This window comes from Erpetoichthys calabaricus, chromosome 15 (genome assembly GCF_900747795.2).
Source record: "Erpetoichthys calabaricus chromosome 15, fErpCal1.3, whole genome shotgun sequence".
NCBI lineage: Eukaryota > Metazoa > Chordata > Cladistia > Polypteriformes > Polypteridae > Erpetoichthys > Erpetoichthys calabaricus.
Genome location: NC_041408.2, coordinates 59,215,543 through 59,359,721, shown reverse-complemented (window position 1 = coordinate 59,359,721; position 144,179 = coordinate 59,215,543). Strand labels below are relative to the sequence as shown.

Below are 144,179 nucleotides of genomic sequence, written 5' to 3'. Positions count from 1 at the left end.
TTATTTGAAACCATACGTCTCATCCTTATTGTGGATTTGTATAAAATATATTGATATTTAAAGGACCTTAGTCCCATTTCTGGCCTGTGCAGAAATGTTGGGGTTAGGTTGCCAGGGTTGAGCCCTATCCTGAAAAGTTACAGTTAGGTGAAGTGCTGATCTGGATTTTGTGATCTTCTTTAGGCCCACTCACTTTTTTTTGTGCTTTTTTTGTACAGAAATCAGAACAGTATTGATGTCTGTGTAAAAGCCACTAGCATCATCTTTCCTGTGCACCCTGTGTCCACCAACAGACTCAACAGACACAGTCTTCTGTATTCAATGAAAAATGGCAGCAGTCTTCGAGCCCTGTTAGTCTCCCCACCACATCTGTCTCCTATTTAATAGTGTCAAAGTCCTCTTAGGCCTCAGCATGATTTATAAAGAATCCATGATGTCTTGGAACAATCTTGACCAGCTTGTGCTGATACCATAGCATTTTTATAGATGAGGTTTTATAGTCAATTTTGCAGGGGACAGAGTTGCTGGATGTGTTCTAACAGTGCCTAGAGACATTTGCAAACATTTAAACTGTAATCCCCATAGTTTCTGGATTTCTAGCAGCTCCTAACAGACCAGTTGCACCTAGGGTGGAGTCTAAATTGAGGTCTCTTGGTGTCATATGATTAGGGCAAAAATAGGGCACTCAGTTTTCCCAGTAGTATTTGTTCAGCTTTGTGTTTTCTGGCTAACACCTGCTCCAAGCAGGCTGGGTTGGAAAATCAGACCTGTTCACACAAACTTAAGGGTCTGACAAGGGCTGTTGTAGTGGTTATGTATAGAAATTGCCTTCATTCTCCATTTCTGACACCATCCATCCATTTTCTGCTGCTTATCTGGGTCTGGGTCATGGGGGGCAGTTGTCTGAGCAAAGATGCCCAGAAGTTACTTTTTCCCTACCACTTCCTTCAACTCTTTTAGTGTGATACCGAGTCATTCCCAGGCAAGCTGAGAAACATTAACTCTCCAGTGTGTTCTGGGTCTAATTCCTAGTTGAACATGACCAACACACCTCCCCAGAGAGGTTTCTAGATGACTTCCTAATTTGATGCCCAAACCACCTCAACTCTCTCCTTTCAATGAGGAGCTGCAGCTCTATTTTGACCTCCTCCTGAATGTCAGCTCCTGGCTGAGCTCAGACACCCTGGAAAGGTAGCTCATTCCTACTCTTGTATCTGTGATCTAGTTCTTTTGGTCACTACTCAAAGTTCATGCAGCTCTACTTTGACCTCCTCCTGAATGTCTATGAACCTCAGCCTATCTCTAAGGCTGAGCCCAGACACCCTGGAAAGGTAGCTCATTCCTACTCTTGTATCTGTGATCTAGTTCTTTTGGTCACTACTCAAAGTTCATGACCATACTTGCAGGTAAAGATGTAGATTGACTGGTAATTAGGAACCTCTGCCTCTTGGCTCAGCTCTTTCTTCACCACTATGGACTGGTGCAACATCTGCAAAACTGTTAACGCTGCTCTGATCTGCCTGTCAATATTCCGCTCCCTTCTTCCCTTACCGCTGAAGAAAACCTAGAGATACTTAAACTTCTGTGCTTGAGGCAGCACCTCATTCACACCCTGGAGAGGACATTCCTCCCTTTCCCAGCTGAGAACCATAACCTCAGAGCTGAAGGTGCTGATTCTCATCTCAGCCACTTCACACTCGGCTGCAAACCACCCCAGTGCTTGTCTGAGGTCACAGTTCAATTAAGCCATTCGGAGCACATCAGCACTCTGTAGACAAACTTGTTTTCTGACACCAGTATACTGCTTATAGGTCATGTAGTGTGTATTGTATATACATATTAGTATTGGTCCATTATTAGTTGTAACAGACGGCTGGGACCCTCACCTGGCTGGGATGCCTGGAGAAGGGAGGGAGAAGAGAAACAAAATTTCCCTCAGGACACAAGAGGGCAGCCACCCTGGCTGGCATCAGGGCCATGGGAACGGAGCTTGGAAATTCAACCCTGTGGGGGCCCGTGGCCCCCGCCAGGGGGCCCCTGGACATTTATTAAACCCTGGACTTCAGCACGTCCGCCACACCAGGAAGTGCCGCAGGAAAATTGTCAGGGTGCACCTGGAGCACATCTGGGTGCAACATAAAAGGGGCCGCCTCACTCCATTCGAGGAGCTGGAGTCGGGAGGTGGAGGACAGAGCTTACAAGGAGAGGAGCAGAGGTGGCAGAAGGAGAGAAGAAGGAATAGGATTGAGCTTATTGTTACTGGTTTGTGCACTGTGTGCTGAAAAAGGAAGAAACGTGTGTTTTGGGACTTGTGTCTCAGTGTTGTTCTGTGTCCAGGCTGTTCACCACATAGGATATACAAAAAAAAATACATATTCATTTTGCTTTTTCCTTAACCTTTTGTAATTTAAGTCACATGGATATTTTCTTTGGAGTATAAATTTCTTTTTCCATTACTGAACCTGTTTTATCTGCTTCAGCGTAATGGAAACTGTAGGCTATAGAGGCAGCACATGGCATACAGCAGGAAAAACCCATTGCAAACCCATATACCCAGAGTCTCCAGTTGACCCAATATGCATTCCTTTAGAACAGTGGAGGTAAAATGAAAAACATGAAGAAAAATCTACAACAAGAATGTTGAAAATATGCAAAAAGAATACTGGTTGTGACTAGAACCATGATTTGAACCCAGGACTTTGGAGCTTCTAATTGCAGTGGCACCTTATCTAGAGTAATAAAATATGTTTTGATTATTTACAAACAAGTAATGATCATGTGGGTTAAAATCTGGAAAATGTGAATGGAAAAAGTTCTAAATTGATACATATAAACCTAATGCCTGCATTGGCCGCACCTTCTTTGATTTATGAGAGGACTTTGTTCTTAATGACTATGGACTGCAAATTTAAAAAATGATAAGCCTGTCATTTGATCTTGGGCTTCTTGTATTTCTTTCATCTTTTGTTCTTTCATAAGAAGAGAGTCAGACAGAATGCTTCATTTAGTTTGTCTCCCCATTGAAACAAACAATTCCAGACGGGTCTGTTTGGTGATCTTAATGAGCCATTGTAACACTCCTTTTATAATTTCAACTGGTCAAACTGATGAATTTTTGTCTTGAATTACTCATGCAGTACTTGCAAAAATGAAAACAACTGTGGCTTGAATTCCTGTATAAATTACCAAAATATGGATTAGAGTGCTTATTTACAAGAAGAAATATCCATTCATCTCTTCATTTTCTAAACTCACTGAATTCAGTGCAGTGGGGCAGAACCTGACCTGGCAGTATCAGGCACAAGGAAGGAAACAGGTCTGGATCTGACAGCAGTACATTACAGGAAACACAAAGATGGGGCCCGCTTAGAGTCACCATTCAGTCTAAGCTTGATATTTTTAGGATGCTGGAGGAAAATTGAGATAGCTGGAATAAAACCCACAGAGACACACAGAGAATATGCAAACTCCACAAAGACAGCAAATACATCAGAATTTAAAACAATTCACCCACAGCTCTGAGGCGGTAGTGCTGTGCAATGAAACACTGTGCTTCCCACAGGAAAAAATGAATACTTAAAAAATATGTAGTTCACTTTCTTACAATTGTAACATTGTTGTATCCAGTGTAGATGGTTTAACTGGTTTGTAATAACTCGTAAAAATCTCTAAGTTACCTTAGGAAGATTTTACCTTGAAAATGAGTTCATATTATGATAACTGACTTATGGTTTGGTTTAATAAAATATACAGTATAAAATGTTATTTTTTGAAAATGTTATATAAACACACTAAATGAAAAATATCTAATTCAATTCAAATTATTCTTATTAGGCACATATAGGCCCACTGCACTACAAAATAGTTAGAAATAAAATATGAAAAAAGAAATTTAATATAACCTTAAATCATAATATTGCACCATAAATAGAGAAATAGCATGTAATAAATAATGCAAACATACAAATATATACTGTACATTGAGATGGACCCTTACTTGGACAGGAGGCCAGCCCATTGTAGGCACAAGAAGAAAGGCCAGGACCATCCTGCCTCAGCCAGGAGACAAGCAGGAGATACCAGTGCAGAAATGAGTGCGCTGGCATCCCAACAGGTTTGGATCGAGGAACAATACCCGACCAGGGGGCCAGTACGATGAAAAGACGAGGTGAGGCAACTTATCAGTGCTACATGCTCTACCAATATGTTAGGTGACATCATCCCTGGACAGCTCTATCATTACTGACACCCAGAAGGCATGCTGGGATCTATAGTCTCATAGGGAAGCTTTGTTAGGTTCCATGGGTGGTGGTAGGGGGTGCTGCAGGGGATTCATTATCCCTATTTTGGATCCAATTAGGATAAATGGCTATCAGAAGCTAATTGCCGAATTGCCTAAGGGCTTGACATCATTTTTTGGATTTTTTCAAGCTGTTTAACAACCCAGTTAACAAAGTGTATGTAAACTTGTGACCCACTGGAATTGTGGTATAGGCAATAAAAAGTGAAATAATCTGTCTGTGAGCATTGTTGGAAAAAATTCCTTTTGCCTTGCACAAAGTAGATGCCAAATCTATAGTTTGTTAGTATAAAATCTGTGAAGAGGTTATAAAGTGAGGTTTAAAGCAATATGGACATTTCTAACTGTGTGTATGTATATATATATATATATATATATATATATATATATATATATATATATATTCACGGCATTCGTAGTCTGTGTCACAATCTGATTGTATGGGTGGTTACCTACCAGGTAACGCTTGTGGTTGGCCAGCAATCTGCTAACATCCGCCACGGTGCCCTCAGTTTGTGAGGAGCAGATCATAGAATGGTTGAAATAGTTTACTGTCAAATAAATACAAAGAGTACACGACACGTGTTTCGCCCTCATTCTGGGCTCATCAGGCGTACACACTCCACTGCACTCCCTCTCGGGAATCGAACCTCGGACGTCAGCGGCGATGCCCCTAACTTTGTGCCACGGCGTGTGGTTCATTTATTTGACAGCATGTAGATCGGGATAATTACATTCACGGCATTCGTAGTCTGTGTCACAATCTGATTGTATGGGTGGTTACCTACCAGGTAACGCTTGTGGCGCAACGTTAGGGGCATCGCCTCTGGCGCTGACGTCCGAGGTTCGATTCCCGAGAGGGAGTGCAGTGGAGTGTGTACGCCTGATGAGCCCAGAATGAGGGCGAAACACGTGTCGCGTACTCTTTGCATTTATTTGACAGTAAACTATTTCAACCATATATATATATATGCTGTATATATATATATATATATATATATATATATATATTGTCACACACAAAGGGTCATCACGTGGTACTTACCTGAATCTCTTTCCATCTACAGAAAACCGGAAGAAAAATAAGGACCTCCATTTCCGGGTTCAAAATGGTTGTGATGACGTCACTTCCGGTTCATCATGATGACGCCACTTCCAGTTCCACAATCCTTTGCTTCCCGTCGACTCCTGATGATGTTGGTTCCGTTTCCTGTCTCCAATTGTCACATCCGGCCGACCATTTCCTGTCCCATCATTCATTCTGTTATTTAAATGCCATTTTGTTTACAGTAGTGTTCAATGTACTGCAAAGTCATATGAATCAGTTTCATTATTTATTGTCTGGACGACAATATACGGGGATGGTCCCCAAATCCTTATCTGTTTTTGTTGAAGTTATTTTCCTCAAGATTGCAACTTCACAATATATATATATATATATATATATATATATATATATATATATATATATATAGTTCATCCGGAAAGTATTCACAGCGCATCATTTTTTCCACATTTTGTTATGTTACAGCCTTATTCCAAAATGGATAAAATTCATTTTTTTCCTCAGAATTCTACGCACAACACCCCATAATGACAAAGTGAAAAAAGTTTACTTGAGATTTTTGCAAATGTGATGTCATCAGGACCGGAACCAGAAGTGACATCGTTGGCTGCCCCAGAACAGGGCAGGATTTCCCGAGAATGGTCTGCAAGGAATTAAAAGAGAGAATTAGCGCACTTCGCCACCCCCTGGTCCAGTGTGGAACTACATTTATTCAGGCCCTTTGATTGTCCCCTAAACACGCGTGTGTGATTTTGGAGACTACTTAAACAATTATTGGGTGTGGGGAAGTGGGTCCAGCCCCCCTTTAAAGTTCAGAGATGATGGCACTGTGAGGGCCAAAAGTGGAAAATGTCACTACTGAGTATTGGTGCATACCAGCCCACTTCAAGTACTGATTTTCTCCCTGGAAAAGTATTGTAGTGAAAACTTTGTTGGGAAGGGAAAGTAAATACAGGAGTCTCAAATGAAGGCAGAAAATGGAAAAACTATTTATAAGTTCAAAATAGGATGGAAGTAAGGATTGTACAGAATAGAACAAGTGAAAAGAAATAATATTGTGAAGTGTACGTATAGTGTCCACCTAGTCGTCATGTGGGACATATTAACTGAGCTGTGGTAATATCTAAACTAACGCTGTCTCTCCTGACTTGGCTTGGACATGAGGAAACAAATTCCCCCCGTATTTCTCTAATTCCTCGCTGGCACCCCAACTTGAGTGTTATACTATGCTTGCTTAATTGAGTTTTGCTGGAATTTCACATAACATATCATCCTGTCTTTTTTCCCTGTACAGGACATCTGCCCTTCTTTACTTGTCTGTGCACGCTTTTGGTTAGTGACGATGTTTGTGCACTGCCCCATCACTTCTGCAGCCCCCTTCATTCGCATTAACTGGCAAGCCACATTTCTTTGCACGATCACAGAGACGAGTGGAAAAAAAAACGATGCCTTAGAATATCAGCTCACTACAGCATTGTTATCGGCAAATATTGACAAAAATTTAAAAATGCAGGTTAGCTAATTTTGTTTTTCCTATAACGCCACCAAATTTCTTTTTTATTTTATTGATTTTAATTAAAAGCAAATAACATTCTGTACAATCAAGTCAAACTTAACAAACTAATGCCACCAAATTTCAATCAAATCAGTCAAAGCATTTTTGAGATTTTGGGGTAATTATTTTTTCTACTGTGGTGGGGTTTTACTCCTAATATTGATATAATGAAATGTCTTTTATTATAGGATACTTACAGTACTAGATGTACAAGGTTGGGAGCATGCGTTGACTGCGTGTTGCCGCACCCACCACACACCGAACCACCTGGACTGGGACCCAAGTTCAGCGGGTGACACCTCAGCCCCAATGTGAGGTTTTTTTACGGTGGCTGAAGTGTCTCCTTGTCAAATTTAATCTCTTTAGCTAAATGGGAAATAGTGTTTTTGAGTTAGTGAGTCCTTCAGCTTTCCTTCTTGGAGGAATATTGAATGTTTCCTGTTAGGCCATATCTCTCTACTAGAACTAGAACAACTAGAAACCGAAGACAAAAATGAGAATTGCAAGTTAAAAACTGAGGAATGGTTTAAACCAGAACATTGAAAACATATCACTAGGATCTACTTGGTAATAAAGCTAACAAGCACCAATAAAGAGCGAGAGTTTTTTCGTCTACCAAGGAGTAACACAGAGTGCATATGTGTACATATTTACAGCACAGCATCCCATGATGCTCTTGATCGTATGATCGATGTAAAAAAAGTGTTGTACAAACAAAGAAAAATTAACTTTTTAAATTTCAAGACAAATTTCAAATCAAACATGCAGTAAAAACATAAACTAGGCAAAAATACATGTATAAAAGTGTGCATATACTACACCAGCAAATTCAACCGACATACAGTACAAGGCCCCTGTACTTCCAATGGCGGGTGCAAGAGCACTCCAACTGCCAGTGTGGGTTTTTATAGGAGGTCTTTTGCTCTGTACCCCTCTGGTAATGACCTTTCCCCTTAAATATTTTGTAAACCTAATAAAATAAACAAGAAAGGGCCTGAGGAAGGTTTCTGGTGGAATTTTGGGCCTTCAAGGAGGCATGAATAGAAAAGGGAGGGCACAGGGCCTGAGAATGGAGCCCCTCTTAAACTTTCATTGCTTTCTCACGTCAGCTCAGTTGCAGATGGATTCTCCTTGTAATCTTTTGCTTTCTGTAATATATTCTTCTAGTAGTCATGGGCCTTACTATGTAAATAGGGTAACCTCTGTACATATCAGTGTTTTTTGCCCATGTTCTGGTAATTGGGGACAGGAGTAGGAATTACAATAGGTAAGATGGGTTTTCTATCCGTTAAGGTGGAGTTATGCATTTTCGAACATTCTTGTTCACCATAGTGCCGTTGAGCGGTGGCCTGTTGCACGTTGGTCTGACATGACAGTAAGAATTTCACTGTACTCTGTGCACATGATAATACTGCACTATTACTACATAACACTAGCTGGTTAACTGACTAATTCTAGGTGACATGGAGAAGGGTTGAATGTTTAGTCTTCTGAAATCGAGACCACTTGCACAGTCTTAACGTAATATTAACTGATATGAAATGCTAATGCGGCATGTTTTACGTTTACAGTAGGTCTTCATGTTACATTTCTGTTTCAGTATAAATGTCCTGGTTAGGAAGGTGGGTGGATCATATCAGAGAGCGTGAGTTAAGGAGTAAACCTCAATGTCTCTTCAGTCCACACCAACGACTCAAGTGTGACCTTCAGTGAGTCACTATGCTGTTAAAATAGGGTTCTGAAAAATGCTATCCAAATAAAAGTCTGAAAATAAATTGGTATATTTGGCTATAGGAAGGGCTGACTTTCCTGTTTAGTGTTCACTCAACATTTAATCATTGCAAGATAAACAGAAAAATAAATTTAAAAGAGATGAGTTAGAACAAGTTATCAGTTCAGTAATTAAAGTAAATAAATATAAAGGAAGTGACATAAACTGAAACCGTGTTGTATATTGCACTCTTTGACACCTCCACCTTGCTATTGCCCCCCTAGAGGTGTGGTACCTGGAGCTTGCGTGTTCAAATGTCTCTGCTTTGTGATGTGTCCTTGACTCCACTTGTGGTTCTTTTGATCCATATGTAATTGTTTCATGTTCTGTCAGTGCTCATTTACCACAGATTCACTTCTGGGTGTGGATGCATCCCATTTTACTGTTAAGTCATTGCCACCTGACTCTGATGCACTTGTATCAGCTGTTCATGGCATTCTTGTGTGAGTTATACAAAGCTTAGGCCAGATTCATCACCCATGAGGCCCAGGCACTTGTATAATTTTGAGCAGTTAATCTTATTGAGACCTCTGTTCCATAGTGACAACCCCACGAAATTGCTTATACTTACATCAACAGTACACAGAAGCTAAACGTACTGGCCATTATAATGTCATCATACGTCATCCCACTTATCTGCTTCTCCCAGCAGCAGTAATTTTTACAAACTCTGCAGTTCACCCCATGATAGTCTGTAAATTTTCAGAAGCTCTGTCCTACACTAATGAGCTGAATCAGAAGGCAGTGATAAGAGTTGCCAGAAGGGCTTGTCTTATCTCTTGCTGACTGTGTGACTGATCTACTCGCTTCATTTAAATCATCCATCCATTTGCTTTTCTCACATCCACATCTGTCACAGCCTCTGTTACAGCACAATGGAACCGACTGCCATGCTGGGATTAAGAAATTATCATGATCTGATTCCAGCATCGTCATTTGATTGTTTCAAAACAGAAGAGTTTCTGTTTTTCAAACAGTCAAATTAGCATTTTGAGGGCTGGGTGAAGAAAAAAGACATTGTGCAAGGTAAAAGGTGAGCGCATGAATTGGAGTAACACTACAAATGAAACCTGGTGTCCTTTAAGCAGAGTAGAGAAAGAAGCCTTGGTTGAAGCACCTGTCAAGTTAGTTGGGAAAATGCTAATTCACTTTGCTAGAAGCTGTCGATATTACAAAGAGTGATGATAGGTGGACTCACTATTTTCATCTAGATCTGTGCACATCTTTAATAGTTGGGTGCGCTGAACAGACATGAATCATAATACATGAATGTAATTATAACTTTAAGAAATTATGCCATGTAAAGAGAAAGCCAGACAACGTAAGTGTTTTCAGTCACCTAGATTTAACGAAAATATATGTAAAATGCAAAATGAGTCTTCAGTGTCATTCAGGTCGACTGCCCAAGATGGGTGGCACTTCTGCTTATAAGGCATAATGGGGGGAAGAGGTGGGGACTCTGGAAGTGACGCCAAAGGCGGAAAAGCCGTCAGTCTTCCTTTCTGCAGAGAGGGGAAAAGAGAAATCGTTATTACCCCGCGTCGCCACCTGTCTCCTTGGAGAATTACCATCGTCCAAGCTGTTAAGCTGTCTCCCATGTGCTCACGCATGGCAGCAGTCTCTTACCTGTTGCAGACGCTGCATTGTCTCCTAGGAAAAATATAACAGTGACAACCTCCTCTTATTACGAGGGACGTTCAGAAAGTTTCCACACTTTTTTTTAACTGTATTTATTAAGAATTTCAAAAACAAGTTACATCACTTTTCTACATTGTCACCTTCCTTTGCAATGCAATTTTCCCAGCGTTGTACCAACTTTTTAATGCCCAATTCACCGTTTCCATTGAAAATATAACAGTGCTGAAACTTTTTGACTCGTACTTACTACTGAAAACTTTATTTATTAACTATCTGAATTACCCAGCATTGCCCAGGAGGAAAATAAAGTGTTTTTCTTTTAATTGTTCGAGAAAAATATAATAAAAAAAAACACAACTTTAAAAATAAAAATAAATTAACAAATAATGAAGACTCACTAATGTGCTAGTATTGCGGTCTTGTATGTATGTTATCATCCAGTTGACGCTTGGAACCGGCCAACTCTATTTCATTTCAAAGCAACAGGCATGTGGTGGTGCTCAAACATAAAGAATGCTGGCAATCACCTCCAGTTCGCCCTCTGGTGGTCGTTAGGGTTGATTTCACCCTACAGTATTTTTAGCCGACCAATGAGAAACATGTGTACCAAGTTTCATGAAAATCGCTACCAGCCGTTAGGAAGTGATGCTGGAACATAAAAACATATACACACACACATACATTGACTTTTATTTTTAGAGATTAGGACAGGAACCACTTTTATGAAAATGAACAAAGTATTTGTAAATTTTTTTTTTAAATATTACCAGCAATGTGGACATATATTAAAATATGCTATAATACACTTTAAGGCTAAATATATTGTAACCTCTTGTGGTATACTGAAACATTTTTAAAACTAAGTAAATGTTTACATCTTTCTATTAATTTCCAAAATATAACATATGAACATGGTGTTTGAATGCGCAAAATGCATTGTTATCAACAGCTGTTTGTTCCTATGAAACAAGCACAACAAAGGTTTTCCTGGACGTATATTCTGTGTTCCATTTACCTCAGAAGTCGGATTTTGGAGCTAAGAATGACGTTCCAGTAAAACATTCAGAAAACCAATATGGAGCGTCCAGGAAAAAATTCAGTTAATAATGCATTATGCTGTACTTTGTGTATCCAAACATTGTAGCAGCATGTCCACGGATAGAGGTTGTACAGTATTGTGTGTATGATTGATTTATTGAGACACAAATAGACAGAGTGCTAATTAACAATATAATACTACAGCTTTCACTCAGGTTCATGGGGTACATCGCCATTTTGAATTGACATTATAATCTGAAGCTGGACAAACTTGAACATGACAGACCAGCTCTGAGTTTCCCGAGTTGTAAATCCAACTTAAGTGGTCGTTCCAGCTGGAAATTCCGACTTCCCATTTCAAATGGAGCGCAGCATTAATACCACTTGTGGCCTCGCAATTGTTGTTGGTGATGCAGACATACCAATGTGTGGAGGACAGATGTATTCACATTACAGTTATGAAGTGAACCATCAAAATAGGCAAATCCGATCTGAACAAAAAAAATCAGAATTAGGCAATCGAGCTTGTAATGTGAATGTAGCATTATTTTTGCAATTCTGTTACAGCAGATTTATTGTATCATATAGGTATATTTAAGCACATAGCATGTACAGTATAATAAGATGTTTTGGTGAACAATAGGGGACCTTTAAAGATTACAGAGATATATACCAGATATAGACAAAAATTAAACGGATAACAGATAAACTGTAAGTAAGTGTAGACCACCACAAATCTTCCAAATTCCATTCAAACAGCTTTTTTACTTTTTTAACATTTTTACTTTTTAATAGCAAGCCACATTTATTTTTTTAAAAAGTGTGAACCCAGCAGAAACAACATTAAAATATTTCCAGAGTAGGCAAATCAAAATGCAATGCTGGAAAATACTTGGCATTGCTTGTGCCAGTTAGGAACTCATTCAACTGAAAGAATACAATTGCATGTTGTTGTAAGGGCAACTGAAGTAGAGCCAATGTAAGTACTGGGGTGTCTAAAGCTGCAGTCATTGGTTAAATCTTTTACTAAATTTGCCTGACCTAGCAGAAGTTAGATCTAAAGTGTACTTACTACAGGTCTTTTAATAGGAAGATCCATTCTTCCATCACTGATTCCATATCATCATAGGAGCTATGAGTGCAAGACAGCAGCCAACCCCAGATAGGCCTCCAGTTCTCCACAACACATTAAGGTTTATGTCGACCACCATCATACCAGTGCCGAAGAAGTCATCAGTGACATGCCTAAATGACTACCGACCAGTTGCACTCACGCCAATCATAATGAAGTGCTTCGAAAAGGTTAGTCATGTCACACATAAAGACTAATCTCCCTGCCTCCCTTGACCCTCTTCAGTTTGCATACCGCTCAAACAGGTCAACTGAGGATGTTATATGCTCTGCCCTTCACCTCTCCCTGACACATCTGGATAAAAAAGACACATATTGTATGTCAGGATGCTATTCACAGACTTTAGCTCTGCCTTCAACACAATCATCCCTCAAAAGCTGGTTGTAAAACTGAGCAGGTTGGGCCTGATCACAACCCTCTGCAATTGGATCCTGGACTTCTTGACAGAGAAGCCCCAGTCAGTTCAGATGGGCTGCAACACTTCCAGCATCATCACACTGAGCACTGGAGCACCGCAGGGCTGCGTGCTTAGTCCACTGCTGTTCACCCTGCTGACTCACGACTGCACAGACACACACAACACCAACCACATCATCAAGTTTGCGGATGTTACAATGGTGCTGGGACTGATAAGCAGGGATGATGAAACAGCATACAGAGATGAGGTGGAACAGCTGTCTGCATGGTGTGAAGACAACAATCTATCTCTCAATGTCGACAAGACAAAAGAGATAATCGTGGACTTCAGAAAATCACGTCCTGCCTACATCCTACTCAGCATCAACAGTTTAGATGTGGAGACTGTTAGGAGTACCAAGTTCCTCAGTGTGCACATAACTGAGGAACTTACGTGGACACACAACACCTCATTACTAAACAAGAAAGCCCAGCAGAGACTACACTTCCTGAGGCGACTGAAGCAAGCAAGTCTTCCCCCTTCCATCCTCACCATGTTCTACAGAAGCACCATTGACAGTGTTCTGACCAGCTGTGTCAGTGTCTGGTATGGCAACTGCAACATATCCGACCGCAAGCGCCTGCAAAGGATAGTGAAGACAGCAGAGAACATTATTGGGGTGCCTCTCCCTTCACTACAGGACATATTTTACAAACGCAGTGTCCACAAGGCCTGCAGCATCGTGCAGGACCCCTTACACCCCTCACATGGACTTTTCACACTTCTGCCTTCCAAGAGAAGATACTGCAGCATCAAAGCCAGATCTGCCAGGCTGCAGGAGAGTTTTTACCCCCAAGCTGTTAGACTCCTTAACACCAGGCTGCCCCCTGGGACCTTCCACACGGCCTCTACCACCTCTAAAAACAGAACTTTTATACATGTGAGCCACTGTCCTGCAAAGACGAATGTGCAGGTAGAGAAGAACTGAAAATCTCCTACTGACCTTTAAGTATTTTGACACTCTTGTTATCCTTCTGCTGTGAAACATTCTGACCTGTCATTGTTTACATGTCTTAAACAACTATTAGCATACACTGATCATTTCTGTATTATCTATATCTATTATTTATTTATTATATTACATATCTTACACATCAATATTGCTGCTACTTCTTTGTCTTTGTCTTGTTTTGTGCAATGTCTTGTCTTGTTTGTGTTTTAATTTTAATTTAAATTTTAATTCTATTTTTAAATTATTATTTGCATGTCATGTTGTTACACTGTGGACCCTGAGCTTCGCAATTTCGTCTATCTGTATACTTGTATATGGTTGAGATGACAATAAAGTTCACTTTGACTTTGACTTTATGTTCAAGTTTACTGTCATGTGTGAAGATTACAATGAAATTCTTGCATATTTTTTCTGTCTCTTGTTAACCAAGTAGTACAAAGAATAATTGGTAAAAGAAAACGCTATCAATTGTGTAAAGGTTAGGCATAAGAATACAGTCAAATCTGGCTTAGCTTTGATTTTAGTGTCTCCTTCCACGTCCATCTCTCCTTGCAACCTGATTTGCACTCCTGCAGTCACAAATACAAGGCTCTTTGAGATTCTCTCATTAACCTAACACACATGCTTTTGGAGTGTTAGAGAAAAACCAGAGTACCTGAAGACAGTCCAAATGTTTGAATATTTACAGGGAAAAAAGCATAAAAAAGAAGATTGTTGAAGTGTACCTAATCATTTATTGTGTAAAATTCCATCATGTAAAATATTATGTAAGTAGCACTGTAGTTACTGCTGTTTCATGGACACCAGCATCTTCATTTGGAATCCTGTGTCTGGTCACTGTCCGTGTCTGCATGGATCTTCATTTGGGTTCAATGGTGTTCCTCCCACATCCAGTGGATGTGTAGTTAAAGTTGATAGGCAATCCTAAACTGGACTCATATGAGTGAATGATTGTGTGCTTGAGTGGTGCCCTGTATTGAACTGCTGCTCCCTCCAGTGCTGGTTCCTGCTTTGTGCCCAATATTGCAAGGTTATGATTTAGCCCTTCACTCTATCATTGTGAGAATAATTATGTTTAAATACTGGGTATAAAATGTTTCAGAAGATATTAAAATAACTTTAATAGTGTGAGTAGAGTGAATAAAATTCCAAAAGAAAATGCCAGTTTGTACAGTCAAAGCCCAACTTTGCATTCTGCTGTCTGTAAAGAATTATATATTTTTTTGTTCATAATCACTTCTGACTACTTTTATTGTTGTGACGGTGACACCATCTTGCTGCCTTTTATATACGTTGTTTTCTGTTCAGTCCATCAAGCTTGTTATCTTTCGTTAATGGCTAAGTTGTCCCAAATTCTCATCCAAATACGTCTTAAATGTTGTCAAGGTTTCTGGTTCAACTACATGACTTAGTAGTTTGTTTCAGGTTCCCAAAACTCTTTGAGTAAAGAAATGCTTCCTGGCTTCAGTCCTAAATGCACTTCCCCTTAATTTCCACTAGTGTACTTAGGTACATGATTCACCATTAAGTTGAAGGACTCTGCTGGATCTGCTTTATCAATACCTTTGAGAATTTGGAAAACCTGGATTAGGCCTCAACATAAACTCCTAATTCCTTTCTAGAGACTGATTCATTTAGGACAATGTCTCTCATCTTGTATTTATAATTGATGTTCTTTTTGCCCACAGGTAGCACTCTGCACTTTTCTACATTAAACTGCATTTCTAAGTGTTTACTTTTGTGGCCATGATTGTTAAACTTATTGTCACAATGACCTTTGCTAGACACGTGACACAGATGTCATTTGGTGTCTTTTACTACTTGGCCTAACCTACTGTATTTATGATGGTGCTTCAGAAGGCCTTGCATTCTAGCTTCTGGATATCATTGAAAAGACTACTTTGTATGTTTGGTTAGGGATTTTTGTTTAGTCCATTTAACATATATTTGTATATTTGCTAGTCTTCATAAGCAGTGATAAGTGAACCCTGCTGAATTCACTTCACCTTGAGCTCACCGAAATTGTGGAAATGTACAGGAACTGACTGAAGTCAGTGGGGCAGGATAAACTTAACAACTTTTGAATGACTTATAATTGTACAATGTTTTTTTTTTCAAGCATTCCTGATGGCTAGGGAACTGTCTGCCAATTGGACCAATTACTGTGGCCAAAAATGTGTCCTGAGCAGTGAGGTTGCAGTACTAACCATTGCATCACCATACCTAAAAATTAAATATCAGAACAGTAAAATTTCATTCAGATCAGAAGTGTGAATTCACTAAAGCTTGCTCCCCACAGATTCCATAGCAGACACTCACCTTTCTCAAAATCAAAATGTTCAGTTAGTTTTTTTCTCTTCTCTGGCACTTTTGCTTGTTCACTGCCACTGATACCAAAAAAGAGCAAAACTAAAAACATGGATCCTTCACTTCTTCCTGTCTGCATGAACTGCACAGCACTCTGGGTAATACTGTTAAAAGAGTAGGCTCATGTATTATAGGTCATATACAAGTCCATGCAAAAAGATGTTACTTTAAGACACGAATACACCAACACATTTCCAGCTTCCTTCTATGTGCGTGTTTTGTGTTTAAACGTATTTGCAAGTTTTCAGCCAATTTTTAGACCACTATCAAAGGAGGAGGAGGTTTGGGAACATGCCCTGACTGGAATCAGCATTATATACTTGGGAGACTGTCCCATCCAATATTGTCTTCTAAACTCTGTGATGTCACACTGGCCTCACAAAACATCATGGCGCTCTGGGAAAAAAAAATCTTTGCTTAAGCCGGCCACACAGCAAATTTCCAGGAATACATTTGGAGAAGACAGTATATTTGTTGCAGAAAAAGCTTTGGTGAATTTCTCTGATACACATTATTCATTACCATTGATTCAGTCTTAGCATTTTGGTTTAGTCATTAGATTTTTTGACCAAAAGGAATAAGAAAACCTTTGGTAATTTTCTCACCTCAAATTTTTCTGTTCCTGTTTAACTATTAACTGTTGGTCCTTATCTCTTTGCTATAATCTGGCCAGGACTTTATTCTTTCTTTCTATTGCTAATTTTGCTTTTTGAAACCTTTGTAATCAAATACATTTTTGTTTATTTCTTGTTGTATTTTTTATTCTGCATTTCTTTGGTTTCTTGATCTTTCTGTAATTTTATTTTGCCTTCATTATATGTCAATGCAGCTTGTTATTTATCTTATCTTTTGTTTGTTAAGCCCAAGGGGGCAGGGCCCACTTACACCGCAGCTGAGTATTCAGTTTGTGTTTGAAGGCCAGACGGCCTTCAGACTAGTGCTGACGCATTAGCAAACCTGCTCGTGTTGTGCGACTCCCCTTCTTGATTCAGGGTTATGACAATTCATAAATCTTGTATATTTTTTCACAATTTCCTTTTTGATCCCTCTGTGTCATTATTCTTATTCCTGACTCGTGCTTTTTTTTACTTATGGTTATTTTTTTTATTAATTTTAATATGTTTATTATTTATATTGAAACAGCTTGTTATAATGTGTGTTTACTTCAGGTCACTGTTATTTTCAGTTATGGTAGCTGTTTTGTGTCTGCGGTTGCCATGGAGAAGAATCCAAAAATTATGTCATAAGTATGACAGTATTTAAGATCGCCACATCTGAACTCTAATTATTCAAGTCTGACAGATTCCTGTGACTTTTTGCTTTAGTATTTTAACTATGGTTTTTGGCTTATGATTTGGGTTTGACTATTTGGGTTTGATAGTCTTCTGGTTATGATCCCTTGTTCGTTTAATCGACTCTTCTCTTAATCATCCCAATTATTTTATGTTGCATTCAAGTGCTAACATTAGCACCCTGTTTTTTGGCATTTTGACTTTGTTTTTGATATTCACTTCTGTTCCTCTAGTTTTTTAGTTTGGGAAATTTTGTTCTTTTTTTGAATACTGGGTTCACATATTATTATTCTTTTACTCTAATTGGCATTTCTGAAGTTTTCTTGTTAAATAAACTTTCTTATTAAAATAATATGTATACATGTTGTACTTAGGACCAGGGGATTTAAATGGCTCCTCTATCCCTACTGAGATTTTTAGAACTATGTCCATTTGAGAATAAGCCCTGCCCTCACATGACAGCAGCAGTTGGTTCTATTGTTATTACTGTAAGAAAATGGGAAATACTGGAAACAGAAGGTAGTAAATCCATAAATAACTTGAATAATACACTGCACTCTGGGCTGTATTGTCTAATGTGATATTGTTTATCTCCAGCATCATTGTTACATTTCTTTATTGTCAGTAGGCACTCACTTGATTGGCATTGTTGAAATAGAAGCAGACTCTGGGAAATGGTTATTTTTTATGCAGCAGTTTCTTTAGCTATTTCTGCTATTTTCTTGCAAGCATTATTTGGAAAAAAACAAATATATATATATATATATATTGTGACACACGTGCGAGTAGGGGGACGTTGTGTGGACCAAGTAAAGGTAATTCCACGCCAGGCCCCTTGGTGCACTAAACCTTCTCCTGTTGTCTCTGCAGACCAGCCACGGGAAAACCTATCTGAATCAAGAATGTCACTTCCTGTTCCGGCACCTATATATATATATATATACGGGGCACTGCACAGACACAAGTCTCAGGTGTGAATTTATGTCTTATTATACAAAATACCTTACAAAAGCCTTCTTTGTAACAGTGGCAAAACACAATTCTATTTCTTTCCTTCTTTCTCTCTTTCCTTCTTCACCTTCACTCTTCCCAGGTGAGCTTTGTCTTCTTCCACCTGACTCCAACTCCCCTTGGTGAAGTGAAGAATTCTCCTTTAAACTGGACCCAGGAGCACTTGTAGTGCCAACATGCTGCATCCAAGAAGTACTTCCGGGTCAGGAAGAACCTCCCAAAACTGGGGACAGCTTCTCTGCCAGCTAACCCTAGCAGCTCTCACACAACCCAGCAGGGGTATCACAACTCTCATGCAGTTCTGTGACCTATCATGTGGGGGGAAACATATTCATCACCCCGGAGGGCAAACTCATTCCACCCTTCCATTATCAAGGCCTCCAGCTAATTAATATACTGTTTATCCTGGTTGGGATGCCAGCCAACCCATCCATCCATCCATCCATCCATTGTCTCCCACTTATCCGAGGTCGGGTCACGGGGGCAGCAGCTTGAGCAGAGATGCCCAGACTTCCCTCTCCCCGGCCACTTCTTCTAGCTCTTCTGGGAGAATCCCAAGGCGTTCCCAGGCCATTCGAGAGACATAGTCCCTCCAACGTGTCCTGGGTCTTCCCCGGGGCCTCCTCCCGGTTAGACGTGCCCGGAACACCTCACCAGGGAGGCGTCCAGGAGGCATCCTGATCAGATGCCCGAGCCACCTCATCTGACTCCTCTCAATGTGGAGGAGCAGCGGCTCTACTCTGAGCCCCTCCCGGATGACTGAGCTTCTCACCCTATCTTTAAGGGAGAGCCCAGACACCCTGCGGAGAAAACTCATTTCAGCCGCTTGTATTCGCGATCTCGTTCTTTCGGTCACTGCCCATAGTTCATGACCATAGGTGAGGGTAGGAACATAGATCGACTGGTAAATTGAGAGCTTCGCCTTGCGGCTCAGCTCCTTTTTCACCACGACTGACCGATGCAGCGCCCGCATTACTGCGGATGCCGCACCGATCCGCCTGTCGATCTCACGCTCCATTCTTCCCTCACTCGTGAACAAGACCCCGAGATACTTGAACTCCTCCACTTGGGGCAGGATCTCGCTCCCAACCCTGAGAGGGCACTCCACCCTTTTCCGGCTGAGGACCATGGTCTCGGATTTGGAGGTGCTGATTCTCATCCCAGCCGCTTCACACTTGGCTGCGAACCGATCCAGAGAGAGCTGAAGATCACGGCCTGATGAAGCAAACAGGACAACATCATCTGCAAAAAGCAGTGACCCAATCCTGAGCCCACCAAACCGGACCCCCTCAACGCCCTGGCTGCACCTAGAAATTCTGTCCATAAAAGTTATGAACAGAATCGGTGACAAAGGGCAGCCCTGGCAGAGTCCAACTCTCACTGGAAACGGGTTCGACTTACTGCCGGCAATGCGGACCAAGCTCTGGCACCGATCGTATAGGGACCGAACAGCCCTTATCAGGGGGGCCGGTACCCCATACTCTCGGAGTACCCCCACAGGATTCCCCGAGGGACACGGTCAAATGCCTTTTCCAAGTCCACAAAACACATGTAGACTGGTTGGGCAAACTCCCAAGCACCCTCCAGGACCCTGCTAAGGGTGTAGAGCTGGTCCACTGTTCCGCGACCAGGACGAAAACCACACTGTTCCTCCTGAATCCGAGGCTCGACTATCTGACGGACCCTCCTCTCCAGGACCCCTGAATAGACTTTTCCAGGGAGGCTGAGGGGTGTGATCCCTCTGTAGTTGGAACACACCCTCCGATCCCCCTTCTTAAAGAGGGGGACCACCACCCCGGTCTGCCAATCCAGAGGCACTGTCCCTGATGTCCATGCGATGTTGCAGTGACGTGTCAACCAAGACAATCCTACAACATCCAGAGCCTTGAGGAACTCCGGGCGTATCTCATCCACCCCCGGGGCCCTGCCACCAAGGAGTTTTTTGACCACCTCGGTGACCTCAGTCCCAGAGATGGGGGAGCCCACCTCTGAGTCCCTAGGCTCTGCTTCCTCATTGGAAGGCATGTTAATGGGATTGAGGAGGTCTTCGAAGTACTCCCCCCACCGACCCACAACGTCCTGAGTCGAGGTCAGCAGCGCACCATCCCCACCATATACAGTGTTGACACTGCACTGCTTCCCCTTCCTGAGACGCCGGATGGTGGACCAGAATCTCCTCGAAGCCGTCCGAAAGTCGTTCTCCATGGCCTCCCCAAACTCCTCCCACGCCCGAGTTTTTGCCTCAGCAACCACCAAAGCCGCATTCCGCTTGGCCTGCCGGTACCTATCAGCTGCCTCCAGGGTCCCACAGGACAAAAGGGTCCTGTAGGACTCCTTCTTCAGCTTGACGGCATCCTTCACCGCCGGTGTCCACCAACGGGTTCGGGGATTGCCGCCACGACAGGCACCGACCACCTTACGGCCACAGCTCCGGTCAGCTGCCTCAACAATAGAGGCACGGAACATGGCCCATTCGGACTCAATGTCCCCCACCTCCCTCGGGATGTGGTGAAGTTCTGCCGGAGGTGGGAGTTGAAGCTACTTCTGACAGGGGGCTCTGCCAGACATTCCCAGCAGACCCTCACAACACGTTTGGGCCTACCACGCCTGACCGGCATCCTCCCCCACCATCGAAGCCAACTCACCACCAGGTGGTGATCAGTTGACAGCTCCGTCCCTCTCTTCACCCGAGTGTCCAAGACACGTGGCCGCAAGTCCGACGACACGACCACAAAGTCGATCATCGAACTGAGGCCTAGGGTGTCCTGGTGCCAAGTGTACATATGAACACCCCTATGCTTGAACATGGTGTTCGTTATGGACAATCCGTGACGAGCACAGAAGTCCAATAACAAAACACCGCTCGGGTTCAGATCGGGGGGGCCATTCCTCCCAATCACGCCCTTCCAGGTCTCACTGTCATTGCCCATGTGAGCATTGAAGTCTCCCAGCAGAACGAGGGAGTCCCCAGAAGGTATGCCCTCTAGCACCCCCTCCAGGGACTCCAAAAAGGGTGGGTACTCCGAACTGCTGTTTGGTGCATACGCACAAACAACAGTTAGGACCCGTCCCCCCACCTGAAGGCGAAGGGAGGCTACCCTCTCGTCTACTGGGGTAAACCCCAATGTACAGGCTCCAAGTCAGGGGGCAATAAGTATACCCACACCCGCTCGGCGCCTCTCACCAGGGGCAACTCCAGAGTGATAGAGAGTCCAGCCCCTCTCAAGGAGATTGGTTCCAGAGTCCAAGCTGTGCGTCGAGGTGAGTCCGACTGTATCTAGCCGGAACCGCTCAACCTCACGCACAAGCTCAGGCTCCTTCCCCTTCAGAGAGGTGACATTCCACGTCCCAAGAGCCAGCTTCTGTAGCCGAGGATCGAACCGCCAAGGTCCCCGCCTTCGGCCACCACCCAACTCACACTGCACCCGACCTCCTTGGCCCCTCCCCTCCTTTAACCACCACCTTATCGTGGTGGAGGGGTTTGCGTGTCCCAATGATCCTAGGAGCTCTGTTGTCCGGGGCTTTATGCCCCTGGTAGGGCCACCCAAGGCAAACTGGTCCTAGGTGAGGGATGAGACAAAGAGCGGTTAAACAAAACCTCCTATGATGAAAAACAATTTTGGACGGCGTTTTCCCTTGCCCGGATGCGGGTCACCGGGGCCCCACTCTGGAGCCAGGCCTGGAGGTGGGGCTCGATGGCGAGCGCCTGGTGGCCGGGCCTGCACCCATGGGGCTCGGCCGGGCACAGCCCGAAGAGGCAACGTGGGTCCCCCTTCCCATGGACTCACCACCTATGGGAGGGGCCAAGGAGGTCGGGTGCAGTGTGCCAGCCAACCCATGTCTATATATATTATATAAAAACATTATTAACATTATTATATAAAAACATTTTGGGTCGAGACGTGATCATCTCAGGGAGACACTTTGAAGTCCCGTGAGACTATTTGCATGTCACGCCCTACTTACAAACAATTTCTCTGAGACACTTTAACGTCCCGGGAGACAAGGAAGTGAGACAAAAGGACAGCTGCTGTACAGGCTTTTAAATGATCGTCGTGTAGCGATGCTGATTCGTCTGCATCTCCTTAGCGTGCCTTCAGCCCCCCCTTCACAATGGCGAGTGGCAGAGACGTGAAGTGGCAAACATGAAGCGTGCCCCTGGAGAGAGAGGTTTGGGGGTTGGGTGAGCGAAGCAAGTTAAGGGCAAAGCCCTCTAGTGTGTGTATATATATGCTGGAATTAATCTAAGTGTTAATATTATAACCAGACCTTTGTTTTTGATTATTTTCATAATTTCTCCTTAGTCTCAAAAATTGTTGAGACTTTGTGGTAGTCAAGAAATATAATGGTCATGTTTGCTTTTGTATTTGTTACCTTTTAATTATGTTGAAATTAAATAACTATTTCCTGTGACACCATGTTATTTTTCTTATTCCTGGCAAAATGTATTTTTACCAGGTCAAATGTAGAAGAACAGCATTGTGCACTGGATGTCCAAAATTGGGTTCTTTATAAAGACATTTGCATTCAATATTTGTTTTGTTTTTTTTTAATTCCTGGTTACAAATAATTCTGCCCTGCTCTTTAATGATGATTTACAGTATGCTGTGGTTCTGGTATTGTGCTCCTTATGTGTCCCCAGCAGTGTTTGCTTTTTGGTTATAACACTTGGCTTGACAATTTTCACTTACCAACATCTTCTGAATCCAATTTCTTTCATAGCAGGTGCCACCATTTACAGTCAGTAAGCCTAATCTGTATAAGTGTTAATGAAGAAAAATAACTTAACAGCAAATGTTACTTAATCAGTTATTTGAAATCTAATCTAAAGCTAAAAACTGGTTTACATTTTGTACCAAGATCAGACCTCACTATTCTAATGCACTATATAATGTTTTTCCAAGTCAGGGCCTTACTTCAATGACCTAACCAGATCGTCTCCTGCACACCGAGTGCCAATTTGGAGCTTATATTAGTACTTTATTTTAAACTAAAAAAAAAAACTTTTTGATTTGATAACTTCCATTAACCTGTTGCTAAAAGTTAATGAAATGCTTTTCAAAACAAACTTGTTGCTTTACCAAAAAAATTAAGCTGCATTGAACGGCTTTGGAAATTGTTAAGAATGAGGCCATTGTGACTAACAAGAGGACCTTGTGTGCACAAAAGACACAGGGGCCATTGCACACCATGTAGGACACATTGCAAGGAGATGATGCATCGCATTCATCCTAAATTGGGTATTTGGCTGCAGTTTAAAAATCTCCTCCTGCTGTGTTTAAAAAGAGTGACTCTTTATTTATTTATTTTATTCAGAAATGGGGAAAAGGGAAAAGGGTATAAAATGACTGTAAACATATAGGAGCAAATAACAAAAATAAGAAATGGTTTAAAAAGTGTAATGTTACCAGAATTAGAGACAGACAGGAAACTGCCTTTAAAGAAAAGACTTTTTGTCTTTGCACTAATCTGTCTATAGCATCGTCACTATCAGTCATAGCCCTCTTAATATCTGGCACATCACTGCACTAGGTATGGATTAAAAACAAGTACTATTTGCTTGGAAAGGATCCTCTCGTTCCCATTTTTTTCTGAAGTGTGCAGGAATTTTCCCAGGGTCTGAGATGAGCCACGTTTTGGCTGCATGCAGCATGCATTAGCAGCTGATCTTGGAATGTGGTGTTCCCATGGAAACAGCCAGACCCAATTGAAGGCAGCTAACCCTGTTGTCCATTGTAGGAGACCTGATTGAAAGATGCTTTGTTGGATAACGTAATGTGATGGATGTAATTGGGGAGGGAGGGGGTTACGTAGCATATATGCATTTTCTAAGGGACTGAACCAAGACAGCCTAAGATAGAGACAGAAGGAGAGGGGGCATAAATCTTCATTGAGTCTCCTAGACCAGTGAGCTCATCGATTAAAAAAGGGGATGCCCAGGTCTAGAAGTCAAACCATTAGGGAGAAAGCAAAGGAAGAAAGTCAGGAGCTGCTGCCCTTATTAATACTATGCAGTGTTCATACCAGTAAAGTAAAGCATTATATAATAAAGCAATGTCCATTTATTACCCACTTGTCCAGTTCAGGGTTGAAGGAGGCAGTGCCCATATACAGTAATGTGCCCTGCTTATTTATTTAGGTTTTCCCCAGAAGGAAGTATAACATACTTTTTATGCTACACTGGTTACGTTAGCTGTTGAAGACAGATAATAGGATAAACTTCAAAAATATTTGATTTTCAATATTTGTTATCAAATGTGTGCCACCAGCATTTATTCTACACCTGTCCTTGATAGTCTTAGCAAGCACCTCCTCTCTCGATCACATTTGCATAAAGCCTGCTTCTCAGACTCTGTCATTTCGGGGCACGGTGCTCGCCTCCTGTTCGCTTTTGGACTTTTACCAGTGGTAGACAGTCCCACATTACCTGCTGAAAAAACGTTATTCTCCTAATTTGAAGGTGACTCTCACCACTCCTCTTATGCCTTTCCTCACTATCTTCTTGTCTGTCAACCTCTCTTGCCCAGCGTTTCTCATCTCAAACATGTTTGTCCGAGCAACCAAAGCAAAACTGACCAATCAGATTGCTTGGAGGAACCGGACACACAGACAGTAGTGTTTTGTTATATTTAATAACTAATCTACTATTTTACTACCGTGTATATCTAAAAGAACATTAGAAAAATCTAGATGAGAAAAGGCAATTCAGCCTAACAAAGCTCAACAGTCCTATTCACTTAATTCTTCTAAAATAACATCAAGTTTAGTTTTGAAAGTCCCTAAAGTACCACTGTCTACCATACTATATGTTAACATATTCCATACAATTTCATAATAGTAGATTATATACACTGTGTAAACAGAATTTAACTTCCTTAGACTCCACATACTGTGAAGCACACCCAAATATTCTGCTCGCCTTTCTTGTTGATTCTCTACTGTCAGAAAGGAGACAGTGAAGAATCTGTGAGCTTGATAGAAGTGGACTTCACTTTGCATTAGATAATATAACATTCTCAAACCTACTTTCTCTAATTCATGGTCATGTAATATTTAAACTACATACAATAAGCCTTGTAGATTTTCTAGTACCAACAGTCATGTGACATAATTTATGAACCCTTCTAAAAATATTTTTTTTGTATTGCAGAACGCCAATGGAATCGACCCATCAAATGGCAGCTAGGAATATGAAATTGTACTACAGCCTAAAGATGCATTAATTGAGCTCTTTTAAATTTCAAAGTAAAAGACTGCTCTGTGGGTATTATTTTATTTTCTGTTAGGCTGATCCGTGACTGTCATGCTACTGTTTTTTCCTCGAATTCCAAATTGATTAAGACTATTATAAAGTCAATCTGTTTAGTTTGGGTGACTGGTATTATTCTAAACACTGCCTCAGGAGTTTGGATGTGACTTCCCCCAGAAGCCATTAAAAGAGACTGTACACCAATGGTGTTAGTGGCATAGCTTGGCTCTAATCTTACAGTCTCTAGCTTCCTTAGATTAGCAAAAGAGAAAATGTGTTCTGTCTACAAGGTAAGATGCCAATACCGAGACAAAGGTGGGCTAGGCTACTGGACCTGCGGTCCTTAAAGACAGTATGAACATATTGCCTCTGTATCAATACTTTCCAAAAGAATAGAAGGTCCAGTAGACTAAGTCACTTTTGTCTCTGTATTGGGAATTTACTGGGCTATTGCCAATGGACTTTTGACAGTTTTATCTGTAGGAGTCCGGAGCTACATTACAGTTTAGGCTGTATCCAGAGGTTGCAACGTTAAGAAAAAGGTGTTACACATTAGAAGGTCACTTACAAAATGCTTATAAGATAAAGGGGATTATCAGAGAAGGACTTGAACATAAAATTTCACTGTATGCAGATGATATAGTACTATATATATCAGATCCACAAAATACTGTGCCAGAAGTCCTAACAGCACAACAGAATTTCAAAAGATTTCTGGTCTCAGAATTAATTTGAATAAAAGTGTGCTCTTTCCAGTGAATTCTCAAGCACACAATATTAGATTGGACACCTTCCCTTATATCATTGCAGATCAGTTTAAATACCTAGGGGTAAATATCACAAGTAAACATAAAGCTCTTTATTAACAAAATTTCGGCGTCTGTATGGAAAAAATTAAGCAAGACTTGCGTAGATGGTCAACCCTTCATCTCACTCTGGCTGAAAAGAACTAACATTGTTAAGATGAATATCCTTCCTAAGCTTCTTTTTTTATTTCAAAAAATCCTGATATACATCAATAAATCATTATTTAAGAAATCAGATACAACCATAACCACATTTATTTGGAATTCAAAACATCCATGTATCCAAAGGGCGACCCTGCAAAGACTAAAGGCAGAAGGTGACATGGCTCTAACAAACTTTCAATTTAATTACTGGGTGGCAAATATAAAAGCTATAAAAAACCTGGACATGGACACAGATAGATGAACATACACAGGCTTGGTCTGCAATAGAAATAAAATCCTGACGTACTTCTTTATATTCCTTGCTTTGTACCCCGATAAGTACAAGTCATCGCCAATATACTAACAACCCAATTGTGCTTCACCCATTTAGAATATGGAACCAATGTAGGAAGTATTTTAGGATAGAGAAGCTTTTATCTGTGGCACCTTTGCACGAGAACCACCCTTTTCCACCCTCTCAAACATTTGCAGTTTTTAATGTCTGGAAGACATTCAGGATTAAATCACTTAGAGATCTGTACATAGACAACATCTTTGCATCCTACGAACAATTACACTCCAAATTTAACTTTCCAGCACAACATTTCTTTCACTACCTTCTAATTAGAAACTTTGTTTAAGAAAACCTGCCCAATTTTCCTCACCTACTACCCACCTCTATGCTGGAAAAATATTGATCGGACGGCATCTCCATAATATATAAAAACATTTTACAGTCCCTCCCTTTCAAAGATCCAAGAGTACAGTGGAATCTCTCACTCAACATCTCAGAAAAGGAGTGGAAGGTACACAGTTTATAATACAATACAATTTAGTTTTGTATAGCCCAAAATCACACAGGAAGTGGAGCAATGGGCTTTAACAGGCCCTGCCTCCTGACAGCCCCCTAGCCTTGACTCTCTAAGAAGACAAGAAAAAACTCCCAAAAAAACCTTGTAGGGAAACATGGAAGAAACCTTGGGAAAGGCAGTTCAAAAAGAGACCCCTTTCCAGGTAGGTTGGGCCTGCAGTGGGTGTCAAAAGAAGGGGGTCAATACAATGCAATACACAGAACAGAACAAATCCTCAATGCAGTATAAAATAAAAAAAATTTTTAGAAGAAAAAAAATAATAAAAAAATTTAGAAGTACGGAGCAGAATTTAACAGTAGATGATATCACATAATAAGATTTGGATATTTTTAGAGTCCTGGAGACCTCATACATCAAGCTGCCTCCCCCATTTGGCCATTCCACGGCTGAAACAGTGCTGGGCCAGCCAATCCGATGAAAGGACCACACTTTCCCACGATTCCTGTGATCCTCCATCTGGGATGACTTTACCTTAGGCAGGCAAAACAACTTGGCAGGTGGGCCGTGGCAACAAGTGCCACATTTGAGTACCAAGAAGAGAAACAGAATAGGTGAGGGTTAGTATCCAATTCTAACTATCATGTTACTTATGTTTAAGTGCTAATGACTAACAACAGAGATGCAGTCTGCACAGTTAATCAGCAGCTCTAGTCAGGATATGCTAAACTGAAGTAGTGAGTCTTCAGCCAGGATTTAAAAGCTGAGAACGAAGAGTCATCCCTTATAGTAGCAGGCAGACCATTCCACAGTTTAGGGGCCCTGTAACTTAAAGCTCAACCTCCGACTGTTATTTTATTAATCCTTAGAACCATAAGCAGACCGGCATCTTGAGATCTTAATGTGCGCTCTGGTTTGTAAGTCATGATAAGTTCAGACAAGTAAGCCAGACCTTGGCCATTTAATGCTTTATATGTTAAAAGGAGGGTTTTGAAATCTTCCCTAAACTTAACCGGGAGCCAGTGTAAGGATTTAAGAACTGGAGTTATGTGTTTGTATTTTCTTGTTTTTGTAATAATTCTTGCAGCCTCATTTTGGATTAACTGGAGGCTGTATAGAGAACAGTTTGAACATCCAGCGAAAACCACATTGCAGTATTCAATCCTACTAGAGATAAATGCATGAATTAATTTCTCAGAATCCTGTTTATTTAGAAAGGTAGCAATGCATAGAATTCACTTGAGCTCCAAACACACAAAGCATACAATTATTTAGCTTAAAATGATATATCGAGCACATATGTCTTGTTTAAAATCGTCCAAAATGTTTCCAGGGCAAGATTCAACTTGCGAAAGTTGCAATCAAGCTCCAGCCTCACTGGGTCACATGTTTTGGGCCTGCCCCAAATTAATATCATTCTGGACCAAAATTTTTAAATGCCTTTCAGACAGCCTTGGTGTCACAATCCCTCCTAACCCATTAACAGCTGTGTTTGGTGTACTCTCAGATGGGCTTAAAGTGCAGAAGGACAAACAAACTGTAATTGCCTTTACTACACTATTGGCACATAGACTTACCTGGCTCATCCCCGTGCTTGGCACCGGTGAAGTACTGCTTTTAAATTTTTATTAAGAAGAAAAGAAAACCTTTTTAAATTGAGGTAAAATATACCACTAACAATTTGTTAAGGATCTGTTTTTTTGTGTAGCTGACTTCACACAGCCTCTCCGCTGTTTTATAAACGAACGTCATATAAGGTCTTCCTTTTTCGTTGCTTCGCCAACGGAAGCAGCCTTTTTATTTAATCCTGTTTTTACGATTGTTCTGTTTGTATACCAGTTTGTCAGTTCAGCACTCCGGTTGTAATATGACCAAGCTGTGCAAGCACACTCTTGAGAATGCAACGTATAGTTGTACAGGAGAAAAGCAATCTTGCCTGAAATCAATGGCAACCTTTTGTAGGTCTATGAACTTAATTTAAATTTTAGGTTTACACGGTGCTTTCTTTCCAAAGTACCTGCACTCATGAATATGTCTGTATGTGTCAGTCGCTGAAATCCCCACGGTTCGCACCGGCGAAGTTCTGCTTTTAAATTTTTATTAAGAAGAAAAGAAAACCTTTTAAAATTGAGGTAAAATGTACCAATAACAGTTTGTTAAGGATGTTTTTTTGTGAAGCTGCCTTCACTCGAGTGATCACTTCGAGCTTTAAGCCTGAGAAATCACCCCGTAAATGCACACGTTTAATTGCACATCTGTTAATATGTATGCTTACACAGTATTAAAAGACACTCAACAATTACACAGTATTAAAAGACACTCAACAATTAACGTCATTTACCTTCGTTCCCGCGTTTGACTAGTGCTGTAAATCTCTTCCTTGTTTTCACTTCACGTGATTACGTAGGAGGCGTAATACGTGATGACGCGATACATGACTCCGCCTCCTCCATTAGAGTATATGGACAAAAAACAGGTTCCAGTTATGACCATTACGCGTAGAATTTCGAAATGAAACCTGCCTAACTTTTGTAAGTAAGCTGTAAGGAATGAGCCTGCCAAATTTCAGCCTTCTACCTACACGGGAAGTTGGACAATTAGTGATGAGTGAGTCAGTGAGGGCTTTGCCTTTTATTAATTAGTATAGATTAATGTATCTATTTACTTATTTTTACTAGTTTAAAGTTTTACTCTGCTGGCCCAGCTCTCTTTGTCATGTCAATGTTATTTGACTTTAATAAAATCAATAAAATGAAAAAAAAAAAAAAATACCCTGAGGTATTGACACCAAACTGCAGGGTCTACTTCACTTAGGATCTCATCAATAGTAAACAAATATTGTATACTTGACTAAAAGTTTATTATATCAGTTTCACATTACATTCACTCCTGGGCATAAAGTGGTGTTTTTTTAACTAATATTCTAGCCTCAGATTCACTCTTCTCTGGCTCCAGGGGCATGTAAGTATTTCTTTTACAGCTCCTTCAGCCTCAGTTTAAATCATTGCCTCACCTGTTATGAATGCCAGCAACACAAAGAGCAAAACCATGTTTGGACTAAACACATGATTTGCACTGTTTACCAGAGTATGGAAAGATATGGAGCAAACTGGAACATAGTTAAGGGACAAGCATGAGGTTATTCAACTGAAAGCATAGAAATCCAAAAGACCCAAACAAAGACATTAGACAGAAACATAGTCAAAAATGAAAAAAAAAAAAGATATTTTAAGCTGAAAATATACTAAAATAAGGTAGAATGTTTTCCTCAAACATTATAAAGTTTTTGTTTACACAGAAAACCATAGATACATGCTATCATGGGCTGCATCAGGAGTGGGCAGGAGGAGGAGTACAGGAACCTAATCAAGGACTTTGTTAAATGGTGCGACTCAAACCACCTACAACTGAACACCAGCAAAACCAAAGAGCTGGTGGTGGATTTTAGGAGGCCCAGGCCCCTCATGGACCCTGTGATCATCAGAGGTGACTGTGTGCAGAGGGTGCAGACCTATAAATACCTGGGAGTGCAGCTGGATGATAAATTGGACTGGACTGCCAATACTGATGCTCTGTGCAAGAGAGGACAGAGCCGACTATATTTCCTTAGAAGGCTGGCGTCCTTCAACATCTGCAATAAGATGCTGAGGATGTTCTACCAGACGGTTGTGGCGACCACCCTCTTCTACATGGTGGTGTGCTGGGGAGGCAGCATAAAGAAGAGAGACGCCTCACACCTGGACAAACTGGTGAGGAAGGCAGGCTCTATTGTAGGCACGGATCTGGACAGTTTGACATCTGTGGCAGAGCAACAGGCACTGAACAGACTCCTGTCAATTATGGAGAATCCACTGCATCCACTAAATAGTATCATCTCCAGACAGAGGAGCAGCTTCAGCGACAGACTGCTGTCACTGTCCTGCTCCACTGACAGACTGAGGAGATCGTTCCTGCCCACACTATGTGACTCTTTAATTCCACCCGGGGGCGTAAACGTTAACATTATACAAAGATATTGTCTGTCTGTCTACCTGCATTGTTATCTCTCTTTAATTTAATATTTAAATATTTTTAATATTTATCACTATGCTGCTGCTGGAGTATATGAATTTCCCCTTGGTATTAATAAAGTATCTATCTATCTATCTATCTATCTATCTATCTATCTATCTATCTATCTATCTATCTATCTATCTATCTATCTATCTATCTATCTATCTATCTATCTATCTATCTAAATTATCAAGTTGTGAGGTAGACAGTAGAACTTTAGGGACCTACAAGTCTTGACTTGATGTTATCTTGGACAAATTAGGTGGCTTGGATTGGTGAGCTTTGTTAGGTGGAATGGCCTGTTCACGTCAAAATATTTCTAATATTCTAACTTCCTCTACTTTCACAAAGATTAGGCTTCTTTGTAGAAAAGATCCACAACACAGATGCATCAGTTTGCTCCCATCTTAAATGATGTCATGCATAGTGTTGACACCAAATCATATGATTGAAATGGACAACATTCTCAACAGGAACATAGTTGCCATCATGTGAATGCTCAACGCAACAGAGGGAAATGCAGTAAAAGATTGTCAAAATGATGTCACCATCACCACCATAATGATAAAACAAACAAGACATGAATTATGACTTCAACAATTCAATAAGATTACATCAGAAAAGCCATAATGCAGATTCATGACATAATCAATTGCTGTCTGTATGGAAGTGCCATGTCCTTTTTGTGTCACCTTTTCCCAGGTATCTCAGTGAAGTGTGTGTTACGATTTGTAATTATAAATTAATCTTTTATAGCAGTATTAATGAGTTAGCCTGCAATGTACCATAATTCCACCTGAGGTACTCTGTAAGGGAATAATCAGGTTCAGGGAATGGATGGATAAAAGAATGAATAAAATTTCACTGTGCTTTTATACAAATGATCCTACCAATAATTTGTTTTTGTTTATTTAATTGGTGGTTATGCATATACAGAGTCACATACCAGTGTGGTGTAGTGGATTTTGGCAATAAACTTTTGTCCAGACACTGACACACTGTATGACTTTGGCCAAGTCCCTTAAGCCACCTGGGAGCCAGTTGTAAAAATTAACAATACACAATTGTAGTGCGTTCAGATTTTGTAAAATGCACTGGGCAAAAGTTTCTGTCAAATATGGAAAAATAGCAGTTAATATTTAAGCAACGTTTTCATCAAAATGTTTAACAAATTGTGGTCCAGCTCTTTATATATTTTTTGTATTGGAGTCCAGCATGTCAAACTAATTACACTGGGTTATTATGTGAGTCAGTTAATGGGATTACACAGGTAGCCATGTGATTTACATTCCATAAATTTTGCCACAAGGCTGCATTGTCTGCGTTGTGTATTTTTAAACAAGAAATCAAATTGTTGTCTTTTCTAGTGTGCACAAAATGTACGACAGCTAGTAGTTATGCAGAGTTAAATGGATTCCTGATACTGTGCAGTAAAGAAAAATGTTTAAAATGCTTTCCACCCATAGATCAAAAATATTAAGATAAAGTAAATGCAACAGCCCCAGGACACATACCATGCATAGCTAGGTTTAGTGACCCTTGCAATACACGTACAGCCTGTAGCACAACTAAAGATTAGGTGACAAAAGAACCAAAAATGACAACACCTTGGAAGACAGTCAGTGTCTTTCCATTCACTATGTATCATATATTAATTAAACAAAAAAAACACCAATTAATAACTCAAAAAAGAAGCAATGAAACAAATTTGAATTAACAAATAGGTAAAAGCTCACACAAGACAATACTATATTTGGCTAAATCCAGTTTTGCTTATTTCTGCATGATATACTAATATAATCATTGAAAATGAGTGCTATGTAATAGTTTGTATTTATGTGTATGTTATTATTTATTGTCATTTTTGAAATGTTTTCACATTTTATGTATTTTCTTTTATGCTCATAACTGGGCATGGTCCCTTTAACTGTGATTCCATTCATTTTGTGGGTGGAGACCCAAGAGACAGGGCCACTTTGACATGAATTTAAAGTCAGTCTCTTTAATTTGGGTGACTAGTATCATTCTAGACACTGGGTGTAACTTCTCTAGGTCGTCCCTAAAAAGTACCATACACCTATAGTGCCTATGTATTGCTGACACACTTGAAAATGTCTATTATATTTCAACTTATATGATGGTAGAAGCAGGGGAATAAAAGACGAGCACAACACTCTGCTCCTGGTACCTTTAAGCTATTTGCTTTTTTATTCGACTTTGTATATATTATGTAGTAGAATATTCCTGTGTATAACTGGATGTTCTCACAGTTCAACACCTTGAAGGCATTTGTTTTGTACAATAAAGTTGTTATTGAAATCTGAAGATGTAAAAAATGAGGCTAAATGAAACAAAAAAGGTAAGCTTTACAAACAGGGGTATAAAGAAGTATATGCTTTTAAGAGCTTACATTGGATCAGACAGTGGCTTAACTTAGGGTGGAAAAGTTTGGATGAAACTGTTGTGTTAACCAGCCTGACCTTAGAAGGGCTGGGAAATGCCAGAACCCTCTCAGCTCTGATCAATTGTACTTTTATTGGACCTTTACTAATTAAGTAGTTGGCACAGTGAGTTTGAGACATCCCCAATTTCTATGTCTTTGGATTCTCTAAGAATCTAATATGGTTTGAGCTGTAGGGTTTCAAACCATTCACTACAAGATAAACTACTTAATGCTAAGAACTGGGTATCAAAATGTGATCCACCGTGTGCTGGAATGTTAGAGGAGAATATTGAGTCCAAAGAGGAGACATGCATATTCAAAATATTTGGACGTAATTAAGGTAGTTTTCCTTAAACTGTTATCTAATGGCTCCATACAACTTTGTTAGCTTGCAAAAACAGTTTCAAAGAAGGGCATAGTAGACATTGGCCATACACTGATCATATGGGCAATACGTTTTCCAAAATTTCCAAGGTGTATGAATATGCATTTTTGTGGGTATGTAGAATAATTAAAATACTACTACTATTAGTATTGGTACTACTACACATTACCTGTTAAATTGGCCACCAACTCAATCTGCTATTACATGACTGAAGGTTTATATCAAAAAATATACAGTTGGTAATATTGCCATTTTCTTTGAATAAACCTTATTAGTGGATTAATGTGGACAACAAGCTACATGTAGGTTCTCTGAAGGAAACCCTAGAAAAGACCTCCTTTAATTTACTTTTCTTCGTTTTACTTTCTAATTCATCATCATTGTTATTATCGTCTTTATTTTCCCTTGATAAGGCTAGCTCTGTCCGTAGGAGGTTTTGTATTTTCTATTACTTGATAGTGTGTAGTCCCTTCTGTAACTATCTTTAGCAGGTGCCTTTGATTCAATTTCAGGGCATACATTCTTTAGGAATTTTGTAGGCTTGAGCAAAAATGTATATGTCAAGAATTAGTTGCCATTAGTGGCTCTACCTGTATATGCTGTAATAACGATAGTGATAAAGTGGTAAAATAAAACTTATTCAATTTACTGTTATTTCTCTTAGGTAATGTCCACACTGCTATGTTTTCATTTAAGCGAAAATTATCTCTGTTCATGTATTTTCACATCATTTATGAAAGTATCTCTATCCACACTAAAATAATTGAACACACATATGATGTAGATGTCTGCTTATAATGGGAATGTGTACAACATACACATTTTACCCAAAACAAACAATCATTGAAAGGATGGTACAATACCATACAATTTATTTTTGTATAACCCAAAATCACACAAGGAATGCCGCAATGGGTTTTAACAGGCCTTGCCTTTTTGACCGTGCCCCCCGCCCTGACTCTCTAACAAGACAAGGAAAAACTCTCAAAAAAAAAAAACATTTATAGGGAAAAAAAAATTGGAAGAAACGTTGGGAAATGCAGTTCAACGAGAGACCCCTTTCCAGGTAGGTTGGGTGTGCAGTGGGTGTCAAAAAAAGGGGATAAATACGATACAAATAACAGAACACAAGTAATCCTTAATATAATACAATAGTGCAATGGAAATATTACAAGCACAGAGCAGAATTCAACAGTAGATGATATCACATAATAGGATTCAGATTTGTTCAGAGGATATGGATTTGTTCAGGTAATGCTGCCGATCATGGAATTAATCACAAAACTTTAGCAATCAGTAAATTATTTTTCTATGTGCATGTATGCAACATTCAAAATGTATAAAATGCAGTTTTTTTGCGTAAAGTTAAGCAACACAACAAGCGCTTTGGAAAGCAACTACTCTATGCCTGCTACATTGAAATATGTTTTTCTTCCATGAAGGGTAACCAGTTACAGTATGAAATGTTGTATTGAGTAGAATCCAATCAGGGAAGGGCTATGCTATAAGCACAAACAAATCAGAACACTACTAAAGTCTGCATTTTCAGAAAACGGGGTGTTCGCCCGTGCACACCATAATGCTGAGACTACATTTTCAGAAATATACGGCTCTGGACAGTGTTTACAGAAGTCTGCATTTTTGGGGGTTGAAAACCTCAGGATAGTGTGGATAAAAGGTGAAAACAGAGATTGATATCTATGTTGTTAAATGAAAACTTATTAGTGTGGACAGGGCCTTCCAATTTGGAAGCCTCACACCAAATAAAAAGGATGTTTTTGAAGTTTGAATACAGTAGGCCCATTAGCACCTACTCTACCCAATCATTGAACAACAATTACAGAATCCATTTCCATGGGGACAGTTTGGAGTCAATTAATCCAACATTGAGCCAAAGTAGCCAGAGACAGCAAACATAGACAGGATAAGTTAACAGGGTTAAAGAGTATCCTGTTAATGTGACACATTCATGGACTGTAGAGTACCCAGAGAGAGCTGAACATTCTTTTGTCCTTGGCACCCCCACTGTTTTATTTTTTGTAACATCCTGCTTCACTGGAGTTTTTATTTTCTTGTCTTCCATGCCCATCTAAACAAAGGTTTTATTATCCAGATAATTATAATGATCTTGCACTATTACTAATAACAGTGCTTATAGTTTGCTTCATGTTGTAACTCTGTTTAGCCATTATTATCGTAAAGAACTTTGAACCACATTGTCATGCTATATAAAATGTGCTATATACAGTAAATAAATGTTTCTGGTGTGAGCAGTGTTGCTGGAATAGGCTCGTACCACTCTGAATTAAATTAGGTCTGTTTACACAAAATAAACACCAGTGAGGGATAAAGAATGAGAAAACACAAAGTAACAAAATAATAGATAGAAAACAAAGCCATAATGCCACACTGAACTTAACCATACTGGACTTTAGTCCATGTCTACTTGCCCAGTGGCAAAACAAAACTTGCAACATGCACAAAAACAACTACCACAGTCTTCGTCTCTCCCTCACCTCGCGCCTCCATGCCAATCTGAGCCTTTGCCCAACTTCGCTCCCAGCTCTAAACTGGCCTTGGCCTTTAAACCCCACCCTGAAGTTAATTGTGTAGCAATCCCTGGGAACACCTCCTGTGTCAGGAATATTATTTGGAAGTCCCAAGAGCTCTTCCTGAGATCCCTGCAGTACTGAGCCCCATCTTTTATTTCTGGCACACTTAAGGCTTACGTTCCATGTAATACGACACAAGACTGTTGTCCCAAATAGGTGCCCTGTTCTGCCACATTAAAGTATGCGGGAACACTCCTGGCTTTCCAGCCATCCCTCTTGACTGTTTTTTTTTTTTGTTGTTCTCTGTCTTCCTGGTCATCTGGCCTTATCATCAGAATCATCTGTAGAGACTCTCAGTATAATATATATAAGGATTGTACTTTTCTACTAATTATATATTTTATGTAAGCTTGTACTGAACTTTTCAATTACTTGTTCATTATCATTCTTACTTAATTTAATTAGTTTTCCTTTTTTATAACTATTTATTTAACATCTTGTAAAACACTTTAAGCTATGTCCTATGTATGAAAATGTGCAATAGAAATAAATGTTGTTGCTGTTTAAATAAGATATGCCTGGCTCACTCCATACATTTCTGGGCCATATAGTCATCTAGTGGCTGTCTACCAACATTACTATACCCATATTTTTGCTTATTTGAGGTGTCACATGTAAGCTTAGGAGATACCTTTGAGGGTCTGTAGAAATAAGAGTTTCTGCTCTAGGACAAGAGGGGCACTATTGCTAAGCACTTCACCCCTTTAGCCTGCAGTTCTGAGGGGAAAATCTATATGATTTCTGACTACACCCCGGGTGTCAGGAGCCCTGTCACTCCTAGGCTGATCACTATAAGTTCAGCTCCAGAGAAGAATAGGGACCCATTAGAGGGAGAAGAATTGATACTGCGTACACCAACAGAGAAATGGAGGCAGCGTTAGGCTATTTTAATTTTTTTTGTTAATAATAATAATAAGAAGAAGAAGAGGGTGACATGGTGGCGCAGTGGGTAGCGCTGCTGCCTCGCAGTTGGGAGACCCAGGTTCGCTTCCCGGGTCCTCCCTGCGTGGAGTTTGCATGTTCTCCCCGTGTCTGCGTGGGTTTCCTCCCACAGTCCAAAGACATTCAGGTTAGGTGGATTGGCGATTCTAAATTGGCCCTAGTGTGTGCTGGGTGTGTTTGTGTGTGTCCTGCGGTGGGTTGGCATCCTGCCCGGGATTGGTTCCTGCCTTGTGCCCTGTGTTGGCTGGGATTGGCTCCAGCAGACCCCCGTGACCCTGTGTTCGGATTCAGTGGGTTTGAAAATGGATGGATGGATGGATAATAATAAGAAGACATTTTATTGATATAGCATGTTTCCTATACTATATACTGTATGAGTTGCTTATTAATAGATGATTGCCAGGATGGTACTCCAGTCCTTGATTCTGTGTCTGAGTCATCATTGACTAAAGATAACTGCCCTTTTTTAGATGTTCACCTCCACTAAGAACTTATACAAAATGTAGACCATACTGGGACAACCACCAATCAGCTCCCCACTTTGCCCCAGTTGAAAATTGTATAATGTTTCTGTACTTGTAACCTACATCAGAATGCTATTCTCTATAGAAAGTTGCTGTTAAAAACAAAAGTTGTTTGTGTTTTAGTTGAACCCAGGTACTATCAGGGTGTAAAAACTCTGTGTTGCCACTTGGTCTGCATCCATCCAGTTTCTTAACCCACAGTTTCTTTCACATTGTCATGAATAGCTGGTATCAACCTGATGGTTCAACAGTCCACCACAAGGCACACTCATTCACTCAGGGCAAACGTTCTGTAGAATCATCAGTCAGCTGTCTTTAGGATGTATGAGAAAACTAGAGTGCAGAACACAGCCAGATCTAAAAAGGGTCAGGATTGGGCAATTCCCACCCAGATTTATGCTCTATCCACTCAATTGGTCAACTATATTCTATGTCATATGAAAATGCCAATCATATTTATTTCCTCTGCTCTTGTCACAATTTCCTAATTTCTGATCTGCTTACTGAACTGAATAAATAATGGTGCTGCCTTGACCCTCCAACATCATTTTGTGGAGCATTTATGGGCAACTTTTATTTAGTGGAGAATATCTGGGCATTCTTAATAAAGCTTTTTTTGTTAAAATTTCTGTTATTGTTACTGTATTTTGATTTAGGTTTTGGTTAAAAAAGAATATTTACTTTAAGTTTATGTTTATGTTAGCTTGCCAGCTCCCTAAGACACTATTTAACTTTTAAGTATTTAAACTTACACATTTACAAAATTTGATATTAGAGTTCAGTTTAAATAAAATTACCAGGTTAGAGTCCATGCTGGGCATCCTTTAAAAAAGCCATAAACATCCATCCATCCATTATTCAACCCACTATATCCTAACTACAGGGTCATGGGGGTCTGCTGGAGCCAATCCCAGCCAACACAGGGCGCAAGGCAGGAAACAAACCCCGGGCAGGGCGCCATAAACACCATGCAACAATTTTTGGGTCCCAAATCAAAGCTTGTTACTAGCATTTCAGGCAGTGCTGCTTTTAGCTCTAACATCTAGGCTTTAAGACCAATGCCTTCAGATGAAGCAGGTAGTTCAAGCAGTCATGTTACACCTTCCCTGCCCATTTCACATCAGCACAGTGCAGGTGGCAGTGTAGTTCTTGTGGCACAAATTATCTAAGAGATCTGAATAATAGAGAACCATCCCAAACAATCTTAGAAGTCTTTCCTAAATGAATGCTTAGTCAGATGTCTCGTGCTTTTAATTCAAACTGGTACCAATCATGGCTGTGGTTGAAATACTCAGTCAAACCACATGCATGCTTTTGTTTCCATTGTCGGAACTTGTCCGCTGACATGACTGCAGAGATGTGGTGTTCACCAAGACAGGATATACTAATTGGAAAGCTGCACTGGAAAAGGAAAGGAGCCCCTAAAAGCACAAGTCTAGTCAATGCCATTTAAATGCAGCAAAACATGGGCTGAAATTAAATACAGAGAACAAACTAGTGAAACTATATTGTATTTATTGGGTATAAACATAGGTTGAAAGAAGTCAATACTGCATTAAAAGCATAGGGGAAGTAGTACTGCGGTGGGTTGGCGCCCTGCCCGGGGTTTGTTTCCTGCCTTGTGCCCTGTGTTGGCTGGGATTGTCTCCAACAGACCCCCGTGACCCTGTAGTTAGGATATAGCAGGTTGGATAATGGATGGATGGATGGGGAAGTAGTGGAGTTTATCTGTGTAAATGTGCTTTCTTTTTATGGGAGCACGGAATCCACTCAGTCTTTCTCTGTTGGTCTTTTCATTAATTTATTTGAATATACATTGTCCAAGGATTCCTCAAAGAGCAAAAATAGCATTCCTCAAAATGTAAAGTATACATCACAAAACACATAAAATGAGATTATTGCCAGTTTATTTTTGCATAAAGTGAACAATACACATGAAAAGGCAGACATTCCTGGCTTCGGTATCAAAAGTGATGGGACTCATAGTGAATCTATCAATAGTGATACGGTTTGTGTGCAACTCTGTTCCAGAGGAACATTTAATTGGTTTGCTGGACTTGACTCAGCTAGATGTTGAATATATAACCACAGAAATAATCAGACACCGAGTACAGTTAAGGAAGCATTATTTTTCTGAGGTTGGAAAATTCCATGAAAAAAGTCCTAAGTGTCTTGAATACTGTAAACTCCATGTTGCAAGCCCAGACTATAGATGTTTGTCATACTAATAAGGTCAGCCGTGCTTGTCTGGAACAACTGAAAGATATCCGAGGAGATGGCTTAAGGATGATTTTGAAATATCAACAGAACAGCAAACAGAAAGAGAACCATGACCAACCTGCTTACAGACAGCATTGTTTTCTCCAATCTTGGTCAGACTGACTTTGATTCTTTAAGTACTCCCAGCTAGGCTTTGAGGAAATCCCTTCTGAACATTCTGAACAGAGTTATTAAAGAAATGGAAAATAGATTTTCAAAGAAAAATCTTGACCTGATGAAAGCTATAAATTGTCTTCTTCCTCAGTCAAATTCTTTTCAAGATGTGACACTCTTGGCCCCCTCCTCACTGATATGGATGCTTCAACCAATAGTCTGCAACATGAAATTCCACTAGCAAAAGCCATGCTACTAAAGAAGTTCTTCCCTGACAATTATGTAAGCCTTTCAACTGTGTGCCAACATATACAGGTCTGAAAGGAACCCGTTTCTAAACTTGTGCAGCATGTGTAACTGCATTGGTGATGGGTGTATCCTCAGCTGCATGTGAGAGTTCATTCTCTACACTGTCATGTGACCTGATCCCTTTCCACTGCACCATGCTGCATGACTGGAAAAAGAACCTGGTGATTTTGGCTCATGACAAATTAATAACAAAAGGCATAGACATTGAAGAGTTTGTTAGATCTTTTGCCCCAAAAAAAAATGTGACTGGTTAAAGGCTGCAGCAGGACCATCATCAGTTTTCTATTTTTCCACTTTTTTCAAATAAACAAAGTTTCCACCTTTGTTTGCAAAGTGAGTTTATTTATGGTTTGGAACATTTTTATGTTTTGTTTTCTCTCTCTCTTTGGGAAAGATCCCTCCATTATATTATTGTTTATGTTACATGTTCTTTTAACAGAGATGCAGAGGACAGAAAGATATGGAAGAAGATGATCCGCTGTGGCAACCCCTAATGGGAGCAGCCAAAAGAAGAAGAAGAAGAAGATGTTACATGTTCTTTTCTTATGTTCTTATCAGAGTTTAAGTTACAAATTTGCCTTTAATATGTTAGTAGAAAGTTTATGTTTGATTAGCAGTATCTATTGTGGACACTGGCCCGGACACAGATAGGCGGACACTGATGGTTTACCCAACACACGTTTATTATACATTCTATTATTTACAGCAAGTGCACACACAACCCCAAAACTCCCCCAAAGTCCAGGCCTCTACCAAAATGATGGCTCTCTCTTCTCTTCAGGCTGCCTCCTTTCTTCTCCTCCCGAGCTCCGTTCTTCTCCGCTCCCGACTCAAGCCAATGAATGGAGGGAAGCGGCCCCTTTTATAATCACCCGGACGTGCTCCAGGTGCCACCCGATTAACCTCCACCGGTACTCTCCAGTGTGGCAGAAGTAGCGGCCGTGCAGGTGTCCCTTGTCGTCTTCCCCCCCAGCACTTCCTGGTGTGGCGGAAGTGCTGAGGACCAGGGCTCTCCAGACATCGGGGCGCCCCCTGGCAGTGACCACGGGCCCCTGTAGGGTTGAGCTTCCAAGCTCAAAGACACCAGGGCGGTCGCCCCCTCGTGGTCTGGAGGAGGCGTAATCCCTCCTCCGGTCCTTCCGGGCATCCCAGCTGGGTGCCACCCCCAGCCACTTGCCACACTATCTATCTATCTATCTATCTATCTATCTATCTATCTATCTATCTATCTATCTATCTATCTATCTATCTATCTATCTATCTATCTATCTATCTATCTATCTGTTTTATAAGCTAAGGCCTGTTTCTGCAGTAATGAGTTTAAGACATCAAATATAACTATTGAAGACTGTATACATAAATCATGTATTATCCAAAGTACCTTAGAGAAATCACTAATAAATAATAATAATAATAATAATATCTATGTCCTGATTGGAGGGATGACTTAGAGAGCATAATGCAGAGTTAAAAAATTAAAATGAAACATTAAAAATAAAAATGTCCATGTGCACCACTCTCTGGTCACAAGCTGCTACTGTTCTGTTGAACAGTCAATTGAGTGAAAAAGTGCCCACTCAAAATTTCTTATTGCCCTCGCCCAACATAGACAGTATAGATCCAGGCCTGGTGCAAGAAGAAAACTCAAATAAAAACAAGATGTGCATGCAAACATGTCAAGTCAAAGTCAAAGTGAACTTTATTGTCATCTCAACCATATACAAGTATACACATAGACGAAATTGCGAAGCTCAGGGTCCACAGTGTAACAACATGAAGTGCAAATAAGATATGAAACAGATATAAAACTACAAAATCCCTAAGACTGTTAGGCAGGACCAAAAATCACTACACTACCGTGCCTCTCTCCCAAAGATTTTTTCACATCAGCTAGATGTTAGGACTTTAGATTTAGAGACTTAAATTGGAAATTATCACTTACCCTAAGAACAATAATTGCAGAACATAGCAATTAAAGGTGCAAAACATAAGTACATGCGATAGAGTTTCAAGTCTAGCAAAGTCACAGACGATATGCAGAAATGAGCTCATTACCAAAAATGTAAAAGCAGAGAGAAGGTTTGCACCCAGTCTTATAATAAAAGTGTTTTATTGAAGATGATTGTGTGTTGCTGGAATGAACAGCACAAATCATTTGCACTCTTGAGCAAAAGCTGAAAGGATCTGACCAATGTTTTTCAAAATAATAAGGAGAGCATATAAAGTTGTTAATTGTTTTTAATGAAATGCACAGAAGTATCACATTTCTAATCTGCTTAGGTAATGAAGCCAATTCAGTTCAATTTATTCTTACATAATGTGGTTATGCTCTACGTAGAACAACTTGGAGTGCATCTATAGATGTATAAAATCAATTAAATCCAAAATGAGAGATGTGGGAAGCTACAGCAGAATCTGGTAGAAGGCAAAATGTTCACCTCAGTAGACAGTCTATTTCATAAAGAAGTCTCATTCACATCAGGCCATTTCAGGGTGGCCATTTAACCTAACCTGTATGTCTTTAGGATGGGACAAGAAAGCATTAAAAACCCACTCAGATTTGAGCAGAATGTATAAATTCCACATAAGCAGGGAACATTCCAATCAGTGTCAACTGTAAGACTAAAACAGCAAACAACAAAGCACTAAACATATAGAATTGTAAGAGCATGAACACATCTGTCTTTTAGTCTCATAATGCAGAAAAAGAAATTGACAGGCTGCAATGAGCTGAATGAACTGCTAATGATCAAATGCTGCTCTTCTTTGGTTAAAGCCCTAGAACACCGATTTTCAGTTCATTTTCATACAAGCAACTAGACAACATGACTAGAATCATCCAAAATGTTTTTGTTGAATATTAGCTTGTGTTAGAATTGACTATAATCTACCTTATCCTATTTTTTGTATTGCATTCTTGTTTGCTTCCTAATCTTTTTGTGATAGTGTTTCCTGGAGAAAGGTGCTCTAAATGGATGATTGTAAACATTAAAAGACACATTGAATAGAGGCAGCCACACACCACATCTCAGTAATCTTTACGGAGTCTTTATCCTCGATATATAAAGTCTTTATAAGGATAGGATTTAAGTGCCTGATCACTGACTGTCATGCATGCCATCACGCTCAGCAACCAAACTCACAGCCCACTGTGTTCAAATTATGCAGTTAGTTTGCCTAGAAAACCAACAGTAACCTGTAGCCACAGGGCAGCCTTTTATATTTTGTCCTGCACAACAAAGCTTCATGAAGGAAGCAATGTGGTCTGGGATTTATACCACCCCACACACTGTGAATAGGCAAGGAGTTGGCTAGCAACAGAAGACTCTGAATAGTCCAGTATCCCGCTTTTGTCTAACAAACACATGCCAAGAGTTAGAGAGAAAGAGAGTAACAAATGTTTACTTGAATTTATTTTTTAACTACATTAAACTAGACTCGTGAGTATGGTACAATTGATTTCAATTTGCTTTATTATTGCTTTAAAGGCAATGAGAACTAAATATCCAGTTTGCAAAAAGTTCTGGAAAATTGCATTTTGTAACATTTTGCAAAATTGATTTTAAAGTTTTGCATCAAGCTTTACAGTTCCTTCTCGTCAAAATTGATCTTGCATTATTTTTCTTAATAACGGGGACTGATGTGCTAGATGTGTTCCAATTTATGCAAGCCTCACTTTGTCACTTGGTATCTTGTCATCCCGGACAGACACATAATTGTATTCATTTTCAGTGCTGATGCAGCAAGTCTGCATCCCAGTGTGTTTCACTTCAGTGCTGCATGCCAAGTAAGGGTGTCTGTTTCACTGCATACATAAAAAGGCATGACTAGGCATCCTTACCAGTAGACACCATACAGATAGCTTTAGGGCAGAAAACATGGACATGTCCACTTTACAAGTTAAATAGAAATGGCCAAATCCCAAATATATATCATTCTTGCATCATTTATTAATATATGCTGATCTATCTAAAACTGGTTAGAGACATCAACAGAGATAATCTATCTATCTATCTATCTATCTATCTATCTATCTATCTATCTATCTATCTATCTATCTATCTATCTATCTATCTATCTATCTATCTATCTATCTATCTATCTAGTTTATAATTTTGCAGGTGTGCATGTCCAAGCAAGTATATGCAATTTAAACAAAACACAAGTGGTCAGCCATATTCAAATGTAATTACAAAAAGAACAAAGGAGTTTTTTTTTTTTTTTTTTTTTACAAAACACTTTGTCCTTAACACTAGTGAGAACTGTAGTGGTAGTAGCACGTTGTACTGTGTTAGCCATTGCTATTGTTAGAACAAAATACAATCAATCACCAGTTACAAGTAGCACGCTCTTTGACCTCTCCATCACACCAGAAACAACTACAGTAAAAACCTCAAAGGCAACCAAGTCTCTGAGCTCTGTCCTCAATGACCACCTCACCCACAAACAGAGCACTGCACTAGTACTCATCTTCAATACATGACCAAGTCCTAAATGTAATTTCTACCTAGCCACACTTCAGGATTGTGCAACCAGTTCACTTCAAGTTGCCCAGAGCCTGAAGCAAACTACATTCATAACATTCTATGATATTTTCAAGTTACAACCCTTTGAATCTCCTACAGGTGCAGCTCCCATCAAATTTAAAGTCAGGGTTTGGAGTGGCACAAGGCTCTGTGCATTTGCACACTAGCGCTGACACTGCTCTGTTCTGGCAACACAGCAGGCTATCGCCATTTCCAAGCATCAAAAGGAATTAAAATTCCAGCTTCAAATGCGTTTCATGTATTGTATTTTTTGCATTGTAAATTTTAATATATTGTATGTTGTTACACATTATACAAGTTATTAATATGATGTATAATTTTCTTTGTTTTTATTTAACTTTTGTTACACTAAATTCTCAATAACACTTATGGAATATTTTGGATAACATGTAGAGAAAAGCCAAGCAAAATGACACCTTTTATTGGCTAACTAAAAAGATTACAATATGCAAGCTTTCGAGGCAACTCAGGCCCCTTCTTCAGGCAAGATGTAATGGCTGTAATGATGTAATGGCTAACACGGTACAACACCCTAGTACTACTTGGATAAGATGTAAATAGATAAATGCTTGTGTCCCTCCCATGTGTGTGCATTTTCAAATTCTTCTGATTTTTAAGTCACTTTGATAAGAAAGAAAGAAAGAAAGAAAGAAAGAAAGAAAGAAAGAAAGAAAGAAAGAAAGAAAGAAAGAAAGAAAGAAAGAAAGAAATTAACATTATAACATATAGCCAAGATAATAAGATTTGAGAAGCTTGGAGGGTGTATATGTTGCTTATCTTCAAAACCGATTAATTTAGGGACAAATCTGATCAAGCCAGGCAGGGATTAGAGCTTCTGGCCATTTTCAGTTAATTCAGGACTGCACTGTATAATCCAGATTATGTTAGATGGTGAGGTTCTTTGCTTATTTCTATTTATGAATTAAACAGTGCATCTTCATAAAATGTGTGTACATCTTGTACTGTTTAAATATCATGATGGGTCTTTTTTATACTAACTTGGAAATGTCTTTTGTTAGCTTTGGTGGAAAGTAAAGATCTATTACTTTTGTAGACAATTTGCAATATAAAATCAAGACAGATGTACTCAGGTATGATACAAGCAGTCTGCTAAACTAAAGATTGGGATCTCAAAGGCACATTTGTTAGCATGCTTACCTAGAGCTTCATTTATACTTGGTGTACAGGACAAATTAGTAGGTAAAACATAACATAATTTTTATACAAACATTTGCTTTTTTTTTGGTACACAAATGTGTTGCTTAGCATAAACAAATGTTACTATTGCTGCACATCAAACACAATGTGCCTTTGCCTTTGTTACCTTAATTTTCTTCACATTGTATTGCCACCTTATTAAAATACACCTATGGACCATTTAGAAACCTGAAGGACTGCAAAAATGTAAAACAGATGACTTTTGTGTATATGTAAAAGACACATCACACAAAAAAATACTTTATTATTCTTGTCAAGTGTTCTGTAATAAAATAAAGGTACTGCCTTTGTAACTGTGTTAAATTCTTAGATTTAAGTTAAGAGTTTTCTCCTATAAGCTAAGCTAAAGCTAAAATTTACTCCTATAAAATTTAATAGTATTCTAAAGTACTGCTATTAGTTGTTGGATTCTTTTGGCACATAAGGCTTTTTTTGTTTTATCCCTAATCCTTATGAGTTCAGTATAGTTATTAGCTCCTAATTTTTCACTATTGTGACAGTGCCTTTAAGTATCATACACTTTTTTCTTTAATTTCCTCACAGTTAATACTACAGTCTTTGAGGACAGAACTGAATGTTTTGTCTAAATTAATTTTTTACAGCCACTGATCATGATAGTAATTTTACTGTTTCATAATTAATAGAAAGTCTGTTGGGCTGATTGATGAGTATGAATTTGCCAGACAGAGCTTAGTCTGATTTAAAGTCTCTTGTTAATGACTGGTGTTCCATCATCAGCTAGGTCCAACCTACTCAAACGTCTCTACTGGAAAAAGCGTGATAAGATAATGGAGTATGGAATGGATGGATAGACGAGAAACTTAGTACATTACATTGAATGAAGAAAGCAAAAAATGAGTTAAGGATATTCCACACTGAGATATGACCTGACCTGCTGGCATCTCTTCATATTTGTGTGAGACTGTAGTATAAAACTGCACTAAGAGCTGTATTATGGATGCTGATTTTCACCATAATATGTGACTGTGTTTGAGTGAATTTTGTAATGGGAGGCAGTGGGCTCATAAGGAATTCTTGCCATTTCTAACCCATGTTTTCCACTACATGTCACAGTTTTCCTGATCCTAGCACAGAGACATACAGCATAATGTAACACAAGGCCCAAGTTACAACATTCACTTATACAGGGCTTTTTAACTTTGAGCTAACCATTTGTGCTACTATGCCAACATTCTGTTAAGATGATTAAACTAAAATGAGGTACATTTACACATATTCACCCACTCCCTTCCTTTCCCCGAAACCCCCCACCCCGGGGCACACGACGTGCCAGCCACTTTGCATCTCTGCCTCTCACGTTGTGAAGAGTGGGGCTAAACGCACGCTAATGAGATGCGGTCACTCCTCCGAAACCCCCTTTTAAATGGTGATACAATGGGAAACAAATAATTTTTTTTTTACCTCCTCTATGCTGCTTGTGCCGTGCTGCGTGATCTGCATGTCACGCTGCACTTCGATCATTTAAAAGCCTGTACAGCAGCTGTCCGCCTTGTCTCACGGAATGTTAAAATGTCTTGGAGAAAATCACGTCTCGACCCAAGATTTTTTTATATAAGAGAGACATATGTATACTTTCTGATACACATACACATATGGAGCATCTACAGGGCTCTAAAAAAGTAATCCAACTGACACAAGAGGCAGTTTCTAAGAATTTCTTTTTCACCAGCTCACCAAAAGATGAGAGCTGTGATGTCACTTCCGGTTTTGCCTGTGGAGGTCCTGCTCCTTCCACCCTATTAGCTATTTAAGGAATAATGGTACCAGAGGTCAGGGTTCATTAGTGGACCTACATCCAAAGAGGACATAACTCCACCAAGGAAAACAATTCAATTTAATGGCCAATAGGAGAGGCATCCAAAGGATGAGATACATCTGTAGTATTGTTTGAACTTTTTTCTTTTCTATTTTTTCATTGCATTAAACATGGCCCTCAGCACTTTACTATCTCTGTGTAATGTTCATGTTTTACAATATATACCATTAAGCAATGCTACCTTGCTTTAATTAAGTGACAAGTCATTAGTATGATGCAACTGTTTAAGAAGTTAAACCCACATCACAATACTGCAGATATCCTGCATATAATTCACTCAGCAGCTTAAAGGTATTACAGATTAATGCTTAAAAATAATCTTGGCCTCCTCTTTATTTTATTGAGAGTACCTGCATGAATTTATAAAACACATGATGACATTCCAAAGAAGTGCATATTCCTCCCTGTGGAAATTTACATACAATTTAAAACTACATTACTATAAAAGCTAAAAAAAAAAAAAAAAGCATAAAATATATTAGAACACTTTAATCACACAAAATTAATAGCTTTTCGCACTTTGCTCTCCAGCTAAATTGAAACATGAAAAGTCCTGTGCATTTCATTTTTCATTACACAAAGTAAATTCTCCTGATAGTGGCATTCAGAGCTAATTGGTACTATTGAGCTATAACTTATTCATTTTTATACATTCTGATTAAAAATACGTTGTATACTCTTCATACATAAGAATCCACTCATTATATCCACAACCCCGTTTTCCAGTTCTGGATTGACTTCTAATTCATTGCAGTTAAACAAATATTATATAAAAAAGAATTTGATTATTAGCATTTGAAACATTTCCACATCCCATTACCAAATGATGCTTGTCCACTTATTGCAAATTTGTTACCATTACTTTTTTTTGTGAAGAAAATTAAAAGTAACCTGAAGTATTGTCATTTTATTTAGAAAAACAGAATTAGAATAGGACTTTAGATGTAGATGCATCATTCTCATAGATTAAGCAATGTTTATAAGCAATTAAAGAGTCAAATAAAATATTATGTTATATTGTAAAAACTCTTAAATACAAATCAATAGGTTATACTCAGACCTTAAGTAGAAGGTCTAGAATCCTCTGTGCAGTTCAGCTCACCAAGATACAAAAAATACATAGCAACCAAATAGGGCAACCAAGTGCTTAAGTCACACGTCTTACTCTGTCAGGCGAAGGGAAGCAACACTGTGGAGTGGAGACTTCAAAATTCTCAAAAATGTCAGAAAAATTGATTTTAAAAAATATTTCAGTTAAAGAGTGAATAACATATTTGAGAACACCTAAAGTAATTAAAGGAAAGTGCATTTAAAACTGAAAGTGCATTTAAGACCGAAGTTTAGAAGTGCTTCATCACACAAAAATACATTGAAATCTGCAAACTATTGAAGTCATGTACTGTAGTTGAAAAAGACATCTTAACAACTTTTGCAAAATATTTGAACAAGACCTTGGGACAACTTAGCAATTAACAGAAAGGAGAGCTTGATGGATTCAATGATCTTCTCTGTTTTGTCAGACTTCTTATAATCTAATGAACCTCCTAATTCAGACCAGGGCAGTGGGTATCCATTGCCTATCCTGCCAGCAATGGAGCATTGAGTGAAATGTGGGAACAAACAGTAGGTGAACAGACATGTAAAAGGTTTCACTTCTCTGTAGAACAGCTCTCATGAACATATTTGTTCTGGGATATATTTTATATCTAACCCTCCAAAACTGGTTTCTTAAGGAAGACTATGATAAAAATAGATATAATGTTTTTACATGTCCAACTCAGCAAATGATGTATTTTGGGATTTTATAATGTGTTTTAAGTGAGGGGAATGGGGCCTGAAAGTCCTAGGATAGTGGGTTCAAATCCCATCCAGGCAAAGTCTTGGGGGAGTTTCTGTGTTCTTCATGTGCCTTTTATTACGCCCTTTAATATGTCTTTAATACAACATATTTCATATCTCTTGCATAGTACCTTTCCTTTCCATTACATAGCACCTATATCTGTCATCTATCACCGGCCTTGTGAACAATTGTTTTTGGTAATTAGATTTTGTGACCACAGACAATCTGATTAAAAAGAAATGCAATTGCCAAATTGCCAGACACATGATAGCTGAATAGTGAATGATAGCAGGAAATAATTGGTAATGATCTCAAACTGGGAAAATGACATTTTGTTGATTCAGATAATTTACCCGTAAAACATTTACTAAATATACTGATTGGGGAAGACAATAAATCCATAAGTGACAGTTAAAAAAAAACTGAATATCGCAACTTAAGGCAGAGGTAAGAATTCTATCTATCTATCTATCTATCTTAAAACCTACATCACAGGGCACAAACCTGTTACAAAATTATTTTTTAGACCTTTTATATCCTTAAATACTATCTGAACCATAGTAAGTATGTCCAAGTATTTAATTTAATAACTCTGTCTAAGTATTTCATTCAAAAAGTACATTATTCTTAAGGACTAAAGAAACCACTACACAAAACAGCTTCACTCATCTCCATGGTAACTTGTAATAACAGTCCTTGACAGCTTGTGTAGAATTGTTCACAGTGTTTCAGTGATAACAGACAAAGGGCGCACTTTGTGTTCTGTTTGTTTATATATGTGAACATAATATGTAAAATTATCTTTGGATGTTGCAAATGTTTCTTTCAAATGGTTTACCAATTATCACAGTGTTATATTTTAATTTATATTTAAAATGTAAATGAAATAGAGTCCGCATTATGTTTGGAAATTATTTGATTAAATAAAAGCTGATAATGCACAACATGATAGGCTCTATATAATAAAAATTGTAAAATGTTACTTAAATTCAGTGCCCGACTAGCTTTCTGTCCACTGCCGGTTCCAGCTTTTGGCAAATGTTGCCGTGATGTGTGCGATTTATGCAGTCTCACCACGAAACAATTGTGAATCAAAACTAACAACAATGATATCTTTAATCTTTCTCGTTTCTGAACCCACTAAATTCAGTACAAAGACAACATATGGAGTATTTAGGGAGAAGCAGTGCTCGCAAAGGTGTAGCCAAATCCACAAGACAGGTGTGTAATGGGTAGTCTGAAGTGCTTTAAAACTGTATCGGCCATCTCGAAAGCTTTCGGAGGCTTCCATTCAGCTTTGACTGAACTTGGTAAAGTTAACTGCCGGTCCTTACATCGTTTCCTTAGTGTTGGATAGCTTTTCAAAGCCTTTCAATGGTTTTTGTAAAGCAAAGTAAAACGTATAGATGCCGACGGATACTCATTGTTCTAGCTAACTTTTGTTGTTGTTGCTTTGAATATCAACCTGCAGTAAAGCACGTTCGCTTCTACAGCAGAACAACTGGATTTACAAGTTTCGGGGTTATGATATTAGGGCATTCCTAGAGTAGCCTATGCTGTCTATATAATCATACTGAAGTTTTCTTCTTCACTTCGATATAAAAAGGACTCTTAAAAAGAGACTGTCCTGCCGTTGTAGTAACATTTAAATAGCCCACGCTGTACCGGACGCGTTGTAGTTCCTAAATAATCACAGAACCAAAGGCTAGCAGTCCAGTGAACCTTAAGGAGGTATTATGACACCTCTGGGAGCCATGCCAGTGGAATGTGAAGGCGCTGTATCCACCTTTGACTCATTCTTTAATGTCACAACTAAATCATTTCGATAAAAAGGCCTGACCGGAATGAATCATTTAAGGAACAATTGACTTAGCTGATAAAACACACCAGGAAAACCTTTTATGGGTAGTAGATATGCTTCCGGATATGCCCCACCTAAGTTTAATGGAATGTTACTTAGATTGATCGATCGGAAGGGTATCTACGGTATGTTGATGATCGTTCAAGGATCAAAAGAAATTGTTTTATTTTGGTAAAGTATGCATAGTTCAATGAACGTGGTAACAAAGTAAACTGTTTTTTTAGTCCTAAGGTTAGAGAACGGTAGAGACAAAGGGTAAGAGAGAGTGAGATCAGAAGTTTAAAGTCTATCTAAGGTTTTGATGGTGCGGCGTATTCTGTTCGGGACTGGTTCATGCTTTGCGGCTGACGCTGCAGCTCCTTGAAACCCCGTCATTGAGAATGGGGGTTCAGAAAGTAGTCCGCATATGAAGGAGAATACAAGAATGGTTTCGCAACAGGCGTTTAAAGAGACTAAAATTGTCGAGGTTGTATTTATAATGTATGTTTAACTTCGTTTAAAAAATGAAATTCTCAAACCCTCCTGATCCAGTTCAGTGTTAACTTACACTAATCGCACTCACGCACCGACATACTGGGCGCACGGGGAATTCAACAACCTTTGATTGGTGCCAGTCCATCATGGGGCACAAACACATAGAAAACCATAGTGGTCATTGTGGAATCGCCAAGTAAACTAGCGCCCCTCTTTAGGGATGTGGGAGTGATAATAAGATCATTTCAACCTTTATAATACAGTATTTGATTATCCGCTATATAAATAGCAACAAGACAATTCTAAATTTAATTAGTAAAATGCTATCACTACTAACACTACTACAAATAATAACAATTAGAAGAAGAAGAAGACACCCACAATTCAGGGTGGCACGAAAACAATGACTATAATAATCATTAATCAATCATCATCATACATTTTCTTGTCCTTATATTTAGCCCCAGGGCCATTTTACTAGCATCACAGGTCCCCAGGCAAAGCAGTCCACTGGGGACCCTGTTTCGACAGCAAAACTGAAACATACATAGGCATCAGAAACATAGTGGGCCCCTATGCTCCTGGGACACCCTGGCCAGTGCCCATTGTGCCCATACATATAAGATGGCCCTGTTAGTGTGCCTCAGGCAGGGCTAGCTCTAGCCATTTTGCTGCCCTGGGCCTCCACACAACACAACAATGATTAATTAAATTTTTTATTATTAAAAAAATTACAAAGCAGTGAAGTTGAGAACTGCCTTTTTCTTGAGTTCATCTTTGCGGGCTTAGAAACAATTTATATTAAATCTGTTGTTTGAGTGAGTTCACTCTCCATTATATAAATCATAAGAATACAATCCCTTTCAGACTTAGAATTATATATAACTACAAACCTGCTCCTAAAGAAAATAAAGAGATAATGAATGTCAGCATAAGGACAGCCTCTATGAAATTGATTGAGGTGCAAACTAAGATTTGGAAGACCACCTGTGGAGGGCTCTTGTGGGTCATCAGATGTTAAAACCAAACATCGCTAGCATGTGAAAATAATCTAAAAGAATATAACAGGATAAATGACAGAGAGTTATTTTGAGTCTGATTGCTTGTAACTCAAGTTCTGCATTGTTTTAAAAAATGTTGCTCCCCATATTTTTCCACTACCTAGTTTGCCTAAAAGGTAGAACAGGCCATGGCCTCAGGGACCTGGTTATACAACTCACAAGCAAGGTTAGTCGACAAGAAAGTAGAAGGAGCAACAATTTCACAATGATTGCATTTTGATGAAAATGAGTGTGGCAGCACAACACATTTATTAAAAGTTCAAAAAATAGGCTGAACAAGCCAGCTGCTATGACACCTGACCTTCCTTCTGCACTCTGACACATAGGCAGAGGTGTAACAGCCACTGTTACAAATTGTGTTGTGATAAAGAAATGTTTTCTGTCTCAGCGGTGATTTCCAAAAGTGGTAATTTACAGCCAAATCATGTTAGTAGTAGCCAGTGCAATTCAGTTTTATACATGATCTAGGCAAAACCACATATGTTGTCTGACAGAATTGTACACTGAAAGCTCGATTAGAATTAGGACAGGCTGCACTAATTGGGTTTATCAAAACCTTTAAGAAGTATAGAATGGTACCTCTTTCTGACTAAAGGGTCTTCTGCTGATTAGAAACAACATTTTCAGGTATATTAAATACTACATGTTTATAGAGTGGCGAAAGGTATGTTTTATACTTACACAAATAAAAGTATTTTCTACTTTGTTGGCCTTTTACTGTGTCTAGTGTCACATAAGATTTCACTTATCCAGAGCATTGGAAAATTAGTTTTGTGGATAATACAGGTAACGTAACACAACAGACGTTACCTGCAATATATTTTAACTATCTAATGCTGCAATTACCATATTGTAGCGCAGGACGGCACCTTGTTGTAAAAGAATGATAGTAAACCTTATCTCTCATAATGTAGTAAAGTATGTTCCTTCATTGTCAACATATCTCCACGTGGGATGCCTGTTAGCTTTACTGGGTTGATCCAGGCGAGTTCATCGTGAATGTTACATTTGGTTGTCTTTCGAAATTCCGTACAACTCACATTATCCTAATTATTTCAAAACACACACAACTTATTCAGATCATTTAAACAACAAACGCAGTTCGGATAGAAGCGTGTTCCATGTGCGTCGACTTCAACGAACAGTTTAAATAGTGCCGAATCCCCCCTCGAACCTCAGCGAATTCACAATGGTACGCGCCACTAGCTTAGCGTTTGTGCTGCCCGTAGCAGGCGCAAGGCTGACAGAAGGAGCCCAAGTGCCAGTAGGGACGAGGATCGCACACTATAACGCTGGTGAGGCATATGCCTCTTTATTCTTAGAAAGCTACCTTTTGGATTTAAACATTGTTTTCAAACTTCAGTATCCGGTTGCGCTTGCAGCGTTCTTCAGCTATCTTTGTATTTGGTGAGTAAAGCAATACAGGTGTACGTAATGTTTATGTGCATTCAGGAAAAATGTAACTTTGAACAGAGCAGTTTATCTTAATGTCAAAATCATCATTCTTGGGTCAGCAATTTTTTAGTTATTTTTGACAAATTGCTTAAAAGTTGTAGCTTGGCAACTGCTTCAACTGACACACTTGTTTGATTTTACTATATTACTTGTTTTGTTTTCTTGTACGGGTGGAGAGGGTTAGATTACGAGTGAACATGTACGGCAATCTGTGTTGTTTATATTTAAACAGACGTTGCAATGCAAAATGTTTCTTGGAGTTAAAAGTATAACATGACTACTGTTCGAGTGTCAGATGGTTCCGCCTACGAAAGTCAACCCAGTAATTTAATATTGACGTCAGAACATAACATGTAAGGTTTGATGTACGAAGAACGGAGATTGTATCCACCGACAGCTGAGTATATTAAATCAGCGGATGTAAAAATTTCCCTTTTTTGATATAACATTCTATTAAATTGCAAACATAAATCGTAGGTTAATACTAAGGTGTGTGAAATTCTGTTTATATTTCCTCCACTTCCAAACTTGTAACTTTTGATGGGACCCAGCGAAGTGCTTAAAGCTCTCCGACCTTCAACTCCAGAGCCAACTGGACGATTGGACAGTTTGAATGATACACAATACCTCCTTAATCTTGTCTTGGTAGATCAGAAAAGGGGGACGTGCGTTTGCTGTGCGGAGTAGAACTTGCTTGATCAGTCGTGTAGTTTAAACCAGGGCCACATGCAGAGGGACAAGAAAGCTGTTGTGATTATTCTGCTTATCTCCAGTTTATAAGAGACAAAATCTTCGGACAATGCTTGGGTACAAGAGAAACAGTTTGCAGTAGAATGTTTGCTGATGGATGACTGGAGGTAAAGCAGGATGACAAAAACCTGCCCAAGTCAAATAGGTTTTGAGTTTTCCAAACGACATTATTGTATTGGTTTCCTAATACGTTTACATTCGTGGAAGGCTATATAACTACTAGTCTCATCAGAGGAAACAAAATGTTTGTGAGCATCAATTCACATAGATAAAATAACAATTCCATTACCATGAATTGAATTAAGCACATTTGAATACGTTTTATGTTTCTTTAAAATGTCAAAATGCTGAAAGAAAGCAGGGGACTGAAAATGTATTTTATTGAATAAGTAAAAAATGCTTGGTCTCATAAAACCTTAGATTTGTCCCTTCAAAGTTTACCTCCTTGTGATCTTTTAAATATATACTCTTCACTCGAATGGAATTCTGTAATTACACTTTGGTTGGAATAATCAGACACCACAGCATTTTAGTATAATGATTATTATTATATGTTGATATCTTGCTATACACATCAAGTGTGTAACACTAAAATTTAATTGCAGCCACTATTCAAAGAAGTACAGTAAATGAAATTCCAAAGTCAGGATAGAGGGGATAGCTCCAATAACAGACAAAATATCCCTGTATTTTACAAGGTGACTTATAAACCTATATAGGCTCTTAATTTTGGGGCTAGGGAAACTGTTAGTAATACAGCCCCACAGCTCCAGAGTACTGAGTTTGAAATTTAGCCTGGTCACTGTCTCTCTGTAGTTTGCATTGGTTTACCTGTCATACTGCAAAAAGTCCATATTAGTCTTAACTGGTAAATTGTCCAGTATGTGTGAATGAGAGTGTCCTGTAAAGGACCAGCATCACATACAAGACATTTTCCTGTCTTACAGCTAATAACTCTAATCACTGCATCACTCAGGTGGATTCAATAATTGTTTAATATTTTATTGGGAACAGGGTATGTTTCAGTCCACCTAACACTGCAACTGTCATGTACAAAATGTTCCAAAAGTATAAAGAGCAATTATATTTGTTGATTAAGGAAACACTATACTGTGCTAAAATAGCTGACTCTGTAAAAGCCAGAAAATCTGTCTATGCAAAGATGATGCATTTAATGACAGTCGTCTTGTGGCAGAGAGCTAACCTAACAATCTGAAATCTCTTGTTGTGTAATCCTCTGCAAAATGCAATATTGAACAGGCACTGGCATCTTTTCACACTCTTTACAGATGGCTTTTTGGATGGTGTAGCATAGCCATATGTCACTATACAAGATTTTTTTCTGCACTGCAGATTGATATTTCTGCTAAGCTAGCATTTCATTCATGATTATGCCGGTCTTGTTTCCAGAATAATGAGGTGTTATTATACAGTTCTCTGTTAAATGTGAAAAACTCACCAGCCAGTTTTTTAATTTCTGTGTATTTAAGACATAGCAGCCAGGTGCATAACAAGCAAATTACAGTAAATATAGTAGGTTACAGCTGCGGTTATTATGTCATCTGTTTATAACTGTAATTGCATGTTTCTTTTTGTATGCTATTGTGCCTTACTTTCTTTATCTTTTTACATAATAGTTACTTCATAGTAAATGGAACACAAATATTAATTCTATTAAAATAATTTGACAATTGACATCATTCAGTGCTAGAAAATCAATTTTGTTACTTTGTCTTTTCTATATGCAGACTCCTAGCCAGTGCCAGTGTTAGATTATTTTGTGTCCTAGGCCAAGCTTATTAGTGTGCCAACTGAATGTTTGGTAGCTAACCCGTGCAGCTGGGTTCCCCCCCCCACTTACGATCTGTGCCTTAGGCGAATGCCTAATTCACCTTAATGGTGGCCCTGCTCCTAGCACAACATTTTCAGATCACTGCATCCAGTTTAGGATTACGGGTGCCAGAGCATATTCCAGCAATATAGGCACACAAGGCAGGTACCAGTCCTGGATGGAGCACTTAGTCTCCTGTAGAGTCCACTCATGTACACACCTATGTTCTCACTCATGCACGCTTGAGGGATATTTATGGAAAAATGTAATGCTTGGAAAATCTACAAAGGCATGGAGAGAATGAGTATATTCCACACAGGCATTAGTTGGAACCAGGATTATAATCCTTCTGCCAGGGTGATTGATCTGTGAGACTGTTGTGTAAACCACTGCACCACTAGGCTGCCCAAGACCTTATATGTGTTCCATATTTTTATTTTTTTCATACATCCTAGAGCTACCCATGCAGCAGGCCTAGTGTGTAGCAAAAGGACCATCAGCAGTATCATCTACTGAGCCAGTGCCTAAGAGTTAATAGAAATCCCTCTATAATATAGCAGCAGTGGCAGCAGCCATAATTTCACATGTTCAGAGGAAATTGAAATAGTTACTTGTCAAGCCAGCTTACAATAGATTAACATTCTCTGCTGGAATGATAAACAAAAGTATATTAAACTAGGTAACTTTTGAATGGAGCATGATCTAGAGGCTAGTGCTAAATGCTGGCCAGTAATAGAAAACATGTTATATGAGTGTGCAAAGTTGAAAAATTGAGAATGCAAAGAGTAACCAACTAACAAATCTGCCCTAGTTATAAACCAAGAATTTCACTTTATACAGCAATGTACATTTGACTGCAAATCATTGTACTATGTGCATACAGTATATGATGTGCATACAATGTATGATAATATATCATGACGGTTTGTGTAACCAAGGTAATATATGGATCAGATGACTTGAAATAGCACCTAATGATAGGTGGAGTATAAGGGGCTTAAAATACATTACTAAGAACACAAAGTAGGCAACTTATTTAGGCAAAACTGAAGTCAGTAATCACTGATTTAGTTTGTTTTTTCTGTTCACTCATTGATTTTGTTAATATGGAACCTATCATAGTGCCAGTGGATACAAGGTAAGAACCCACCCTGAACGGGATTCCAGTTTATTGTAGAACACACTCGCTTACAAGCTTTCACATTAATTCAGAAGGGGGTTTGTTTTGACTTGCCAAGCAACCCAACTGTATGTCATCACTTCAGGCGATTTTGCATGTGTTAATTTGTACAATTGTTTTAATTTTATATGTGCATAATCTTTCTTATGTAATTCTGTCTGTAGATGTGATGTTTTATGCTGTATGTTGACTTTTTAAATTTTGTCACACTGTTTTGATTCTACAGCCTGTTTTTTATTAAGCAAATGTATTAAGATACTTTCACAAAATTATTATAGATACTGTATGTTCTGAAAAGTGCAGTAGTGATGTCACTATCAGTGAGTAATGCAAGAACAATTTTAGTTATGTTGGGATTTATTGTAGGTAGATGATTGACATTCATTCATTTTATAATGGTCTGTGTTTGGTATGTATGACTCATACTTGTACATCCTGTGGTCTTGGGTGTTGATCATAGTAAATAAGGTAAAGTTGCTTCTCTCTGTGTAGCCCTGGTTGTGCATTCTTAACTTAATCAGAAGTACATTTCTGGCTTTTCATTATGAATACAATGAAGATGTTTAAAACTGTGCATTCTTCATCTGTGAGTGTTTAAACAAAGACTTACAGTTCATAGGTTTTAATTATATGTACCTAAAATGATGTTGCAGCCAGTGGATGTCTGTTCAGCCTGGAGTAAATGTCAGCAAAAACCAAGAATTAGACTGGATTTATTTAAAGCCAAAACAAGTGAAGGAACACACAAGGTGAACATAAAAAAGTGTCCAACCAAAAGAGGTCTATAGCTCCATGAATTCTACCTTCCTCTAATATGGTGTATTTTCCACTAACTTTTCCCTTGACTTCTTCTCTTTTTCTGGCACTATAAATCTGGCCAACTTGTTTCCCAGTTGTACACTCATTTAATCTCTGGAAAGGACTTACTTCCGGGCCAAGCTCTGAAATAGGTTCTGATGTCAGAATACAATTTTTGAAAACCACATATCTTTCACATTGTTAGTTTGATTCATCAAATAAATCTTAGGATAATCTTATGACATACATCTCAAACCAATTTGCTGAATAGCTAAACCAACAGTGCACAATAAATTCATGTAAAGGTGAAGTGAACATTATAAGAAAGCATTGAAGCATTGCAATATAATGAGTGCACAAAATAGTGTCTCATATTGTTAACACCTAGAGGCATGATACTAGTCATATTTTAAAAATAGAACTGGAAACTGGATGAAGACCCTTTGATAAGGCAACTAAAACATATCCAAAGTCATCATCATTATTTTTCTTTTTGCTTGCTGGAAGGCAGCATCAAGGCAGTTGTGTAAAAGGCACCTGATGAACATGTACAAGTTTACTTATTTTTGTATTCTATAATAGTGCTTTCTTTGTTGTCTCCTTGCTTTTTACCTAATCTGTTCTTAAGTACATCTTGTTGCGGAACATTTCCTTCAAGAATGTGTCTGCATGGGTTTTTTTTTTTTTGTTCATTCAAGATTGTTGTGCAGAATTTTCTTTATCTTTTCAACAGTTTGCAAAATCATTTTCAAAGGCCTAAACCGTGCTTCATTCTTACTTCCTTTTCTTCATGTCTATAATTTATAAGTTACACTCCAAATTTCCTTTTTTTTTTTTTTTTTTTTTTTTTTACAGTTTTCTTGAGCTCTGTATTTACACATGGCTAAGAGCTGGCTTCTCTTGGTAAATGCATTTCTGGAATTAAATTTAACTTTGTTTTTTATTTTCTCAGGTATCAGAAATATTAAACAGTGGAGTTAGTTTAAGCTTAATTGTGTTTCTGTTCCCCTTTTGATAATCTTTCACAGCTATTGTCCATATCAGTATACATGTTATACTTCTTATTTGACACACTATTTGTCAGTCTTTAAAGACGTATTTATGTGTGAGTGGGTCTTGCCACAGGCTGGTACCAGGCAGGGTCGATTGTAGCTATAGTGCATTGTTGACAGAATAGACTCCAGCTTCCATGCACTGCTGAACTGGATGAAGTAGGTTTGAAAATGTTGTTTTATATACAGTAAATAAGACATTAGACAAATTTAAGGATGACACTAAATTAATTGGATAGGTGCGTGGATATGTTCATGGGTGGGGATATCTAAAATATTTGTGTAATATTGAGATTGATATAAAATATAAAGGCTTGCAGAAAAATTCAGATATACAGTAGTTGCACAATGAACAGTCCATAGAAAGAACATACACCTTAATGTAAAAAACTCAAGAGTCCTAATGGACTCATCAATATCCTCAAGCAGACTGTTAGGAACTACACAACACCTTATGTGGTGTACAAGTTCAGCTGTTCAAGTTGTAAAAATAAAATGGTCAGAGATGCAGTGTCCTCCAGCTTAGGGGTACAACTCATCCCATATGTGCACTACGGCTGCATATGCTACAATTGTCAGCAGCTACATAATCTTGCCTTCTGTTTAATTTAAGTTTAAAAAAAAAAGTATGCATATGCCATTTGTTTTTTGTTCTGAGAGATAACAATAACCAAATGAGTGCAAAATGGTCCTCTGTGTGACCACATTTTTTGCATCAGAGCATTAATTTGCTTTTTCAAACTAAATACAGTACATGCTTTATCTACATGCTGTGCTGATCAGAGATAAAAACCAACAACTTTAATGCGTCAAAAGACTCAGGGCATACACTTCTTGGGCATTAAAGCAACCTGCTTTGTAAATATAGAACAGATATGTACTGAAGTATAGAAAGAGGTTGAATTTTACACAAAAATTATATGTACGCATTTATGGCTTTATGCACCTTCATTTTAACATACAGCTTATAAAACAGTTCCTGGCACCTCTGTCAATACTATTTTGTCATTTGCATTGTTAATGATATACAATATGAAGTTCAATTTATTTTTGGCTGTAGCATCTTTATACATTGTTTGTGTAAATGTGTAAACATAAGAAATATATACAGTATAATATGCATGTAGACATATTTAGGATATTTAAATGTACAGTCCTCTGATCTCATACTGGTGGCTTCATTTATGTTTTAAAGAAATTTCATTATAAATAAAAAAACTGAGTGATTGCTTTTGCTTGCAGCTCAATGCTAACATTGTCCAACACAGTTGGCTTTTGTTTCAGTGTTGTGATTTTTATCTCCGTCTAGTTAATAACAAAACCAGTTCCCAAACCTTTATGCATCTGTTTGCTTTAAACTTTGTTTTACTGATTTTTAATGCTGTTTAAACTTTAAGTTATAAAATATGTCTATGTCAATAAAGTGGTTTAGTATTATTGGAAACATTTTATATGTACTGTATTGACATTTTGTGAAGTATAGCAGAAAGGTAGAAACAAAATACAAACATGTAAAGTAAATAATCAGAATTAAAACACAGAATTTTTAAAGTCTAAATTAAAACTGCAAAAAACAGACTGAAAATTCAGGTTTAATTTGAATCAAATATACAAACACATAGCCTCCAAAGATAAGATAAGTTTTATATTTTTCATGTTGAAGTTATTTCTTCACAAACATGGCATATATGCATTTGTCTATAAATTTTAAAAAATACATAACCACTCCTGGCATTTTGTAAAGGAACTTTACAGGGCACAGGTCACCTGGTAAGCAAAAGCCTAAAACCTTACATTGCAGTACTGAAGGGTGGAATCTCAAGGGCAAATCTCACTTTCAAAGTAAGCTGATGAATGCCAACATAATTTAACAAAAATGATATGCTTAATTCAGTTTAAAGTCTTTGAACCTGGGAGAAAGAGAAGAACCAACAATAGAACTGCTGCTAGTCTATTACAGGACCCACTTGAACACTATTTAACCTATCATATATGTGTTTGGGATATGAGAGGATAACCATATCAATCACATGGGGAAAAACTGACATGGACACAAGGAAAATGTCTAGGCTTGACACAGACAGAAACTGGGTGTGCAATTCAAACCTAGGTCTTGAATTTGTAATGCAGTAGTGCCTATTACTATGCCACCTATCAGCAAACAGAATGTATTTCAAATAAAGATATATATACATAATTAACAAAAACCCCCAAATCAACCTTCAGAATTGTGCAGGCTTAACAAAAACAAAACAGAATTTAAAGTTGGATAAAAGAGAAAACCATTCATTCTCTCAAGTTCATTTGGAATTAAATTAGTGATGTTGGCTATACAGAATAATTCTGAGCCTTAAGTCTATGCAAATCTTTTTTTAACCAACTTAATCATAATTATCTAGCATCAAGCACTAGGTAATAGCAAAGTCTAGGTAGGAATGTGGTGTAAAAAACATTCACTCACAGTAGACACATTTAGAGTTGTCTATCATCCCTCGCACAAAGGAATTTGGGAGAAAAACACACAGAATATAAGCAACCTCCACAATGACGGTAAGGATCAAAATCTGATTCCAGGAAATCTGTAACTGGACAGAAAACACTGCTCTTACATGCTGCCAAAAACGGCTGTCTTAAAAGAAAATAAACATGTAAAAATGAACAAGCTTTGTTGACTAAATGTTCTGCCTAAATGTTCTTACGTTAAAACATATTTTGATAAGTTCCTTTAAAAATTACTGAACAAATTTAAACGTACTTTTTAATGAAAATAAACATCCATCCTCTATTATAATGGCACCTGCTCAAATTAATAGTGCTGAAAATATTTCAAAACAACATGTTATCACTTTTTGTTCAAACTATGTCATAAATAACTTTGTGAAGAAAATAAAGAGAACCTGTTTATTAGAGGAAATGTAGTATTTAATATGAATATACAGTATTTAGATTTATAACAAATTCCTTACCTGGTCAGTTTTCATTTATTATATATTCAACAATCCATTTTCTAACTTATTCACTGTAGGGCCAAGCAAAGGGTCACCTGCTCACACAATTTAACACAATGTTAGAAAAAAGTTTTAATGATTTAAATGAGTTGAAAAGTCCATACTGGCTGTGTTCGAGTTTCTATGTGGCTATAGAATTCAAACCCTACATTTAAATGGCATTTATAAATGATTCAGTTCTGATTTTACCTCATGTCCTTTTTTTATTTTTTTAACTGTGATTCCAATCAGATGTGATTGTGTACCGATATCTATCCTGAACCTACAAAATGTAATAAAAATTAATTAATTAAACAGATCAACAAATAGCTGCTGACATGCTGACTTCAAATTTTTTACAATGCAGGATGTCTGTGAATCCATCAGCTCATAATAGCAAGTACTCAAGGATGCTTTGAGTGGAATCACCACTGTCAGATCTGTACATACAAATCTGTGTACATGAGACAGGAGACAGGACTGGTGGCGGCAACATGTGGAATGTTTTATTGTAAAACAGTAGTTTGACAGAATGTAAAGGAATCATTCAATTACAGCAACATCTGTCTGAAAGACTCTATTAGTAAAATGCAGACTTGAGACACAACATTTTAGAAAATAACACAGAAACTGGATAACCCTTGGATGATAGCATTATAGTGTAGCTTTATATTTAACTCGCCTGCCTAACACATAGTTTATACTTATGGTGACAGCACAATCATAATTTTATCATGTTGCTTCATAAATCACAGATAAAATTTAGGTCCCAAAAGTAAACAGGCTAGACTAATGTAATCAAAAAATGTAAAAAAAATGTAAGTATAAAGTTTATCTTAAACATTTACCCATGATTCCTGTTTACTGTATCCATGCCAACATATGCAAAGAAGACAATATCACCAATTAATCAATGCATGATATCAGAATTTTTCCAAGTGAGAGACCAATACTGAAGAAATTTTTAGTGTGCCCAGAGGGAATGTGAAAAGTACAGTGAATCAAGTCCTTTTGATGCATTTTTAAATTAAGCCTATTTGAGAGATGCTTATACATTGTATTAAAACAGCCTTCAGCAATGAATTCAAAGTCTTGAGTTGCAATCCTGTTGCTATGTTGATTGTTAAATTGCGCTTTGCAGCATCTGTGTCTCCAATGCTACCCCAGTTTGAGTAGTAGTATAATAAATATTGTGGAATTATTATCTACATTGTAGCCTCAACAATATTTGGCACGCCAATGTTTAAGACAAGTCAGTTCTCATGGGCACAGGGGTTTATATTTTTTATATTACACAGTGAAATGTCTAGTGCAGTTGATACAAATATAAAAATGGGAGTGATTTTTGAGGTAGTTTGCAGGATGATAGCAATAAAGAAATTGGGACTGTTGTTTTTTGTTTAAACAGAGCAGCAAAGTTCAAGCAGGGCAGCTCAGAATGTGTAAAACACATAAACATAAGGGAGTCTTAAAAAGTAGCCAGAGTCATCACTTCACTGTGTCTGTTCATAAGCACAGAGCTTTCATCCCACTCTTCTGTTGCACTTTGTAATATTTGAATGCAATTACTTCAGGAATCTTCTCCCATGTCAAGCTGAGTTGTAATAACCTTCTGTTTCTTTCCAAAGGACTTCTATTTTTCAAGGGTCAGAGGTCACCACTGATTTAAAAGCCTTTGAGATTGCTTTCAGATCGCCTCAGTCTCTGGTATACTCATTCCTCTTGAGCAGGTATAGCGAATGTAGTATTGCAATTAATGTCGAATTTCTATCCATTCATCCAGTGCTGATGATCAGTTTTACAAATCCAGGTCCTGGTGACATGGAGTATATGTAGTGTGAAAGAAAAAAGCACACATGTTAAAAAAAAAAAATATATGACACTTAATGGCATGGCAACAGCTTGATCAAGAAGGAAGCATAGACTGTCTTAAAATGTAGATTGAAATATTGATACTCATTTATTAAGAAAATAGATTCTGACATTTCTTTTTTTTTTAAAAAAGTAGAAAAATAATGCATAAATTGTTGTATGGGGTTGGTAGTGGTCATTCTGTATTTTATGGAAAGAGCAGTTTCCATTCAGTTATTCTGATGTGACAGCTTAACTTTTCGATGAAAATACCCACACTAAAAGTCTGATCAACTTTAGAAAGTGTTATTCCTATTTTATTAAATCATTTAAATTCATAACATACTGTACATGGGTGGCAAAGTGATTTAACGCTGCTGACTCACAGATCCTGCATTCGAATCCTGTGCCCAGTCATTGCCCATTTAAAAATTTGAACAATCTCCTCATGTTTGTATTCCCCCCACATCTCTAAAGATGTAGAACTTATTTTAAGTGGCAATTCCAGATTAGCTCTTTGTGAATCAGTGGGCCCAGTGATGGATTGCCCCTCTGTCTATGGCTTGTTCCTACTTTACACCTATGCTACTGAGATAGACTTTGGCACCTCTCCACAATGGAACTGGATGAAGTAATTCAGAGGTCCATTTAACAGCGTTGGGTTTAAGAAAGGCAAAAAATGCAAGTCCATCACAGGACAAATTTACACAGACACACCTACTTTCACTTGTTGCGACAATTGAGAGTCCCTAATGATTCTAATATTCTTGTTTTTAGTATGCTATTCTTCTTATATAAGAAAAGGATGTACCCAGAGAAAACACATGCAATCACTAGGAGAATCTCCATAAAGCTGTCAACCAAGCTTCTGGATTTCTGAGGCAGCAGTCTTAACCACTGTGCCATTGTTTCACTGCAAATATAAAATTCTCAACTATACTGACATTACCAAAAAAGAAATATGTATATGTTGAATTATCTACTCTTTACAAAGCTTAAAAGATGTTATCAGTTATTCTGGGATTAATTCAGAACATCCATTAACATATATATTTTGATACAAGTTTGTCATAATTTCACATTAATGGCATGTCAGTTTTCCAGAATGTATATTTTTTTATTTGACCACATCTTCTATAAAATGCTTAAACAAGCAAATCATTTGCCCTTCAAAGTGTTATGATTTTCAAGACTGCCAAGCGTGTTCTTCTAAAACTATGAAAGATAAACCAATCATCCAGTCGTATTCCTGAAAATAAGCATTTTCCGGCATGGCAGTTGTTCAGTTTATTTGTGCAGTTAATTCTAAAATCCCTGAGAATGATTTTATGATTGTTATGTCTTTGATTTATAGTTACCTATATTTCACCAGACTACCTAATAATACTGCAATAAACATTCAAATAATGATTACTTGTTCGATTTGCTTTTACAAATGTAGTGCAGACTAAACTTTATGGAATGAATATCAAGACCTGAGGCCTTATTAGAAAAAAGTCCTTGTATTCCATGAAAAGGGCACAATGTTAATAACCACTTCTTAACCAAGTGGCTAAGTTCAGTGCCAGCAAGACTGTACACTATAGGCTATTGAACTGTAACTTCAGATAGTACTAGCAGGCCCCTACCGTACAAAACATTGGTATGCATTCAGTGAGATGTGTAGAGATTCAGTGTAGCGAGGGGTAATTTGAGTACACCAGCTTGCTGACCCCCCCACTGTCTCACAGTGGGATGCCGCTGTGGCTGGCCATAATCCATCACAAAGAAATTTGCCACAATCTGACAGGCCTTTTCTTTTTTACTTTAAGGAGTCTGAAATCTTAAGAGCCCTGTGCTGGTCTATGATTTATCTTAAAAGTAAACATGAGTAGTTTTTTTTAGGTCTAAAAATGCAGTGATTGACAGGAGGTAGTGATATCCATCCATCCATTTTCCAACCCGCTGAATCCGAACACAGGGTCACGGGGGTCTGCTGGAGCCAATCCCAGCCAACACAGGGCACAAGGCAGGAACCAATCCAGGGCAGGGTGCCAACCCACCACAGGACACACACAAACACACCCACACACCAAGCACACACTAGGGCCAATTTAGAATCGCCAATCCACCTAACCTGCATGTCTTTGGACTGTGGGAGGAAACCGGAGCGCCTGGAGGTAGTGATATCCTTCTAGTATAATTTTTGATGTGGTAAAGATTAAATCATCTTTTTATTTTAGAACTTTGTTACTTGAGGTGTTACTTCATTTTATTTGTAGGTGGCATTTTTATTCATTTTTTTAATTTAAAGGCTAGTTCAAATTTAGTAAATGTGCAATCAAGACAATGTTGTGCTAGTAATTAATGAAGTAGTCATCAGGAGATTCTGAATGTTATCTTCCGTGTGTCAATCTCAGTGCTTCAGTGCAGTGACAGGGAGACTGTAAAAATGTCGCTCTCCTTCAGATGATATGTAAAAACTCGGGGCCGATTTTCTGTTGTGTTGTGGACATCCTTCATAAAGAGTAGGATGGCTCTGAGGCTAAGGATCTGCACTGGCAATCAGAAGGTTGCCGGTTCAAATCCCGTAAATGCCAATAGGGACTCTGCTCTGTTGGGCCCTTGAGTAAGGCCCTTAACCTGCAATTGCTGAGCGCTTTGAGTAGTGAGAAAAGCACTATATAAATGCAAAGTATTATTATTAGGGTGTATCCCGATGTCCAGGCTAAATTGTCCACCACAGCCTGGTCATTCTGGCCCCCTATTCATCACATGTCCTTAATTGCCTAACTGTATTTCTCACCCTTTCACCACCTAATAGTTAATGTGTGTTGAGAGTACTGGCTGAACATCTCTGGCATTACATCATCCATGCCATACATCAGTGGTGGTTAAAGTGGCTCCTCACTCTCTGTAAAGCACTTTGAGTAGTTTTTGAGAAAAGCTCTATATAAATGTTGTGTCCTTTTCTTTAATATTCATTTTGATTTGTCAATGCACAAAAATTAATACATAGAATAGTATGATGATAGAGTTAAAGAGTGAAGTGAACCTGATACAATGAGACATGCAGTGATGCACATTTGTCATGACATCAAAATTTCAAACCTTGATTATGATACTGAATATTAAAATTTGATTCAATTTTCAATACTCAATTAAGTATATTATATAGTTCAATAAAAATGGTTTAAGGAAATTGCAGTTTTGTGGGCATTAAAATCTTTACATTGATGAAAACAAATAGAAATTGTATTGTATTTATACAGGTGTGATTTTTTTTTTTCTTCAGTGTATCAGTGTACAGTAATTATTAAATATGGATTACCATTTTAAAAATGCAGTATTTATTTCTTACTAAACATACACTGTATGACATACACCAACAAATAATAAACAAGTACATATCTTTAAAATAGCAGAAAATGTATCAATTAACATGTTTAACAGGTTTATAAGTAAAACACATTTTGCTGTTATGCTAATAAGACTATCTATATTACTAAACGAAGGTTGTATATATGCACGGATGCCAAACGCACCGACAGCGCACGCGCACTGCGCCTCAGCGCCCCAGAGTCAGTAGGTGGCGCCCAAACAACACAACACAACCTGTAAACTAAACTTCAGGTCACAATACAACCGCCGCCCGAACACGAACGTGCACACCACCCCATATACAACCTTTGTTTAGTAATGTTTGTATATATGCAAGGATTGCAAAAGCCAGAGGCCAGAAGCACCGACAGTGCATGCGCACTGTGCCTCAGCGCCCCAGAGTCAAACCCAGTGGCTTTCCAGAGTCAGTAGGTGGCGCCCAAACAACACAACACAACCTGTAAACTAAACTTCACGTCACAATACAACCGCCGCCCGAACGCGAACACCACCGCATATATAACCTTCGTTTAGTGATGTTTGTATATACGCAAGGAAGAAGCACTGAAAGCACACTCGCACTACGCCTCAGCACCCCCGAGTCAAACCCAGCGGCTTCCCAGAGTCAGTAGGTGGCGCCCAAACAACACAACATGACCTGTAAACTAAATTTGAGGTAAAACGTGCATGCCAGGTTGTATATATGCACAGATGCCAGAGGCCACAAGCAAGCCGTACACAGTACAACCTCCGCCCGAATGCGACCACGCACACCACCGCATATACAGTACCACCTTCGTTTAGTAATGTAGCCCTCCAAGCCCGGATCCACCGCCATGGTCACTTCAGCACGTGAATCCGCCGCCATCAGCAAATGACTTCTACCTAATGACACAGCCATAAAAAACAAATATGAGACCGCATAGATAAAAACAATGAACGCAGGCACCTACAACGCGCTTCTGAAACACCAAAACCAGATGAGTCACGGCTCCAAAAAGAAACCGGTTTAGTACAAATATATTTATTTAATTAAATGAAAACTTTCCCAGGACGCACCCACCCTCCATGATTTTTCTTTCCTTCAAATATCAGAGGGAACAGAAAGTGATTGCCACTCTTGGATTTGCGATTCTCGGGTTTGCTGGTTGTTAACTAAGCAGCAATTTTAAATCAGCTTTATCTTTTCTTTTTCCAACTGAAAAGCTGAGGCTCTTTAAAGAAGCTCACTGTCCAAACTCATATGGTATCCATTTTCAATAAAGGACAGAATAAAATGTCTGAATTCATTAAAGTAACTTTTCTTGCCATTTGTTTAACTGCATGGGATGACTCCTCCGATTCATTTTTCTCAGTTTATTACTCCCACTTTCTTTAATGTAAAGGATAATCATTTCTGCTCTCTTGTAAAACAAGACTTGACATGCTTTGTTTATACACTACAGGATGTTTGCTGCAAATACCTCACATAATGGAGTGCTGCAGCTAAATTACTGTAAAGCCTAGAAAAGCAGGGGCTGAAGATAATTTTTAGTGATCGGCTAATTTACCGTTCACCAACTGAGTCTTTTTTAGTGAAAATCGGCCAATTCAGATTGGAAGCTGATCAATTGGAGCATCTCTATTAATTCCTCCTTCTTCTTCTTCTTTCGGCTGCTTCAGTTAGGGGTTGCCACAGCGGATCATCTTCTTCCACATCTTCCTGTCATCTGCATCTTGCTCTGTTACACCCATCACCTGCATGTCCTCTCTCACCACATCCATAAACCTTCGCTTAGGCCTTCCTCTTGTCCTCTTCCCTGGCAGCACTATCCTTAGCACCCTTCTCCCAATATACCTAGCAACTCTCCTCGCACATGTCCAAACCAACGGAATCTTGCCTCTCTGATTTTGTCTCCCAACCGTTCAACTTGAGCTGACCCTCTAATGTACTCATTTCTAATCCTATCCATCCTCATCACACCCAGTGCAAATCTTGGCATCTTTAACTCTGCTACCTCCAGCTCGGTCTCCTGCTTTCTGGTCAGTGCCACCGTCTCCAACCCATATAACATAGCTGGTCTCACTACCATCCTATAGACCTTCCCTTTCACTCTTGCTGATACCCGTTTATCACAAATTACTCCTGACACTCTTCTCCACCCATTCCACCCTGCCTGCACTCTCTTCTTCACCTTTTTTCCACAATCCCTGTTACTCTGTACTGTTGATTCCAAGTATTTAAACTTATCCCCCTTCGCCAACTCTACTTCCTGTATCCTCACCATTCCACTGACCTCCCTCTCATTTACACACATGTATTCTGTCTTGTTCCTACTGACCTTCATTCCTCTCCTCTTTAGATCATATCTCCACTTTTCCAGTGTCTCCTCAACCTGCTCCCTACTATCGCTACAGATCATAACATCATCGGCAAACATCATAGTCCACAGGGACTCCTGTCTAATCTCGTCTGCCAACCTGTCCATTACCATTGCATATAACAAAGTGCTCAGAGCTGATCCTTGATGTAATCCCACCTCCAACTTGAATGCATCCATCACTCCTACCGCAGACCTCACCACTGCCACACTTCCCTCGAACATATCCTGTATAACTCTTACGTACTTCTCTGCCACTCCCAACTTCCTCATACTATACCACGATACCGCAATGCAACTCCTTCTGGCCTTCTCTAAACGTCTCCATCAACATCCTCAGAGCAAACATTGCATCTGTGGTGCACTTTCTTGGCATGAAACCATACTGCTGCTCACTAATCATCACCTCACTTCTTAACCTAGCTTCTACTACTCTTTCCCATAACTTCATGCTGCGGCTCATCAACTTCCTGATTCACTATCTCCACATCATCCAACCTCTTCCCTCTCTCGTTCTCTTCATCAGCCTCTCAAAGTACTCTTTCCATCTGCTCAACACACTCTCCTCGCTTGTGAGTATGTCTCCATCTTTATCCTTTATCGCCCTAACCTGCTGCACATCTTTCCCAGCTCGGTCCCTTTGTCTAGCCAATCGGTACAGGTCCTTTTCTCCCTCCTTAGTGTCCAACCTCTCATACATCTCATCATACGCCTTTTCTTTAGCCTTCGCCACCTCTCTCTTCACCTTGCGCCTTATCTCCTTGTACTCTTGTCTACTTTCTGCATCTCTCTGACTATCCCACTTCTTCTTTGCCATCCTCTTCTTCTGTATACTCCCCTGTATTTCCTCATTCCACCACCAGGTTTCCTTTTCCTCCTTCCTCTTTCCAGATGTCACGCCAAGCACCCTTCTTGCTGTCACCCTTAGTACATCTGCTGTAGTTTCCCAGCTGTCTGGTAACTCTTTGCTGCCACCCAGTGCCTGTCTCACCTCCTCCCTAAACTCAACCATGCAGTCTTCCTTTTTCAACTTCTACCATTTGATCCTTGGCTCTGCCCTCACTCTCTTCCTCTTCTTGATCTCCAACGTCATCCTACAGACCACCATCCTATGCTGCTTAACTACACTTTGCCCTGCCACCACTTTGCAGTCTACAATCTCCTTCAGATCAACTCTTCTGCATAGGATGTAATCTACCTGTGTGCATCTTCCTCCACTCTTGTACGTAACCCTATGTTCCTTCCTCTTCTTTAAATATGTATTCACCACGGCCATGTCCATCCTTTTGGCAAAATCCACTATCCTCTGACCTTCTTCATTCCTCTCCTTGACACCATACCTACACATCACCTCCTCGTCTCCACTGTTCCCTTCACCAATATGCCCATTGAAATCCGCTCCAATCACCACTTTCTGTCCCTTGAGTACACTGTTCATCACTTCATCCAACTCACTCCAAAAATCTTCTTTCTCACCAATTGAACCCATCTTGCTGTGCATATGCACTAACAACATTCATCATCACACCTCCAATTTTCAGCTTCATAATCATTACTCTCCCTGACACTCTTTTCACCTCCAACACACTCGACATACTGTTCCTTCAGAATAACTCCTACCCCATTTCTCCTCCCATCCACACCTTGATAGAACAACTTGAATCCGCCTCCAATCCACCTGGCCTTACTCCCTTTCCATTTAGTCTGTTGTACACACAATACATCAACCTTCCTTCGCTCCATCATATCTGCTAACTCTCTCCCCTTACCAGTCATACTGCCAACATTCAAAGTTCCTACCCTCAGTTCCACTCTCTTTACTTTCCTCCTCTCCTCCTGCCTCCGGACACATCTCCCCCCTCTTCTTCTCCTTCTTCGGCCAACAGTAGCCCAATTTCCGCCAGCACCCTGTTGGCTAACAGTACTAGTGGTGGTCGTTATTAACCCGGGGGTCGACCGATCCGGTATGGAAATTTAATAGTCTTTAATAGGATGGTCAGCTATTATAATATGAGGTCATGTATAATCATCTTACTTTCTTTGCTTGCCTCTTACACTGATGAAATACATTTGTTTAGCAGAAATGAATCACTATTGACTTATAAGAGGAATGAAGACAACCTTTTTGTGAAGGCTTCAAGAAGGAGAAATCATTTTCAATTTGCATTACTTGGGTGAATAATCCTTCCTTATGTTGACTTACACCTGGTAGTATTGATAGGCTTTTGTGTGCTGTTTCTAAGTTTATCTGTAGACGTTTTCAGTTAGCACATGTACTGTTTCACAGCTGATTAAGTCTGTTAATTATTTATTTTGTTTTATTAGTGGCCCTTGATGTTAATTACTTTTCCTAATGTTCCATTTAAAAATAATGTCATGGTGCTGTAAGATTACAGTTTCAGTCTCAGTTTTGGGGGTTTGAGGAAATGTGTTAATGCATATGTGGTTGGTATCTTTTCTTAACGTGGTGTTCCAATAATCATTTTTCAAAGGGGCAGAAGCACGGCAGGTTATATGACAGTTACTTTTTTAGGCACCACCTTTGTGTCATTTTTCTGATTGATTATTTTATGTTGTTTTGGAGTAAATTAGTGTGAGGACCTTCTCAATGTTTGGGGTTCTGGAAAGGTGGAGTAAGTTCTTGTGGACTGCTTTGTAAGGTACCAAATAGATTTTCCCCTAGATGGACTTATTGTTAAGTTCTGATGGGGAAACAAAGCCTTTTATCAAAGATTCAGTAGCATGTCTTTGTGATTTGTTTGTTTTCTTCTTTGTCAACTGAATTCTAACAAAGGTATATTAACATACAATAGCATTGTATCTTTTCATGGCTTCCTATTTCAAGAGAATTTTTTGAGTAACAAGGTGACCTGGAGAAAGTAAACATTCAGTACTCTTCCAAGGCTTTGGAAATCTGGCATCTTCCAGGTGATGTGCGTCTACGACACCCCACAGTGTACAAAATTGTTAGTTGAAATACTGAAAAAAATATTTTATACCCTCTGTTGTATCATCTAAAGTCAAAGTTTGGTCTGAGCTCTATCTTGATTGGTTTTGTTGCTGTTTATTATGCGCCTTTGAGAATCAAAGTTTCTTTACTTAGTCCTTGGATCTTGCCAGCTTTCTAAGTACCCACAGCATGTTTTCTGTGTTGCAGTCTGTTAGTGACAATTGCCAGTAAATTCAGTGTGTATTCACAACATTCTGCCCATTTCACGTCCCAGGCTTAAAGAAGCCAGCATTTAACTCTCTGCACCTGATGTTGCAGTTCAAAAAGCAGTATGATGTGCAACACTCTGATCACCTTTCCATAACCCCTGTTTTGTAATGCAAAGAATTCGGATGAGTCCTACAATTGATTTTTCACCCCCTATTGTTATGCAAAGGATCTGTAGAATTAGGAAGTGAACGAAAGAATACATAGACCTGAGCTAAGCTTTTATATACTGTATGTAATAGGCCAACATAAATCATATTTACATCATCAATCCACAATCTACAAAAACCTTTTAAAAAGAGGCAAATTAATAAACCATCCTCAGAGATACAGATTACCTCTGGCATTTTTTTCCAACTAATAGTTGGAGTAAGAGGATAATAAATAGAAAAGCTACACACAAGTGTTCTTGTGCTATACTTCAGCACACATTCACCTTCCAGACTACAATATGATTTTTCCTTCACATGGTAGAACAACATCTCCCAAATTGTTTTACATGGCTCTGTTCTCAGCTAAGTTAAATGTGAATTGGTAATAGCTCATTTTGTGAGTTGTGTGACACGTTTCACATCAAGATGGCTTAGGTTTAGGTAGACTTTATTATCCCAGAGAAAAATTTGTGGGCAGCAGGAAGGTACAAAAAACAGTAGACAGTGTTACAGAGATCCAATAGATAAGCAAAGACACAGCATTTAACAATCAGCAGTGTGTCTGTCTGCAGAGAGAGTGTCGACCTTGTCAAGAGATTTACTTACCTCAGCAGTAACATTCATGTCTCTGGTAACTCTTCCTATGAAGTCAGTAGACGGATTGGGAGAGCATGGGGGGTCATGAGGTCGCTGGAAAGGGGTGTGTGGTGCTCCCGATATCTATGCAAAAGAACGAAGGTCCAAGTCTTTAGAGTCCTGGTGCTTCCTGTCTTGCTATATGGTTACAAGACATGGATGCTATCCAGTGACCTAAGGCGAAGACTGGACTACTTTGGTACTGTGTCTCTCTGGAAAATCTTTGGGTACCATTGGTTCGACTTTGTGTTGAATGAGCGGTTGTTCATGGAGTCCCGAATGAGGCACATTACCTGCATTGTGAGGGAGCATCAGTTACGGCACTATGGCCATGTGGCGTGTTTCCCTGAGGGTGATCCAGCTCATAATATCCTCATTGTTGGGGACCGAGTGACTGGACCAGGCAAAGGGGTCGCCCACGTAACATCTGGCTGCGGCAGATAGAGGGTCATTTCCGGAGGGTGGGACTGCCTGGGGGGTTGCCAACCGGGATACCGAGTTGTTTCGTTGTGTAGTGGGTGCAGCAGTGCACTGTACCAGTGCATGCTCCCCAACTTGACTTGACTTGTTATTGCATAAACACACACTCAAGATCAATACAAAGAAGAATACTTATTTTCAACAGTACACAAAATAATAATGAAGAATTTAACATTTAGCAGCATCCCTACAAGTAACACAATTTAAAATACTCCTAGCTCTAGGAATAAAAGAGTTCTTAAATCTGTTGCTCTTTACCCTTGGAAACCAAAATCTGCAGCCTGATGGCAACAACTGAAATTTAAAGAAAATAGGATGGCTACTGTCTGACAGAATTGAGATGGATTTCTTTCTAACCTGTTTGCAATACATTTTAGTGATAGAGGTTTGCTGTGAACCAATAATTTTACTGCAAATTTTTATAATGTTGTTAAGATTATTTATATTCTTATTGCTGATGTTGCCAATCCAACAGATTAAAGCGAATGTAACAATGGATTCAAAAAAGTTCCATTAAGGTTTTGTCCACTTTAAAATGGTGAGTTTGCTAGGGAAAAAAAAGTTGTGACTGCCCTTTTTTACAGATTTGTGCTGTGCTTATATCAAAGTTTCGTTTGTTATCAATTACAGTGGTACCTCTGGTCACGACCGTAATTCGTTCCAAAACCCTGGACGCGACCCGAACATAATTTCCCCATAAGATTGTATGTAAATACAATTAATCCATTCCAGACCGTGCAAACTGTATGTAAACATATATTTTTTTTAAGCACAAAAATAGTTAATTACACCATAGAATGCACAGTATAATAGTAAACTAAATGTAAAAACATTGAATAACACTGAGAAAACCTTGAACAACAGAGAAAACTAACATTGTAAGAGTTCGCGCTAGACCCTTATGAACCGCTCGCTGTAAACACTTTTTTTTATGAATTTTAAGCACAGGGGAAAAAATTAAATGCCACTTCTCTTGTGAAACTTTTCAAACCAACCTCTACTAGCTTTAAATTTCTCACCTTCGCCACTCAAAGGATTTTTTTTTTCAGCAAATCGCCATGAATCTTCCTGGCTTTCTCGCATATGATCGCCTCGCTTACGCTATCCCCTGCAAGTTGCTTCTCGTTCAACCACACTAGCAACAGTTTTTCCACTTCTTCCAGCACTTGAGACCTCTGCTTGGTTAACATTGTAACTCCTTTTGCAACGTCAGCTGCTTTGTTAGCCCCTGTATACGCAAACAAAAGAAAATGGGAAATGGAGAATGGGAAATCATTGGCGCATAGGAAAACTGTCCGCCAGTGTTTTTGTTCGCCACCAAAGCGTGTGGTCGTGAACAGATGCAAAATTTTGGCAAACGTTTTGATCGTAACCCGATTTGTACGTGTTTGGAAACGTTCATGACCAGAGGTTCTACTGTATTGTTCTCAGATATTTGTATTGCTCTACCATCTTTAATTAAAGTTGAGACAGTGGATGATAGAGAGCACCTAAAATCTATAACCATAGAAATATATAGTCGTAAATTGTAGCGATAACACCATTGTGCAAAATCATTCACAATAGGTCCATCGGCTTTTACACTGTAGGTTAGATGAGCTTTAAGAATGGAGCTGTCACTTGTTACTCTGTGCATTTCTAATCAGACAGTTAACGAGAGCACCTCTGATCTTTGCAATTCAAAATCACCATCCCTACTTTGAGCACTGTCTTCATGAGGTGTTGGATTGGATTAAAAATGTGACATTTAATGAGCAGTCTAATTGTTCTCACCCAGTTTTAAGCAAAATTCACTCATGGTTGTTGTATATATTATTTGTCTGGCTTTAGCGAGACTAGGGTATGCCTGATCTGGAGGTACTTCCTCAGTGTGTGGTCATGCCTCCAGAAGTGCTGCTCAGTTCTGGTATTAAAGGAGCCACCTCCCTTCAATCAGGAGTTCATTGGGAGTCAGTGGACAAGCCTGTGGAGGAGTAGACTGGAACAGAAGCAAAGCAAGAGGAAGAAGAAAAGAAAGGAAAATAAATAAGAAAAAGACTTTATATTCTTTGGTCCAGAGTGCAAGGGAAAGCCTGTGGCAATTATTTGTAGAAAAGTAAACTGGGCTGTTACTCTGGAGCTTTTGTACGAAGTGGTGTCTGAGGGTCTTCAACACAGGATCCCACCAAAAAGAGAGTCAGAGAATCTTGCCAACTACACCAAGCTTGGAAACCAGGGAGCATACCTATTTGTCAGCCCTCCCCCACTTTAAATATTTAAATTATTTATAATATTTTACTAACTGTTTATGGAAGGATAGTTGTGTTTAGTAAATTGAGTCTTATTGTTACTTCTCATTTCTATCACCATTGTTACATAAACTGGGTTTAGGTTTTTTTGAATTACAAAATGTAGCTAGAACAAAACATCAGTGGCCAAAATAGTCTCTCCTTTTTTTTGTTTGCCAGCTCATTTCAGTTGGTTTTTGTTTTATTTTATACAGACATGCTTGTTAGTCTGTTCCTGCAATAAACTCGGTGACACAATTATGGCTCCTTAATTTTACCCCCACGTTTCTTTGGAGCTTCCAACAGCTTTATCTGTGCTTTTACAGAGCTATCACTTGATGAGCAGGGCAAAATGCGGATTTTTGCTGCAGTATCACCTGCTGTGTTGGTTTGTTTAACAGGCAGAGTCTCAGTATGAAAGCCTAGCAAAAAGACAGCACCATTGTGAGAGAATGTTGTTATTGTCAATGGTCTTCTGCTTTTCATTCAAGTAAAGGAATGTGAGCAGCATTTCCAACTGGTCTGACGTGTGTGTATTGTGAGAGGAGGTGGTCACTGGAATTTGAAACTGGTAGTTATTTGGTAGCTTGTTGCAGTGCTATGCAGTAAAATGTAGAGTCAGTGAGAGTATGGCAAATAAACACTGAGTTTATACAACTCTTAAAATGTAGTTTAAATTTCACCAGCTTTGTTAATCTTGGATATCAAGCTGAATGAAGATACTGACATCCTTATCAAAAGTAATAACAGGGAAGTACAGCAAATGGGCAGCTTCACTGTTTAAATGACAGAGTGAAATTCCATAAATACTTTAATGAGATTGATGGCTAACTGATAGTTTACCTTTGTTTCAGTTTATCAGTAAAAACAGCCAGTGTATAGGGGAGGGGACCTTGTAAAGCTTCAGTTGCAAGTTTAAAAAAAATATAAAAGCAGATACTGTTGTAACAGATATTTATAGAACCATTGCCTTAACCTGCTAAATCCAGGGTTGAAAATCTAAACTGGCAGCACCAGTCCATAACAGGGCATGCTCACGTGTATATCCCCACTTATGCATATACATATAAAAACCTTCCATCCATTTTCCACAGCTGCATTTTTCATTACAGCATTATTGTATCCCTGAACCTACCCCCAGCAGCATCAACAGCATTTTGGGAACTAACCCAGGACACCACAGGATACTCTCATTTACGACAGGTCAGCTCAGTCTGCTGGAAGAAAAACCTTAAGGTCACAGAGAAATCATGCAAATTTGACAAAGATATTAACCTGAAGTTGAAGTGATTCTTTTTCTTGCTGTTTTTTTTTTATTAAATTCAACTGGAAGCAGCAGAGTTGGCAGTCAACGGAAAATCACACCATCATTGGCTGGTGGTAGGCTTGTTCTTTTATACTAGGAATGGAAAAATACACTGTGTTAGTGACTACTGCTATTCATCCCACCCAATCTGTTCCTCAAAGGCTCCTCCAAAACACTCAGCATGCCCTCATGGGTAGCCAAAGCAGGAATCAGCTTAGTCCATCTTGGGACACATTCACTCTAGCTGGCTCAATTTAGAGCTACCAAACAAGACCTGTGAAGACACAGCGAAAACAGCAAACTTTACATAGATTGTGAATGGAGAGGGAATTAACCCAACACTTTGGATATGTGACTATTCTGCTGCCCTGTATATATGTATGAATGTGTGTGTATACACACTAGATATAAATATACAGTGGAACCTCGGTTCACGACCATAATTCGTTCCAAAACTCTGGTCGTAAACCGATTTGGTCGTGAACCGAAGCAATTTCCCCCATAGGATTGTATGTAAATACAATTAATCCATTCCATACTGTACGAACTGTATGTAAATATATATTTTTTTTAATTTCTTAAGCACAAATATAGTTAATTATACCATAGAATGCACAGCGTAATAGTAAACTAAATGTAAAAACATTGAATAACACTGAGAAAACCTTAAACAACAGGGAAAACTAACACTGCAATAGTTCGTGCTATAGTGCTAGGAACCGCTCACTAAAAACACATTTTTTTAATGAGTTTTAAGCACAGGGGAAAAAATGAACATTTGAAAAATCCGTAATTTAATAAACCACCAAGAAAAGTAACACTGCAACAATGCATGCTACGAACCGATCACTGTAAACAACTGAAAACAAAAACAAGCCTTCTCTACCTTATGTGTCCCTCCCTGTCTCGCTCGCTCTCTCTCTCTTGCGAGCCTGGAGCACCTGTGTGTGTGTGCGCCTCACTCGCGCTCCTGTGTGTGTGCGCGTCTGTCTCTCTCTGGCGCTGCCTGTGTGTGTGCGTGGCTCTCTCCCTGCCTGTGTGTGTGCGCGGCTCTACCTCTCTCTCTGCCTGTGTGTGTGCATGGCTCTATCTCTCTCGCAGCCTGTGTGTGTGTGCGCAGCTCTCTCTCTGGCGCTGCCTGTGTGTGTGCAAGGCTCTATCTCTCTCACTCCCTGTGTGTGTGTGCGGCTCTCTCTCGTGCGGCCTGTGTGTGTGCTGCCTGTGTGTGTGTCTCGCGCTCTGGCTCTCTCTCTTGCTCGCTGCAGAGGAAATGCACAGGGAGAGACTTAACATGTACAAACCGAAAGGGAACCTGGCTTGTTCGTATACCGAGTGTGTGGTGGTGAACCAAGGCAAAAGTTTGGCGAACTTTTTGGTCGTAAACCGATTTGTATGTGTACTGAGACGTTCATGAACCGAGGTTCCACTGTACATATATAAAACTAGATTGGAATTTAATTTTATTAGGATAGCTTTCCCTTATTTTTATGCTATAAATGTAACCTTGTGACACCATCTTTGCATGTGTTTTTTTTTTTTTTGGAAGTTTGTTTGTAAGAGATGACTGTGGAGTACTTAGTTAAGTATGTGTTCATCCTTAAAAATAACAGAATTCAAAATGTTCTTGTCATACAGTGTAGTTGCTTGGAATTTTCCCTCTTGTTACCACCATCATAAACTTCTCAAATAAAATTAAAGGAACACTTTGAAAATACATCAGATCTCAATGGGGAAAAAAATCATGCTGGATGTCTATACTGATATGGAATGGGTAATGTGTTAGGAACGAAAGGATACTACATCGTTGGATGGAAATGAAAATTATCAACCTACAGAAGGCTGCATTCAAAGGCAACCTGAACATCAAAGTGAAAAAATGATGAGTCGGGCTAGTCCATTTTGTCGAAATTTCATTGCAGCAACTCAAAATCGTACAGGTCAGGTGAGCGTGGGGGCAAGTCAATGATATCAATTCCTTCATTCTCCAGGAACTGCCTGCATACTCTCACCCACATGAGGCTGGGCATTGTTGTGCACCAGGAGGAACCCAGGACCAATGCATCAGCATAGGATCCGACAATGGGTCCAAGGATTTCATCTCGATACCTAATGGCAGTCAAGGTGTCGTTGTCTAGCCCAGGGGTGGGCAAATTCATTCCTGGAGGGCCGCAGTGGCTGCGGGTTTTTGTTCCAACCCAGTTGCTTAATTAGAAAACAATCCTTGCCAATAATTACATTTCATGGCTTGTTAGTGCTTTAACTCTGCTATGTCAAGTCATTCTCATATCCTAGATTTTTTTTTTCCATTCTAAGGATATCATCCAAATACTTTGAAGTATAAAATGGATGGGAAATTCTCAATCCTTCTCAATCCCTTTTCTCTTTCCTTCCAAGTATTTAATTAAGCCAAATAGTGCACGATAAATACACACAGGTGTAAAGGGTAACAAGCAAAATGGATAACTGCTGGTTTCTTTTGACATTTGCATCTTATTGATAATAAGGAGCAATTAAAAACTGAGAATGCAGCTGTTTAAGACTTAAATAAGCAATAAGGGTTCATAATCTTAAAGAGGGAGATAACTAAAATGAAGCAGAAGTGTTTCTAGAGCAATAAGTGCTTCTTATTAAGCAATTGGGTTGGAACAAAAACCTGCAGCCACTGCGGCCCTCCAGGAATGAATTTGCCCACCCCTGGTCTAGCCTGTACAGGTCTGTGCCTCCCTCCATGGATATGCCTCCTCAGACCATCACTGACCACTACCATACCGGTCATGCTGAACGATGTTACAGGTAGTATAACGTTCTCCACGGCTTTTCCAGACCCTTTAACATCTGTCACATGTGCTCTGGGTGAATCTGCTCTCATCTGTGAAAAGCACAGGTGGACCTGACAATTCTGGTGTTCTATAGCAAATGTCAATCAAGGTCCACGGTGCCGGGCAGTGAGCACAGGGCCCACTGGAGCAGGGGTAGCCAACTACGGTCCTGGAGAACCACCACGGCTGCAGATTTTCATTCTAACCCTTTTCTTAATGAGTGACCTGTTTTTGCTGCTAATTAACTTCTTTGGAACTAATTTCAATTGACTTGCTCTTGAAGACTTAGACCCCTTAATTGTTTATTATTAAGCAGCCAAACAATAATGAGGTACAAAATGAGCCAAAACAACTGGTGTCCATCATACAATATTTGAAAATAAAGAAAGCTGAAGGTCTCAGGAATCCCGATCTGCTCAGGGCCCCAAAACATTTTAACAGTGCTCTTAGAAAGAGAAAATCAACAATCAAAACAATTTCAGAAATGTCTGCTAATGTACCACGAGAGCAGGAACAAGCCACGGAATTAAATAACGGGTTTAATTAAAGACAAGAATCTGCACCTCATTAAGCCGCTGGTTGGAGTGAAATTGGTTGGAGTTTGAAGCCCTGACTTAGTTGGTCTTCTGTTGACTCCCTCACTTCACATTTCATTTCTGTTTGGGTGCCATTTAAGGAAAGAAATGAAGCAATTCAGAGGTATGATGAAGAAATTCAGGGGAACGAATCTTAAGAAAGCATCCATGGAAAGCAATTCAGTTAAAATGAATTCACAAGCAGTTAATTAGCAGCACAAACAGGGCACTCATTAAAAAAGGGTTAGAATGAAAACCTGCAGCCACAGTGGTCCTCCAGGACTGGAGTTGGCAACCCCTGCATTAGAGGACGTCGGGCCCTCTGGCCACCCTCATGAAGCCCCTTTCAGATTGGTCAGATACATTCACACCAGTGACCTGCTGGGTGTCATTTTGTAGGGCTCTGGCAGTGCTCATCCTGTTCCTCCTTGCCCAAAGGAGCAGATACCGGTCCTGCTGATGGATTAAGGACCTTCTACAACCCTGTCCAGCTCTCCTAGAGAAATTGCCTGTCTCCTGGAATCTCCTCCATGCCCTTGAGACTGTGCTGGGAGACACAGCAAACCTTCTGGCAATGGCACTTATTGATGTGCCATCCTGGAGAAGTTGGACTACCTGTGCAACCTCTGTATGGTCCAGGTATCGCCTCATGCTACCAGTAGTGACATGGACCATAGCCAAATGCAAAACTAGTGAAAAAACAGTCATAAAAGATGAGGAGGGAAAAATGTCAGTGGCCTCCACCTGTTAAACCTATTTTGGGGGTCATCTCATTGTTGCCCCTCTAGTGCACCTGTTGTTAATTTCATTAACACCAAAGCAGCTGAAACTGATGAACAATCTCCTCTGCTACTTAACTGACCAGATCAATAGCCCAGAAGTTTCACTGACTTGATGCTATACTCTGATTAAAAGTGTTCCTTTAATTTTTGTGAGCAGTACACAATGATAACCACACCAGAATACACCACACCATTATATGGAATAACAATAAAAGATAGTAAAATACACAATACCATAGATATATATAAAGCTTACTCAACAAGTGGTTCATGTTGAATCCTCATAGTTCCAGATTTCAATTCCCAGGGTAGCTGTTGTCTGTATGACATTTAAATGTTCCACTTGTGTCCATTTGGATTTTGATTGTACTTTGGTGCTCCCACTCCATTTTATGAATTTGCATGTTCATTTGATATCTAAGTTGGCCTAATAATAGAGCATTTTGGTGTGTGACCCAACCCTTAAGATAACCAAGTTTTCACTCTACCTTTGGTTTCTACCTTGTGCATGATGTATCAAAGATTGGCTCTTAGTTTCCACAAAAAGTAGATTAATAAAAATCAACAAATGTATGAATATCTAATATTGTAACATGGGCAGTTGGACTAATGTTCCATGGCTTACTCAATCTATAAAGTAAAAGCCAAATTTGGGGTCAAGGCTTATGGAAATGTGAGAGTTCATGTTTTAACAGGATGGATGCTTTATGAAGAAGTTACATAATAATAATAATAATAATAATTCATTACATTTATATAGCGCTTTTTCTCAGTACTCAAAGAGCTATCCACACAGGGAGGAACCAGGAAGGGAACCCACAATCTTCCACAGTCTCTTTACTGCAAATCAGCAGCACTACCTCTGCGCCACCTGTCAGGACAGAAATGAAGAGTGGTCTATCAAGCTTGCATGTTCTTTACATGTCTTGTGGATCTCCACTTGTGTTCTACAGTTTTACTGATAGTTTTCAAAAATGCTCTAATTAGGTCATTTAGTAAGTTTTAGTTGGCTCCTTATGAGTGAGTGCAAATGTGTGCATGAGTGTGCTTTGGGACGGGCTGGCATTCCACCCTTGATTTGCTCCCTTCTCGTGCCTAGTGCTGCTGGAATAGTTTCCAGCCAACTGCAACAATGAATTACAGATCAATTTATGCAATAAGGGGATACTGGGTCTGTTGTCAGGTCATAAGTTTTGTGTAATTGATGGTGTATAAAAACACAAGTGAATTGTGCTCTTATTGGGGAAGCAAGTGTGTAAGCCATTATGCCTTCTTAGTACTGAAGTATTTTGTTATCTGGATTGCTTTACTGTAGAGTTAATGTTCCTTTCAGGTCCTTTTGATATCTGTATGACTTGGTCTTTACTTTCTGCTCTAATAGCAATCTTGTAACTGACTGCTTCATTTCCTACAAGGACAGGTTGTTCTTTCTAAGAGCCTGTTTAAATCAACATCAGTTATCACTGATTAAGTGTGCTTTGAACTTTCAAATGCAACCTTGGAAACAGTGGCATTGAATGAGGGGCTGATTTTGATGTTTTTGACAGAAGTACTCTATATGAAGGCATTGGAACCTCAAATAGGAGTGTCCTTGCTGTTTCATTCCACCACTCTGACTAAGTGTGTGACCCTAGAAAGTCACGCTGTGCTCAGATTCGAACAAAAATACATGTGAACAATTATCCTATATCTTTATTTTTGTAAAAGCAGTTTATAGTGGTGTTTTTATAACAAGATACTATAAAACGTAAAGGTTGCTTGTTATATGATGATATGCAGGACGCTTCATGGGTGTATGAGGATTTTAACTGGTATTTTATTGAATTGTAATAAAATGTTCATTGAAACCTTCTAATCCCACAACCCTAATTTTATAAGTAGAAAAATGGATGGATGTGTGGACATTGCATGTTAAGCTCTGATGAGCTTCTGTTGAGTATTTCACAAAAACTACAGAGGTATCAAACAATAAAGAAAAAATGCAAGTGGTAGCATAAATACTTAGTCAACAGAGTACATTAAGGTGGAAGAGATAAAGCCTTCCGGGGAAACTGAAGCCCGGTATTTGAAAATGGTGTTTAGAGAACAAAATACTGTATGACTGACTGGTAAACTTTTATAGCCTGCAAGTGACCGTTATCACCGTTGATGGGAAGTCATTCGTTTTTGTTTAGAATCAATGTGCAGTGATTTACATTGAGTTTACTTATAATAAAAAAAAAAAAACTTTTTAAAAACTTTAATAACAAAATGTTGACACATTAAATAACATGATCACCTCATAGATGTAAAGACCAGGTTTCCATTCACTGGATTTTGCATATTGTAATTTTGTCCATTTGGGTTTTCTCCAGGAAGCCCAGTTTTCTTAAATATTTCAAAGACATGTTTGGTTCATCATCATGTCCAAATTAACCTACCAGGATGGGCTCACAGCAACTGCTTTGTGTGAAAAGGGAGCTCAGAAAATAGACAGATAGAAAATCTTGGCTTTGGAATAATATTTTGATCCTGTACTATGACCTGAGCATTACATATGAATAATTGTTCTGTTATTGTTTTTTTCCCCATAGGTAAAATGTATGTAGCTCAGCCTTTGGTTAACACCGACTGAAGAAATTACAGTGTTTGAAGTCTGTGATAGTAATTAAAAGTAGACTTTATCTTTGAATCTTGAACAGTTTCCTTGGTCATCATGAGCAAGCAGGAGCGAGTTGTTTGTGTGCAAGTGCCCAATAATGAGCAACTCAGTGTTACCGTTGGTGTAAGTATTTTGATTCTACCTTCTAAATTACCATACCAAGTGTAATTTGAAAGTAATATGAGTAAAATAAAAACAGAAAACAAAAACAACTGTTTGACTTGGACATTAACAGAAATGGGGAATGCAAAAGAAAACTGAAAAACCACACAAAACAATTAGCTGACTTTCTTCTTTTTCTGGTGAGGTTTTACCCTTCCAGCTCCAGACCTGAGGAGATTCAGTGGGTTCAGTGTTATATTAAGTAGATAGTTCAGTTCAACACTTTGTTTTTTGGCAGGTTTTAAATAAAAAATTAAATGTTCACAGAATGAGAGTTGCAGCAAGGGCTCATTTCTTGTAAGTTGTTTGTGTTTATGTATAAATACGGATTTTTAAAAATGTTAAAGTGAACCCTTCAGTTGAAAATATCATATGATTAGTGTAATAATGTACTATAGCATACTATAGTGCACCATAAACATCTTATAAGATCCGGCTTCTTTGTCTAATATTTTATAAATAACTACCACGTGTGGTTTATTTTTGATGACCTTGAATTTGCCTATGTGAAAATTACTGGTCTCTCTATTTTCAGGTCAAAGCACTTGGTCATGAGCTCTTCAGCTGTGTTTGTGAACAACTGAGTATTAAGGATCCACACTTTTTTGGCTTGAGTGTTCTTAAAGGTGAGTAGGTTTCAAAGATAGATCAACCTACATAGTCCTTACATACATTTACATTTAGAATTGTATTAGATTGAAATTTTAAAACAAATCTTATACAATATTGCTACAGTATCTGTTATGTACATCTTTCTCTTGGAACAATGGTAGCACTGTAACGACATGGATCCAGCATCATGACTTTGGAACTCTATATGAATTTTATCTGGATACTCCAATTTTTCTTGTTTTTAATCTAGAGGAGCAAATCCCTAGAATCGGAAGAAACAGATGTTTTTACCAGTGTCTGGTTGTATTCCATTTCATGCTTTCCCTGCGTTTGCAACAACCATTATTTGACTCGAAGGGCTAAGCAGTGAGAGGATGCATAATCCATAGCAGGTCTTGTTGTTGGGAAAAGCACATGGAGACTTGTGTTCTCCATAACTTTAAGCAACTGGGTTTTCATAGCAATTGCTCCAGAGATGGCTGAGTAGCACATACATTTTAGTTATTAAAAGTGGACTAACATATAGTCATCAGCCAAATCCATATGGGGAAAAAAAACAGATCCTTCAAAGCAACAATAAAATGAATTCACACACCATCTTATTGCCTCAGCTAGTTTGCAAAGCTGAGTGATCAACTGGGTTCTCCATTTATTCATTTATATGTTCAGTTTCTGATTGGGCTCCTTATTTAGGGTTGGTTCCTTCCTCACGTGTGATGATGCCAGGCTTTAGCAACCCACAATTCTAAACCAGATTTCCTAATTAATGTCTGTATTATCTGCAGTTGGTTTTCAAAGATTTTTCTTTATTTGATGCACTTGTTCATATTTTATAAAGAAATCGCTATGTGCACTTACTTTTCCATTAAAAAATATAGGTTGGCTTGTTAGCAATACAGACCCCAAAAAACTGGCCTATATTTGGCAGGACTGATAATAAATACATTTTGGAGTACAGTTTATACATATACAGTACATATTAGACATATATAAACAAAAAACCTGTGTGTGTGTGTATGAAGCAGTCTGCTCTGCTCACGCTCAACCACAGCCAGTAGATGGCACATGCATGCCCTTTTAAAAATTTTTCAACAATTACATGCACCTTAGTTCTCATTTCGAGTGACGTTTGTGTTTGTGCGTGTGTGTGTATAAAGCAGTCCGCCCTGTTCAAGTTCAACCACAGCCACGGGAGTTGGTAGGAAAGTAGGCAAATGTAACTTGCACATGGTGAGATGGCACATGCAGGCACTTTTACATTTTTAGCACTTGCTCATTCAACCCACGCAGACAAACTTAGTTTTGTGGTACATTCACGCTATACATTCACATAACGAGCTACCATGTGTTTGTCTGAGACAGGTTCCAGCTTGTCTCGCTCAATTTGTGCTACAGCTGCACTCAACTACACATCCATCTCGTATTTGGATTGATTAAAATGTACTCTCTTATTTTTTTGTCTTTGCTCATGGAAATTATGGTATTTGTTTGTTTGTTTTTTTAAATACCAAATAAATTTTGGTATTTTGCTTGCAGATTACCTGGTTGACAAAGGCTCTTTGTTATTTGTCCAAGCCTTACTCATTCCTTTAAAAAAAGAATGCAGTCTGGAATTCCTTAGTTTGAGGGGTTGAACAAGGAGCCAGTAATACACAGACTATAAAACAATTCCTGTGACTTAAGACAGAAAACCGCATACTTACTATTAGAGGTGTCTCACGCAAAACCAGTGGAGTTGTTTTTCTCAGTTTAATTTAGTCGTCTGAATTTAAAGTGTGTAGTGTGTGTACAAATATTAAGTAGTCTTCATTTTATATTATTATGACTTTATCTTTAAGTACTTTACCAGTAAAGTGTAATATACAAATAAGAACAATCAATTTTGTAGCACACCTGTTTATAATTCAGGGTTATAAGGGTTTGCAGCCTATCCTGGCAGGATCCCAACCTGAAAGGCTTGCCAATGCATGTTAAAACACTCGTGCACTTTCTTATACCAGGCCAATTTAAAAGTTTTCAAACAAAAAAATATGTGTCTTTATAATGTGGGAGGAAGACCCACAGAAACACCTATGAAAACATGGGGAACACCTGCCAACTATGCCACCCATAAGGTCATATAAATCCTATGATTTGCTCAGGTTAGTGCAAGGGATTATCTGTGGACTTTGAACATACCACTTTCCAATCCATCCAGGACACTGTATATTTTGTTTTTCTTCTGTTACAGATATAAAATAAATTAATGCGTAACTAATCCTCAATATCTCATTCTTTTACTGTTTTTCTTAATGTTTAATTAAACAGAATTTCTGCTGTGCAGCTTTTGGCAGTGTTAGAACCTTATTTTTGTTTAATATTTTCCCCCTCAAATTATAAATAATACTGTTCTCAGGAGCATGGGACAAACTATTATGTCTGGTTTCCTAATCACATTTTTTGTTTCTCAGACTAGTAGGAGAAACAAAGCAAATAATTTACAGCTGAACTCTCGCATTGTTCTTGTCCTTCTCATGCGTCATTGTTGCTATGCCTTATTGTCCTTTTCAGTCTTGCTCTTGTCAGTTAGTTTTTTTTCCTGATTGTATATATTTTTGAATAAAAGGACCAACTTTAGCTTTAACCTGTGCTTTCATTGTTTTAGTAGTCTAATTGCCTAATATTTCAAATGAAATATCAGGCAATTTTATGGTTTCTGAAATACCTTATCTCATTTTCAATAATGGTAACACACTGGGCATGTCAATGTAGAATAGATTTTTTTAACTACATTTTCCAGCACCTCATGGGGAATTGCCATTGCTCCAGGGGTAGTTAAGAGATAAAATTGTCCATTGTGTCCCCAGCTACACAGGGTCTCCCCCCAGTAGACCACAACTAGTATATCTTCTACAGGAAGGACTCATGGACAATCCTTATTATAGATACTCAATGTTAAGCCCCTTGCAGAGCCCTGAAATCTCACTCTTTTGATTGCTACCTAAAGCTTATGACCATAACCGAGAATATAGATGTTTAGGTCCGGGGTCTACTATGTATGTGGAGTTTATATAGTTTATATCTTCACCATGTGTCTCTTTGGGCATTTCTTCAGGTTCATCTTTCTTTCCTCTATTCCAAAGATGTATGTATTAGTTTAATAGGCACCATATAAGAGTTACAGGGAAGCAACATTAGGCTCATGCTTCACCATCACTGTCTGGTAGAATGCCTGCAGTATAGCCACTCGTGCACCCAATAGACGTTCTTTTTCATGATATCTTTTACATTTACAGTAGTACTATAACTCCCTTGGGACTGACACTTATCTGTCACCAGTTAAGATTAAGCCAGTCTTTTCTGAAAGAGAATTGTGACCTAAGATTTGGAAGTCCTGACTCTCTTCTCTCACATTCAGTTGCAGACCATTTTAGCACACACTGCACAGAAAGTCAACTAAACCAAAATGAAAGCATCAACGAAAAACAACTGAGTCACTGCCCTAATTCTCCAAGCCTAGCCTGCACACTGATATGGTTTATATATTGAAATTATAATGTGTGTAGTAAAGCCTGTGAAACTCTCATACCACAAAGTTACAATTTCAGTCGAAGCATATTACTCTCTTCACATACAGTACACAGGTAGTCCCCAGGTTACGGACATTCGACCTACGACATACGAACTGGGCCGCAGATGCGACGCATGCGCCCCAGTAACTGCCGCTCCGTCATCTTCGGTCTGCGGACGCTGCAAGCGGTGGCTGGAGGGGGCGATTTCGCTGCATGCGCAGTGTAGTGTCCCTCCGGTGGCTCCCAGCGGCAAGTGGTTTCATTGCCCGCCCACCACACACGGCTGCTCCATTCGTTCTAGGTGCGCGGCTGGTAATGCTGCAAGCGGTGATCCGGTTGTGGCTGAACGGGGCGGCGGGGGGTAGCATTGTAGTGTGCCTCGGATGGCTGCGTGTTGAATGGAGGTGGTGGTGTTGCTTATGCTGCAGGCAGCATACTATAGTGGAGGTGACTGTGAGGTGGGCTGATGATGAACCGCCCCTCGCTGCCCCCATACATTCTCAATAGCAAGCCTGCTTGTACTGTTACGCACATAGCAGGAAGTTGCCTCTTGTCAGTACAGGGTGATCCAGATCTAATTATGCAGATCCAGATCGTCTGGATGACTTTAATTTATACAGGGACGATTCCAGTTCGGCGTGAAGACGATTCTTCAAGTCGTCAGTTCGCACACTTCTCGATGGTCCGGGATTTTTCGGGTGATTTTCTATGTAATAAACTGAATAAGTTTATAAGAAGAAAAGAAAGCCTTTTTAAATTGAGGGAAAATATACTAATAACAGTTTGTTAAGGATCTGTTTTTTTGTGAAGCTGCCTTCACTCTCGAGTGATCACTTCGACCTGACTTGGTGGCCAACTATAAGCGTTACCTGGTAGGTAACCACCCATACAATCAGATTGTGAATCAGACTACGAATGCCGTGAATGTAATTACCCCGATCTACATGTTGTCAAATAAACGAACCACACGCCGTGGCGCGGAATGTAATTACCCCGATCTACATGTTGTCAAATAAACGAACCACACGGCGTGGCGCAATTTTAGGGGCTTTGCCTGTAGCGCTGACGTCCGAGGTTCGATTCCCGTAAGGGGGTGAAGTGAGTGGCTGGTTACCTACCAGGTAACGCTTATGGTTGGCCAGCAACTGAGGTAACATCAGCCACGGTTGCCTTCAGTTGTGAGAAGCAGATCATAGAATGGTTGAAAATAGTTTACTGTCAAATAATGCAAAGAGTACGCAACACGTCTTTCCCCCTTATTCTTGGCTCATCAGGCTCACTGCACTTGCTTACGGTAATCGAACCTCGGACGTCAGCGCTACAGGGGCTTAGCAGCGGTGAAGTATTGCTTTTAAATTTTAATTAAGAACAAAAGAAAACCTCAGAGGTTCGATTCCCGTAAGGGAGTGAAGTGAGTGGCTGGTTACCTACCAGGTAACGCTTATGGTTGGCCATCAAGTGACGTAACATCAGCCACGGTGCCTTCAGTTGTGAGAAGCAGATCATAGAATGATTGAAAATAGTTTTGCATTTACCTTTTTAGTAAAAGGCGAGCTTTTAAGCCTGAGAAATCACCCCGTAAATGCACACGTTTAATTGCACATGTGTTAATATGTATGCGTACACAGTATTAAAAGACAGTGAACAACGTCATTTACCTTTGTTCCCGCGTTTGATAAAAGGCGAGCTTTTAAGCCTGAGAAATCACCCCGTAAATGCACACGTTTAATTGTACATGTGTTAATATGTATGCTTACACAGTATTAAAAGACACTCAAAAATTAACGTCATTTACCTTCGTTCCTGCGTTTGACTCGTGCTGTAAATCTCTTCCTTGTTTTAAGTTCACGTGATTACGTAGGAGGCGTGATGACGCAATATGTGACTCCGCCTCCTCCATTAGAGTATATGGACAAAAAACATGTTCCAGTTATGACCATTACGCGTAGAATTTCGAAATGAAACCTGCCTAACTTTTGTAAGTAAGCTGTAAGGAATGAGCCTGCCAAATTTCAGCCTTCCACCTACACGGGAAGTTCGAGAATTAGTGATGAGTCAGTCAGTCAGTCAGTCAGTGAGGGCTTTGCCTTTTATTAATATGTATAGATTATAAATATCTATATATATATAATTCACTAAGTCCATGGCAAGCAAGACGCACTCAAGACAGCCACGACCGCCAACTCAGAGCCCCGTCCGCCAACAATTCACTAAGCAGCCGACCATGGCACACGCACGTCAGAGCCCCGCCCACCAACAATTCGCACAAGAGCGAAAGCATTTGCCAACAATGTTTTCATTAATCAAGAACGAAAGTCGGAGGTTCCAAGACAATCACATACCGTCGTAGTTCTGACCATAAACGATGCCGACTGGCGATCTGGCGGCGTTATTCCCATGATCCGCCGGGCAACCAAAGTCTTTGGGTTCCGGGGGGAGTATGGTTGCAAAGCTGAAACTTAAAGGAATTGATGGAAGGGCACCACCAGGAATGGAGCCTTTGGCTGAATTAGATTCAACACGGGAAACCTCACCTGGCCCGGACAAACAGAACAATGAAAAGTCAACGTGGCTCAGAGGTGCGTGTGGACTGTAGCAGATGCGAAACTGACTGAGGCGGTGTGTGGAAAATGAATAGTCAACGTGACTCACAAGAGCATGTGGACTGTAAACAGACGAAACCAATTCAGGTGAGGAGTTGGGGGCAGGCACATGAGCAGGCAGTGCGTACTGAACGATGACTAAGAGATGACTGTTCACCCATCAATACATCGTCCTCACTAGGCGTCCTACCCCTTACACCCCGTTCCGCCCTCGACTGCAGTCCAGCCCCGTCCCTCGCTCTAGGAGGTGGGGGCGTGGCGGCGGTCCTCCAGTTTTCAGTCACAGACAATTGTATGTTGCTCTCTCCAGAGTTCCCTTACAGTCATATCCTCAAACCCACCCCATAAGAAGAAGCATATTTGTTGCGGATGTGAATCGCTGTATGCGGCGTGTAAAACAGTTTGCGAGGGGTATCCCATGGTCTTACAGTTGGTGGGCGGGTCTCTGTTAGTTGCTCTTATGAGCGGGCACATGACCAGGCAGTGTGTATGCTTCGAGAGCAAGGGTGGACGCGACAGGACCATCTAAGAAGAATCATATTTGTCGCGGATGTGAATCGCTGTATGCAGCATTTAAAACAATTTGTTTGTTGCAGATGTGAATCGCTGTATGCAGCATGTAAAACAGTTTGCGAGGGGTATCCCATGGTCTTAGCAGTGTCTATGCTTCGATGTGAATCGCTGTATGCAGTGTGTAAAACGCTGTATTGTATGTTGCCTCTCCAGAGTTCCATCTTTTCATTCACCTACAGTCGTATCCTCAAAACCAAAGTCATTTAGACAACTGTGTCTTTCAGGAAGTGTTCACCCATCAATACATAATTATGCAGCGTATGCTACGCCGCGGGTTGGCTAGTATAATATATAAAACATACATGCTCCTACATGGTGATACGTCACTTTTATAAACGAGAGCAACTACAGGGAAAGGTGAACATAGGGCTACTTAAAGTACAAGCAAACAAATGGGTGCAAAAGAACAAATCTATAGACTTTTTGGCTTTGTCTAAACAATTTTTAAGCCCATATCTATTAAATAGGATGTTCATCCACAAAACCTACCATTCCAGCACCAAAACATTTGTCTTCTCATCTCCTGTTGTCTCCCTCTCCCTTTCTTCTGTCCCCTCCCTCCTGTCCAGTCACTGTTAGCCCCCTTTCTACTACTTACACTGCACTCCAATATCTCCTTGCATTTAGGATGCTTCAGATTCCATCCAGGGCCACTTGTCACTAATCACTTTTAGGTTAAGGACAGAGTTCTGTTCGCTCCAGGGACAACTGGATAAAACTCTTTTCTAGAGGGTCCTAGTATCCCTATACCTTGAGCCTTCAATTTCCATCTATGGTGTTCCCCTTGTTGGCCTCACTCTCTTTTTAAAGAGATGGTTTGGCATCCTGGCCCACATTTGCATCACCTTCTCCCAACATTATCCTATGTTAGTATGCTTATATTTGGGTGATCTATAGACCCAAGAGGTGTATGCATTTTTCCAGTGATATATGCACGATTGCTTCTTCTGTTATTGTGGGTCTTAACTTTTCCCTGAATGTTGTTTGCTGAACTTTAATTTGCGCTGTGCCATTCTGGCATTGCCCTTGCCTCTTGCAACCATTTGGACAGCTGCCAACTATTAGCCATTACATGCATATTGTATTATGAATATATAAACAATTGTACTTGTGAACACTATGCCAACGTGCTTTACTTTACATACTGTACAGTGTTAACTGTACAAAATATTTTTTTCTATAAACCAAAGAGAGATGCATAATGAAGCCTGTCTCTTACTATTTTATAGTGCCTATCACTATAAAATCCCATCAAAAGAAGCTTGTCATAATACTCAGTGAGTTTCATGTTTATTGAATTTAAAGACACTAGTCCACTAATGACCTGATACTAGGGTTTAATAACCTAAATGTTTTATTTATTTTATTGCAGATAATGAGTCTATTTTTATTGATCTGGAACAAAAGCTGTCCAAGTACTTTTCTAAGGAATGGAAAAAAGAATCCGTCAAAGTAAGTAACCCGCTTGCTGTCATGGAATGGAGCTTTTGATACAGGCTGATAATCATGCACCATCGATTGTACAGTATGCACTTTCTTCTGTGGTATCACCTGGAATAATACAAACATATTGTAAAATGATACCTTGTGAGGCTCTTCAGTGTAAAGTCTTTAAATCATAATAAAGTGTGACTCATATGTAGATTGTAGAAAACCTGCTATTCTGCACTTTCCAGAAAGTGGTTGTTTGGCTTAATTGCCATTCCTATGCACCAGTTTTATCTACACAGGAAAAACATCAGAGCTGTTATTTACAGTGTGGTTGGCCACCATTATGCTTATTACATAACACATGAGAAAGCTGGCCAGAAACGTGATATCATTCCCAGCTTGTTTTCAAAGGAACACACATCTACCTTCCAATGAAAGTGAAATACTACAGCAGCAATCTTTATTTTAAAGTGAAACACAGCCAGGTATGGTGCCCTTCTTTTAGTATTAAATTGACTACATGAGGTAGCATGAACATTCAGATGTGTGGTATCGACTGTTAGGAGACAATGACAAAGAACTTAAGTGCTATAATCACACACCTTGGATCTATCTCGGCATAACACCATGATATTAAAGGTGACTATTAAAGCAAAACTCCTAATTACACATTGTTATAAAGACTTATTATAATTTACCCTTAACATGATTAAATGTGTTATATGAGACATTATCATATTGTCCTGTGTTGTTCTTATTTTAGCTGGGAGAATTACTATTGTTAAAACGATATTCTTTCAAAATGTCCTTTTTTTTTTTTTTTTTTTTAAGTATACATCAGAAAGTTCTTTAAACAATTGGACATAATTTCATTCGGTATACAAGCAGTCCATGAATAAGTAAATTAGTACTTTAAAGAACTAAAGCAGGGATGGTTATTATTATCTGATTTACAATTTTACTACTGGGTTGTGAATCTACAGCAGTAGAACGAGATGAATATATTCATGCAGAGCAAGCTAAGTACGAGTGAATACAATACTGTACATTTGCTAACCACTTTATTAGGTACACCTTGCTAGTACCGGGATGGGCCCCCTTTTGCCTTCAGAACTGCCGTAGTTCCTCATGGCATAGATTCAACAAGGTGCTTAAAACATTCATCAGGAATTTTGGGCCATATTGACATGATAGCATCATATAGTTGCTGCAGATTTGACAGCTGCACATCCGTGATGTGAATCTCCCATTCCACCACATCCCAAATCTAGTGGATTGAGATCTAGTGAGTGTGAAGGCCATTTGAGTACAGTGAACTCAGTCTCATGTTCAAGAAGCTAGATTGAGAGGATTTGAGATTTGTGACATGGCATTTCATCCTGCTGGAAGTAGCTACCAGAAGATGAGTACACTGCGGTCATAAAGGGATGGACATGGTCAGTAACAATACTCGGGTAGGCTGTGGCATTTAAACAATACGCAGTTAGTACTAAGGGGCCCAAGGTGTGCCAAGAAAATATCCCCCACACCATTACACCATCACCACCAGCCTGAATCATTGATACAAGGCAAGCTGGATCCATGCTTTCATGTTGTTAACACCAAATTCTGACTCTACCATCCGAAAGTTGCAGTAGAATGAGATTCATCAGACAAGGCAATGTTTTTTCAATCTTCTATTGTGCTATTTTGGTGACCCCATGCAAACTGTAGCCTCAGTTGTTCGTTCTTAGCTGACAGGAGTGACACCCGGTGTGGTCTCCTGCTTCAAGTTTTAATGTGTTATGCATTTAGAGATGCTCTTCTGCATATCTTGGATGTAACAAGTGTTTGAGTTACGGTTGCCTTTCTATCAGCTTGAACCAGTCCAGCAATTCTACTCTGACCTCTGGCATCAAAAAGGCATTTTAGCCCATAGAACTGTTGCTCACTGAATATTTTCCCTTTTTTGGACCGTTCTCTGTAAACCTTAGAGGTGGTTGTGTGTGACAATCCCAGTAGATCAGCAGTTTCTGAAATACTCAGACCAGCCCGTCTGGCACCAACAACCATGCCACGTTTAAAGCCATTTAAATCACCTTTCTTCCCCATTCTGATGCTCAGTTTGAACTTCAGTAGGCCGTCTTAACAATGTCTACATACCTAAATACATTGAGTTGCTGCCATGCGATTGTCCTATTAGACATTTGCATTAACAAGCATTTGAAAAAGTGTACCTAATAAAGTGGCCGGTGGGTGTTTATGTACATTTAAAGTGAACATCAGTGCAGTAAAAATTCACTCGCATTATGTCAACTTGGTTGCTACTGGCAATGAGGACAGCTTGCAACTGTTAGTCAGTAGTAATCACACCACAACCATAAAATCTGGAAGATGCTACAGTTTATTGTGAATGACTGATTATTAATTTACAATTCCATTTAAGTTTCTACTTTCATTTATTTATTCTGATGCTTATGGTACAGTACATTCAGTTTCATGCTTTTTACACTTTTTAGTCAATATTCTCTTTTCCATTTTTATAATTTAATGTACGGTAATTAGGTGATAGTACATGTTTGTTTTTCTGTATGCTTTTCATAAAAAGGTTATACAATTTTCATTAATTCAGACACAGTTGAAAGTGAAATCAGAAAAGTAAGGCAAAGCTTTTATTCGGAGTGTTGTTAACTAGTGAGTACTGTATCTGGTTAATCCAGAAACTAAAGGCCAGCAGAGATTTAGATAAATTTAGCACCAGTACTTTCAAAATAGGAGGCCCGAGAGGCAGCACTCAGAGTGAAGTCCAGATTTCCTACCCCTCTGCAATACATGTCTCTAGAATCAGCATGCATTTTGCGTGGTGCAATCCTAACTAGTGCATATGATATGACAATGTAGGAGGAATCAGAAGGAGATCAACTTGAACCAGCTTCATTAGCCATGAAGAAAAATTCTGTCTCAATTTGTCCCTTCTTGCTTTGCTCTGAGGACTAATTAAAACCAATTATTGCTGGCTAAGAAGAAATCTGATGGTTAAATACTCACTTAGAATATACTGCAATACCAGTGCAGAAGACACCTGATGGCTGAGATGCTACTGTAAATAGCACCCTTAAAGACAAAGATATATTTACAAAATTCCTGAAGTACACCATTAGTAGGAGGAGGGTGCTTGAAACTGGGTCCTCCAGAGTTTTCTACATTGAAAGGATCTATACATGGATAATTTGAAACACAGTGCCATAAATATAATCATTGACAAAAACATTTCAATTAATACATGAAAGTTAGGGGCTTTCCTAAAAAAAACCTGGCAAATCCTTCTTACCTTCAATCACTAACTGCTGTAGCAATTATTCTTTATAGCTGTAATAAAGCTGTAGGCAGTATGTCCAAGCTATAACAACACTTTCAAAAGAGTAAAACAACTATATAATGTGAAATTGTGTTGGGATCAATACTTTTAATGAGATTTTAAGACATAAGTGGAAGTTTGCTCTTGACAAAATGCAACCTTTATTAATTTGCACAAAACACTGAGTAATGTCTTTGTGAATTTAGACTTACCAAAATGAACCTGGGTCAAAACCTTACTTGTAAGCAATGTTACAAGGCACCTTCTTCGCTTCATTACTAGTTCACATTTTTTGAGAAATTCTCCTGCTCAGACTTTTTGGAAAAACAAATCTTTTCTTACTTATCAGACAGTTTTGAAATCACATTAATCAGTAATCCATTTACAGCAGTTACTGAGTGGGCATTGGTACTTAATGTGATAACGTACACTGCAATTCGCCAGCAGTCCTGCAGTACACAAACATTAGAAATATTTGAAATAAAACATTTCTGATCCGATGAGGCCTGAAATTGGTATAGTAAGCAAGAGACCAGTAACCTTTAAACTGTGGAGATAGGTAAAGTGACCTTCTGAGGAACCCTCCTCCAAACTAGGAAGGCAGTGCTGTGCTGGGTTTAGCCCACTGCTACCAGTGTGAGTCAGTGTATTTCTTAATCTGCTTGTTCCTCACATATGTAGAAATTTGCATTACTGTGCTGTGGATTAAACTGAGAGCAGCACTATAAAATTAAGACTGGTGTTAGCTGAATAATTAGTAGGGTGGTTCTGATAATAGGTCAGGAATTAAAATTAATACAGTCTGCTTTATTAAATTACAAGCAATGGATGCCTTACATAATTTTTTTTTTCTTTTTTGCTTTTACAGGGATTTGGCAAGTCTGGCCCTTTGTTCTGTGTCAGATTTCATGTTCAGTATTATGTAGGAAATGGAAGACTAATAAGGTAATATTTCAAGTTATAAAATAAATAATATTGATACTTAACCTCAGAATTGCGATAAACCTTATCTGTGTTATGTGCAATAATGCTTGATGCAGAAACTATATTTGTTCATAATATATGCACTAGTTTGGAAAAAATAAAACAGCCAAAAAATAATGTATTTTCAACAAATTAATTTATTTACCACACAATGGTCTCGGAACCTTTAGGTCTACAGCATGGTAAAGGCTTTCCTTGCAACATTGTTTGTGTCAATGTGACCTTCTCAATCTCACACAGAGTGAAAAAGTATGAAGTATACACAAATATTAATCTTTATCCATAAGATATGATGTCATTGACAGTGTGTACCATCATAAAGCACATGAGAAAATGGGAGGAGGCCATTTAATATATCCAGCACAACACACAATAGAATGTACCACAAGATAGATTTACAAGTTTGTTAACCCATGGGAGACAAAAGGGTGTATCTACAAAAGAAATAGTAGTTGTAAATGCAAGATGGATGAAGCTGACCTACAGGAAGCAACCTCTGACAAAGGTTTAGGGGTTTACATTGACAAAATAATTTCATTGTCTAGACAATGTCAACAAGTTTTTGAAAAGTCTAATAAAATGTTAGGTTATTTTGTAAAAAAAAAAAAAAAAAAGAAAAAAAGAAAAAAACATATATACCAAGGAATGTGAAACAAGGGATCTTAATATAAACTAAGATATGTTATTCTAAGACAGTAGGTGGAACTAGTGAGATAAATTGTACAATACTCTGCAGTTTTGTCACAATTGTACAAAAGACATAACTCTCAAAGCTGTGCAAAGAAGAGTGACCAAATGCCTTCTGGGAGTAAAGGTCTCCTGTAGCAGTCAGTTGGAATTAAATATCTTAACTTTGAACAGAGAATGCTGCCTGGGGACCTAATTCTGGTCTTCAAAATCTCAAAGGCAGCAATAACTTTGATCGATTAGAAGTATTTCACAATCAGTCACCTACTTGGGGACACTGATGGAAACAGAAGGAAAGATTATTTATGAGTGAAGCTAGGTAATGCTGCTTTACACAAAGAGTCACAAACACTATCTATATGGAGTGAATGAACACATTTCCCCCACAATCCTAAACTTTAATGGGCAATGCCCCAACCATTTCAGTAGTGATCCTAGGGAAAAGTCACGATGGAAATATTGAGTTGCATAGATCATACCATGCAGTATTTTTTTTTTTTTAAAAATCAGACTGTGATTTTCTGGATTTTATATGAATTTTGTTCTTATTGGTTTTAGTGACAGGACCACCAGACATCTCTATTACTGCCTCATGAAGGAGAAGGTCTTGCATTCTGAATGCACCCATAAAGAAGAAATCTACTTTCTCCTAGCAGCTTACGCATTGCAAGTAGACCTGGGAAATTACAAGAAGACGGTACATATTGGAAAGTACTTTGAGCCTGAAGCCTACTTCCCCCGCTGGGTAAGACTTCTGTGAAAAGAGTGTTTTAATACAGTTTGAAGGTTAAAACGCTATGCCAGGTCACTGCAGCCAGTGGCTTGTTTAAAATGGCATAAGCCTCTGAAATGAACTTTGTCCTTGCCAGAATGCATTAAATTTCATAAGTACATGTTCACTACTGAAGAAATGAATAGCCATAACCTACCATTGCCAAACTAACCTAATCCAATTCAGAATGGCTGGGCAGGGGAACAAAGTCTAACATGGCAGCAGTAGACACAAGGCAGAAACCCGACCCAGTACAGGGTGCTAACATATCACAGAGCTCATTCATACACACATACAGACACACAAGGCCAATTTAGGACTGCCATTTAAACCCACCCATCTTTGGGATATGGAAATAAAAACAAACTTCTTGGAATGGATTACAGAGACAAAATTCTATGATAAGCACCATATCTGGAACACAGCACTTGTTCTGATATGCATGGTTGATATCATTATAGTAAGGGAAAACATCCAAAACAGACTTGTGGAACATACTGTATTTTATCCAACAATAAAGTTAAATCCCTGGTATGCAGCTGGCAGTGATGCAACTGTCTGGCAACTTTATCAGTGCTAATGTGTGTTGCATTCTTTGTTTCATATTTTGAAAAGCTGCCTGCTACTGACTTCATGCGAGGAATGCTGTGGGCTTAAGGAAATAAAAAGCCTTAACTCACCTGCAAACAATGATGACATTGAAACTCAGCATTTTGATATAATCAGTATTGCCTTTTTAAACCTTTCTCATAACATAGATGAATATCTCCCCTTAATTGATTGGTAAATAATTAGCAGGAGCCATTCAGAACTAAGTATAGGTGGCAAGTAGCTTTACATTTTATGCATCTGCTGCACAGGTTTTCTATTCTATTTTTTATATTTTTTATGCCCTAAATGGACACAGTACTTTGGGGCATATGCAGTGTGTCATGGTAGCTAAAGTGTGGAGCTAATGCCTCTGTCTATTAATTACTAAATTGACTTAAGCCCCTTGGCGTTAACCTCGAGTGTGACTCTGACTCAGAATTCTATGCAGTTACAGTTAAACCTAGGTGAAGCTCGGGCTGATATATAATGATACAATTTATAGTGTAAAGACCAAATAACTCTTGAGATGAGTATTCTGCTCCCATCTAGCAGATAAATGAATATCATGCAGCACAAAAAAAAAATCTATTTTTTCTGTCATGTTATGGACACTCATCAATATTCATGAATGAGGCACAGCCTCCAATGGAAAACACAATGACAAATGAAAAGCAGTAAAGGCAATTTTAGAATGTACTAAAACCGAACCATTGCACAAATCAACTGATAATGGTGACAGTGTGAATTGGTTGTCAGACTTTGAAAAGGAAAGTGAAACTCATGCAAGTTATGGAACTGTATGACAGAACCCCAGTGATATGCCCGTTGAATTCGGTCATGTTATGCTTCACCGTGGTGCGACATTAGTTGCATGACAAAAAGGCAAATCAGTTGCGTTCAAATGAAAGGACAAGCAAGGTGTTAGTCCCCTAAGCACTGTTCACAATACGACAACTGCCAATTTTTGTCAGAGGAAATGTAGAAATCACTAAGCCTTGCTCCATGGTAGCCTGCAATAAAACAAGGGACGTATCGATCATGCAGGTCTTACAGACATTCTGCCCTTTCATGTACAAGCAACAGAAAAAAAAATCTAAGAAATATGTGCAAAGAAACATGCTGTTACTCTCCCAGTTGTGACTTTGGCTGTGTCTCAGAACATACCACAAATAACATTTATTAAATCTGCATCAATATAGCAGTGGACACTAAACATACCTTTTCTACTGTATTTATGTTGACGTTTTGGTATTTGCATGTTCCTGTTACATGTAACAACATTTTTTTTTCTTGTTTAAAAATTTTTCAATGTATTTGGCTAATTTTTCTGGGTGTAAAAGTAACATTTAAATAAGGTTAATATAGTTTTGCAGTCCATTGGATGTAGAGAGCTATTAAAATGTGCAATAAGTCACTCACCATTTCTTACTTGTGTTTCTTGTAATTAATTAATAGGGTGTTTCAGAAATTATTTTAAAGCTGACTAATTTAATTTTTATTTTACTTGACAATGAACTCTATCCCTGTAATAAATAAATAAATAAATCAGCATAGTTCACTTCAGGATTATGAGAACCTACATCCCATCCCAGCTGCTCTCGCTACAAAGCAGTGCCAACCATGGATAGGACAGCACCAGTCCATTACAAGCCATGCCTCCATAGGCACACATATTCACTGTAAGGCTTAATTGACTTACCTTATTGAGTTGTTTTTCATTAGCATCTTTACCATTTGTTTCCCCAACTAAAAGTCACAACCAGCCACCCTTGTAGTATTTTCTTCATATGTTTACAGATTTTATGTTTATTGTTGAAAAACAGAGTAAACGTTAGAGGAACTCCTGCTGTTGGGCAGAATGGTCTGAAAGCGCCTGACTGATCTCCCATCTACTATGAATACAATAAGATGTAACATCTTCAAGTGTCTCAGGAACTTCCAGAAGATGTGATAATAGTAGGCCATTAACAAGAATTCTTTATCTCCACAGATCATTGTGAAGAGGGGATGTGACTACATCCTAAAACATACACCCAAAATACATAGCGAGCAGCAAGGAAGGACAGCCAAGGAAGCTTTACTGAGATTTATTAAAGAGTCATGTCTGTTGGATGATGTGCCTGTCCATTATTACAGACTTCATAAGGTATTGCATTTTGTTCATTTATCAGTATGAGGAATTGAAGTTACCTGGAATTTTGCTGCCTTTGTATTTCAGCTACTTGTTAACACTTCTAAAGTACAGCAGACTATAGTGTCCTGTCATTGTTTGTATTTATCATGAAGAGGTTTGTGAGGGGTGGACCTGGGAGTCATAAATAAAAGAGATCGAGAGTCAGGGTAAAGTCCTCTTTCATACCAACTTACTGTAGGTGTGTGTGAAGATGTTGTGTCTGTTAATGCTCCCCACAATGTGTGCTTTGATCAAAACAAAGAAAGCTTAGTACCACAATAAGATTCCACAACAGACTCTCATCCTTATAGCAAACAGACATTGTGAGAAAGGAACCATGTTAAAAAAAAAAAAAAAAAGTTCATCCTAATACCTAACACTACATCCCCTCTCTTTCATATTAATGGGAAAAGACGCCTACCTTCAAGTTGAACAAAAAAAAAAAAAAAAACACACACACTTTTGAGTCAGTTACATAAAAATTTGTGAATATGCAAGCTGAATTGTTCAAAAAACCACGTCAGTTGCCCACAGCAAAAATTGTATTTGTGTTGCTGTTTTTTTTTTTTTTTTTGAATCAATAACACTTGCATCGATGTAGATTGGGGGATAGTCTGCAGTCAGTGTGTGACAAACCTCCAATTCACTCTTCGCTGAGACAAGCAAACGGGCGCAGCTACAATGGGGAGCTTGATGCGGTTTTTACTCCCAAAAAATAAAGAAAAATGGCAGAAAAGTGAAAGAAAACTTACCATTTTCACAATGATTGGGAGGAAGAGTTCTTTTAAACGACAGTGAAAGAAAAGTGTGTATGTCTCATATGCAGGGCAACTGTGGCAACGGCAAAGCGGCACAATGTAGAGAGACACTTCAGCACGTGTCACAAAAGCTTCCATGCTAACTACCCACCTGGCAGTGCACTACGGGCAGAAAAAGCTTGTGAGTTAAAAGCAGCTTTAGGTGAACAGCAGTCTTTTTTCACAAGGCTGGTGAAAAAGTGACAAAAAACAAATGAAGCTTCATTTAGAGCTGCAAATTTTTTGATAAAGAACAAGAAAGCCTTTTCGGACAGGGAGATGCTAGAAAAAAAAGCAATGATGATAATTGCAAACACTGTATTCAAAAGACGAGAGGAATGGTCCCGATGTCATCTTCACTGTCTCCGATATCCAACTGGGGGCAAGTATGATGGTTAGAAGAGTGTTGGCTATGTCTAAGAACTTGACAGAGCAGCTGGACCCGGTTCTGGTTAAATGCGGGTGGTTTAGCATCCAGTGTGTTAAGTCCGTGGACAGCAGCAGTACATCACAGCTCATAATGTTTATTCAAATAATGTTTGATGATCTCTCCACAAAAGAAGAACTCCTGAACTACTGCCCCTGAAGATAACGAGGGGAGTTGACATCTACAACATGTTGAAGGGGTTCTTCGTGGAGAAAAGCGTACCACTGGAAAAGCTAGTGTCGGCGACTACAAACAGGGCTCCCGCCATGACGGGCCAACATGCAGGCTTCTTTGCGCGATGCAAAGGTGACACAGACTTCCCAAAATTTCTACATTACCACTGCATCATACACCAGGAAGCGATATGTGCAAAGTGACCGGCTTTGATCATGTGATGACTCCCATCGTGAAGATCATAAATGGCATCTGCTCCAAAGCTAAACAACACAGGATATTCACTGGTACTATTGGAGGAGCTGTCAGCCGAATATGGTGACCTGTTACTACACACACAAATCTGATGGTTCAGCAGGGGACGAGTTTTGCAGCATTTTTTTGTCACTTTTGGGTCAAATCAAAGAGCTCATGCAATCCAAAGGGGGTAGACTCCTTGCTGCTCGAGGACAGTGAGTGGATACTTGACCTTGCGTTTTTAACGGACATCACTGGGAACTTGAACCATTTGAGCTGTGAGCTGCAAGACAAAGGTAACTCTGTCGCAGACATGATAAGCGCTGTAAACGCATTTAAAGCGAAGATGAACATTTTCTCTGTGCATTTAGAGACAAAAAAAGTCCTACACTTTTCCTCCGTGCAGTCAGTGCTGAATGACAGTGCTTCTCCATCTGAAGCTTTTAAGAAAGCTGTCAAAGCTAACAAAAAGTCATAAACAGACTTGGGCAAGAGTTTGAGAACAGGTTTTGTGACTTGGATCAACCTGAGCCATGTTTGTCATTCATTTCAAATCCTTTCACATGACATGCATTGCTGAGCAGCTAATTGCAACATTCAACTTGGATGCTGGACAGGTAGAGACTGAAATCCTAATGTTACAAAATTACCTCCACCTCAAAACCCATCAGGAAGCACCAAACTTTTGGTGTCAAGTGGACATAAAAATACAAAGGTGTATGCACAGCAGCTATGAAAGATGCCAGCCTTTTTAGTTCAACCTATCTCTGTGAATCAGCCTTTTGTGACATGAACTTCATCAAATACGCCTTACTGATGCACATCTACAAGATTCACTCAGAGTTGCAGTGTCAAATTATACCCCTGATTACAGTACACTGTTGAACAGCATGCAATGTCAGGCTTCCCACTAACAGACATTTACAGACAAAGAAAGAGATAACAGATGTTTCAGTGAAACCCCCATGGCAACGGTAAACTCAAATATTGTGCAAAAATGTGAAAAATAATTTGTTCAAAGGTGTAACAGATATTATGCTTTGTTTAAAATACTGTAGATTTGGTGATTAGTACTAATGTGATAGGATTCATTTTAAAATGATAAGAGTTGTTTTTTTTTTTTTTTTAAATCTTATGTAATGTCCTCTGCCAGTCAGATAAACTCCTTTCCAGTGATCACGCAGACAAGAGTTTCCAGTTTGCTTTCTTTACTGAAGCCAGTGTAGAGTAAAACTACAAGTAAATAGTAAACAGAATTAATTTCAGAAATCCTTACATACAAACTCACGCAATAAACGTAATGGCAGAATTACTTATTCTTTACAAATACTTAAAAAATAAATAAATAACAGTCACTTGAATGGCAAACATCTGTGCAAAGCTGGTAAGAAAGTCTGAAAAAGGTACGCTAACAAGTAATTTTAATGCAGTGAAAACTCCGATAACAGCAGTAAGTTGCTAGAACGTTTTACCTTTAAACATACTTCATTAAATGACTTTAAATACTTAACAGACTCACAAATATTCATTAACACAGAGAAATAAATAGCTATAAAACATTTCTACGTACCGACAATGCCTTTAAAGCCAAACTGAACATTTAAAGCAAAGGAAGTGAGACAAACTGGTGCTCTCCGTTTGTTTTTACTCCCTGAAGCTCAGCTTGATGACATCATTACCCAGAGACTCCAATACTAGCCACCTGCAGTAAAGAAATGCCGAATTTCACCACTAGATGGTGCTAATCTTGATCCTTTCCTATTTCCAATCTTAACTAGAACAGCACATCTTACATAACATAATTTGTACAAACATGGGACAGAGTTCATGATTTGTTTAAAAATGTTACAAAGGTATTGGTTAGTATAAAAAGGACATGATATATGAATATTTAGTATTATTAATGTCATTAAAGGTGAACCATGCAACTTTGTTATTTAGGAAGTTTCAACAAGTAACCCTTCGTATTACTCGGTACTCTTGAAGTAGCTCCCCGTTTCAAAAAGGTTGGTGACCCCTGCTCTAGGTAAACACTGGAAGCAACACAAAAGTACAGTACTAATCTTTACTGGAAATAATACACATACTACCCCTTGGGCATACCTACACAGGCTTAAACATAGACCCATGACCATGCTGCACCAAATGCTCACTCGTATTAACTGCCATACCCTTTTCTGTCTCTACCTCTTTCTCTCATTCTGATTTCTTTCTTCAATAAACTGAGTGCTTCTTACCGTCTATACATCAGACTCCATCTGTAAATAATCTCTGGAATGGAGGTGGCTTTAAACTCCTCTCTGGGGTCAGTTCTGCTAAGCCCTTTAATAATTTCTTGGCTCAAGAATGGCCTTCATCTCACTCCAGGAAAACTACACTAAAACAAACCCTTTTGACTTCTGGTGTCTTTGTTTCCCTGAGCATTCCATAGCCTTTAAAGAACCAGTTCTTTTGAACAGCTGCATGGTATTTTGTGTTTTTTGAAGGACAGCATTGTCCCAGATGTGTCTTATAGTGGCCCCTGAAGTGTTACCACCTCTGCTGTAATCTCCTTGGCCCCATTGTGTCTTAAATAACTGATGGAAGAACTGAAGCAGTGACACGGTTGTTTAAGCTAGTAACTCATGCCACTGGACATGTCAGACTTGCCGACTGCAGTTGCTGATCTTGTTGCTGGACTTTGCCAGTTTAAATGACTGAACATCACTGGGCATGTCTAATTTTATGACTGCATGTCAAGCTTCCAGCACAGTTGTTCTTATCCGGTTTTCTGACAGCCAATAACTTTTTACCTAGCAGTGCCAAAGCTGTACCAAGGGTTAACAGCTACAGTGAGTTCAGCCGCAAGCTTTGCCCTTTTTTTCTTTTATTGATTATGTCATGGAATGAAAAACACAAGATATCAGACAGATGGAGTTCTGTTCCATTTGTGAGGTCCTAAACACCTGTGTTCCTTATTCTTTTTTGTTGCATTATATGCATTGTACTTCCGGATGAGCATTCATTTGTTGTCAGGCTTTCAGCTGTCATGCACACAAGCATGCCACTATAATTAAAGACAATATCATACCCATTTAATTTTGTCAGAGTGTGTTGTGGAGTAGTTGGAGTGAGTCACTCGGCATGTCGCATTGTGCAACTAGTTTCACAGGACCTCGTCACCAGCTGTATTTTACTCACTAAGATGATGTAAATGAAGGCCTTGCCTGAAAATAGCTGAAAAAATCTCATAATGTAACATGGCTTTTAGCCACTGACGTCCTGGGAAAATACCTTTGAGCATAGTTCCTCTGGGGAAACCCCATACCCAACCATACTATTTACATTGGCATAGCAAGTTATACTGTAATTGGGAGCATGTCTCTCACTAAAGACACATATGGCCCTTAACAAATTTCCCTGCCCCTATTACATTGGGTAAACAATGGTATATTACTCTTACCTTGTAAGTTGCCTTGGGTAAAGGTGCCTGCCAAATCCACAATCATAATAATAATAACAATAAGTAAAATTCTCACACCTACTGCATCAAGTTAAATATCATGGGAGACTGGACCCTATACCCAAAACAGGAGCCAACCCTAGAAAGCGTGCCAGTCCATCACTAGGTTCACTTATATTCCCATCTTGCCAATTTATTATTGTGCATTAACCTAACATGCACATTATTAGGATGTGTGGCAAAAACTTATAAGTACCCAAGAAAACTGTACATAGCTGGGTCTGGTGCTACCGTAAGAGGCACCGAATGGTGGTTATGGATGGATGGATGAGAATAATAATATGTCCTGCCAGAAATTACGCCATTCTTTTCCTATTGTCCAGCCAGACAAAGGTTGTTTTATAGGGACTTAAAATGTAGACCAGCAAGCTTACTACTTTTGTGTGCAGCTCACAGGCCTTTTAATGTTGAATTTGTATTTCTACAGGATAAAAAAGAAGTCAATGCCTCCATTCTCCTTGGGCTAACACTGAAAGGACTACATATTTATCAGGTATGTGTAAATATATCTGTAAAGTTTCTTGGCTATCATTTTTGTTTGAATTTAGTTATTTGCAAATGGTATTTGGTAAGTTCAGTAATGTGCAACAGATTTCAACCTTGGGGAGTATTTGCATTATTTCAAGACAAGGAGTACATGTAGGCTGTAAGGAATACCACAAAAGGGTTTTGGCTCGAAGAAATCAGATATTTTTAAAAAATGCTCATTTTTACTATTAAATATTTTAAAATTTTCTCTTTACATTGTGGAGCCAAGAAACAGCAAAAGTAACATCAACCAGAGACGTGTTTTGTTCACAGTGTGCTGCAGAAAGCGTTTGTTTACATATAACAGTAAAGGTTTGTATATAAATACAGTATATTGCAGAAAGGGGTGCTGTGCTTATAGGAAAAACCTACATGTTCACCTTTTAATTTTATTCACAGTTAAGGTTAACTACATTGAAAAAGCATTTATCAATTCATCATCTTTCGAACTTATCAATTCTCATGCTACGTTTCAATTAGACAGATCCTAATAAAGCATCCAGAAAACAGAAAAACAGTTAAGTATGTCATGTCAGCCATCTTCAGTCACAGGTGATTCAGCTTGATTCATTTATTTACAATACATCTTCAATGTACATTTTCACGACTATAATGTTAATTAATGCCACCTACTCCTGTCACAAGGATGACAACTAAACCTGGTTTCCATTACACATTTCTTCCTTTGGTTCTTGGAACCATTTATAAAGATATTGTCATGTCATCCTACTGGATGTGCATTTCTTTAATAACATTCCTGTGTAATAGCGGACATGCTCACACTGGTGAAATCCATTGGGAAACTACAGTCTCCCCTTACAAATTAGTATAGATTGAAAATTCAACCACCTTAAAGTGTGCCTGTACAAGGATGCAAAGTACTTATACCATTGTAACTAGCTGACTAAAGTATTAAGTCACAAATGTATTTTTATTGTGTGATTTGAAGACAAAATTATGGCAATTTCAGAAATTTATGGAAGATATTGAGTTTTGCAATGCAAGTTCAATTTTGGAAGTATTGTATTTTTCTGTGAAAACTGAAAAATTGACATTTTCTGTTCAAATGTGTTTCTTTTTATATGTGTTATTTTTAGACAACACATATATGTTATGTAAGTCTATTACACAGGTATATGACCATTGTACAAGTTTCATTGACTTTTTGATTTTATATGTAAGTTAACATATCCAATCATGTTAGGAGTAAACAAAAAGTGAATACGCCAATGCCTTGTGCTGCAAACAGATGGTATTCACTCTCCTAAGTTAAAAATCTTCTATTTAAATAGCTTACCATAACACTAATAATGATTCAATAATTCTTCACCTTTTCACATTAGTACCGGTAAACTAAAATGCGTGGCAAATTGATGCTTTATTTTACTGTAACTCAATACATTTGTGTTCAAAAAGACTTTTCCTGTAATGGTCCAGAATTATACTACAGCAGTAAAGTAAGCACAGTTAGACTACTTGAACATTTTACTTTATTAATAAATTAAAGCAAGTAGTTTTATATGTCAGTGTTTGTAGCATTTAGATAACTGTATTGACTCATAAGCTAATTTTAATCCTTAAAGTTTTGTCATCTTGTTGTTTTTTTTCATTCCAGGATTTGAACAAACGGTGTGAACTGCTGTATGATTTTCCATGGTCAAATGTTGGCAGGCTTACATTCTTGGTAAGATAATAGAATACTTTTATTTGGTCATATACTGTAACAGAAAAAATAAAAGTATAAATAATGAATATAGACATACATATTTCACAGGAGGGAAAAAGAGAAAATCAACTACAGTACACAAATGCAAAAGAAGTAAAATCTCAGTGCCCCACCCAAATTTACTGTCTTCTCGCTGCGTCAGCCACAGCAGTTATTTCACCATAATCCTTGGGTTTATGTTTTATGACAGAACAATCCTTGTCCTTCTACAATCAGATCCCTAGGTCACCCTTTCCAGATTTTTGTGTCTAACATTGCAGTGAAGCGCTCGCTACTAGGTACTAATGGCTCAGGTTAAATATAGGCAGAAGTGACCATATTCAATTTCAAACCATCCACCAGAGATTTCCATCTGAATATGTTCAGAGCAGCCCTTTTTGAGCTGTAGCTGGCAGGTGTCACAGTTACAGAGTGCATACATTAAAGTGAGACACTGGAGGCCTGTTGCCTGAATCCTAATATGAGTTGCTTTTTACTCAAACATTTGAGTAGACTATTAGAAAACATAAACCAGTGGTCCATAAGTTAAACTGGTAAAGAAAGGGGTTGTTAATTTGTGGATTTCATACCAATTACAATGCTGCTTTTATGTAACATGAATATAAAAGCTGTCCATTGCAGGACATGCATGTTCAAAGGGCCAATTTGGAATTGCCAAATTGACATAACACACATCTCAATGGAGAGGTGGGAGAGCCCAGAGCAAAACAATTGCAAACACAGGGAGAATATGCACACTCCACACAAACAATGACTGGTGGGATTTGAGCCCAGGACACTGCATCTTTTGAGGTAGCAGCTCTAACCACTGCACTTGTTAGATTTTTAAAAAATGTTGAACTGTTTGACATTTAACAGGGGAAGAAATTTGAAATCCTGCCAGATGGGTTACCCTCAGCTAGAAAACTGGTTTATTACACTGGGTGTCCCTTCAGATCTAGACATCTTCTGCATCATCTCAGCAATACTCACCGGCTGTACCTCAATATTCAGCCAGCACTGAAGCACATTCGGAAAATTGAAGAAGCTGAAGGTTGGAATTTTTTTTAAGCTACAACCGATTCATTAGAATATTTCTTTTTTAAAATACATGGTTTATTTTATGTTACAAAATGTTTTGTTGTGAAAATAATTTTGGAATGGAAATATGGTGGTGCATATCATGCATGTAAGTGCATTAAAATAAACAAGGAAACACTTCATGTTCATTTTTTAATTAAAGAAAATAAAAAACAGAAAATTGCCATCATTATGTCAACAACCATGAATGGAGAGCTGTTGTAAGACATTGGACACATTAGAAGATGTCCAACAAGAGCATAAATTATCCATCTGATCGGACACAAGGCATTTTATTTAATGAAAAGGTAAATTTAGACTTGTTTACTGTGATGTTAGTTAGGTCTTGCAAAAATGAAATAAAACTTGACAAATGGTAAGTGAATTTATTAAATGATAATCAATAGTCATAGAAATAAAAACTATTTATTAAATCATGATGAAATAAGAATAATTTAATTTATACAATACAAATCACATAAAAAAAGAAAGCCGTCTTTGATTTTTCTCTAAATAGTCATTTTAAACAGGATGAAAATACCAAATCATAATGTTAATAGAAATGCAAGCTTTTACTAGCGATTTCAAAATTCAGTGCAGAAGAACAAATAGATTTAGTCATTCTCTAAACTGAGATTGAAGCATTATTTAATTTTTGCCCGAAAGCAGGTTTCCATCTGTAATTATGTGTTTGTTGTTGTGGAAAATTATTTTTTATCTTTCAAAGTCATGTTTTAAACTTAACTATGGAACTATTTCTGTACCTTTCAAAAAATATTGATGGTTCTGTTTTAAAAATGACAAAAGATTAATGGAAACTCATCCCTATGTAATGTGATGTGTAAGATAATTTATTTTTAAAGTATCCTGTTCACTCACTTTTCTGTGTATTTTTTCCCTTTATAGAGAAGAAGTGTTACAGAGAGTCATACATCAGTGACACCCTTGAAATGGACTTGGAACCCCTGGACAAGCAGTCAGAAGACAGTAGGAGTAGCCAGGGCAGCAACAGGAACCACCGAGTCTCCCTCCAGTCTATCAGCAGCCATGGCAGTTCTGGCATTGAGGCTGACTCCCGTCACCAAATGTCTGTGGAGATGACAGTAGATGAGCCTTTCTCTTTAGAGCCTACCCACAAGTCTATGAAATCTTTCAGCTCTGTCATCAGTCATGGAAGCTCACACACCTCAGGTATCGAGATGTGCAGCAAAGACCGCACTGAAGATGACTTGCAGGATGATGGTGAGGAATTATTGGTCTTTGTTTTTTATGCATGATGTAGTTCTAATATCAGTGGCAGAAACAAAATGTGAATGTCCATTTAATTGCAGCTGTAGCCTACACTATGTCTTGTGTCAAGTCCGATTTAACATGGTTGTACCATCTTGAAATTGAAACAATTAATAGTAAATGGTAGGTTTTTATTGCATTATTTTACACTTAATTGTCTATTCTGCTTTTCTGCTGAGGGTCAAAGTGGGAAAATATCAAGTTGGACAGACACAGTCTATCCATCCATCCATTTCCTAACCCGCTGAATCCAAACACAGGGTCACGGGGGTCTGCTGGAGCCAATCCCAGCCAACACAGGGCACAAGGCAGGAAACAATCCCGGGCAGGGTGCCAACCCACCGCAGGACACACACAAACACCAAGCACACACTAGGGCCAATTTAGAATCGCCAATCCACCTAACCTGCATGTCTTTGGACTGTGGGAGGAAACCGGAGCGCCCGGAGGAAACCCACGCAGACATGGGGAGAACATGCAAACTCCACGCAGGGTGGACCCGGGAAGCGAACCCGGGTCTCCTAACATCTCTAAATACTGCAGAAATCCCTCAATATACCCAAAACAGATGTGAGATATAGTCACTATTGTGGAAGGAACCCAGAGGCATCCTTTTACCATGACCACAAACCACAAGAGTGACCTTTCTAATCCACAAATGCAGCAGTTCAACTCTGACAGCTCCCCCTCTGTATTGTTTAACTCCTTGTCTTATAAGCATATAACACCTCAGTTGGAATCTCATTTAGATTAATTTTACTTAGCTTATTTACTTCAGTCTTTCAGTCACCACTCAGAATTCTAGATAATAGTTTGGTAATTTTTAAAGTTTTGTCCAAGAGAGGGAAAGCATACATATTTCTTTAAATGTAAAGGAAAATGCAGTTACAAAGCATAGTATGTTGCTCTAGTATAGGTTCTTTAAACAATAGTTTGTGACATAAACATATTGTTTCACCACTGTAAAATATACTCATTCTGTATTTTATTCCAGAGGTTGAGCTGGCAGTGGATGGACCTCAAGAGCCAATTGCAGATGAACCATTTAAGATGAGCCAGCTTTCTGAGCAGATGACAGAGGTGTCAGTGGACCCTCCTGAGCTGCCACAAGAATTCAGTTGGAAGGGTGAGAGTTTAAACTCATCAAAACTACCGAGTCTCTGTTTATGTAGAGCTGTTAGTCTGGAAATTTAACCTACTCTTCGTGAACAGTGGTGTGTGCTTCATGCTTATTAGAACCAGAGTTTACTTAGTATAAACCAAAACATTTTCATGCTATTTCAGCCTTAATTTTAAACTTATATTATATTTCCTGGTGGAAGAATGCATGGCATCTGTTTGATTATTGCTGTTTGAATAACTGAACTCAGGAGCAAAAATTTTCCACAGATGATGCTTCTCATTTGTACTGTGCCTTACCTTTAATTTAGGATTTGCCACATCTTCTTTACACACGTTTGTTTTTTAGGTGATTGAGATGTACTTTTATCTAATTTTTACTTCATAAGACAATCCTGCTTTTTTTTTAAAAATAACATCTATAAACTGAGGGCGGCACGGTGGCGCAGTGGGTAGCGCTGCTGCCTCGCAGTTGGGAGATCTGGGGACCCGGGTTCGCTTCCCGGGTCCTCCCTGCGTGGAGTTTGCATGTTCTCCCCGTGTCTGCGTGGGTTTCCTCCGGGCGCTCCGGTTTCCTCCCACAGTCCAAAGACATGCAGGTTAGGTGGATTGGCGATTCTAAATTGGCCCTGGTGTGTGCTTGGTGTGTGGGTGTGTTTGTGTGTGTCCTGCGGTGGGTTGGCACCCTGCCCGGGATTGGTTCCCTGCCTTGTGCCCTGTGTTGGCTGGGATTGGCTCCAGCAGACCCCCGTGACCCTGTGTTCGGATTCAGCGGGTTGGAAAATGGATGGATGGATGGATCTATAAACTGGCCGTGGGCTGGCACCCTGCACGGTATTTGTTCTTGCCTTGTGCCCTGTGTTTGGCAGGGATTGGCTCCAGCAGATCCCCGTGACCCTGTGTTAGGATATAGAGGGTTAGATAGTGACTGACTGACCTATAAACTGTGTAGACAAAACAAGTTTGTAAAGGGTGACAACAGTAATGCTGATCAAATATTAATAATACAGTAATGCAATTTACAAAATAACTTTACTGCTGGATAAGTTTACATTAATTGCACAATTTTAAAACAACAGTATTTTACGTTGCATTTTTGCAACGCACAAGACATTATTAATTAACTGTCACCATATAAATCAGAGAAGGAAAAATAGACAACTGTGGTTTATACGCCAGTGTCTTATCCAACATACTCCACTGCCTTTACAGTAGTAAGGCATCATTTAAGCCATTTCCAGTTAAAAAGCTTTCACATATGTACAATTCTCCTACCTGCTTGGTCTCATTGCTGGTGGGACCATTGCTGGTGCCTGTCATAGCTATACTACTGGTCAAAAGTTTTAGAATATCTCAGTTTTTCCAGTTTCACTTCAAATTTAATCAGTTGAATTGCAATGAATGACCTAAAATGGTGAATAGGTAAGAAGTAAACAGCCAGAGGTTTAAATTTAATGTTTAGTTTAGCAAAAACTGACAAAAAGGAAATATCAGAATTTTACAAATGGGCCTTCTTCGGAGAACAGCTAGTATGCTACAACCTATAGACGTTCTGCAGCAGTTAAAGTAAATTAAGCATTGCAAGTTAAAGCAAACAGTTTGCACAGGTGTTGCAACTTCTGTTGATTACTTAAAATCTTTTGTCGGTCTTAAAGCAGAGTTGGAACAGATTGTGTTATTACATCCTGTGAAGTACTAATTGGACAATATTACACTATAGAAACTTTATAAATTCCAGCAATAATGGAAAGAGAACTGTAGTTGACAAATGAAATGAGACAGAGCCTTAATATTCTTCAAATGTGTTCTAAAATTTTTGACCAGTAGTGTACATAGGGACAAAATTGGAAACACATCTGAACATGGCACCAGACAGTGGCAGAGCTCACTCATGTACACATAAATACTCAAAACAGGTCTAGTGTGGAATTTTTTAACCTAAATTGCATGTCTTTAAGAATTTGGGAATAAAACTGGAGTACTTTAAAGGAAACCCACACAGATATGCGGGACATATAAGATACACACAGACAACAATATCCAGGTGCAAGATTCAAACCCAGGGTGCTGGACCTGTGAAGCAACCATGTTAACCACTTCACCTCTTTACTGCCTTGAAGAGCTTGTAAATGTCTCTAAAGAAATATGGTGAGGGGAGCTGGGAAACTAAAGCTTCAGTCTTTGCTTGACAAAAACCCATCAGCCTGTACAGCTGGGGACTGGAGTTGAGGATAACACGTCTTAGACTGACATTTGAAGTTCCGTGCTTCCTGTCATCACACAGAGCAACATGTACTTCAGTACCATAATATCCTCCTCAGAGATGTGCACAGTGACCTTACACTGTATATACAGTACAGTAGTTACACTTTGAGTCTGGCAAGTTTAGTTATTCTGATTGCAAATACATATTTTGTCACTTTCACATAATACAATAAAAATGACGTCTCCATCTAGATTAATTAATTTCCATTTTCTACTACCTTCATTGGATTTAACTTAAATTCCTTTAATTACCAATAGTATCATACCATGATTGTATTTTTTGAAATCTCCTTCATAACAGCTCAGAGATTACGTCTTAGATATTTAAGGTGAAGGACTGTGTCATTTTAATTTTTTTTAAAGAAATCTTGTATTCTCTACTGAATTAATTATTTAGAAAGCATAAATGTCACGTTCTAACAGTTCCTCTGAACATAAATATCCAGAGTGATGGCATAAATTGGCTATGTCTTACATAATGATTTGCACAAGCAAGTAAGAGTTTTGCTGTAATCTGCACATGTGAAAATAATGAATATGTACACACCATATTTTTTTATTTTACTTACTCCAAGTCTAACCATTAAAGAGGTTCTATAAAATGACAATCAAATGTAAGTTTCATTAAAACAAAACTATAAGACTTAAAGAAGAGTCTTATAACTGATTAAATTATATCACAGAAAATGTGTTAACCCTGCCTGTTCCCCACAACAAGGCTAATTTGTAATAAAAACAGGCCCTCTGTATTTTATAATCTCTTATAAATTTGTAATATGAGCCTCTACAGAAACAGTGGCAAGAAGGAGCAGAAGGGAGCATTAATGCCTGATAATGCTCACACTTATTCCAGGAAGGATGTAGAGTTTGCGTTTTTTTATAAATTTCCCCAGGGTCTGTGGTTCCCTTCTACGTTAAAATAGCACTCTGTCAGCAACAGTAATTTTTTTGTGTGTCAATGTGCGCTGGTGCTTTTGATCGCATCCTTTCTACATCTGGTTGCTGTCTTGTCTCTGGGACTTTCCTGAGTCTCAATTTATATTATGTAAATAAAAAAAAGGAAGTCTCAAATAGTGATATTTTTAAAACCAACTGGTTGTTGTTTTTTGTTTTTAAACAATACATTAGCGCCACCTAATGTTAATTTCAAAGAAAACAATCTCAAACATGAAAGTGAAGAGGAGTAGTAAATGGGCTTGTAATACAATCTGTACAATATTTGAAGAAAACTGGCAGACAGGTACATGCATCTGCCCATTTTCTGAAATTTTCAAATTCTGGATTGCGGGTAGCAAGAGCCTGTCCCAGGAGCTTTGAGCAGGAAATGAAGCTGGACGGTGTGTGTCCAGTAGTGGCAACAGTGCAGGGTAACAAAACTGAAACGAGCATTAAAGTAATGCAGCTAAGGTTATTTATTAAAGTTTCACTTGAGGTCACAAAGGATTAATTATTATAACTGGTTTAGCATTGTGATAAATGCTATGAGAGAATTTAAAGTATTAATTGGAACGAAGTTCAGTTTTTCCAAACCTGAATGACTAGAAATGTTTGTTCTTCTAATTTAATTCAGCTGAACACAGTAATCCTCCTTTTTTGAAGAAAAATCATAAGAAGTTGTTGCATTTGTGTGATGTCACCCTTTCTGCATTCATGGTATGACTGGAGAACTTTAAATGACAGAACAAAATAACTCTGACAAATCATAACGTCTCTTTTTCTTTTTTCTTTTAGAGACTCTCTGTAAGCCCGTTATTCATGAGGCACAGGTCACAATAAGAAGTGCAGAGTCCCTTCATCAGGTAATTATCATCACCCTAACTACAGTACATTTCATTTGTTGGCCATGGTTAAAAGGTAACATTTAAATCTATAAGGGGTCTTTAGGCCTTATTATTCTTAACTATTTAGAGACATCAGGTAGTTTTAATATTTTTCCCTTAATAACATTTCAAGTCTTCTGAACAAAATGTAAATCATAAATTATGTAAAGTTTGTGGAACCTAAATTTGTTCTTTTGTTTTCCTTAAGCTCCTGCACAATTTATAATTAAATCATAGTCAAATTCAAGTAGGGGATGAATAAAAATTGATTAGGTTTTTCACGTTTTTGTTCTAAAATGACATTTGAAAAATGCTTCAATTAATGCGAAAAGTTGCTAGTGAAGTGTTAAGTAAGTTCCTGAAATATCACTATATTTTATTGCTAAAGTTTATCAAATGGTTATAAAATATCCTAACCTAATGCATAATATTCTAGAAATACCCACTATTGTGTTTTTAAACAAGTTTATTTTATTCATCCCTTTTTTTAACAAAATTAGAAAGCCTTTATTGTTATTGTACTACTACAATGAAATTATACAAGCTACATCTGTAAATGGTGCACGTACAAGAAACAACGAGAAAACAAATAATATAAAAAGCACACATCCTATAACAAATAAATACTATGCATAAATAAATAAGGGGTGGAAGTTATTATTCACTAAAGTAATCATCGTACATACTGAAAAAAAAAAAACGAGGGAGCAATGTAACAAATTCTATAATTGTAAGACACGAATAATTCACTAATGGCCTGATTATCATTTTTTTTTAATGTGCATGCATTTATTTATTATGTTCAGGTAGATGAAACAATGGTTCCTTAGGCAAAACAATGTCTTTGAATGACAGTGACCATAAAACTAATTTCTGGACATAAATGTCACATCAACAACAATGCCATCTGGAGCTGAGTCAGCTTAATTACAACAATTTGGTACATTTATAGAGTTGCTGAACCAAACTAAAAGTAACAGACAATTAGATTAATATTGCACATAACATTCACAAACCCACTTAATCCAATTCATTGTTGGTGGTGATGCAAAGGTTTAACACTTCCCAAAGTCAAGAGACCCCATCCCTCAATTCTGAGCAATTTAGGACAGTATCCCTCAAATCAGACAAAATAAAGACATTTGAATGGATTATCCCAGCACACTTGAAAGAGCAGCTGAATTTGTACTTGAATTCCATGTTATTTTTTTTCAGTCTGCTATTGGTGTGGTGGATTCAGTCTTCTTTATGCAACTATACTTCTGTTTCGGAGAATATTTAAAAAATCCTTATTTTGCTCTAATCAATTTATTCTGTTGGTAGGGCAACAGTCAGTGAGGCTCTGAAGTGAGTGAGACTCAGTGATTTTTTGCAGTAACAAGAGTATTTCTCTTAAATTATAAAGCACTCGTTTCAGGTGCAGTAACACTTATTAAAAATTTCTTGCTTTCTTTAAGTGTTTATGTTATTTCTAAAGATAAAAACACAGAGAAAAGAAAACATATAAACAAAATTTGTAACCTAGACTGGAGACAATTTTGTACAAATTCATTTCAGTAGACAGCACTATTCCTACAGAAATCCAAGGTAGTGAAGTTGAGCTTGGAGATTTCTACAAATTTATTGGTGTGCATATGTTCACTTGGAGTGAAAATACAGGCCCTATATAAAAAAAAAGGATCAGCAAAGGCCTTGGAACCTGTGCTTTTTAAATGTTGGCAAAATGCTGGCCATGTTTTATTATTGTGGGTTGGGAAAAATTAATGTGCTAAGTGTTTGCTGGCAATAGGGGAGTGGTGTGCAAAGTCAATTCTGGATGGCCATAGTCACTATGGGTTTTTGATGCAACCCAGTTTCTTAATTAGACACCAGTATTTGTAGTTAACAGATCTTACTTATGTTTATGGCTTGTTAGTGTTTTCATTCTGCCATGCCAGGTCATTCTTATTGCAGATGTTTTTCCTTTGCTAGAATATCATCCAAATGATTTGTAGCCTAACGCAGATAAGTGATTCTCAGTCCTTCACTTTTTTCTCTCTTTAGTGTCCTTCTAGATATTTTCTTAAGCCAGGTAGTTCACAAAGAATACACACAGATATAAATTGAAACAAGTTAAATTGAGAACTCCTGGTTCCCTTGTCATCTTCATCTTTCTGCTGAGATGGAGCCATTAAAAACAGTGAAGCTGCAATTTAAGACAAAAATAAACAAGTAAGGGTAGGAAAATTGTAAAACAAGACAACTAAGATTAAGCATAAAAATATTGATGTAGCAAAAAGTGCCTCATCTGCAACAATTGATCTTATTAAGTAATTGGGTCGGAACAAAAACCTGCAGCCACCATGGCCCTCCTGGACTGACTTTACCTACCCAGGAATAAGTGGACATGAAGACTTATAAAGGGTACGCCTAATACAGTTGAGACAGAAGTGAAGTTGTTATAGATTGTAGTTCAAAGTTGAATTTGGTTGAAGCCACACTTACATATTGCATATTTTTGACAATATTATGACTACTATTACTATTTAGGGTAGAAATGAGTGGCAACCTCATCACTCAGTGGCTCTGGACCTAAACATTCTTTCCATTGGGTGTTTTCACCAAAGTAAACCACAGGGAGTTCAGGGAATTCTTTTTACTTAAAACCATACAGGCACCAAAAAGCTGTAATGTACACTGAAATCAAAAGACTATAGACATAAAAATCATGAATATACAGTATATCACTTGCTTTGCAGTTTAATTAGTAAGAGATATTTTTGAAGACTGTTTAGATTCACACAGAATAGTTCATAAATAAATGTCAGTTTCTCCATGTAAAATCCAAAAGCAAATCTAAACCAGGCTTCAAAAACTGTTAGATCTAAGATTGCTGCAGGAACACCAGACTAGACCTCTCTGCCTACTGGTGCCCCTAACTGGTCAGGTCTCTAGAGATCACCATGCACAATCCAAATCCTCACAGTCTATGAACATGCACTGCCACCTGCCAGGTCTCTCAGCTCACCCTGACCAAATTATCTCTCTTGCTCTTTGTCTGTTTGTCTCTCTTAGTTCAGAGGTCCCTAGCTCCTCCTGGTTCACCTGTACATGAATGCCCTTGCGAGACCATCACCTCCTTCTACCCTGGCTGCATTTAAATTGTTTTAACTGTATATATATGTACACATTGACTGTTCTTTAATTTACAAGAATATATTGTGTTCACTTACAGGCAGAGAAGTCCAAGCCTAAGAGTTCCCCAGATAGACACAGCCAAAGTCTGGATGACATTCGTCTCTTTCAACAGGAAACCCCATTAAGTTCTTGCCTTAACTCTGAAACTTCCCAGAGTTACACATTTGGTATAAAGAATCAACATGAGAAGGAAAACCAATATGGCTGCACATACTCCACAATCGATTGTGAGACAAAGTCAACTTTCTATGGAAAAAGGTCAATGAACTGCCTTTCACTTGACTTGTTAGGAGAGGAAAATTTTCTTGAATTTGTAGTATAATAGCACCATTACCCAAGCTGTATTGGTCTCATTGCTTGACTCTTCTCCGTTTGAGTGATCAAAAGAGAATACTTCTGGGCTATCTGCAAATGGACAGTATGTCCAAGGAGGACTCAGTGACACTCATATATACAACCTGTGCCTCACAAGTGAAGGAAATCTTTATCTTATATACCTCAAACCTTACTGGATAAGTATTATCTGCATGTATATTAAATAAGAGGGTGTAAAGTATAATACTTTTTCAGTTGTAGATTCAAGACTGTATATTTTGGGGAATATTCCCATCAACATTCCAATTTATTTATTCTTTGAGCAAATGAAGAAAACCGAACAACTAGTACAAAGCAATTTGTTTTTAAAGCACAATAGATATTTGCCTGAAATACTGCTGGGATGCATGTTTGAAATGTAAAAACAGTGTAGCCCATTTGTCATTATGTCCAAAAAGTCTCCTAAATGATCATTCAAAAAGTATAGAAAAATAAAATTATGAGCTAAAATATAGGTTTTAGGATTGATTAAAGACTTTTGTAAATTATATGTAGTACAAGTGGTATGGATTACTATGAGCAAGTTAGAGGATGGTGAGGATGTGAGATTAGAAGGTTGTTTTAGTGGGAAATGCAGTGTGCATGAAAACGTAAAATGTGTATGCCAAAGGAGATCTGATACAATTAGAAGTGCAACCGAGAAAGAATATGTTATATAATGTGAATGGAACTTTTGTACAAGCTCTACTAGTTTATGTTGCTGTCTTGAACAGAGTGTAAATGGTCACATAAATTATGCTTCATTTTAGAATTTTAGTACTGTAGTACCTGGATAGATACTGCAATAAGGCATAGGCACAACAATCCACATTGTTTATGTACTGCAAGATGCAGTATCTAAAGTTTAGTTTTAGAGTTCATGTTGCACCTTATACAGTACTTCAGTGCATATTATACAGCTTGGTGCATTACTGTAAAAAAAATCTGCTTTTGACAGTAGGATGTGACATCTCAATTTGCTCCTGTAGTCTGCAACTACAGCTTCCCCATGTTTGATCTGCACTGTTGTGTATCCAGTTAACTAATACTTTGTTATTACCACCTTTGCCTCATGGATCCCTCCCTCTATTCCAGTAGCCCATTGACCTAGTTTCTTCCATTTCATTTTGCACAAGAGATTCAAGCCATGATCTTAACAGGGTTTGTTTGGATTCTATAGTTTTCTGTCCGACCAAACTTTTAAATTTGAGACCAGTGTCCACTTTAAGTCTGACATTTGTATATTGAAGTGTCTAGTTTCTCCTTTTCTGTGCTCAAGTTTCTCTTTTGTGTATCTAAGTTGAGAAACGTCATTTAAGGGATCAGAAAGACTGTTTGGGATGCTGGAGAAAAGGCTGTTTAGTAGTGACACTGTACAATACATGTTAGTGAGTACTATAAACAAGGTCACAGGTCTGAAGGTTGACTCACAAATTAATACCATCCTGGTAATTTACAATGACACTTTTGTAGCTGGATCCCTAATATAAGATATTACTTTTAAATTGAGTGCATTTTATTGTAGAAAAAACAGTAATGTCTTTTTCAGAAAGTTAGCTGTAGATTGTCCATGGATCATAACTTTACACTGAGGTTTTTCTTAACATTAAAAACAAATATTTTAATTGCAAACGTTTATACGTCATTTTAAATATCCATATTTTTTGAGAGTAAAGTGTTTTTGTTTTTTTTTTTTTATTCCTTTAAATATCCTTGGTGTCAGTAAGAAAAATGTCCCTCTTTCTGATTAACATTTAAAGGTACTGTATGTGCGTCACTACACACTCCATAAGAGGGATTAATCCATCTTCTAACCCCACCCCTTATCCAGAGCAGGCTCACAGGGAAGCTGGGACCTATCCCAGCATGCATCTAGTGCAAAGCAGGAATAGGCATAACCATGGACAGGGTGCCAGCCCATTGCCAAGTGAACACACACACACATCTGGGCCAATTTAGCACTGTCATTGTCATTTCACCTAAACTAGATGTCTTTGGAGTACAGGCAGAAAACATGCGGACACAGGGAGAACCTGCAAACACCACGTAACAAGCACGCAGATTCAAAACCCTGGTGTCCTAGTTGTGAGGTAGCAGCCTCTGCCACCGTCCCACCTAGGAGGAATTATTAATATATTTGATAAAATAAATATGCAACCTGTCCAGACCTGTCATGGATTTCTTTCTTTACTGTTTTAATCTCTACTTTCCAAATTTAAAAAAAATATTTTCAGTATAGAATACATACTGATATGATTGTATTGTTTATGTGGATTTTTTTTTTTGCTTTCGCACAGAAGACATCATCTATTATAAATAAAGTCAGTTATCACTGATAATGATGAAATGAAAATCATTTTGAAAATAGAGAAATATTTATAAATATTTTTTGTATTGTCTTCATTATAACACAAATCCATGTTCAAGGTGAGGCAGGCCACAGTAATCATTAGTATATGATTTTTGTACTTGTCTCTTAGCTTTATTTTATCAGTGTTTCACAATAATTTTACAAGAATACAGACAGCACCCTGCAGTCTTACACACTAACTAATACAGAACAGGATGGACTTTATACATTTCAGTAAAGATATCAACTTCTGAGTAATTCATCATCAGTGCTAAAACAATAAAGTGGAGTATCCAGTTGAAGTGAGCATACCAGTGAAAGCCATCTCAATAACCGATGGACTTTAATGAATGCCTACAGACAGTATGGCCTTCCACAAGTGGGGATTAATATTATGGATGTAATGTTACGGATGCTGTCTGAAAGTTAAAACACATGTCAATATATGATGACAAGAAACAAATAACAGTCTGTTCAAGAATTTGTATTTTAGGAAAAAGATAAAAAGTAAATGTTGCACTTTTCCTACAGTGGATCGCTGCCCTGTCCGATGTTTGCTGGGATCGGCTGCAGCTTTCCAGTAACCCTGCTCTGAATAAACAGAGTAGGAAACTGGACAGATGGATGTTGCATTTTTCTCCTTTTTTATTTTATATGACTTTATTTTCCAAAAATGTATTCAAGATTTTAACTGTGGTACTGATTTAATATACCATCATACACTGTACATAATATCAAGGGAGCTATTAAATCAGTGACATTGTTCAAAATGATATAATTACATAAAATGACAACCAATAATTTAGGCCTTGCATACTGTAACTGTTATATTTAGTTAACAAAGATATGAAGGAGATTTCCTGTTGTCTAGTGGATACAATACCCAGATGATTGTAGCTCACTGTTTTTTCCCCTCTTATTGCAGTATGCTCTTTTGGGTTGAACTTTTGTCGGACTAAAAGTTGAGAGTGAACTGATGCTTTTATTCCTGTGTCACTTTTTATAGTCCTGTTTATAGTGATTACACAACATGGATCCTCATGCTCTTCCATTGTCAGGCTTATATCCTTGTACGTAAGGCGGCCATTCAGGGCCTTGTCTTTAGTTTAATGTCTGAGAAGGGAACAAAAAAAAACAACTCTGAGGCATCCGCAGCTTTTAGTTCTTCTTTCCTCCGTCGTCTTTCCTGTGCTCACAGTGGTTCAGGAGAAGATGCCGCTAACTTTAACAACACATTTGAGCAGAAATGTCATGTGTGTGAGTAAACTTACAATGATCACTGACTGTATTATCTATTAACAAACAGTCATGTCTCTGTGTGAATGTGAACATGGTGTTACTTGCCTTACGTGCTTGTTCTTTTTTTCATGTACAATAACCACTGCTATGTGTGTTAAATTCTTGATATAAAGGAGTTTCCCTGCTTATGTTTCCTTGGTGGTTTTCACCAGCAGTGTATGTACATTCTGTGTATACATATTGCTTTTTTAAGACTTTTTTATTTTACACATTACTATTTTATAATTCTAATGCCTATATCATGTATATTTACTTCTATTAAACAAATTGCTCTTATTGTCTATTTAAACAGTATTAAACTGAAGGTTGAGTATTGTAAACAAATTTTCTTATGTATACAATGTATTTTTGTACAATATTGTACATCTATTCTGCATCTTCTACAATAGCTACCCAGTAATCTATAATATGATAAGTTAGAGAGTATTTAAAAAAACTGTTACTTATATTAGGTTCAATACACAAGAAATGTTTCAGTCATCCACTCTCAGTTTATATATATAAATGTATATATTTTATTTACATATTTCCTTTCAATGAAAGGAACACTTGTGATATTGTATTTCAAAAATAAAAATTCACAAATTGTATCCATTTTAAGTATATTGTTCGAGTAGTCACTTCATAAAGAAAGATAAGGTGGGGTGGGGGGCCTGTTATTTTATCTGAATATTGGCAAACATTACATGCAAATGTTATCTTTATGGTAGGACAGGAGCATGGCACTGCCCAGCAGTCGGTTCTGCTAACTGGCTTGTGAATATCAAACCAAAATGAACTTGTACCTTCTTGGTTAGTGATGGAGAAAGGAAGTTCTGCATTAATTCTTCCCTGTATGCTCTGCTCTTTGCACCTGTTACTACCGACTATGTAAAATTACAATGACTGACAATCACAGTATATCACAGTATAATAATAAAGTATATTAGACAGTAGAAAGCTGCCATATTTATTGTCACACACACACACATGCAATTCATACATTTCTACCACCGTTGAATACAATATTTGGAATATGTATGGAAACTGGAGGGTGGCACGGTGGCGCAGTGGGTAGCGCTGCTGCCTCGCAGTTGAGAGATCTGGGGACCCGGGTTCACTTCCCGGGTCCTCCCTGCGTGGAGTTTGCATGTTCTCCCTGTGTCTGCGTGGGTTTCCTCCGGGCGCTCCAGTTTCCTCCCACAGTCCAAAGACAAGCAGGTTAGGTGGATTGCCGATTCTAAATTGGCCCTAGTGTGTGGGTGTGTTTGTGTATGTCCTGCGGTGGGTTGGCACCCTGCCCGGGATTGGTTCCCTGCCTTGTGCCCTGTGTTGGCTGGGATTGGCTCCAGCAGACCCCCGTGACCCTGTGTTCGGATTCAGCGGGTTGGAAAATGGATGGATGGATGGAAACTGGAGCCGGGCGGCACAGTGGCGCAGTGGTAGCTCTGCTGCCTCGCTGTTAGAAGACCTGGGGTTCACGTCCCGGGTCCTCCCTGCGTGGAGTTTGCATGTTCTCCCCGTGTCTGCGTGGGTTTCCTCCCACAGTCCAAAGACATGCAGGTGAGGTGCACTGGCGATCCTAAATTGTCCCTAGTGTGGGTGTGCATGTGCCCTGCGGTGGGCTGGCGCCCTGCCTGGGGTTTGTTTCCTGCCCTGTGTTGGCTGGGATTGGCTCCAGCAGACCCCTGTGACCATGTAGTTAGGATATAGCGGGTTGGATAATGGATGGAAACTGGAAAATTTGACATCTGTTTTCCTGTCAACAAGTACACCTCAAATATAATCTATCATCCAGTAATGCTGGAACAGGAAAAAATAGTGACTAAGCAGAAAAATAAAACAATTCTAAATACTGTTTTATGTATTTTACACAAATCAACTTATTTTAAAATTCTTTTTAAATCTTTCAAAAAGATCTGCTGTGTACCACTAAAGACGCACTCTTCTGCATTTCACACAAAATATGGCGTTTTTCGCACACAGCCTGATATGGAGTGCCACTCAAACTACACTCAAAATAAAAAAGAGAGTGCCAAAGATTTTGGGTCCCAGACGGAAGTAACCTGTTTAATCTGATTTAGATTTCAGGGCTTTGGGTGGAGATGCACTCAATCCAACACCAGGTCCAATAATGAACATTTCATGTGGTAGGTAGCTGATTTTAAATATGGTAACTCCTGAAGGGGCAGAACTGGAAGTGACATGATTCTTCTTTGGGTGGCTGTTCTTTTCTTCTAAGGATTTAAAGGATATGTTATTAACTGTGCATCTGTCTCTTCACCCCCATTTCCCTTCAATGCTGCAGGAACAAACTGGCCTGTCTGACAAGATACATATACTTTTTTAATCGGGTTATTTAGTATCAGTATTAATGTGGTGGTACAGGGTTACAGCATTTCTGCCATACAGCACCAGAAGCTCAGAATTGACTGCCACACTGGTAACAGTGTGTGTAGATTTTTCACATTTTCTCTATGCACGTGTTGAGACTGGAAATGTGACAGTGAAAAAAAGGAAAGGTGGGTTTACAGATAAAAGCTAAAGTAGGAATTTATAAAATAATTTAAGAAACATGTACTTCTAGCATGACAAGAACCCATCCACCCCAAACTACCAATATTTTTCTCATGATGTTCCCAACAGTCCTCCAAAATGCCTTTAGCAGAATGTACTCACTAATGAGTCTAGTATGTTAATAACAGCTTCAGACTCTTCAACTATGAGGGTGATATCCCATTTGAGCTACTAGGGTTGAAACAGGGGAAGATCTTGTTGCACCACAGCACGATTGTAATGAATTGACTTGTACAAATCTAAACATGTTAATCTTAATGGTAAACCTGACCCATGAGTTACACAGTAATCAAACAAAAATCTAATTAAACCTAAATACTGTAAGTGATCAGTAAGGATTCACAGGCAAACATGTACAGTAGACATGGGAGTATTTTAATGTCCCTTAACAATTATCAGTACTTTGGATTGTATGAAACGTCCATGTCAACATGCTATCCGTTCACATGCCAAAATATTTGCCATTGAAGTTCTTCAAGAGTTTGACGATGCAATTTTAGTGCAGGCTTATTCATCTTCTTTGAAACACACATAACTTAAGTTTTGGTTATTGAAACTTTAAATCTTCATCTGTTTACCCAATGTTGTAAATCATTAATTGTTAATTCTACCTTATGAACAGTAAAATTGCAGTTCCTGTCTCTATTTCACACTTCACACTTGTTCACACTTCAATGTCACATTGAATTACAGTAGATTTAATTTATTTATGCTGATCAACAAAAAATACTCTTTAATGTCAAAGTGAAACCAGGTCTTTCTAAAGTGGTCTAAATTAATTATAACTATAAAACACAATTGATCACTTCCTTTCATATGACACACCTAAATCATCACTGGTGAAGCCAATTGGTTTTAGAACTCACCCACCATACAGCAAAACAGCTCGGGATCCCAGTTGGAAACCTCAGGCAGACATATGGTCCAGTCCCACCCTTCAGAAATGACCTGCCACAGCCAGGTGTTACGTGGGCAGCCCCTTGGCCTGGTCCAGCCCCTTGGGTCAAATAAATGAGGATCTTTAGAGCCGGATCATCCTTAGGGAATCGCAGCATATGGCCATAGTGCTCCCTCACAATGCAGGTAATGTACCTCATTCGGAACTCTGTGGGCAACCGCTCATTTGACACAAAGTCAAACCAACGGTACCCAAAGATTCTCTGAATATACACAGTACCGAAGGAGTCCAGTCTTCGTCTCAGGTCACTGGACAGCGTCCATGTCTCGCAGCCATATAGCAAAACAGGAAGCACCAGGACTCTAAACACACCCCTTTCCAGTGACCTCATGAACCCCCCATGCTCTCCCAGTCCATCTACTAACTTCATAGGAGGAGTCACCACAGACATGAAGTTTGCTGCCGAGGTAAGTAAACCTTTGATATTCCCTCTGCAGTCACACTGCCGATGGCTGTGCCCAAGAGGTCATTGTTAGTGTGTCAATTCTCTCCTTTGCTAGGCTTCTAGGGTTTCCAGAGTGTGTCTCATAACAGCCTACCATTTTAATACTGTAGGTTTGTTGATTCGCTGCACTTCTCTTGAAGTGATATTTTTGGCCCAGCACACCACAGTGTTGAAAATCGCACTGGCCATCCCAGATTTGTAGAAAATGTTGCTATCCACATTAAAGAAATACAGTCTCCTGTGGAAAAAGCCTTCTCTGTCTTTTCTTAAATCGTTCCAGCCCAACCTATCATTGATGTGGACCCCTAAGTACTTGTAGGAGTAGACAACCTCAACATCCACTCCCTGACTAGTGACGAGACATAGAGGCTCTTTCATACTGCAAAGTCAATAACCAGTTTCTTGGTTTTGCTGATGTTAAGATGCAGACAATTCTCTTTGCACCTGACTCCTATACTCTGTCACATCCCCCTTATAAATAAATCCATTAGTGCAGAATCATTTGAGAATGTCTGCACGTGGCATGACCTGTTGTTATATTTATAGTCCAAGATGTACCGAGTGAAGAGAAAAGGAGACAAGATTATTCCTTGTGGTGCTCCAGTGTGGCTCACATTCATATCAGAAAGACAGAAACATCTGCCTAGAGTAGGCCTTCTAAAAAACTGAATGTTCATCCACAAAGAAGACTAGTGAAGGAGTTTACATATAGACCTATGAGAACTCTGAAGGAGTCAAAAGCTACAGTGGCTGCAATTGATGTGATTGTGCATACAGATGTTGCCTGGGTGTTTCATCAGTCACAGCTTTATGGGATACTAGCAAAATACCCGCACTTCGCAGCGGAGAAGTAGTGTGTTAAAGAGGTTATGTAAACATATATATATACATATACACATACATATACAGTGGAACCTCGGTTTACGACCATAATTCGTTCCACAACTCTGGTCGTAAACCGAGTTGGTCGTGAACCGAAGCAATTTCTTCCATAGGATTGTATGTAAATACAATTAATCCGTTCCAGACCGTAGAAACTGTATGTAAATATATACATTTTTTCAGTTTTTAAGCACAAATATAGTTAATTATACCATAGAATGCACAGCGTAATGGTAAACTAAATGTAAAAACATTGAATAACACTGAGAAAACCTTTAACAACAGAGAAAACTAACACTGCAATAGTTCGCGCTATAGTGCTAGGAACCGCTCTCACTAAAAACACTTTTTTTAATGAGTTTTAAGCACAGGGGAAAAAAGGAACATTTGAAAAATCCGTAATTTAATAAACCACCAAGAAAAGTAACACTGCAACAATGCAGGCTACGAACCGATCACCGGAAACATAACTGAAAACAAAAACAAGCCTTCTCTAACTTATGCGTCCCTCAATCGCTCTGTGTGTGTGTGCGTGCGTCTCTCTTTTGCGAGCCTGGACCACCTGTGTGTGTCTCTCTAGCACGCCTCTCTCTCCCCCGCCTGTGTGTGCGTGCGTCTCTCTTTTGCGAGCCTGGAGCGCCTGTGTGTGTTGTCACGCTTGGGTCACAGATTTGCACAGAGACACAGGAGGTTGTAGAAAAAAAGGAACTTTATTCAAAGCACTGCAAACAAACATTTGTCTCTTTTCAACAGTTTAAACGTGCTCCATGACAAGTCAGAGATGACAGCTCCGCCAGGAGCACAGATTGTCTGAGAGAGAAAGAAGGAGAAGCAAGCAACCAATTTAACAAACTGAAAGAAGCCCGTGCAGGCTTTTTAAGAAGGCGGAGCACCGCACGAGAGGCATATTACGCGACAGAGCCGGCAAGAAGGGAAAGGAGGAATGTGAAGGTAGTCTGTCCATGTTTCTTAGGGGTTTTCCCAGGGGCGTCTGTATTCTCTGGGGGTGCGATCAGCTTTGCAGCTCACAGTGTGTCTGTCTAGAGCGCTCCTGTGTGTGTGCGCACACGCCTCTCTCGCGCGTGTTCCTGTGTGTGTGTGTGTGTGTGTGTGTGTGTACAGCCCTCTGTCTCTTGCGCTGCCTCTCTGTGTGTGTGTGTGTGTGTGTGCGTGTGCGCGTGCGCGTGCTCTCTCTCGCTCGCTGCACAGGAAATGCACAGGGAGAGAATGAACATCAACAAACCGAAAGGGAACCTGGCTTGTTCGTAAACCGAGTGTTTGGTCGTGAACCGAGGCAAAAGTTTGGCGAACTTTTTGGTCGTAAACCGAGGTTCCACTGTATACATATATATATATATACATATACATATATACATATCTACATATACACATATCTACATATACATATATATATATATATATATATATACACACACACATATCAACATATATATACACATACATATACACACACACATACACATATATTCATATACACATACAGTGGTGTGAAAAACTATTTGCCCCCTTCCTGATTTCTTATTCTTTTGCATGTTTGTCACACAAAATGTTTCTGATCATCAAACACATTTAACCATTAGTCAAATATAACACAAGTAAACACAAAATGCAGTTTTTAAATGATGGTTTTTATTATTTAGGGAGAAAAAAAATCCAAACCTACATGGCCCTGTGTGAAAAAGTAATTGCCCCCTTGTTAAAAAATAACCTAACTGTGGTGTATCACACCTGAGTTCAATTTCCGTAGCCACCCCCAGGCCTGATTACTGCCACACCTGTTTCAATCAAGAAATCACTTAAATAGGAGCTGCCTGACACAGAGAAGTAGACCAAAAGCACCTCAAAAGCTAGATATCATGCCAAGATCCAAAGAAATTCAGGAACAAATGAGAACAGAAGTAATTGAGATCTATCAGTCTGGTAAAGGTTATAAAGCCATTTCTAAAGCTTTGGGACTCCAGCGAACCACAGTGAGAGCCATTATCCACAAATGGCAAAAACATGGAACAGTGGTGAACCTTCCCAGGAGTGGCCGGCCGACCAAAATTACCCCAAGAGCGCAGAGACGACTCATCCAAGAGGTCACAAAAGACCCCAGGACAACGTCTAAAGAACTGCAGGCCTCACTTGCCTCAATTAAGGTCAGTGTTCATGACTCCACCGTAAGAAAGAGACTGGGCAAAAATGGCCTGCATGGCAGATTTCCAAGACGCAAACCACTGTTAAGCAAAAAGAACATTAGGGCTCGTCTCAATTTTGCTAAGAAACATCTCAATGATTGCCAGGACTTTTGGGAAAATACCTTGTGGACTGATGAGACAAAAGTTGAACTTTTTGGAAGGCAAATGTCCCGTTACATCTGGCGTAAAAGGAACACAGCATTTCAGAAAAAGAACATCATACCAACAGTAAAATATGGTGGTGGTAGTGTGATGGTCTGGGGTTGTTTTGCTGCTTCAGGACCTGGAAGGCTTGCTGTGATAGATGGAACCATGAATTCTACTGTCTACCAAAAAATCCTGAAGGAGAATGTCTGGCCATCTGTTCGTCAACTCAAGCTGAAGCGATCTTGGGTGCTGCAACAGGACAATGACCCAAAACACACCAGCAAATCCACCTCTGAATGGCTGAAGAAAAACAAAATGAAGACTTTGGAGTGGCCTAGTCAAAGTCCTGACCTGAATCCAATTGAGATGCTATGGCATGACCTTAAAAAGGCGGTTCATGCTAGAAAACCCTCAAATAAAGCTGCATTACAACAATTTTGCAAAGATGAGTGGGCCAAAATTCCTCCAGAGCGCTGTAAAAGACTCATTGCAAGTTATCGCAAACGCTTGATTGCAGTTATTGCTGCTAAGGGTGGCCCAACCAGTTATTAGGTTCAGGGGGCAATTACTTTTTCACACAGGGCCATGTAGGTTTGGATTTTTTTTTCTCCCTAAATAATAAAAACCACCATTTACAAACTGCATTTTGTGTTTACTTGTGTTATATTTGACTAATGGTTAAATGTGTTTGATGATCAGAAACATTTTGTGTGACAAACATGCAAAAGAATAAGAAATCAGGAAGGGGGCAAATAGTTTTTCACACCACTGTACATACATAGTGCGTTGTAACACGGGCTGTGATTGTTACATGGGAGGGAGACGACAAATCACAGCTTCCCGCTTTCTAATCGGGCCTGTGATTGGTGCTTTGACGGAGGCCCAGATCCCACAGTATCTCCCCTTAGGAGAGGCGTTAGGCAAGTGTAATTGATTAGCAGTGCTGCAAGTTTAGCTTTACACCTGTTTTTAAGGCTTATTGACTGAAAGGGGCTTTCATGAAAAAACTTAGGGCTTTGCTACAGGATACACCCTCCACAAGTTAAGGAAGTAAAAATAAAGGTATATATTTCTGTTTTATTTAAACCTTTTAAGTTTGTATGCGGGCGGCATAGTGGCGCAGTGAAAGTTGCCAGTTAGAAGACCCGGGTTCGCTTCCCTGCGTGGAGTTTGAATGTTCTCCCCGTGTCTGTCTGGGTTTCCTCCGGGTACTCCGGTTTCCTCCCACAGTCCAAAGACATGCAGGTTAGGTGCATTGGCAATTCTAAATTGTCCCGGGTGTGTGTGGGTGTGTGCGCCCTGCGATGGGCTGGCACCTTGCCCGGGGTTTGTTTCCAGCCTTGTGCCCTGTGTTGGCAGGGATTGGCTCCTGTATTTAGGATATAGCGGGTTGGATAATGGATGGATGGACATTTGTATGCATAGCCCCCATTTGCCCGTTTTCGTTTTTTTTCTTTCTTCAGTAATATTTCAGCAAACCCAGAGCTTGTCATTTCAAATCCTGGTACTGACACCACTGTGTGACCCTGAGGAAGTCACTTCACCTGCCTGTGCTGCAAAAAACAAAAGTAATGTAACAAATTGTACCTCAGATGTTGCAAGTTGCTGGAATAAAGGCGCAAGTCAAATAGATAAATATGTATTATACACATAGGAACTATTCATTTATTTTCAATTAAGTCATCTGCAGCAAACCTTTATAAATGAGGGTTTCTCCTTTTTAGATAGTGCAAACTGTTTCTTCTTCATTTAGGTTTTCTCTTGGAGAGCTTTTTTCATTTCATTGAAAATTAAAGCAGCAGCTGCCAAAATATGTAGCTTTCTTATTAATTTTTCAACATTGTGTAAAATAACTTTATAAAGTAACATAAAAGGTTTAAATACTGGTTATCCTTTTACACTAAAATATTACTAAAGAGATACAAAAAAGTAAAATGCATATGTTGTTTTTCTTTAAGGAGATTAAATATTACTGAAGAAAAAAAAAAAAAAAAAAAAAACTAAAACAGCCAAATGGGGCTATGCATACGAACTTAAACGGTTTAAATAAAACAGAAATATATACCTTTATTTTTACTTCCTTAACTTGTGGAGGGTGTATCCTGTAGCAAAGCCCTAACTTTTTTCGTGAAAGCCCGTTTCGGTCAATAAGTCTTAAAAACAGGTGTAAAGATATTGACAATAAGCTACGCAAACCCACCAAGACATGGAATCGTTTAAATCAAGGAGCTGCGCTACCTTCTTCCAGATCGGCCCCAAGGCATTCATATTTTTCCAAAGCAGTTCTGGTCTACATCGGCATCTGTAGCTGAGTCGAAAAACACCATCCCATACTATTAGTTAACGATTAACACATTTCTATATGTATTGTAAGCATACAATACAACTGATAATATGTTGCGCTTATTTATCTGGTGTACCGACATTTTTGCGCGTTTAACGGCTGAAATCCAACGTGGTTTGTGCCCTTCAGAATGAAAACAGTTTGCTTTTACCTTTTTAATAAAAGGCGAGCTTTTAAGCCTGAGAAATCACCCCGTAAATGCACACATTTAATTGCACATGTGTTAATATGTATGCTTACACAGTATTAAAAGACACTCAACAATTAACGTCATTTACCTTCATTCCCGCGTTTGAGTCATGCTGTAAATTCTTACTGTGAAATATAATTGACAAATAATTTGGTGAACGAACTTGTGAAGAAGGTGGAGCTGGAGTATTACGTCACTTCATTAACGAAAATGCCGTGATGTGCGGAAGGGCGGGGGGAGTGTGGGGGTTGACGGAGAATGTTTTCTTCAGCGCTCTTTGGGGCTCCTCCTTGTTTTCAGTTCACGTGATTACGTAGGAGGCGTGATGACACGATACGTGACTCCGCCTCCTCCATTATAGTCTATGGACAAAAAAGAGGTTCCAGTTATGACCGTTACGCTTTGAATTTCGAAATGAAACCTGCCTAACTTGTGTAAGTAAGCTGTAAGGAATGAGCCTGCCAAATTTCAGCCTTCCACCTACACGGGAAGTTGGAGAATTAGTGATGAGTGAGTGAGTGAGTGAATGAGTGAGGGCCTTGCCTTTTATTAGTATAGATTGGCAAAGATGAAGCCACTGTTAAAAGAAAATGAATATGACATCTGAGGAACAGGAGATTGAAGTCATCTAGAAGAAGGTTCAATAGTCTGATGAGACCAAACCTAAGGTTTTTGACTATCAGACTAAACATCATGTTTGGCATAAGACAAACACTGCACTTTATCAAAACCATATACCATCCACACTGCAAGGCATGGTGGTGGCAGCATCAAGTTGTGGAGAAGCTTTGCTACAGCAGGCCCTCGAAGCTTGTCAGGGTAGAATGAAAGAAGCAAAATCCAGGACAATCCTGGAGGAAAACATGGCGCAGTGTGCAAGAAATGTGCGCCTTGGGAGAAAATTGTTTTTTCAGCAAGATAATGAGCCTAAGCATAAAGCCAAAGCTATTCAGGAATGGCTTAAAAAACATTATTGTCCTTTAGTGGATGAGTCAGAGTCAAGATATTAATTCAACTGAGAATTTAAAAGGTTCTTCACTCATATTCCATGCAACCTGACAAGAGCTTGAGCAGTTTTGCAAAGAAAGGGAAGAAATTGCAGTGTCCAGATATACAAAGCTGACAGAGAGTCCTGTGCAGAGAGACGCAAGGTTGAAATGGCTGCCAGAGGTGCATCTACTACCTACTGACTTGAAGGAAGTGAATACTTATGTGATCAATTTGTGCTTTATACTTGTTATTAATTTAGACCACTTTACAGAGACTGCGGTGGGCTGGCACCCTGCCCGCGGATTTGTTCCTGCCTTGTGCCCCTTGCTGTCTGGGATTGGCTCCAGCAGACCCCCGTGACCCTGTGTTAGGATATAGCGGGTTGGAAAATGACTGACTGACTGACTTTACAGAGATCTGTTTTCACTTTAACATTAAAAAGTCTTTTTCTGAAGGATCAGTGTCAAAAAGGCCAACTTAAATCCACTGTGATACAATGATACAATGAAATATACAGTATCTCACAAAAGTGATTACACCCCTCACATTTTTGTAAATATTTTATTATATCTTTTCATTGGACAACACTGAAGATATGACACTTTGATAAAATGTAAAGTAGTCCGTGTACAGCTTGTATAACGGTGTAAATTTGCTGTCCCCTCAAAATAACTCAACACACAGCCATTAATGTCTAAACCGCTGACAACAAAAGTGAGTACACCCCTAAGTGAAAAATGTCCAAATTGTGCCCAAAGTGTCAATAAATATTTTGTGTGGCCTCCATTATTTTACAGCACTGCCTTAACTCTCTTGGGTATGGAGTTCACTAGAGCTTCACAGGTTGCCACCGGAATCCTCTTCCACTCCTCTATGATGACATCACGGAGCTGGTGGATGTTAGAGACCTTGCGCTTGCTCCTCCATCTTCCGTTTGAGGAGGCCCCACAGGTGCTCAATAGGGTTTAGGTCTGGAGACATGCTTGGCCAGTACAGCACCTTTACCCTCAGTTTCTTTAGCAAGGCAGTGGTTGTCTTGGTGGTGTGTTTGGGGTTGTTATCATGTTGGAATGCTGCCCTGCGGCCCGGTTTCCGAAGGGAGAGGATCACGCTCTGCTTCTGTATGTCACAGTACATGTTGGCATTCATGGTTCCCTCAATGAACTGTAGCTCCCCAGTGCCAGCAGCACTCATGCATCCCCAAACCATGGCACTTCCACCACCATGCTTGACTGTAGGCAAGACACACTTGTCTTTGTACTCCTCACCTAGCTGCCGCCACAACACACATGCTTGACACCATCTGAACCAAACAAGTTTATCTTGGTCTCATCAGACCACAGGACATGGTTCCAGTAATCCAGGTCCTTAGTCTGCTTGTCTTCAGCAAACTGTTTGCAGGCTTTCTTGTGCATCATCTTTAGAAGAGGCTTCCTTCTGGGACGATACCCATGCAGACCAATTGGATGCAGTGTGTGACGTATGGTCTGAGCACTGACAGGCTGACCTCTGCAGCAATGCTGTCAGCACTCATACATCTGTTTTCAAAAGACAACCTCTGGATATGACGCTGAGCATGTGCACTCAACTTCTTTGGTCAACCATGGCGAGGCCTGTTCTGAGTGGAACCTGTCCTGTTAAACCGCTGTATGGTCTTGGCCACTGTGCTGCAGCTCAGCTTCAGGGTGTTGGCAATCTTCTTATAGCCTACGCCATCTTTATGTAGAGCAACAATTCTTTTTTTCAGATCCTCAGCGAGTTCTTTGCCATGAGGTGCCATGTTGAACTTCCAGTGACCAGTATGAGAGAGTGTGAGAGCGATAACACCAAATTTAACACACCTGAGACCTTGTAAAACTAATGAGTCACATGACACTGGGGAGGGAAAATGGCTAATTGGGCACAATTTGGACATTTTTCACTTATTCGGATTCAGCGGGTTGGAAAATGGATGGATGGATGGATGGATGTCCCATGAAAAGATAGAATAAAATATTTACAAAAATGAGAGGGGTGTACGCACTTTTGTGACATACTGTATATGTATATATACAATATATAGCGATGAAGGTTGAAAACGTCCAGGAAGAGGAATACTTTTAGATAGATAGATAGATAGATAGATAGATAGATAGATAGATAGATAGATAGATAGATAGATAGATAGATAGATAGATAGATAGATAGATAGATAGATAGATACTTTATTAATCCCAAGGGGAAATTCACAATTTTTATAGGCACTGTAATAACTTAGCCACACTACTCCCTGTCTACTATTATTAGGGTGACACTTTTATCCAAGACATCTTATAACATTTGAAGACTACAATTGTTCACATTTCTTTTTTTTCAATTTCCAATTGGAGCACCAGCAGGTTCCTGCGGTGGGTTGGCACCCTGCCCGAGATTGGTTCCTGCCTTGTGCCCTGTGTTGGCTGGGATTGGCTCTAGAAGACCCCTGTGACCCTGTGTTCGGATTCAGCGTGTTGGACAATGGATGGGTGGATGGGCACCAGCAGGTAACATGACTTGCTTATAATCGATGTGTTAGCAGCAGGATTTGAACCTACAACCTTGGTGCCTAGCGTGCAATGCCTTAACCACTACACCATACTGGCTATCTACTTAAGAGAAAATATCATTTATCATATTAAAAAATAAATGCTACAAACACTTCCTTGAGGTGAACCATTTTCTCAGACATTAAACCTCTGAATACACTGTGTCATTCCTTACCTGTATTGATTGTCCTAATAAAAACTAAGAAACAACTTTAACCCCGTCACCCCAATTTACAGAGTTTAACTAAAAGTCTTCCCTTCCATATCTTGTAAGCTTTTTCAATATCAAAAATAAAACTATTACAACTTCTTTATTAACCTGTAGTTTTCTAATATCAAAATATTCTAAACTTAAAACTGAATCCAGTGTCCTAATATGCTTTCAAGGTCTATGAATCAATTTAAACTCATCTCCTTACCTTAATATTTGTTCTAATGTCAAATTAATCACTCCCATGGATTTAAAATATTGAACTCAGTGAAGTTTATATGACACACACCCTAATGAAACATGCTCTGCGGTCTCTAATTGATTACACGGTCTACATACTCCAGACTGATTCTGTCCTTCTCGACTAGCGTATAGTTTAATCTAATGTGCCCATTTCTGAGGTGTGTTAATATCATTTCTTCCCTTCTCATTTTGCCCCCTTTTCCCATGGATCTAACTCTGCTTTGCATTCTATACATTTGTCTTTCCTTACCATAAGTGTCCCGCATTTCTGCCACATCTCACTGATTTTCAATATCACCAGACTTTTAATTTCTGATTGACCCGGGATTGGTTCCTGCCTTGTGCCCTGTGTTGGCTGGGATTGGCTCCAGCAGACCCCCGTGACCCTGTGTTCGGGTTCAGCGGGTTGGAAAATGGATGGATTGACTAAATGTCACTGTTAAATCAATAAAAGGGTGTTTTATAAAAAAAAAGTTTCATTTCCTTTATCCTTTTAATGTGCTCGAACCCATAAAAAACTAAAAACATAGACCCATATTTTGCAACCGATACAGTGCTTGTATCACAAAGCAAGTCTGGCCTTGCTGAAGAATTACCCATTTTATTGCTGTCTGTTTGGACTTAGTACTTCTATCCATTGTAGACCCAAAATAATTCGTATCAGCTCAGTTGTAAATACTGACAAATAATCAGACAGCCTTTTCTTTACATATACTTGTAATTCTGGGACACAAAAAGCTGATGCTGTATTTCCTGTCAAGTTATCTTTGGATCTATCCGTAAACATCCTTAATATTCCATAATAGTTCTGAGTAGTATACGTGTTTACTATCATCTTTTAAAACATACCTCGACTATTTGCATTTAATAGTACTGGAAGCCACGTTAAGAAGTGAGGTGATGATTAGTGAGTAGCAGTATGGTTTCATGCCAAGAAAGAGCACCACAGATGAGATGTTTGCTCTGAGGGTGTTGATGGAGAAGTTTAGAGAAGGCCAGAAGGAGTTGCATTGTGTCTTTGTGGACCTGGAGAAAGCATATGACAGGGTGCCTCGAGAGGAGCTGTGGTATTGTATGAGGAAGTCGGGAGTGGCAGAGAAGTACGTAAGAGTTGTACAGGATATGTACGAGGGAAGTGTGACCGTGGTGAGGTCTGCGGTAGGAGTGACGGATGCATTCAAGGTGGAGGTGGGATTACATCAGGGATCGGCTCTGAGCACTTTCTTATTTGCAAAGATGATGGACAGGTTGACAGATGAGATTAGACAGGAGTCCCCATGGACTATGATGTTTGCTGATGACATTGTGATCTGTAGCGAGAGTAGGGAGCAGGTTGAGGAGACCCTGGAGAGGTGGAGATATGCTCTGGAGAGGACAGGAATGAAGGTCAGTAGGAACAAGACAGAATACATATGTGTAAATGAGAGGGAGGTCAGTGGAATGGTGAGGATGCAGGGAGTAGAGTTGGCGAAGGTGGATGAGTTTAAATACTTGGGATCAACAGTACAGAGTAACGGGGATTGTGGAAGAGAGGTGAAAAAGAGAGTGCAGGCAGGGTGGAATGGGTGGAGAAGAGTGTCAGGAGTAATTTGTGACAGACAGGTATCAGCAAGAGTGAAAGGGAAGGTCTACAAGATGGTAGTGAGACCAGCTATGTTATATGGGTTGGAGATGGTGGCACTGACCAGAAAGCAGGAGACAGAGCTGGAGGTAGCAGAGTTAAAGATGCTAAGATTTGCATTGGGTGTGATGAGGATGGATAGGATTAGAAATGAGTATATTAGAGGATCAGCTCAAGTTGGACGGTTGATAGACAAAGTCCGAGAGGTGAGATTGTGTTGGCTTGGACATGTGCAGAGGAGAGATGCTGGGTATATTGGGAGAAGGATGCTAATGATAGTGCTGCCAGGCAAGATGAAAAGAGGAAGGCCTAAGAGAAGGTTTATGGATGTGGTGAGAGAGGACATGCAGGTGATGGGTGTAATAGAGCAAGATGCAAATGACAGAAAGGTATGGAAGAAGATGATCCGCTGTGGTGACCCCTAACAGGAGCAGCTGAAAGAAGAAGAAGAAGATCATCTATCCTAAAGTCTACTAATGTCTTTGAAAAAATCCATGGTGAAGTTACTGCAAGTACCACTCAGGAACTAATCTGAAAATTCATTAACCTCATGTTTTCAGTCTGTGATGAACCCACCCACCCAAAACTAACAATGCTTTCTTTATGGTGCTCCCAACAATTTCTTAAAGGTAAAAGTCACAGTATTTTCTGTATTAGGGTTAATGGATTAATGGATGTATGTCGTTTTTTTCGTAACACCCTATTAACATTTGCTGGCATGTATATTTGTCCATTTGTCCACATTTTTTTATCTTAAAGAGTGAACTGCATGCTAATAATGAAACAAAACAATGTAATCTAGATGTTGAATTAGGAATAGAATTAGGAGTGCACGTCTGACACTTGACTGTTGTAAAGTGTGCCCACCAGAGCCATCAGTATTTTTGTTTATTATGTTAATATCAGATTACATCAATATAAGAGTTTATCCATAAAAATCTAACAAATACATAATGATGAAGGCTAAATTACATACAAGAGTAACAACAGTTAAATTATTACAAGAAAAAGGAATGAAAATAATAGCATTACAAATTGTTAACAAACCAGCTCAGAATCTTTCACGTTTTAATTGCCTTAGTGATAATTTTGTAAAGATATTTCTAGCATATTAATGTCCATATAGAAAGATGTAATAGAGGGTCTAACATTCTGAACTTCACACTTATGTATATGATATTTACCAAGGAAGGAAACCACAGTTACTGCATTTTCTAACATTTTGCCTTCAACACTGAATACAGAAAAAGAACAATAATTAAACAGAGTGGTAGATTTTTTGTCATTCAATACAGTAACAGAAATAACTTTTTCTAAAACATTTTAGAATAGGACCAAAAGTAAAAGAAATGTGAGAGAGAATTCATCTTTATTTCTACAAAAACTACATTTTTGGGATATATTAATGTCATACTTATGAATTAATGTATTACTTAGTACTATTTATTCATAATTTTGAAATGGATTTCTTTAAACTTGATTGGTAGAAAAAAACCTCAATTGCACGGACCCGACAATTTTAATATTCTTATCCAAAGCCATCATAAGTGGTGGCACAAAGACGGCTGGATACCTGCTATTGTCACATGTTATTAGCTTATTATTTATGTAAGCTCTTGGTTTAGGAGGAGTACACACACATACATTTAACTGAAATATAATGGAGAGGGGTTGCTCATTAGTAATAACTTACTTCTTATTACTGCAGTTAGAAACACAATGCCCCTTTATTGTATATTTGTTCTTGACACTACAGGATGCCCGGTGGTAACCAGCCTTCCATGTGGCTGAACAGATGCCAGCGTACCAGAAGTCCGAGACACAACTGGATGTCCTTTTCTTTTGTTTGTAAGATTCCCAGTTCGAGATGATGTGCAGTTCATCTTAGATTTGCTATTTCTAGAGGTAAGACTACTGAGACTTTTAGTTTTAGCATTAATTTGTGCACAATTCCTTCAGAGACTCCCCATATTTATTACTTGATCTGTAATATTTTGCTGGCTTGAATCCTGTCCTCTATGTTTGCTTATTTTGTCCACTAACTAACATTGGCTTTTTTAATTTTAGACAGGAAAGCCTCAGTGTGTGAATCCTCACAAACACAGCAACTGAGACACATCACTTCCAGCAATCACGAAACGGGGATGTTGTTCCACGTTGCAAGATAAAATTGATTTTCTGAAGTTACTGTGCTTTGTTGTTGGATTTTGAAAGAATCAAGATTTAATGTTAGCCTAAAACAAAACTAAGGCAAGAGAGAAGAGGGAGGATGTTTTCCTGTAAGTAACGACACCTGAATACATTGCATTAGAAGTTCAGAGATACAGAGATTGTAATACAATGTCTACTGTATGTGTAATTTAAAAGAAAAAAAATGATGCTACATATAATGTCAATTAATTCTGGGTTCTTTCAAAATCCAACAAAAAAATATATTATTAGTTAGACTTTATTTTAAGCAGTGCTTTATCTATTGTTATCTATTATGTCAGGCTTGCTGCTGCCTATTTATCTGAATTGTGTGCTTTACACCAGCCATCTAGAGTGCTTAGATCTTCTGGTCAGTTGTCTCTGGTTGTCCCTCGTACCAAGTGTAAAACTAAGGGGGACAGGGCTTTTGCAGCTGCTGCTCCTCACCTGTGGAACTCTTAACCTCATTACA

At 38.9% G+C, this 144,179-nt stretch overlaps 1 protein-coding gene across 2 annotated transcripts; it reads left to right on the top strand.

Moving 5' to 3' along the window:
• Positions 1–55,299: 55,299 nt before the first annotated feature.
• Positions 55,300–126,776, top strand: LOC114665659 (FERM domain-containing protein 6-like). Of its 2 annotated transcripts, XM_028820268.2 has the most exons (14): positions 55,300–55,473; positions 86,498–86,688; positions 87,263–87,353; positions 95,439–95,518; positions 99,703–99,779; positions 101,064–101,250; positions 103,859–104,014; positions 109,606–109,671; positions 111,322–111,390; positions 112,291–112,465; positions 113,398–113,733; positions 114,776–114,907; positions 118,897–118,964; positions 122,200–126,776. In XM_028820268.2, exons 2-14 carry the CDS (start codon positions 86,620–86,622, stop codon positions 122,482–122,484), a joined length of 1,791 nt encoding a protein of 596 aa, XP_028676101.2. In that variant the 5' UTR covers positions 55,300–55,473; positions 86,498–86,619; the 3' UTR covers positions 122,485–126,776. The 2 variants fall into 2 exon arrangements, with proteins under 2 accessions (XP_028676101.2, XP_051775312.1); XM_051919352.1 differs by lacking the exon at positions 55,300–55,473 and having other exon boundaries at positions 86,405–86,688.
• Positions 126,777–144,179: the final 17,403 nt, after the last annotated feature.

What these genes read in the sequence shown, in the direction of transcription:
- LOC114665659 (XM_028820268.2), top strand. Translation starts at nt 86,620, where the DNA reads ATGAGCAAGCAGGAGCGAGTTGTTTGTGTGCAAGTGCCCAATAATGAG. An exon ending in AAGGACTACATATTTATCAG is followed by an intron (nt 109,672 to 111,321) that starts GTATGTGTAAAT and finishes TTTTCATTCCAG; the next exon opens with GATTTGAACAAACGGTGTGA. An exon ending in GAAAATTGAAGAAGCTGAAG is followed by an intron (nt 112,466 to 113,397) that starts GTTGGAATTTTT and finishes TTCCCTTTATAG; the next exon opens with AGAAGAAGTGTTACAGAGAG.